Source organism: Phacochoerus africanus, chromosome 3, assembly GCF_016906955.1.
Source record: "Phacochoerus africanus isolate WHEZ1 chromosome 3, ROS_Pafr_v1, whole genome shotgun sequence".
Taxonomy (NCBI): Eukaryota; Metazoa; Chordata; class Mammalia; order Artiodactyla; family Suidae; genus Phacochoerus; species Phacochoerus africanus.
The window spans coordinates 139,729,873-139,874,051 of NC_062546.1; the positions used below are offsets into that span (position 1 = coordinate 139,729,873).

Sequence of the window (144,179 nt, forward strand, 5' to 3'; positions counted from 1 at the left end):
AAAATAGAAACTAGCATATTCATGTTTAAAAAAAAAAAGACATTTGACCACTGGATTCACCTCTCTCCCAGAAAGAAAAACACTAAATAGTTTTAAGAGGAACGAAGGAAAGCATGATCTGCAAGCACATCCTTGAAGACAAAGGAGCCTAGTCCTAATGAGTTTTCATATAAGACCAAAGGTTTGGGATAGAATGCAGCCAAGAGTCATTTACATGGTAGTAGAGGAGATGCTTTTGAAATGAAATCACTCTAGCTTTAAAGTTATGGAATATAAAAGACTTATTTTTTAAGTGTTGTGGGAAGAGATACCCTGCATTTATATATACAATTACTTCAATTTTCAACAGCAAGATTTGTTCCAAAGGAAAAGTTCCCTTTTTTAGGTGTAAGAACTCCAAATGGCACTGTAGTCTACATTAAATGTCACGTACTCTTTTCCTTTACAAAACTCCTCTGGTATATTCAACTCATTGAATTCCAAATAATCTTCACTGGGGTACCAGTGTTAGTCCTTGTCATCATATCCATAAATTAATTCTAAACAGATAACAGTATGTCAAAGTTATCATCTCATTTTTCCCTTTTAATTATATAGTTCATACTTTTCACTAGAATTATTAATAATATAAAAATGTTGAGTAGCAATTGCCTGCACAGGTGTCGGTATGCAGATGCGTACTGAAACACAAAGACTTGATTGGTTTGGCCTCAGAAATAATCCTACCTTATTATTGTTTTATAGAGGTCTAAATTAGGCTGGCATAAATACAAAAAAAGCATTAATTTCTGTTTATGCATCTTGAATATGCTCTTATAAATATGTAAAATGAACACATTTTGAGAGTTTAATGAGTTTTATAATTCTATTCCTAGATAAACATACTTTTTGAGAAAAAAAAAAGAAAAATAATTATTTCTTGATTCCTTCCAAATTAGCTAAAGGGCCCAAAACATAACAGAGTAAATAATGAATGCAAATAGGGAAAGACTCCACATATTGCTTTCCTTCAGCCTCAAATTTATTGGAACATGTGGTTATGAAAATAAGTAATGGCTTTCTACACTGGATCTTGATCCAGGCTGGTAAACTGACTGCTCAGGTGTTCCCCCAGGGAAGCCTGGGTAGTCTGAGCTTTACAAAAACCAGATAAAAGCAAGTAGAGACATAGTTATATGGGTTCTCTCTTTGGGTACTGCCGCACTCCCTGCCTTTGAGTGACCGATCACACAATAATGTGTAGGCAAGAACCTGGACCCACGTCAGAAAACACTTTCCACTGGCATTTTGAAAGGAATGGGGCTCCAGTTCTGAGGTCTCCTGATTTGGCTTAATATCTTTCTTGGATCATTATGACTGTGCAAAGTGACTTAACTAAAAATGCAGCCTGGAGACCCAGCTCAGTGTGAGGGTGATTGCCTCATGATTCATGATGGAATTACTATGTGGCTGAGTGTAATCACCGTTATTTGTATGGGTGTATGAAAAATTAACAGTGATACTGAAGGGAAACAGAGGCCCAAGTAGAAAGTGTAATGAGAACTGCTTCTCCTCTCATTCTACTTGAAACTTTGGCAAATTTGTGAGTCCAGAGGAAGTGGAGGGTCACTAGGTATAAGGTTTATTTAAGATGGTTTGAACAAATGACATGTTGCTAGTGGGAAAATAGAAGCTATCAGTAGGTCTCTTGTTCTTTAAGGTAATTCAGAATAGGTTTCATTTCAAAACAATTGGGATTATTACCAGAATTTACCTGTTAGCCAAATGAACATTATTTTTTTCTTATTTGGCTTGCATCTGTTGTGTCAAATATAACTTATCAAAGTTCCTACTGTGGCACAATGGGTTAAGGATCTGGTGTTGCTGCAGCAGCTGTGGTGCAGGTTGCAGCCGTGGCTTGGATTCAGTCCCCGGCTTGGGAACTTCCACATGCTGTAGGTATGGCCAAAGAAAAAAAAAAATCATATGTACGAGGAGCAAAAAATCATTTGCACATTTTCATAGCAATGTAATAGGATGCCAAATTTTACTAGATAATACATACACCTAAAAATTCTATAGACCCTAAGTTTAAAGTCAAGCAATGCTTGATCTGTACTGAATGAAAATAGAATTAACAAGCCATGGACATTGATTCTCTAGTCTAAAATGTGTTGTATACCTACAAGCCTTGTAGCAGCGTGATAAAGTTTACACCTCCTTGATGCCCTCCTCATAACCTCTCTAAGGATCTTTCAGAAACATTCAAGCATTGTGGCCATATGTACCCACATTTATTTGTGGATGACATCTTCATGATCAAGTGAAAGCCCACTTCCTTTACCAGTCTGCCAGCTGGTTTGTTTGCCCCTCTGCCCAATAATGGGCAGTGGTGTGAGAAGGGATTATTGAATAAGATCTTCCCAGACATTCCAAGGTATTTTAAATGACCCAACACACACACACACACACACACACACACACACACACACATGCTGGGTGCAAAGTGGTTTGACTCCCTTAGGTTACTGGTGCTCTAAAGATCTTTCTATTTACCTGGTTTTATATCCAAAGAAGGAAGGAAGGTGCATGTGTGACATACCTATTAATGGGACATCAAAATTGGAACCAGTGTCAAGGAAGAGATTTGTATTTGATGGGGGGGGTCATTTAAAATCCAGCAATATGAATACACTAATGGTACATGAGTCTCCTAGCATATATTCTATTTGTTACTCACAGGAAATGAGATAAAATTCATGGAAATAAACTTTCCTTCAAAAACCTTAGCCATGTAGTAAAATTCACATGTATTTGTTAATTTGTAAGGTTGAGAAGAAAAATGAATAATTCAGTTATACTTAGCCTTAGGTAAATTTCTTTTTTTAAGTTGTAGTTGATTTACAGTGTTTCTTCAATTTCTGTTGTACATCAAATTGATCCTATCACACACAGTTCCCCATGCTGTACAGTAGGACCCCCTTGCCCATCCATTCCAAATGTAACAGTTTGCATCCACCAACTCCTAACTCCCCATCCATTCTACTCTCCCGCCCCCAACCCCTGGCAACCATAAGTTTGCTCTCCATAGGTAAATTTCATTTATAGTATCTTTTCAAAAGGAGAATTGTATGAAAAAAGTTTATGAATCATTACAACTCTAACGAGGAAGACATTTGTTAAATATATGAAGAAACTTCTATACGCTATAGTAATATGCTCCATGTTTCCCAAAACCAAAATATTTCTCTATTCTGAAGAGTAGGATTGGGTTTCTTTGCATCTGGATGGAAGTGTTTTGTTTTGGTTTTTTTCCTTAAATGAAATAGTTATCATGGTCTGAAATTGGTGGGCAAAAAGACCTCCCCATCAATACTGATGACATTAACCTTCTGATGAAAGCCTACTAATGTGGGTGGTATAGCCACTCTAGGTTAGAAGGTATGGAATGATGATGCAGTTATATATACTGTTAATAGGAGAGGCAATTATTTTGATGACAGGAACATGTTTATTCTCAAATATATCAGAACATAAATTAAAATGTTAGATACTCAAGCTAACACCTGGAAGAATAAAGGTTATTCCCAGTGTGTAAAGTAGATATTTGCTTCTGACAAGTTCATAAAATTCATCTTTTTCTTGGTGTTGTCACCAGCAAATCTCCCAGATACCTAGAATTTCCCTAATTTTAAAATGCACTTAAGGTTTCCTGAGGTATATATGAGAGACACTTGGAAATTACAAGGTTTGGCCGTGCTTGATAGCAATTGTGGGAAGAATCTTACAGTCGCCAAGGTGCCTTTGGATCCGATTTGCTTTTACTAATGCCTTGATCGTAAATTAAAGTCTTGTTACATTTGCTATTCCATTTAGGAAATTATTGCTTTACAGGATCCTCGTCTTCTTAGAAGTGTAATATACTTCCAGAATTGCCTAATTTTCTCACCTTTTAGGATTAGCTAATGTAAGAACTTTTTCTATTGAATCTATCTTTAAGGAGCTAGGTGGCAGCAGAAAAAAAGATTGTATTTGGAATTCAGTGAATTAGTCGGATTCTCCTGAGGGCACCTGGTGCCCATGGCTGGCAATCCAGCAGCTCTGGGGACCCCACACCAGCTCCGGTAGTGCAAAAGGCCTCTGAGCTCTGAGACCCTGTAAACTGTCACTTTAGCCTGCACAAATCCTGGAGAGCTCAGGTGTGAGGTACTGCAAGAAATAAGCCTGAAGCCAAAGTGCAGCCCCTGCACCTGCTTTCCACTCTCCCCTGAGGCTAAGGAGGGAAGAATAATCTTGTGCTGAATTTGCTAAATCTCAATTGTCTTCTTTTTTCCCATTTTGAATTTTAATTTTCATCTTTTAAAAAGTTATGTACAGTAAGGTTCACTCTCTAGCATATATGAGTTTTGACAAATACAGACTCTTATAACCTCTACCGCGATTATATTATGATACAGAATAGTTCCATCATTCTACCCCACCAGAAAATCCATTATGCTACCCCTTTGTAGTTAAACTCTTTCTCCATCCTTAACAGAGAACAGAACTATTCTCTATTTCTATAGTTTTATCATTCCTAGAATATCATGAATGGATTCATATAATATATAGCCTTTTGAGTCTGTCTTCTTTTGCTTAGCATAATGCATTTTAGATTCATCCAAATGCACTGTATATGATAGATAGATGTTCTTGCATATATAAATAGTTTATTCCTTTTTATTGCCGAGTTATTATTCCATTACATGGATGTACCACAGTTCATCTATTCCTTAGCTGAGGAACATTGGGTAGTTGCCAGATTTGGGCAGATATGAGCAATACATTCAGGGTTTTGTGCAAACATGGACTTTTCTTTCACCTTAAATACCTAGGAGTAGAATTTTGGGGTCATATGGTAAGTATATGTTTATCTTTGTAGGCAACTGCCGAACTGTTTTGCAGGGTGGCTTGAACTATTTGGTGTTTCCACTGGCAATACATAAAACTTCTAGTTGGCCTGTGTCCTCCTTCACACTCAGTATTTTCAGGTAGTTTTTGTTTTTGCTCTTGTTTTTGGGGGGGTGTTTGTTGTTTGTTTTTGCTTGTTTTGTTTTTATTTTAGCTATTCTAATAGGGATAAAGTGATATCTCATTGTGGGTTTAATTTGCATTTCCTTTAAGACTAGTGAGATTGAATATTCTTTAATGTACTTATTTTCCATTTGTATATCCTCTTTGGCCAAATGTTCATTCAAATCTTTTTTTTATTTTTAATTATGTTATTTACTGTCAAGTTTTGAGAGTTCTTTATGTATTCTAGATATAAGCTATTTGTCAGATTTGTGGTTTGGAGACATTTTCTTCCAGTATATGGCTGGCCTTTTCATTTCCTTAGCAGTGTCTTTCTCAGAAACTTTTACCTTGATAAAGTCCGGTTTATCATCTTTCATCTTTCATGGATTGTGCTATTAGTACTAAATCTAAGAAAACTTTGCTTAACCCAAGGTCACAAAGATTTCTTCTTCTGTTTTACTCTAAAATATGTATACAGTATTTTTGTATCAGTGCCCCTTTTAATTAGGCCATTAAGTACCCTGTACATTCTGAGCACTGTAATCGGACATAGAAAATTTAAGATGCCAGAGAAATTTTTAAATTCCCAATTAGATTTTTAGCTCCTTGAGTCAGAGGCTACATCCCAATAACATCACTGTGCTCTGCCCCATCTTTGTTGGCAGGTGGGTTACAATAAACACTTATTAAGAACTGATAAACCCTCTTGGATAAGTGACCTTATTATTTCAGCTTTTAATACCAGAAGAATAGGCTTTGCAGTCAGTTCTGTATTCACCTTACGGCTCCATGCCTTGGTGGTTCTAGGACCATGGGAAGGCATGTTACTTCAGTTCTTCATGCAGGGTTTCCTGACTCAAAAATATGGACTAATAATTAACTTCCAAGATCTTTATAAGAATGAAGTGTGGTAACATGTGAAAGTGTCTTCATAGTGCCTGGCATATACTGGAAACTCTGTAGAGTTATTTTCTCCCCTTTTTTTTTCTTTTTTCTTCCAGTCCTAAATTCCTATGTTTTATGGTCAAGAGTTCTGGTTCTAAATAACTGAAATACCCAACATGCTATGAATCAACATACCTGCCATTTGGATATATTCTTTCCTGTAGGCATGAATTTTTAGCAAAGATGACTAAAATGGTTCCGTATAGCCAATTTTAACAGGTTTTCTTCTTAGAACAACTCTTATTATACACAATTAGAGGAAATGAAAAGGGGCAAGATTGCAAAGGGAAAACCCTGGAACCATTCATAGGGGAGTCCCCTCTCACTCATATTTGGAATTTGCCCAGGCTGTTTTAATCAGGACCTGGCCATCAATAAGTAGACCAATAATTAACAAACATGAAAAGTGGTTCTGCTTGTGATTTGCTTACCAGATCATTACTGACAACCTACCAAATATGTCACGCCATATTTTATTAATATCTCAACTTTTTCTTAAACCAAAGGTTTTTTCTATGTAAAATTGCTCATCAGTGTGTGACTGAGGGAAACAAAAATGCTGCTATAGTTTCCAGTCACAAAAATTGGGTTGGCAAGCTGGATAATCATAATCATGTTGCCTGATTGACAAGTTACATAGTAAGCCTCCATTGCAGTATCTTGCAGAGCAGTGCACCATCTTGAGGTGCTCTTAAAATTGGTTGTTTTGAGAAATGATCGGAAAAGAAAGTCATGATAAATTAATAAACACCAATTTATTAAGCATTTCTTAAGCATTCGCTCAATGCTAGGAAGTACCACTGAGGTTGTTTGTACATTATCTCATTCAATTAGCATAATAACCCTGTGAAGTGGGTGTTATATATTACAGGCCTAAGTTAAATATCTGCCCTAGGTCACACTATTAATAAATGACTAACTCAGAATTTGAATTCAAGTCTGTGTAACTGGAAAGCCCTGTTTTTAACTGCTATACGTTATCAACTACCCTGCATGGTTTACAACTTATTAAAGGAGAAATGGCTCTCTAAAACATACAGTCTTGATTTTGGAGACCCAGTGAATCAGTAAGGTACCTAACTTTTAGATATGCAGCACAAGGCTTTTTGATTAGGTGCACATGTATTTCCATTTGCAATTACAAGATTAAAGGTCACTCTAGTCTTCTGTTTCCTTATTAATCTTCTAAACATTTTCTCACTGAGAAATGCATAACATACCAACTCTGTTACTCTTCTCAAGCTCATCTAAACATATGCAGTGATACTGACTAAATTTTATTGATACCTGTCAAGAGATAATTATCATTTCATAGAGCTGTACAAATGTTTCCTAATTTCCTAAATGCAGAATTTCCCCAACCAAAAGAAAACATTCCTTTAACCCCTTAGGCAGAGAAAATCTGGAGCCTCTACTATCCCTTTTACCAAAAACGTCTATGAACTAATTAGGAAAAGGACAATATCCTACTCACATAGCATAGCGCATTGCTTTGAGAAGAAAATCAATTAATGTTAGTTGTATCGAATGAATGAATTAGTGAGTGAATGAATGGGTCTATTGGCAATTTTTAACTCAGTGTTTTTAGGATGGACAAATTAAATAATCTGTTTACAAATTTTAGCTTTTAGAGCAATAGCTTTAGAAGCAACTTTTGATACTGTATATATTATATTTGATGGTGTAAACACAAATATATAATATTTATATATATGTCTATAATGGTACATATCTACATATTTTTAAGGAAGACATTAGTATCAACTTCACTTTGCCCTAATTTATTATGGCATTTTCTGATATTAAGTTTATATAGCTCAGGAATATGTCTCCATGACTGACACTTTTCAAAGGTTTACTAAAAACTGGATCATCTCTACAAATACCTGCAAAGAAGATGCATGAAATGATAGAAGTTATAAACACCAGACATATGTTAGATTTGGGACTTTGAATAGGCCAAATGATAAGTAAAAAATAGGAGGTCCAAACCCATGCCTGGAAGTATGTTAATGAGCAAATTGAAAGGTTAAACTGATAGCTAGCTATTCTGAGTGCTCAATTTATTTATTTATTTATTTATTTTTTTATAAGGGGGCCCAGTTTCTAAGTTAGGGACCAACAGCCCTTCTGCCTACTTCCTAAGCCTGTGCTTTTTTAAAAAAATGTTGTATAAATGCATTATACCAGTTTTAAAGGCTGCAGTTCTTCAAAACTAGTTTTATTTTTTAAAATCTTTTTATTAAAGCAGAGTTTATTTATAATGTTGTGCCAATTTCTGCTGTACAGCAAAGTGACCCAGTTATACAAATATATATTCTTTTTCTCATATTATCTTCCATCATAATCTATTACAAGAGATAGGATATAGCTCCCTCCTGGGCTGTAGAGTTGGATCTCATTGCTTATCCATTCTAAATGTAATAGATTACATCTATTAAATCCAAACTCCCAGTTCATCCCATTCTCTCCCCCTTCCCCCTCAGCAACTACAAATCTGTTTTCTATGTATGTGAGTCTATCTCTGTTTTGTAGATAGATTCATTTGTGCCATCTCTTAGATTTCACATATAAGTGATATTATATGGTATTTGCCTTTTTCTTTCTGACTGACTTCACTTAGTATGATAATCTCTAGTTACATCCATGCTGCTGCAAATGGCATTATATTGTTATTTTTTATGGCTAAGTAGTATTCCATTGTGTATATGTACCACATCTTCTTAATCCATTTACCTGTTGATGGACATTTTTCCATGTCTTGGCTATTGTGAATAGTGCTGCAATGAACACAGGAGTGAATGTATTTTTGAATTGTAGTTTTGTCTGGATATGTGCCCAGGAGAGGAATTGCTGGATCATATGGTAGTTCTATATTTAGTTTTCTGAGGAACCTCCATGCTGTTTTCTACAGCAGTTGTACCAGAATACATTCCTACCAACAAGGTAGGAGGATTCCCTTTTCTCCACACTCTCTCCAGCATTTGTTATTTGTAGATTTATTAACAATAGCTATTCTGATCAGTGTGAGGTGGTACCCTCATTGTAGTTTTGATTTGCATTTCTCTAATAATTAGTTATGTGGAGCATTTTTTCATGTGCCTAGACTGTGCTTTTTTTTCATTTTTTAAAAAAATTTATTGAAGTATAGTTGATTTACAAGGTTGTGATAATTTCTGCTGTACAACAAAGAGATTCAGTTATACATGTACATATATCCATTCCCTTTCACATTCTTTTCCCACATAGACTATCACAGAATATTTTTTTACAGAATAAAATACATATATTTAAACACAATTACATTAATATTATTATTATATCATGGATCTTAAGAAACAGATTAAGTGTCTCCCTCTGGAGAAGTGGAATGGAAAATATGCTGAGACAAATAGGAAATTTATTCTATGCTTTATCCCATTTTGTATGGCTTTCATCTTTACTATTTAGTATTATCTATTACATTTCAATTTTTCTTTAAAAATTAGCATTATATTAAAATTCTGTATATTATGCAACTAAAATTTATAAAGAAGAAAGCCTTATATACCATTAAATATTTTATATAGCATAATAAAAAGAATAACTTAACTGGTAAGAATAACAAAAATGATATACCCTCTGAAAATAAGTAAAATATAAAATGCATAAATTGGTTAAAATACAGTGTAACTATATAAATACATCCTCACAATTTGTTACATCTTATTGATTCTTCAATAAAGGCATTACACCATTCTAGGTGATGTGATAAACAAGACATTATAGATCTTACATTGTACCATGGAGAGAAATGGTTATTAATAATATAATTGTAGAACTGTATTATTTAATTGTACAGTTACATTATTTAATTATAATTATCATAAATTCTTTGATGGAAAGGAAATCAGAATCAGATCTAAGAAGACTTCAGCATTCCAAGAATGATGTCAAATAACCCCCTTCATGGTGGACTATGCACTTATTTACTATGAGATATATTTCTTCTCCAGAGATTCCTTGTTTGTGTATCAACTGTAGATTTTGGGCTTGATATAAGAGTCTATATGTATATGAGATTGTTTTAAGTTGTTCTCTTAATTGCAAGTTCATCTCCAGTATCCTGCATTTGTACCCACCTCTTCTTCTGATTTCTGATTTTGGTGGTATAATTGTGCATGGATGATTTCATATCTTTACTGTATATATACCTCTGAGTGCTCAATTTAAAGATCGTGCTTCAGATTGAAATTGAAATGGTGTCCCATTTTTTAAATTATTGAAAGACTGTTGTTTACACCTAGACTCACGCAGGACCTTTTTTCATAACCTAATGTTCATTTGTTTATTTGTTTAACCATCATATGACCGTTAAGCAGGTAATAATACAACCACTGAAAAAGTAATTTCTAATTTGTTCAAGAATCCCATGTTACCATAAACCAACCACATGACCCAGTATGTTCAAACTTTTTAACAATCATCATTTGAATTTACTGTTAGCATTACAATAAATATGCATTAAAGAGCCAAAGTCCCATACCTTTCTTATAACTTATCCCAGCAAGCACTTTTAGCCCCTATCAAAATGAGAATATTACTGAAAAAATTGAATAACCATTTTCCTTGCCCTTGTTATTCACAGTTTTATTTTTCTAAGTGAACCTAGAAAAACCACTATCTTTTGGATGTTTTCTTCTGTAGCTTCCTTTTGTTTATTCTTAAAACTTGAACTTACAATCAAAAGAATGCAAATTAAAGTAGCAATAGGATATTATCATTTTCTCTTTAGAACAGAAGCACTAATTTTTCAATGATATTGTTTAATGTTGATGGCGTTACTTTAGATAATAATTCCCGTGTGCCACTTGGCAAGAGTAAATTTAAGCTTCCCTGGGAAGCCTAAAATATTTCTGCCTTTCACAAATAATTTGAGTTTTAGAACCCTTTAAGAAAGGAGATAGCTATACATGCAGATGAAGATTTAGGAATAAGGAAATTCTTTATATTGTCATTTGATACAAAAAATTTAAGCTAGTTAAATATTCACAATATGAAATTAGTTAAGTTATAGTATGTACACATGATGGCATATTTTCTATCCAATAAAAGGTATATTTAAAAAAAGTGATGAAATACTCGTTACATAAAAATATAAACTGTAAAGAATATAATTTCAATTTACTTTTTAAAGTATACAGAGAGAGTTAGAGACAGAGACCAACACACAGACACATACAAGGTAGTCAGGGAAGAGGGATGGTAGCTGTTGTACCTGCATGTGCAGATGGAAACCATACTCTCAGACAAACCACCCAAAACCAGGGATTTAGTGGTTATCCCTGAGCTACAGAAGATAATCTTTTCTTTCTTACACTTTTCTATATTTCTGGTTTTCCTACAATAACACGTGGTCATTGGGAACTAATTATCTTTAATTAGCTCATGAGACCCTAGCATTATGTAAATGAATGACATGGAGGATAAGATTATCAAAACAAAAAAGTAGGAAGATAATCAACTTCTGTGAGACGCACTATTAAGCAGAACTATTTTATAATTTTTAAGAGCATCTTCTCTCCTAGTGAATGATTTTTCACTCTGATTAAAGCACTGTTTAACAAAAGGAATTTTTAAACAGTATATTGCAAGCATTTTCTAAGTTTCCCACAGTTTATACTGCAAATGAGATAGGGCAACATTGGGTTTTTTAAATTCAAGGTGTCCGCAGACATCTTAGGAAACCTAAACAGCTGCCTCCATACCCAAATACATGAGGAAATAATATTGTGTGTATTATCAATCTTTACACGACTGATTGCTTTGAATGGCCACCAATGTCTTTATATAAATCAGATAATAATAGAAAATGTGCTTTTATTACATGCAGAGCTCTGCTCTAGGTACTGTCAATAGACCCAAGAGACGGAGTTCCCGTCGTTCCCGTCGTGGCTCAGTGGTTAACAAATCTGACAAAGAACCATGAGGTTGCGGGTCCAATCCCTGGCCTTTCTCAGTGGGTTAAGGATCCAGCATTGCCGTGAGCTGTCGTTTAGGTCGCAGATGTGACTCGGATCCCACATTGCTGTGGCTGTGGTGTAGGCCAGCAACTACAGCTCTGATTTGACCCCTAGCCTGGGAACCTCCATATGCCGTTGGAGCAGCCCTAGAAAAGGCAAAAAGACAAAAAAGACAAAAAAAAAAAAAGAAGACCCAAGAGAAACAATCTACAGTCTTTACCTTTCAAGGGTCTGTAATCAGATAAAAGAAACCCAGAATACAAAGAGAACATCAGAAAGCATGGTAGGTAAGTGTACAAAAAGCTGGCTATGTAACTGTGGACACACACACCTGTAATTACAGCTACCTGGGATGCTCTCCCACCTCCACAGAGACCTTTCTGATCCCTGGACTCAGCCCCAGCATGTGCAGATGTAACTGTTCTCTCTCGCTTCTATTTACATCACCTGCACGGCTAGAACAGAGATACGAAGGATGAGGGATTCCAGAGATGTCAACTCTGTGAGTGAATGTTTTGTGGGGAAAATTTCACACCATTTTCTCCCAACCATCCCTCTGTGGAAATTAACCTGATGTAGAGGAAAAGCCCTAATCTTAGAATGAGAAGACCCTGCCCTTATCCCCAGTGCTGATACTCACTGAGATTCTTGAACATGGAAGATGACTTCACCTTACTAAACCTTTCTCCTCTTCTCTCAAGTGTGGATGACAGAACTGATGACACAAGGTTTTCTGAGCCGTAAATTAGAGAACCCAGGTGAGTAAGCTGGTGCAGCACTCACCCCATCTTAGGCACTCAATAAGCTTAGCTGAAATTGGATTCAGAGCCTAGATGTGGATTAACCAGCCATGCTTCTCTGTATCTGACATACTCTTTGGCAAACATGTCACAAGAATTTATTTTCATCAGCTCCCTCCCTTGGTTTCCTAGTCTGTGAAATGGGACATTATATGACTTCGGTTTCTGCTTTCTACATATCTAAGGGACTATAGTGATACATATGATTTTAGATCGTAAGACAATTGGGAGTAACCTTTAGAAAAACTTTCTGAATTCCTCTTGTATTGTGCACCTTGAGTTTGGTATTATTTGGTTCATTTTGTCCTTGAAAACAAAAATCCCTTAAAACTCTGTCTTTTGGTTTTGGTCTCCACTTATATGTGTTTCTTCTCTTTGTATGCACTGACAAAGGTTTTTTGTTTTGTTTTGTTTTTTAAAGTCAAGTAGAGATCTACTTATATGGAGTGGAAGTGGATTATAGTAACTTCCCAGTGACTACTGGAGAGAAGAACAGTAAGAGACAATTAAAATCACATTGAATTTTTCTGAGTATCAGGCACATACCAGATTTAACTTGGAACTAAAAAATATACAATCCCATTGTTTAGTAGAATTGGGGGGAAATAGAGTTTAAAATAGTGTTTCTGTAATAACAGAAATGTAAAATGAACAAGTAAACAAGCTACATATATAATAAGGACATGACACTTGATGACAATTATCAGTAGACCAACTAATAATGATCATTACAAATCATCATATCTACTGATTAAACAATTTTCTTTAGGGAAAACTAAAACCTCCTATAACATTGTCAGAGTATTCCTCCAAAGGAGACATATGCAATCTCCTGAAAGCAATTACCTCTAGTAATTTCTCAACTGCAAGCAATATGACATATTTTTATCTTGATGTCTGCAGAGTGTATTGTCATTAATAACCAAGCACGTTTCAAGCACTGAGTAGGTATATTTTAATGTGTCCATATGCTAGAACGGTGGTGATTCACAACTAGGGGCGATTTTGCAATTGCATTTTGGCAATGACAGAAGATATTTTTGTTTGTTTGACTGGGAGCATGTAGCAGGTAGAGGCCAGAGATGCTGCTAAACATCTTACAAGTCATAAGTCAACCCCCACAACAAATAATTATCTGGCCCAAATTGTCAATAGTTCTGCAGTTGAAAAACATTGGCCTAGAATAAGCATGAATTTAGGGATGATCTGTAACAAATCCATTCATCGAATCCACATGGGTTTTTTTTTTGTTTGCTTGTTTTTGCTTTTTAGGGCGCACCTGCAGCATATGGAGGTTCCCAGGCTAGGGGTCCAGTCAGAGCTACAGCTGCTGGCCTACGCCACAGCCACAGCAACGTAGGATCCCAACCATGTCTGCAACCTACACCACAACTCACAGCAGCGCCGGATCGCAAACCCCCTGATCGAGGCCAGGGCCTCAGGGTTCCTAGCTGGATTTGTTTCCTCAGCACTACAAAGGGAACTCCCAATCCACATGTTTTGAATATCAATGCATATCACAAAGAGCATAGACACTTGGTGGATGAATATTTGTAGTTGGATAATAAACTGGGAAACAGATTTTCCTCCTTAACTTTTGCACAGTCTTCTCTATCTATGCATGAATTGTATGGATACACAGAACTAGTCTTTATTTATAGTGGGCACAAGAAGAGGCTGTATGCTTCTTCCATTAGCAGGTAAAATAAACCCAACAGCTATTTTAATATTTTGCCTTTTCTCTCATGTTAGGATTTAGAGAAAACTTTGAAATTAAAAGGAACTTAAGTCTTTATGTCCTTTCAATAAGCAGAATCTTATGTTTTCTTGTGGACCACATTTTCACAAGGAAAAAAGAGCTTGTGAAGCAGTATCAGCCTGCACAAATGGGTGGGGTGGCAAATCCTTTAGAGTGCAATTCCCTAGGGATTGATAAAAATGTCAACGAAACCATTTTTTCTAACTTCTCTCTGCTGGATCAAGGGGGTGAGCCAGTCACAGCCACTCTCTGGTACCTCCTTTGGAAGGTCAGGCTACCTGGGCTGATTCTTACACCCGTCTTCTGATTACCTCCTGAGGAGACACCTGTCAATGTACAATGACATCAAATGCAAAGATTTTGGCCACAGAATTGAAGGGGAGGCTAGATCTTGGCAGGTCTATTCTCACCTGAGAGTCCATAAGAGCATGAAGAAGGATTTACCCAGCAAAAATGTATCTTTTTTCATTCATTCACTTTTTTCATCCCTTCATTGAATGTTACTAGATGCCAGACGTAAGTATTGGACAGCATGTCCAGGTTGTTTTTTTTCCTCTTTCTCTCCACACATTTTTTCCAGGCTTTTTAAATAAGCCACATAGCAGAAGAGAGACATTTAGAGCCACTTGGAATTGCTCGCCATGTGTAGATAATCTGAATTTAATGATCTGCATGATGAGAAGGGAATGGCAGACTCAACAGGAAGATAGTAGATATGGTTCAGGTTGGTAAATATTTTAAAACTGACAGATTTCTTTAAGTTACATGCTACAATGGGTCCATTTTCTTTCTATTGTGGAAAGGCTCTGAGTTGCATAAAATATATCCACAGTGATTTCCTGTTTTTCTGATTCAGTTAGCCCTGATCAATGTGCATTTTTTTTTTCCATTGCTTGGTATTTATTGATCAGAGCTACTACACTGAGAATGACTGTTGAAATATAAGTCCCTTGGTTTGCACGCTTGGAGAGGCTATTAGTGCTTCTCACTAATTTGTAGGTACTGGTCATGTCATGTGTCCAACTGCTCTGTGGTCTGGTGCCTAGCAGGAAGGACCAAATATGAATGTCTCTTTATGAAAACAGCCATCAAAAAGAACAGTGAGAAACAGAGCATCACATATTGTATTGTTCTCACAGTGCCACTCAAACTCATAACTGTTATTAATTTCAGAGTAATCACTGGATGAGAGCATTTTATCCATCTGTTCAGAGAATTGTGGAAAACTATTAAAAGAATTTGCCACATATGTGGTCCCTTCCACTTAATATCACACATCCTAGAGACATTCAACTTTTTAGAATGTATATCAAAATGTCAATGTGAATGTTAGGAAAATTACTTGCTTGCTAACTGCCAAGGTAGATCTCACTACATGGATCACAGATCTCAGGCAAGTTTCAAAGAGACTCAAGAAAACATCACACAAGGGTTCATTTTTTTTGCTGTGTTAGGTCCACCATGTTCAAGACAGTGAATCAGGTTTTCAAAGCAGTTTTTGCAAACACAGGCTTTCTGTGACTAAAAGACTCTTGAATAACAAATGTTTATGGATAATATCACATTGCACACAATGGTTTAGATCAGAGCCTCCAAGCTGGTGTGCTGAAATACTGAACTCTGAGCCGTAAGGATGGCTCGTGGGGCCTGGAGTGGCCAGAACCCCGATCCAGTCACCTCTAGGCGTGATCAGCTTTGACCATTGACCCTCATGTGCTGCTCTAAAATCTTTTCTCATGTGTGTGTGTGTGTGTGTGTGTGTGTGCACGCGTGTGTGTGTGTTGGCATAGAAAAGGTTGAGAGCACTTCTTTCAACAGTCAGCTTTAGTAAGCATGCTTAAGGAAGGCATTCTGTACTCTGCCAGGCCCACTAAAATTGTAAAAACTTGCTAAAAGAGAAGGCACCCATTATGATGCCATCTCTACATAGCTGTCCATTGTCAAGCACTTTCAAATAAGCAGTCAATTCCAACAACAGACCTCTGCCTAGAAAGCTTCCAGGGACTCTTTCACATCTTTCTGTTAGTACATCTTGACACACTGTTACAGATGCACACTTAGTTGATAAAGACTGACTTATTGACTAAATGGCTTTACTTTAGAAGTGTGGCTGTGCCCCAGTGTGTGTGTTCCTGACACTACCAAATGCCACTTTTCTGAAACCAGAGAAGTGAGGCATGCCAAAGTTTCAATGATGGACTTCAACTCTATTTCAGCTCTGCAGGTGTTACTGTACCTGAAAGGCAGCCTGAGTTTGCATAGAGGTGTCAGTCTATGGTCATTGACAGAATGCACCAAAAGGGACAAGGGAAAGTCTTTTCAGAATTAACTACAAATGCTGCTATCAATCTCATGACTGAAGATTTAATTTGGAAAGTTCTTCCAAATTAAAAAAAAAAAGGCATTTCAAAGATGAAGATTTCCAATGGGCTATAGGCAATTCATCTCTTTCAGCAACACCAGGAATGGCCCAATAAATGGAGAATGTCACATGATAGACGGAGGCATCCCTCAGCTCTTACGTAAACCTGTGTGCTCTGATTTTCTAGAATTTGAATGTAAAACACAACCCCATGAATTTGTTATCTTTGCCCTTATTTTTCAAGCTGTGTCTAGAAAACATTATAGACACATGTTATTAAAAATACAAGTTCCCCTTGAGGCTCAGCAGTAATAAACCAAGACTGGCATCCATGAGGATGTGGGTTCAATCCCTGGCCTTGCTCAATGGGTTAAGGATCCAGCATTGCCATAAGCTGTGGTATAGATTACAGACTCAACTCAGATCCCGTGTGTCTGTGGCTGGGGCGTAGGGTGGTGGCTACAGCTCCAATTTGACCCCTGTATGACAAGGATGCGACCCTTAAAAAGAAAACACACACACACACGGTGGAGTTCCCATTGTGTCTCAGCAGGTTAGGAACCTGACTAGTATACAAGAGGATGTAGGTTTGATCCCTGGCCTTGCTCAGTGGGTTAAGGATCCAGTGTCGCCACAAGCTGCAGCATAGGTCACAGACACAGCTTGAATCTGGTATGGCTGTGGTTGTGGTGTTGGCTAGCAGCTGCAGCTCCAATTGGACCCTTAGCCTGGGAACTTCCACATGCCAGAAGTACTACCCTAAAAAGAAAAATTAAACAAACACACATGGGCATGAAGTGCTGACACATGCCTCAATGTGGACGAAGCTTGACATCATCATGCTAAGTGAAAGAAGCCAGGCATGGAGGGTCACATATTGTATGATGCCATTTATATGTAATTTTAGAATAGGTCAGTCCCTAGGAACAGAAAGCCAATTGGTGGTTCCAGAGGCTGGAGGGAGGCAAGGATGGAGAGTGACTGCTCATGGGTCCGGGGCTTCCTTCTGGGGTGATGTAAATAGTTTGGAAGTCAGTAGAGGTGGTGGTGCTAAACATGGTCAGTGTACTAAATGCCGCTTTGCTGTTCACTTTAAAATGCTTAATTTTATCTTATGTGAATTTCACCTCAATTAAGAAAATTAAAAATACACATACAATATGAGTATCTACACATAGTTCTCAATGCTACTCATGTATGCATGTAATGATAACTTGATCCCCTTGCTGTACAGTGGGGGAAAAAAAAGAATAAAAAAAAATACACATATACTTGGAATCAGAGAACTGTAATACTAGTTCCTATAACCACACAATGAAAGGGTCTGCTCATCTGAATGAATGTAGTGTGTCATCTCAGTTATTCCATAAATAAAATAAGTAATTATGCACCCTTCCAACTCCTGGAGAGACAGTTATTTACTAGAGCACGCATTTTAAGATTCTCAGTAGAAAAGCATGCAAGTATTTTTCTATACATAATTTTTTAAAACATGGAATTATTTGTGAAGCCTTCCTAAATATGTGAGTATAATTATATTATCCACCAAAGTCCCTTCAAAAGCTATACTTACAAGGTCATGAAATAATCTTAGTAAGAATAAACAGAGAACAATAAGAATACATTAAAGAAATAAACATTTTAGATGAAATAATAGACACAGCTTATGACTGTATGAGTCATGTGACTATTGGAGAATTCTCCCAAATGTATGGGCATAGAGTCTGCTGGGACAATTAAGTTATGGTGGTTTGGCAGAGAACATGAAACAAGCTGTGTGCTGCAGGTCAGTACTCATGGCAGAACAAGGTAGACTATTTAAAATATACAATTTCTGGGAGTTCCCATGGTGGCTCAGTGGAAATGAATCTGACTAGTTACCATGAGGATGCAGGTTTGATCCTTGGCTTCACTCAGTGGATTAAGGATCCATAGTTGCTGTGAGCTGTGGTGTAGGTCAAAGACGTGGCTCGGATCCCACATTTGCTGTGGCTGTGGTGTAGGCCAGCAGCTGCAGCTCCAATTCAGCCCCTAGCCCGGGAACTTCCATATGCTCCAGGTGCAGCCCTAAAAAGCAAAATAAAATAAATAAAATAAACCATTTCTGCCTTCTGTTATGCCCCCCTTCTCACACCGACCCAGTAAAGTTTGAGGGAAAAGGAAAAATGATTAGAAAGAATAAAGAGAGTACAAAAAGTGTAATACCTTTTTCAGTGAGGTTTAATCATTGAACTCAACAGGCGTACACAGGGGAAAAAATGCCAAATGTTAGTGGCCCACCAGGGGACATTTTTCTGTTTATCTTCGTGTCAACTACATTTGATGGTGGTGAGAGAGAAGAGGTAACGCTGAGAGTCCATGCAATTATTATTTCCTTGAGCCAAGTGAGGTGCGAGATCCATTATACTCCCTTCCCACTTCCCCCTAACGCCTGACTCTGAGTCACTATGTGATGCAGAGTGGGAGTTATTTTTCTGGAATCTGAAGGGGAAAAAAAGTTTAGTCATTTTCCACACATTTTCTTACTGTGAAGCTCACTGGGAATTTATTTTCTTATCCCCCACAGAGCTGATGCTTTTAAGAGCAAATACTAAGGGAGGGTGAGGTGACTACTTAGCATGGGGTGGAGAAGATGGGGAAGAAACTCTGTGATCCTGTCCAGATGGCTCCCCAGAGACGGGGGAGGGCAGGAATAGAGGTCAAAGAGACAATTGTGCCCCTCGAGCTAATCTTGGTTTCAAAGGCCAAGTCCTGCAGTCAGGTGAAATGAAATTCAGCAAAGTCTCTGTGGTCATTAACTTCCTGTCTTGAGGACAACACCCATCTCATTAGAATGAAAAGCAGTTTTTCCAGGCCAGTCACCTCTAGCAGAAGCCAGGGCTGATGGCTGCATAGAACAGAAATAAGCATGACCATTAGTAATAGCAACAGCGGGAGGGTAGATCTGGGGAAAAACCACCAGTGGTAGGTGGAAATGGGTGTGAGAGATGGCAAGCTGGTGGTCCTTGGAGAATTCCAAGCCACCTTATCTAGCCTGTTTCCTTCTCAAACTCCAAACCATTGCTTCCAGACTCTGTTCCCCAAGTTGTCCCAAAGGACTGAGTTCCAGCAGGCCAGCTCAAAGGCACTGAGGCCATGAGGCTAAGTGAGCAGCAGGCACTGTGGCCCCTGTCACTGGGCCCGCAGATGGGAGGCCAACCATAAGGAGATGTAGGCACCTTGCAGGAGTCCTGTGGGCACCCTTGGCTGTAGAAAATGTTGTTTACAGCCTATTGTTTTTGTAGAGATCTGAAGCCACACCATTTTTTTCATGACACTATAAACATTCCTGGAGGTAAGAAAAGATAGTCGCCTGGGTGCCTTCTTCCTTTGACAGTGGCACTGCTAATTAGCATGTTATTTGTAGAGAGCATCCAGACACTGTCCAGCTAAATGAAATGATCATGGACTTTGAGCTAGTATCCCCACCTTAGGGAAATATCTGAAGAAAGTAGCTTTTAAGCCTATGAATTCAACAGTGTTTATAACCATCTTGTGGTAATAACACATAACTAGAAACAATCTAAATGCTCAACAATTAGGAGTGATTAAACAAACTTTTGCACTTTAATGTGGTGATAAAAGTCTATGCCAAGGAAAATTATGACTATCTGGACTATGTAAATATTTAGAAAGCTCAGGTAAAACAATGTCATATTAAAAAGGAGAGTACACAAGATTCCGACAATGACAAAAGTTTAGCAATAACAATGTGAACAATGAAAACAGTAGAGGCCACCCTCTCATATCAAACTAGTGCTTAGAGTAACTGAGAATTTTGTGTTTTTATGGTAGTTTAGTGGTTTTTTTTTTAATATCAAACTGTAAAGCTTTTTAAAATACAATATTTAAAAGTAATATTTATAGAGTGGTAGGAAAAGCCTTGAAACCATCCACATATATTAGTCTGCCCATTCATTTGGTGTGCACTTCTGACTTACACCACTAGATCAGCATAAATTGGTGGCCCTGGGGAAAGTCAGTGCATTAAAACAATATATAATTGGCCTTACCTAAAACTAACCATTAATTTTGCTGTCAGTAATGGTCACCAGTTGGTATAAGTCAAGAATTCTGTAGCTAAATAATAAACCAAAGGGAGAATCCAAGCTAGAAGACCAGATCTAGGTTAGAAGCACAGGTGAGGGGTCTGTGAGAAGATGGTCAGGGTCTTAGGAGCATAAAACAGAGCAAGAGCCACTAGGTCAGAGTAGAAAGTCCACTGAGAAGCTCTATGTACCAGGTTATCATCCTAGGGCTGCTTTTATTCTCCTTAGTCCTTGTTTTCAGATTTCAGATGACAATGACACAGCCCCCCATGGACCTGCTCTTGGGTTTCTAGAAAGAGTTCGCATGCATTCCAATCAGGTTCTTAACTGTGTGGCAGTTAAGAAGCCATGTGAATGCTGACTTTCAAATAAACAGTACAATTTTCACGGATGGACATGACAAAGCAATGGTCTATGTCATATTATTAGAAATATTTTCTTTCCTATTGCTGGAATAAATCAACAAGCTAATTGGAACAAAATGCATAAAATTCTTGAATGTTCTGCTTCCCTGGACACTTAACAGGAGTGCTTGGATCTAGAATTATTCATGTAAAGATTTCCTTATGAATTCAGAGGCCAAACCTCAGATTCCCTCTTGCTGCTGAGTTCTCACTTAGGAAGTGGCTTCTCTTTTCATCCTGCTCACTGTTCATGCAGTCAAATGAGAAGATAAAAGCCCTCTCTGAAGGCTGACAAAGCTCTGCTCAGCCTCAGGGCTTTTCTACAACTGCTTTTCCGATTTCATATCAGTAAACTTCTTCCAACTGTTCAAATCAGCAAGAACCATTGATTCATGGGTGATACATTGAAAGCAATTTCCACTGCTCATTTCCAATCATTCCCACTAGTCAGCTTTTCTGAATCACTATAGCTATTAAATCAACTCAGATGCAAATGGCAGGTCTGCCTCTTACTCTGAATTTGGATGGGCTTTGACATCATGAAAGATCTGTTGAATCTAGATCATTCCTGTTAGTGCAAACTAGTGGAAAGAGGGCAGTTTTCAGCCAGGAAACCTAGCTGTCTGTCCACCTTGGGTTAGTTGTTCTCACACAGCATCTCAAGTTCCTCTCCTATTACACAGGAATTATGGCATCACAGGGGTGTTATAAGGATCAAATTAAATAAAAATGGGGAAGTGGTAATGAAGCACTACAGTGGTGATTCTCTTTAAAGGAATAGTGCTTTGGTGACTAATGTGTTGGCCACATTAGCCAATATTTTCTATGTTGGCTGCATTCTTACTACCCTTGTTAAGGTCTTATTTAATAATGTGACCTCAGGTATTACCAGAAAAATATTCCTTCTGTTTTTAATCTTCTATGTTATAATAAGCATTTTAGTAAGTTACATGGTAACTTGAAATTAAGTAGCAGGTGATAATAAACATAATAATTAAATGTGTATCTTCATTCCTTTATCACATATATGAGCACAGAGTGGCATTTAGGAATAGGGAATATTTATTACTGGAATATCAAGGATACGCTGTCTTTTAACTTCCCTTTTGTTTATGTAGAAGTATCTGCTGGTATTTCCTTATAAAAACTTCTTACCTACAAATATTTTCTTAGAGATGATAATTCTCACCTACAACCCAGGCAGCTACTTAAGGTAAGCATTATCTCTGTGTAAATGGGCAGTTCTTAGCCCTGGCTGCAATTAGAAACACCTGGAGAGCTTGGAAACAATGCAAATATAAGGCCATTCCCAGACAGAGATTCTGACTTCATTGGTTTGGGGTGGGTCTCGAGCACATCTTTTTATTAAGATCCCCACATGATTACACATACATGATTCAAGACTGAGAATCACTGCTTTATATTTCACTTATAAATAAGAAATCCTTGGCCTATGATTATGATCTAACCGGTCTATATTTTGGCCAGCTGCAAGACCAGATATGGTATCCAAATTCAGCCTTCAACATACAATGTGAAATATCAAGAAAAGCAACGACTTTGGAGCCAGCATGGGGCAAAATCTGGCTACGCCCCATTCTAATTATTACCATGGGTGAGTGGTCTGACCTCTATGTCCCCAACTATCACATCGAGATAAGAGCACCTATCTTATATGGCTATTGTGAGATTTGTAAGAAGTATGTATACAATCAGGTACTCAAAAATGATAGTGATGTTGATAATTAGTACAATGAATAAGCTCCCTATTTCCTCATCAGAAGTAAACTAACTAGTTAAGGAGGTCAGAAAAATTACCTTGATGCTAAAATGGAGAGTTGGGTCTACCAGCCCAATCAAATGAATACTTTCTGGTTCAATATATCTGATTGTATTTCTCTTTTTTATTTTTATTTTTTATTATAGTTGATTTACAATGTTCTGTCAATTTCTGCTATACAGCAAAGTGACCCAGTTAAACATATATTTTCTCATATTACCCTCTGCCATGTTCTGTCACTAGTGATTAGATATAGTTCCTTGTGCTATGCAACAGGATCTCATTGCTTATCCACTCCAAATGAAATAGTTTGCGTGTACTAACCCTAACCCCAAACTTCCAATCCATCCCACTCCCTCCCCTTCCCCTTTGGCAACTACAAGTCTGTTCTCTATGTCCATGAGTTTATTTCTTTTCTGTAGATAAGTTCATTTTTGCCATATAGTATATTCCAGATTTAAGTGATATCATATGGCATTTGTCTTTCTCTTTCTGACTTACTTTGCTTAGTATGAGAGTCTCTAGTTCCATCCATATTGTTGCAAATGGCATTATTTTGTTCTTTTTATGGCTGAGTGGTATTCCATTGTGTCTATGTACCACATCTTCTTAATCTGTTCATCAGTCGATGGACATTGAGGTTGTTTCCATGTCTTCACTATTGTGAATAGCGCTGCAATGAACATATGGGTGCATGCGTCTTTTTGAATGAAAGTTTTTTCCAGATATATGCCCAGGAGTGGGATTGCTGGATCATATAGTAGCTCTATATTTAGTTTTCTGTTGTACCTCCATACACTTTTCCATAGTGATTGTATCAATTTACGTTCCCACCAACAAAAAAGACAAACTAATGCCATTTGCAGCAACATGGATGGGGATGGATCTAGAGTCTTTCATACTAAGTAAAGTAAGCCATAAAGAAAAATACAAATAGCACATGATGTCACTTATTTGTGGAATCTAAAGTATGGAACAGATGATCCTATCTAAAAATAGCAAACAAAACAGAAACAGATCATGGGCAAGAAGAGCAGACTTGGGGTTCTAAGGATGAAAGGGAGGGGAATGGGATGGATGGGCATTTGGTGGAGGGGGTTGGATGCAAACTATTGTATTTGGAATGGATGGGCAATGGGATCCTTCTGTGTAGCACAAGGAAATGTGTGTGATTGGGTCACTTTGTCGTACAACAGAACTTGATGAAACTGGTTGTGTTTCTCTCAGGAGATTAAATTCTCTCACTGTCATAAGTATCTGCTGAAGTCTCAAACCTGACCTATTAGGAATCACATACCATCACATTTCAATGATAGCTGCTTTTCTACCCACGCAAGGCATGCCAAGGTGTAGTAAACTTGATTCTGTGACCCTTTATCCCATCACCTGTTCCAGAACAGGGCATGTTGCTAAATGCTGCTTGACTAGCATCATTTACAGCATCTTTCCCATGAGGTTCCTTTAAGCCCAAAGATCAGGAGCTAAGAGGTCAGTAGAGAGTATATCACCTATGTTAGTGAGGGCTTGTGCCAGGAGGTCCTGGGGGTAGTAGGCAGAGACCTGAAGAAATCGTGAACGTGCCCCCTGAGACACTTGGGCATCTGCCCTTACAAGGAATCTCGATGCCAGATTACAGTGATCCCATTCAAGTGAGAGCATACTGTCTTACTCTCATCCCTCACCTCCATAGTGAGTATGGTGCAGAGTAGAGGAGACAGTAGAAAATGAAAGTGAAGTAGTCATGCAGAAGCCTATGTCTCCAGTCCTGCCATGTGGCCTTCCAGGTCTAAGTGAGGAAGTAGTTTCTTTAAATTGAATAAGAGATTGGAGTTTTGATTTGGATGACAATTGACGTCTCAGTAACTTGAATATGAAACTCTTCTAACACCCCCCAAAGGGGCCCCAAAAATCTATGGAATGAAGCCAAGACTGTGATCAAGGGAGGAAAGGGGGAAACCAATGATACAGATATGGGGAAATTTTGTGAGAAAAATGAATGATATTTCATGACCTCCTCCTACCCAGCCCAGCCCATATCATATTCCTGTGTCCATTTCCCCCCTGCCTCAGGCTTGGTTCCATGCTCCTTTGCCAGTGCAGAGTCTAAGTGCACAGATGACTTGAAATGACATCAGAGCTCTTCTGATACAGATTGTTCTAGTCCTGTAACAGCTCTCCTGGTTTCTTTCAAGCTAAAGGGTTTCCTGACATTTTTTAAACTGGTGCCAGCCATTAGCTCACATGTCATGTAACTTATTCAATTCTTATTGATGCGTCAGGAGTCAGAGCACTGGATAACTTCTAGTTCTTCCTCAGCCTCAGGAAGATAGCACCATGTCTTTGTGGCTTTGTTGATTAATTCATTCCTCTCAGTGGGCCTGACACCCTAAGGTACATACATGAATGTAGAGAATGTTAGCAGCACAAGCTTGGGGGTCAGATTGATCTGAGTTTTAATCCTGGTTCTGTTACTAACTATGCAGCTCAAGTGTGTTTCTTAACCTTTCTGGCCTTGATTTTCTCACCAACAAAATGAGCATAATATTTTAAGGATTACAAAGCCTTTGGCACAGTGTCTGGCACATAAGTGCTCAATAATGGCAGATTCCAAATAATACTAATAATGGCGATGATTATAATAATAACCATCATTATTGAAAAGGTCTTATCAAAGAAAACTCTTCTGTATTTTTTATTGGATAATTATACATGTTATTACCCCAACATGAAAAAGACCCTCTCCTCTAAGATATATTGGGGAAGGTGAATGTTGCAGATCCCTCCTGAGTTTTCCATCCCTGCTTCTCTACATTCTCTATTCCTCTTGCAGCTCCCAGCTCCACAGTCTAACAAGAATCACTCCATGTGCAGTGGTTACAGTGAGGAAATTATAGACACGGTCCCCTTGGAACAAAGTTATCAAACCTGCACAAATGCAAACAGAAGGGCAAAGGTGGGACAGGCCTCTCCCCTTGCCTCATTCCTTTATCCTAGACAAGCACCACCACACAAAAGTGGACAAGTGGTTCAGACTTGTCTGGAGTTAGAGTTAAGTAAAGAGAACTCCAAAAGAGGCAGGAATTTCTTTCTAAGTGTACACTTCATGAGACTATCTCCTACTACAATAAAAGCACTAGAAGAAATTAGTCCCTTCACAGTTGTCCCCTTGGAGGCACACTCAGGTTCCCAGGCTTGCTCCCTTGCACTCAGGCTTGCCCCCACCCCACTCCTTTTGCACATCGACTAAGGCCATTTCACCCCACCAATTGGGGAATCTAATTCTACCCACTGAGTTGGTCTCAATGGAGATTTTAGCACCTAATTTTCTGAAGGAATAGTTCTCCAAGGCTGAGTTGTTCATTCTAGACTAACACTCCACTGGGGTTCAACTCAGGCAGCGGGAGTGACTTTGGAGGTCTTTGGCCCCTGGCACCATCAGGCCGGGATAAGCTCTGAGAGTCTGGTCTCATTTGTGATGTCTCCACCTGGATAAGCTGTGGCCAACTTCCCTGTTCCTCGGGGTCTCTAACACGCAACTGTTGGATCATCCATCCCTACCACCATCTCCACCCCCCACCCCCATACAACCACCTGCTTCTCAAGCACAAATTCAGAGGCAGGAATTGAAAACTGATGCCGAGGCAGAAAAGCATTTCTCTAGCAGAAAGACTCCCATCTCTGTTACCCCCTCCACAGAATGGGGTCAGTGTCCACATTCTCCTGCAAAACCTGCTGGGCTCCTTCCATTAACCCTCTGTCCCCCCTTTTCCTGTTTAACTGTGCAAATCCTTATTCTATCAGGATTTGTTTAAAATAGAAATATTTCTCCCTTTTAATGGTTGTTCCCTTAATTACAAAAATGCCTGCCCCAAGCTTTGAAATTACCATTTGTACTGACCCAAGTATGTTCTTAAGCAAGATACTTCCCTTTACTCCTAGTTACATTATTACATTATTTTCATCTAGTTGCCCTTTTGTGTAGATGCCAAGATCTCCACTTTAGATTTTTATTTGCTGGAACTGTGTCAGAAGATGAATACAAATGACTGTTTATCCACCAGACACTTGCATATCACTTCCCATGTGCCAGGCGGTGTTCTAAGTGTTTTACAAACAGTAACACATTTAAATCCTCATGACAACCCTATAGATAGGCATTATTATCGCCCCACATCCCCCATGTGGGGAAATGAAAGCTCAGAGAGGGTAAGGAACTCCAGCCAGGACACACAGCTAGTGAGTAGTAGAATTACTATCCTGGCCCCCTTGCTCTGGGGAACATGCTTTAATCAATAGGCCATCCTGCCTGGTTGTGTCATAGAAGCCGTTTTCTCATTCTTCATCTCAATAAAAAAAATGAAAATAAATATAAAATCCTGATATAGGTGATTTTTATCATCATTTTTAGATATGGAAGAAAACTGGGCTCTAAATGGCTGTGTGCCTTTTCCAAGTCAAAATTAGGCAGATCTCAAATTCAGAGACATCTTGTAATCCAAAATCCAGCTTCAGCATACTCCTTTCTGCCTGAACTGAGTCTACCTGGATAGACTCTGAAGGATGATCACTAGGAATTTTTGCTACAGAATGTTATTCCCTCACTTGACTCTGCTGTCAATATAATCATTTGATCGAGTCTTTAATAGAGAGCACATGTGCCCAGAGAGTCATATAATGAATCCATTTCGTTCATTTTGTGGAGAAAGCCATAAATTATCTCTACATAAAGTAAGCATGGACCAAGGCTGTCATATTCCTATAAACATTATGATACGCCCTTAACTAAAATTGTACTTTCTCCTTGTAAATAGGGATAAAAATTACATTGTTTTGACTTTTGGGTCATTGGATCTTGCACAGATAATTACTACTTCTTTATGGATTGATCTGTTGACAAATCACACTTTTGATCATTATTTAATGTAGTGTTTGACTTCTGAGAGGCCATTTATCAATAGGTCCTGAATGATTTTCCAAAAGAAATGCCAACCAAAAAAAAAAAAAAGCAAAAAAACAGCAGGTTACTCTTTGATGGGTTCCTGGTTCTTACACAGCACTGGTCTCCTTCATATCATGACATAGGCATTATTAGTTCAAGGTAAAGGTGTGGAAGTCAGAAAAGATGTGAGATAACTGAAAGTTAATCTCTCTTGAGTTAAAATGTCTCACTTTTGCACTGTAGACCTCCCTCTAGAAACCAGCACAATATACTCATTATGCACCTAGTGTGAGGAAATCACTGGATGGAGCATAAGAGATTCCAAAATAAATAAGGCATGACCCCTGACTTCAAGGGGTTTGTGGTTTATCAAAGAAGGCAGACTTACAATCAAACACAAAAAATATTGTAAGAAAAGTATTGATAAAATTACCTATGAGATACTGAGGTGACATGAAGAGGGAGTGATCCATTGACCAGAATGGGTCAGCAATACTGCAGGGTGGACTTGCTTGAAGAATGAATAGGAGCCAGTTCAACAAAGCCTAATAAAGAATATTTCATAATATAACACTTGGCAAGAACCAGATTATAGAACACCTTATAAACCTGAAAATAGTTTGGACTTCTATTCACCATTCCCAACAGAGAGACACATTAAAAAGTTTAAATGAAAGAATAATGTAATTTAGTTTCTCTTCTAAAAAGAGCAGGTTGGCCGCAGTCTGCCAGATGTATCCAGAGACCAGTGCTATAGAAAGAGAGATCAAAGAGAAATTATTGTAAGAGCCCCCAAGAAAGACTTTTAGGAACAAAACCAAGAGAGGAGGACAGGAGAGAGAGAGAGAGAGAGAGTTGGAGGATGATAACAAAGAAGTGGAAGCTGTGTACTCACTTATGTGGTTGAGGAGACTAGAAATTGATCAGTTAAGGTGCTTTCAGAGAATTTAATATTTCTTATAATCACAGGTGTGGAAGTCAGATAAGCCCGGGATTATTCAATTCAACCAGGTCCATTGGAACCCGGGTTCCTATTCCTTCCATCTTTCCACTCCCACCCCCCATCACAGGCACCATGGAGCACTCACTCAGGGTTCCAGGCAGGCATTGCTTGAGGACGCATCAGCATGTGGCAGCACAAAAGGGAGGATGGATCCTTTCCCAGAGTGAAGGAAGCCTTCTGCAGATCTCCTTTCTAGCCTCAGAGCCAGAATTGAGTCAAAGAAACCTGCATAATCCAATCACTGACAGAGGATGTGAAGCCACCATGGACCATCTTAGATCAATGACTCAGTTGGGACTGGGGTCTAGCTTTCCTGGAGTATGAGAAGGGTACTGATGGGAACAAAATCCTGTTACTCAGGAAGAGTGAGAAAAGAATAGGAACCAGGTAGGAACTAAGCTTGTCTGCTGCAGGGGAGGTGATTAGTTTGTCTTTTCTTCCTGTCTAGTTCCAATCTTGGAGGCAAGGCATGTAGAGGAGAGACAAACTATAAAAGTAAGGTGGTAAGTGAAATCTTCCCAGTATAAAAAACCCATTTGGTTGGTGTTTTGGAGATGCTGCAGATAAAGCAGACATCTTCCATCTTTTTTTTATTTTTAGAAATGAAAAATTCAACTCCCAACCTGATGTTTGACCTGCATGGCATCTAGTTAACAAACATATGAATGATGGATATTCATTTGCTTGTTTGTTTGTTTGTTTGTTTGTTTGTTTTTTCAAATGTTAGGATTTACAGGCTACAGACTGTCTCTCTCTCTCTAAAAACTCACTTCCTCTTTTAAGCACAATTCCTTCACTCCCATCCTACACGGCATAGTGAGGAAGTCAGCCTGAGACTTTACCTCTCAACTGATTCATGGTTTACTTCAAAATCAGTCCATTTTTCAAATGTGATTTTTCCCAAAAAGAGGAGTTTTGAAGATACTCCTACACCAGATATTTCAGTAGGAATATGGTGCCTCCATGGGTATATTCTGCAGTTTTTTCTACTGAAAGCGCCTGTCCTCTGAGTCCTTCTCATATTCTGGAAGCCTGTCTCTAACTGCCGAGAAATACTTCTAATGTTTCTTGAAATATAAATTTGTTCTCCTGTGTTTAACACTCCTCTGACTCAATTATTTTCAGCTCTGTTATCACTGAATACACTAAAACCTTACAGTGAGCCTAATGAATGTATGTCTTACTCAGATAAGTCTGGTTGAATTTGGTGTTTTTAATAAAGAAACACACACGTTGGAAAACATTGCCTTAGTCAATAAAGTAAAGGATAAAATTTTTTTCTGTTGCTGTCACCATTGCATTAAAAACCCTCGCTGGAGTGCCAGCTCCTTTGTTATAGTTTTTGTAACATTAACCAGAGCATTTGATAAAGAAACTAGATGTTGAAAATTCCCTCATTTAGCAGGCACCCAATTTAAATGATAGTTTAAGATTTTTGGGCCTTCTCTAAATAAGCTAACAGAAAAAAAAAAAAAAAGTTTTGCTGTGTAGCAGTTATTTCCCTCAACCTTGAAATTTATCCATAAGGCTCTTAATAAGCCTCCTTTGATGTAACAGAAAGGTCAACTTCATTGTCACTGTTTTTCTAACCTGCTGTTTGTTGAACACATCCTTTTTTATTTCCTGCTTTTTAAAAAGTTTACGAGGGAGCGCACTAATGTGATAAACTGTTGACTTTCATCCTAGCCACCCAGTTCGACAAAGTCAAAGTCTGTGCTGTTCCTCACCTTGCTTTAATCTCATGGCCTCCATGGAAGATGGAAGGTAAACAGCTATGTAGAGCTCCAGTTACCAACACCAAGAGAAAGAAAAAGCAGCTTTCCTTTTCCATCTTTGAAATTATATATGGATTGATGTAAAATAAACATCAGCGCCTCAAGAACTTGCTTTCTGATTGCAAACAATGGGTTTCCGAACAAGAACAAATAAATGGAGGAAGTGGGAGAGGTTACCTGGTAACCAAGCAGGCTCAGTCCACACTGTAACAGCACAGCTGGGTTTGCGCCATCAAACTCAGCTTTCCTTAGCTTTTCGAGTGTTTAGATTAAAATTCTACTGGAAAACTATAATTTGAATTTTCCCAAGAACCTCTGTAGCATATATAATGGTTAAGAGAATTAAAAGAGATGAAAAATGATAAAGAAATGAAGAAACAATTCGATATTATATGGTTGCAGAACAGAAGCCTAAGGGGAGGAATATTCTAGGACCATATGACACAAATGCTCCCTTTTGAAAATTTTAATTAAAAGGAAAAAGGCCTCTGAAGAGCCCTTTTTTTACAAGTGGGTTGCTTTCTTTTTGTCATGCTTACAGTCATCATTGCTTTTGTGGCTGAATTGCCCTGATATCTGCCTGAATTAATGAAAGTAATTTGTTATTTTATAATATGTGTCTCAAAAATAATTCTCCCCAAAACCATTTTGTCTCTGTTCTCTGTTAATATGTGGGATACTTATTCAAGTCTTAGACTCAGTCCAGTGCTGTATCTCTGGAGAATCCTGATTCTGTTAGCTCATTTCTATGTTAAGATGGAATGTCTTCCATATCCTGTTCAAGCAAAGATCCATGCTGGTTTGTTTTCTCATCTTTCATGGTAAACTTACAATTCTACCACTGGTTGATTTAAATTTCAAAGCTTTTAGGCCCATCTATCTACCATCAGGCAGCGTTATGGAACCAGCTCTCCAAGGTTTTTTCCTAAGAATTAACCTTGCATTGTCAACGATGCAGCTATTTCTGATGCCAGATGAAAGAGTGCTTTGAGGGAAAATGGAGGGCAATTGATCTATCCATATATTCATATCCTGAGCCATGTGTTTATATCATAATGATCTGCTTCCTTCTGGAACTGCCTTCACTAAATTTGCTTTAATATTTGTCCTTGGATTTTATTGGACTTGATTTAACAACTGGTTGTATGAAATATGCTTCATCATTTGGATAGTGGCCATTATGTAATCTAATCTTCTTTCTCTTGTGAAAAAGCTATTCTAGACTTAGTCAAAATAACTTGATCTTCCCTTAAAAACTCACATGATTATCCCTTCACTTTTTTTTTAATTATGTAACTAATTTGTCATATTCTCATCTTTGCACTGGCTGTCAGGAAGCTCAAGTGCAAACCCTCCAGCTATTAGTGACAATAACGCTTATGATTAATTTAACTGATTGCTTATAACTTGGGTATATTTCTATTTCTTTTTTATTTGCCTTATGATTATATTTTCTACCTTATGCTCCTAAAATCTTTGCTGGAAAGGGATGGTATTTAAGCAAATGTAACTTAAAATATTTTTATTTTGATCTAATAATTTTCTGACTTTAAAACACATGAAGGGTTTTAAAAAGAAATTGCAATCAGATATTTTAAATTTTTCCTCTGAGAACAGAGTAAAACAGAAATGAAACTGGTGGATCGTTTCAGATATATTAAGTGGAAATTAGTAAAAATAAACCTTTTTCTCTAGTGAGTAAGGTTGATGAGGGAGACTGCAGGAATATTTTTGAGAGGCCATGGATTACAGGAGAGGCCTTAGCATTTTTTTTTACATAACCTTAAATATGCCATCATTATAACACTGAGTTATATTTAGTTTGTATTTCTGACTCCCCTATTTGCTGTTGGCTTCTTGAGTATCACCTATGATTTAGTAATTCCCAGTATATATTATAATATCTGACCCATAGTAGGACTTCAGTAAATATTTTTGAATGTCAAATGAGTTTTTATCTGGTGTGAAGAAATATTTCAAGTGGGTTTCCAATCCTTTGATTTCAATGAATACATTCTCATTTATGTTGCCATAGCTATCATTTCCTTAATATGGCACTCGATGTAGGCTCTTGATTCTATAACAATTTCCTATGTGAATGGAACATCTAAGCATTTGTCTTGCTGTTGATGAAATATATCAAAATCACCTCTCCAAAACAGACCATCATTTTCAGAAACCAAGAAAAATAGCATAATATATTGAGAAGATTTGTTGTAACTTACTGTCCAGCAAACATAGAGAGTTTAAAAAATTATTTCCATCAAAATCATTAAACTTGATTTTAAGGTTTGAGAAGTCACGCTTTCTAGAACAGTCTAAATGGCTCTTCACGGTTTTATCCCTTGTGCCTGGTGCCTGCTTTTATCAAACTGTGAAGAGACTGTAATCTCATTAAGAATTGAGGGAGAAAGTTTAAAGCGAATGTTAAAGGGCAATTTAATTACTTTATGAAATCTGAAGTGTGTACAAGACCTGCAGACAAAGGTTCTTAGTTTTAATAAAATTTCTGTCTGACTTCAATGAAAGTGCTGTTAATGCAGTATGTATATACACAAGGTGTGTGTGCATATAGTTTCTTCCCCCAGAACGTAAGCTTCCCCAGAGCAGTGATTTTTCTGCTTCGTGCACTGATGTATTTCCAAGTGTCTAGAATAGTGCCCCATACAAATCTTTTCTCATTAGACATTTATTGAATGAATAGAAAAAGGTCATGTTGAGGGAATGATAGCATTTCATCATTAGCTCTCTTTCCACCCTGCTGAATTTTTTTTTCCCAGTATTTTATTTTATAGATGTCAAATCATTGAGACAGGAAGCCCAGAAAGAAATACATGGAGCATATAATCAGCTCCCAGGACAGTCCACACTGAGCATCCTGTGTGATGCCTTCTAAAATTTGGGACTCGAGATTATTTATTCCCATGATCAAACAACCTCTGGAGTCTTTTCTTACCATTAAATTAGATGTTTAGAAAGGAAAAACGGCCTCTTGCATCATCCCCCCATGACTCATTATCACCCACCCTATTCACCACCCTCCCCTAAGTCCTCCTCCTCCTCAACAGAGCAAAATCAAAACAAAACATAAAGACACATAAATACAAGTTCCAAACTAAAATGAAAGTAGCAAATACACTAAAAGCATTATCAGCAACTTGGCTTCCCTACCTAATCATAGGTCTTTAAGACTTTTGGGTAGTTGCCATCGTGGCGCAGTGGTTAACGAATCCTACTAGGAACCATGAGGTTGCGGGTTCGATCCCTGGCCTTGCTCAGTGGGTTAAGGATCCGGCATTGCTGTGAGCTGTGGTGTAGGTTGCAGATGCGGCTCGGATCCTGCGTTGCTGTGGCTCTGGCGTAGGCCGGTGGCTACAGCTCCGATTCGACCCCTACCCTGGGAACCTCCATATGCCGCAGGAGTGGCCCAAGAAATGACAAAAAAAAAAGACTTTGGAATTATTGCTTAGTATTGAAAAGCCCTCTGGAAACAACTTGGCCTTACATTCTATTGAAGCTTTATCTTTTTATCCTCACAAAAGAGAAGTTTCTGTTGGGGTACCAAAAGGAAAGAGTCTGTTGATCCTCATCTCACGCCTAGGAATGGGTGATTCTGTGAAGGAGACCTGACTTTGATGAGTTCCCCCAGACCATAAAGAGCTTAGATGCACAGCTTTTATGTCCTAACCTAGGAGTTCAGCTCACTTAGCTTTGAGAGGTGGCGTCTGGAGAAAGCATTTGCAGAAAGGAGGCATGCTCTGGACCTGAATTTAGAAACCATACATGAAAAACTATTTCAAAAGTGCCATTCACTAAATATGTTCATTGAGGGTTTTTTCCATGTGACAAAAATCTATCAGGGTGAAAGGTGAAAAAAGGTGAAGTAGCCAATCAAACATATGAGTAATGAGTTGACGCCCTGGCTACTTGACAGTGCATATGTCGTTTGAAAAAAAAAAATGCGCAACCTAAAACTTGAGAACTATGCTTTATTTGAGCACCTTACTGAAAACTATAGCCTGGGATACAGCCTCACAAGTTTCTGGAGGGCTGTTCTAAAGAGGTTAGGGAGAAGCTAAGCTATATAGGAATTTTTGCCAACAGCAACAACAACAAAAAAAAGGTAGTCGAACATCAAAAGAGTACTACTAATTAAAGAGAAATCAGACATTTCAAGTTAATGAATTTAGTGCTTTTCTATATGTGAGGAGATGCAAGAGTCTGAGCTTAATGAAGTTACTCCTTTGATATGCACCTTAATTACCCAGGGCCAATATCATTTTTATCTCCATTCTGAGTTCCCCTGGGGGTGTACCATCAGCAGTGGTTGAAGTGGCTGAAGGCTAGATGACCTCAATACCCTTTGTTCACTGAAATGGCAGGTGATATTCTTTGTCTATACATGCTGGGCTAGATTATATAGAAACATTCTGAATGTGTGTGTATGCATGTGTTTTGTGTGTGGAGAGAAGGAAGGAGAGAATTAGAAACAGTAAAGTAATAAAAAGTGTGTATATATATTAATACATATGTATTTGTCTTATTAGCATATAATGTGTGTATAACATATATACTATATGTAGTAGTTAAAACAGCCAGTTTTTTATATATGTGTGATATATAATGAAAAATTCCATCAACCAGGAAAATCAGCCCATCTTGTTTGTCTTCCTCTTGAATGAATAAGGAAAGTCTCTGTAGATATGACAGACAGAAGTGAAATGTAAACCTTAGATTTAAATAATTCACTTCCCCTGTATTATACTTAAAATTTATAGGTCTAGTTTATGTATAAAATAAAAGCCAAAATCTTTTATTTGTAATGTTTTATCCACTTCACATATGCATTACTAAAATTGTACTAAATTCCTTAGAAAAAAATACAGTGCATCTGCTTTCCATGACATGTCCCTAAAGGATATAAATATTTTTATTTGCTACAGTGAGCTACCTGAGTGTCATGCCATAATACAACATGACATTACTTAACTTGGGGAAATTTAGTATGGTGGTATTTTGGGGGGATTTAAAGTATTTTAGATTAACTTACCATATTAGCAAGTGTGCCTGGAATTTGTTACAGCTTTTGGAATCTAAAGTCATTAAACATCACATGATCCATGTGTATCCCTAACACCGACTATCAGCCCTCCTAGAGTTATTGTGGGAAGAAGTCACCATGAATAAGTCAGCTGTAATCTCTTGCTGGTGTCAGACAGAGTAGGATTTCATATATGCTCCCTGGGGTGTGCCAACACATGTCTGGTGGCAAGAGGCAAGAATCATTCTTTCTGTCTGCACCCATAGGCATCTACACAACAAAACACAGTTGGGTGGGAATATGCCACAGTCCTCTAGCCCCCAAACACGTGGACATGTTGATATGAAGCTTGCTCTGCAGTACTTGCTGGGAGCTCAGACTTCATGGGAAGTGAGCAGCCCAGGGTGCAGCATGTGGTGAAAATGACTATCAAGTTGGGAGCATCCTCCAAAGTTATAAGGAGTGAGAAGCAATTGTTCAGCTTCCCAGTGCAAGCAGTAAGAGGGAATGGGGGTGCAGGAAAGGAAGTCAGCACTTCACTGGGCCCCCAAGAGACTGTAAATTTCATTTTGTGTGGTTGCTTTCCTTTTAATTATTTTTAAAACTATAAAAGGAATGTTTGAATTCATGCTTGTGAACAATTCAGACAATATAGATGCATAGAGAATAGAAAGAAGGCCTTTGCACTGGCTGCTCACACAAGTCCACTCGCTGTCTGTTCATTGTTTTCTGTTTTATTTTGGGGCTAGTCCTAAACATTTAGACTTAATTTAACCACATGGCCTATGATTCTTATAATGTGACTCATTCATAATTGAAAATCCATTAGGTCTCTCATATCACCATTACATTATATATTTCTAGTAAGTTCCTATTACAACTATTTTATAGGTAGGTCTTGAGAAACATTATCACAGCACAGCTACTCCAAGAAGAAGAACTTCTTAACATTTAAAATAATTGTGGGTGCCCGTAGGTAATTGCTAGGTTTTTATAATCCATGTAATTGAAAAACAGTAATAACAAAAATCTACGATGAAATAGATTGTAGATAACACTTCAAAATGACTGAGCATTTTTCTTGGCACGAGAACATCTGTACACATTTGAAAAAATAATGGTACCTACATGTACAAGATATTATTTATTTAGGCTGCAAGTGACTGCAGATGGATTTTCAGATCAGATCACTTGAGGGAATTAATTCATCACTGCTGACCACATCCACCCACCCCCCAACACACACACACAGACACACACACACACACATCCCAGGTTGGGAAATGTCAATATTATACTATAGAAACTTTTCATCAAGCAGGGACATTCTCTTAAAATGTATCCTTAAAAAATTGCAGTGAGGCAATTCTGTTCTAAATGGGTCATTGTTTAATTTCTAGATATTTATATGTTCTGAAGAGCAAATAGACTTTCTATTCCAAAATAGCTCAATTATGTTTTGATTGCAACATCAGATTTTTCCAAGGATCTTGGATCTCAAATACTGTAATCATTTATGCATAAGTTGATAATTGCTTTACAAAAATAAAAACTGTTGCTGTGGTGGTGGTATAGTGCGGACATATGTGGTGTCGTCTCCCATTCTGGAGATTTCACAGAAGGCTTAGCTCTATCAGTTTTGAAAAATTGTTTAATTCTGCGTGATTCCAAATATCTGCCTCCTTCTAGGTCTTGAAGAGGAGTAAAGGGTTGGTGTCTATGGCTTTGGCAGGGCCTGGTCCAGGTGTTGGAGGTAGAGGCCAGGGGTGGGGTCTGGCAGCAGTTTGCCCATCTCTTTGACCTTGAAGAGATGGTTTTACTCTGCATATTTGGTTTCATTGCCTTCCTGAGCAAAGGCCTCAGGGATGAAATAACATTCAGTCATTTATCAAAAACTTCCCTCGAGGAATATATTTTTAAAAAATAAAATATACTCTGCATGACCCATTTACACTCTCACTCCATCATGTGTATCACAATTCCATGAGTAGTAAACAGTTCTAGATATGCATTTAGCCCCATGAAAGAGTTGTGTTTTACTTTAATGGAAGCATCTTTCACAGGTCCTTTTGTATTTATTACCATTTTTACCCAGGGGAAAATGTATTACAAGGAGTATATACAAAGTGTTCCTGATATGTAACTTTTCTCAATTTTTTTTTTAATTTTTCACTCAATGAGAAAAGTGAACTTATTGGTTTTTAGGAGCTGGACCAAGAAGGTTTTAGTAGTGGGAACAGATGGACTACATAAGGTACTGTATCTTTGGGGCTCCTGTTGCACCAAGGTTAATGAATATAGGCAGAACCAGGTAATTCTTAATGTAACTTTCAACTCTAAAATTGATCATTCCAGCCATCTGTGCATTACAGGGCACATCTTTGTTTATTGCCTGAAGTTTAAGTAATGTCCAGCTAAGCTTGCTAAGCCTAGTAGATCCCACTTCTTGCCCCCCACAAAGAAAACAACACAGTGAACCAAAGGCAGTTTATCAGATAATTTTTAATGGAATTCCAGAAAACTCTGCAAATATTGCCCAAGGTCGTTGATTGTTATCTTGGGAGAAAAAAATGTTTCTTTTCCTCATATCTCGGTTAAAATGTATAGCTTCCTCCTGGGAAGAAATCAGGCAAAAATAATAACACAAAAAGAAAACATGAGGATGTATCTCACTCACCCTATTCTCAATGTTAGGGTGGGCTGTCTAAACATCAGAGAAGTTCAAGGCCACAGAGAATGGCAAGCAGACCAAGTGATATTGTTGTCAAAGGAGTGTAAGTGGCTTCCAGGACCCTTAGTGAGCAGGAGAGTCTAGATTTTTAAAAACTTGAAAAATAATAGTGTTAAAGTACTAGAATAGCAGGTATAAAATTGTATGCATGCAGCATAATTGCAGTAAAAAACTATAAGCTGTTACCAAACCAAACTTGGGCTTGCTCACCAATGCACCGTAAAGCCAATCTACTGACACTGGGTTGTTAACAAAGGAAAGTTCAGCATTTATTGCAAGCACCCTACAAGGAGTCTGGGAGAGCTAGTGATCAAAATGCTTAAACTCCTCAATTAGTTTCAGCGAAGTTTGTTTTTGTTTTGTTTTGTTTGCTTTTTAGGGCCGCACATGCGGCATCAGGAAGTTCCCAGGCTAGGGTAGCTGCCAGCCTACACCACAGCACAGCAACATGGGATCTGAGCCCCATCTGGGGCCTACACCACAGTTCACAGCTGGACCCCTGACCCACTGAGTGAGGCCAGGGCTTGAACCCACATCCTCATGGATATTAGTCAGATTTGCTTCTAATGCGCCACAATGGGAGCTCCTCGTCAAAGTATTTTAAAGACAAGGTGAGGGAGGGGCATCGCCAGGGTTTGTGATCAGCTCATGCACAGTTCATATGGGTTGATGGTGACAGGGCAATGTCACCGGCGCTAACGTTATTAATCCTGAGACAGCAATGGATCTGGGGGCTATGCACTCATGGTCATCAAGTAGTTAATGGAGTTAACTACTCCATTTGGTGGGAGTTTTAGCATCTATAAAGCAACTCAGGAGATGTATATCAGATACTCTATCTAGGTACTTCAGAGAGAATATTGGAGAGAGGTCTGTCCCAGGAAGTCCTCATAGGGTCCTGCTCAGTTACAAAGCTGCTTCTTATGAACCTATTTCTTGTGTGTCTTATGTTCAGATTTAGACCTTCTATGAGATCATTAGTCTACAGGCTTCACCTATCTTTGTAAATGAAAGGACTTGTGATTTTTTTTTTTTAACATGAGTTCTGTTTCCCTATTTACTCAAGACATTTCTAAACCAATTTCTTTCTCAACTTAGCCAAGGCATGGAAAACACTTTCACAGGGTCAGGTTTAACTCCCCATTCCTTTGGAAGGTCTACAGAGGAAAAGGTTCCCAGTTTGGAAGTATCAGATGTGCATTTTCTTTTCACATCTAAGTATCTCTTAATAAAAACCTAGGGTGAAAACATAGGGTGAAGCTTTCTATTTCAGTGGAAAAGATGTACTTGTTCCCAAACTGGACCTATTGCTTACCGTGCCATAATTTCAACAAGTTGTACTGATTTTGGAATATAGAGCTCCCCATTCAGTATGATCCATAAGGGCAAAGTGGGCTTCTCTGCAAGTACTCACGTCCCAACCTCCCACCTTCTGCAGGAGCTGCTGCAGGCTCTCTGTCATGCCTCTCTCTGGTCAGTATGGCCAAGAGCATCTGTACCATATGTACCTGGTACGATGCAGAACCACTTAAGTAAGGAGGAGGATCATTCTACAGGTACATGTCAGATCAAGATGCTACTGTTTGAATTAAAGGGCTGCTGTTGCTCCTTCAACCATCTGTAGGGTGTGCACTTTAAGCTGTGGGGTTTGTTTTGCTCTTCTTTAATGGTGATGATATATTTGCACAGGTGCTGGCCTATTATCTCACTTATTATCTCTAGTGGCAGATGCCATGTCTATTTCTAAAAACACTGATCTAGAATAAAATGCCTATAGAGAAAAGAAAAAAAAAGTGATGCAGTTGCCTACAGATGGGTCACACTCAAGTCTCATCGTTGCTAACTAGCTATAGAGAGTCTGTGTCAAAATCAGAAGACATGTTCAAATTCCATGAGCTTATATGGAATGATTTACTATAACACTGTATGGTCTGCATGACCTGAAAAGTCCAGCTAAGGCAATAGTTGACACAACCAAAATGCAAGCTTTGCAAAATTCCTTTGCACATATGCCCTATAATGGTCTTAATTTTCAGAACCAGCTTCTGCCATCTATAAAGGCAGAGACCTAAATCTGTAGCTAAAAAAACAAACAAAAACAAAAATCTACCCCATTGTTCTGTTTTGATTTGTTGTAAAGGCAAATGTATGTTCTATGTGGAAATCATTTGTAAAGCAGCTCATTTATGCAAGCTAAAACTTCATAGATAGACATAAATTAGAACATTTGTATTCTTGATAAATATCATGAAATTATGTCAAACATTTAAAAGGGTCATAACATATCAGATATTTGCAAAGCCAACTGAATTTTCTATACTGTTCTTTAAATCCCTAGGGATTAGTATGTGAATTGCACTTAAGAGAAAAATAAAAATAGTTTTGAATGGTTGAAAGACTAGCTCAGATACACTCCAGCTTAAAATCAGGAAAAATAGGCCAGATTATTTGTAAGGCTCTAGCTCCACAGCACATTCCTTCCACCTCACAATATTCCCTGTTTGTTTAATAGAACATTAGTTGCATTCATATTTTTTAGTCAGAACAAGTGGAGTTATTACTCTTTTTTATTTTTTATTAAAGTATAGTTGACCTACAATGTTGTGCCAATTTCTGCTGAATAGCAAAATGACCCAGTCATACATATATATACATTCCTTTTTTATATTATCTTCCATCATGGCCTGTCCAAAGCAATCCAACATAGTCCCTGTGCTATGCAGTAGGACCTCATTGCTTATCCATTCTAAATGTAATAGTTTGCATCTACTAACCCCAGACTCCCAGTCCATCCCACTCCCTCCCACTCCCCCTTAGCAACCACAGTCTGTTCTGCATGTCAGTGAATTGAAGTTATTACTCTTAATTATATTTTGAACATCTCATTGAAGAGAAAAATTCATTTGGTCACACAAGATACACACGCACAGATCCAGTTTGGGGTTTCTCCTCTGTGGTTTAGAATCTCATTACTATATTTTATTGTCTGAATTTCATCTATCTCAAGAAAGATATGTGTTCCTCTATATTTTCAACTTCTTCTAGAATATCACAATATAGAAAATATTTAACATAGTTTTTCTGAATGAAACAATGGATATTATAGGGAAGGAATTAAGTAGCTGATTAGAGAATCCAAATGAGGCCCAAGATATCTTTGATCAATTCTCCTAAGAGCATGGTGTTGAGAGTCACTAAGCCCCTACCTTGTGCCAGGCCCTGTGCTAATTTGTGATGTATAAGACAGGGTATGTGCCCCATGATTTTAGGTCATGAAAAGACATTTGTTGGAAACCTCACTTCCTCTCTGCTTTGATGCCTGCTACAGAAATGTGAGCAGTGATAGAATAGATGCCATCAATACTGAGTCACCTTTCAATCACTGAATTTCAGAATCATCTGCACTTTTCTGAGTTTCCTAATTCTAGCCCCATGACTGAAATCATGACAAGTTCTTCTCCATGTGATGGCTACTGTTTTTCTCCCCCAAGCTTGGATGCCTAAGTGGTGTTTCTGCAAGTGCTGCATTTCCAGGATTTAGTGGGTGTGCAGGATATAAGGGGCAAAGCTAAGAAGAGTTTCTGTATCATCTGTCTCTGTCAAATATCAAGTCTCCCCTTATGGTCTTTCTCTATGAAATGAAGGACTCAAAAGAAGAAAGAACTGTATAGATGTGAAGCTTTGTTCAGAGTGGTCCCTCTAATTTTTTCTGCTACCCCAGATAATGGAGAACTCTCTCATACCAACTCTCTGAGTTTCAGGAGAGAAAAAAAATGGTGTTTCAGACAGAAATTGGATTGTTCATTTTTGGCATTAAGTTTTTAAAAAACTGGAATGTGATAAAAAAAAGAATGTATACTTATATGTGTGACTGGGTCATCTTGCTGTGTAGTAGAAAATTGACAGGACACTGTAAACCAGCTATAGCAATGAGGTCCTGCTGTGTAGCACTGGGAACTATGCCTAGTCACTTATGATGGAGCATAATAATGTTAGAAAAAGAATGTATACATGTATGTGTAACTGGGTCACCATGCTATACAGTGGACAAAAAAATAATAATGTATTGGGGAAATTTTTTTAAAAAAGTGAAAATAAAAATGGAAAAAAAAATCATTATAAATAAGAAAAAGCAAACTGGAATGATTTTAATCCAAAATCTTTGTGTGACTTGATTAATATATTTAAAATCTTCTCCCACCTTAGGGTATACATGCTAAACTAGCTCTAGAAATATTTTATGACTTCATTGAACAAAGACATGGGGCAGTAATTATCACTGTACTTTCCTGGTAGCAATAGCCATGTTTACAACTAAAGACATGGCAGTACTTAGAAATAAAATCATTTCAGCTGGCTTTTTTCTGAGTTTTATATCCAGGATGTTCTTTGACCATTGCCAGAACTTACTCCTTTAATAACTCTCGCTTGGGCCTTGGCAGTCATATCATACCACCTTGTAGCTCATAAGGATGTTTCTATTTCCACAGGAGCTGGTTGCCTCTTTCAAAAAGGCAGTAAGAAAGATCACTGACAACACAGCAGGGCAAGAAATCCTGGGACTGAATAATCCTCTGTGTAGAACAGAGAGCTAGCCTGGAGAAGTTTCTGCAATCCAAAACCTAGGAGTATAGTATATCAGTCCCTCGGTGTAGCACCATGTGGGATTAAGAATTTATCACATGCATTTGAGCAAAGAGATGTGCAAATCAGTCTTTCTTAACTGGTGGTTGGCTGGTAAACCAGTTGTCTGGAGGTTTAAGACTTGTGAGTAGGGAGTGATAGAAGTTTTGATTTCCAGTATTAGCCCATTACTGTATTGTAAATAGCTCACACACATGCCTCCCCAATTTCAACATGAAGTCATTGACCATGCAGTTAAGAAGAGAGGTGAAAAGCCATCCCCACCCAAGTCCATGTGAATGGGACCCAGTACCCAGTGGACCTGTGCAGCCAAGCTCGGCTTAAGCCTCTGCCGTGACTGCATCATGGTTCAATCTCTTCCTCCCCTTCCTCTGTCTCCTCTCATCCCTGAAGAGATGTTGCTCCTGAGAACATGTTCTGACCAGCTTCCAGCCCAGGGGTCTCAGAGTCTCAAAGTCTGTTTCCCAGGGACTCTATCTGTAAGAAGAGAAATGGTAAATTCAACTCATTATCATTGAAACTTAGAGAATGAAAACTGTTCTCTCTTCGAAGTTCATTAGCGAAGCAGATCAACTATTACCTCTAACTGGTTTCCTCAGGAATCACAGAATTTATCTTGATAAGCTAATAAATGGGCAACTTAGTGGTGCTTTCTGTTGTGTTCTGTCGGTCTTTATTCAAGTCCTTGATTGCAGACAGACCACACACAGACCAGAATCAAATGTGGCCCAATGTTGACATTAGAGATTCACATTGCAAATTCCTTTGTTGCCATAAAGGGGGCTATAGTAATACTGGGAAAACTAAATCTCATGTCCAGATATTTTACTCTTATTTGGCCTATTCTTTCACTAAAATGCTTCATAGGTAGCTAGTGTAGAGGCAAAACAAAATGAATGGACTACTTGGAATAAATGGCATTGGCACAATTCCTTTTTGCTACATGAATTTAAAAAGAAGAAAAGATATTAATGAGGTATAATAGAAAAAATGTACTAGAGTAGCTATAATTTTTCAACCTGGTAAAATTATAACTTAGATTAAAATGTGGGTGACAAATTTTTGAGTCGAGGCTATTTTCCCAGAAAAACAACAGCAATTTGTATAGTCAATTTTCAATTATCTGCCCAAGGAGAAATAGCAATAATGGCAATTATCCAAAAGAGTAGATAATGAACAAATTCATTTCTATTTGACTTTGAAATATTGTTTTGTATTCTAAAACCAATGTTTGAATGTGGATGCATTTTATATTCTGGAAAGTCATGCTCTAACTTAAAGCAATGAATTTGTGCTTTAGAAATCAGACTAAAGAAAGTGGCTTTTATTTTTAATCTTGCACAATACATTCCTGTTTTCTATATTATTACTGAGCATAGATATCATTAACTCTTAGGATAATGTTAAGTTCATCCAAAAGCAGACAAAATTTGCATCTATATGTTTCCCATAGTTTATATTTTCCCAGAACTGATTTTGATCGGGAAAAAAACCCTCCTTCCTTGCCCTTGTTTGGCTAAAACTAATTTTTAAAATTTTGGCCAAAAAAATTAAGCATTATGTATAGTCAGGGTAAGGAATTACTTCTCAGTAAGAGTTAAGGTTTAAACTGAAATATCTGCCCCTGAAAAATTGAGTTCGGCTGCACATATATTTTGCACATGTATTTTGTCCCTGGTTTGGTTGTTTTTCACTCAGTAAATGCTATAACAATACCTGGTATAGGATCTGGCTCATGTCAGCAGTCAGTAACTGCTCATTTCTTTTATTCCTTACTTCCTTCCTTTTCTTCACTCGATAATATTCTATGTAAGATGTTTCATATTAATGCTTCATACACTTTAATAAATAAACATTTATGTCTTATTCTATTCTGTAAAAGCAATGACTTTTAGAAAATATCTTCCGGGTCTTATTTTCCCGGTGTTGACCTTCCATACATGCTTCAATTTGTAAAAGCTACGTCCATAGAAATTGCTTTATCGATAGTAAGGAAATAATCTATTAAGAGCCATAGCATTTTACAGGGTAAGAATGAGGGTTGACACAGATGGAAAATGGAGCATGTGTTCTCATGCCTTATTCACAGTCGTGTGGCACCCCTCCCATTCTAGAACAACACATTTTTACATAAGGCAGAAAGTTACCAAAGCACTGCAGTGTTTTTGATTGTTTGCTTTGAGACTCCTTTGCTTTGGCTTTTGACTTATTAAGTATTTGCCGTTTGAACAGAGCTGATTATCTCTCTCTCTTTAAAGATCTGAGTAGTATGTGCAATGGAACACTGCAAAGGCATTAGAGAAGTAAGTTAAGAAAAGAGCTAGGCCAAGTAGACCTATGACCAAAACACTCCACTCATCCTAGGGTGACATGAGCCAAAAAACTGGCTCTCCCACTGTCATGGTTTTCTTATTATTAAAATGAAGATAATACTATAAAACAAGCTTACAGTTATGATTACAGATAATAAATGTAAGCAAATTAGCATATAGCAGGCATTCGGTAAAATGTTGGTACTTGTTACAAATCGTAGAAACCATTTACTGAGTTCCTACTTTGTCTAGGTACCATTCTAAACATTTTCTATTCACTGATTCATTTAAACCTCAGTGCCATTCTATGATCCAGGTACTGTCGTTATCACTATTTCACACATGGGACTTGGAGGGTTTAAATCACAGTAAGCAGTTGAGTCAATATTTAAACACATCCCATGCACTTAACCATCACACAATGCTACCTCTTATATAAACAGAGCAGGCTTTTAGCAGAAACTGGAACGAGCAGATGGATCCAGTGGGACCCAATCTCGCCTCTGCCCACACCCCTCCTTCCCAGTCTTCACATCTGGCCATGCCGTGGTACCATCGTATTTTAGGCACTTGGCTTTACCCTGAACTCCTTCCATAATATGAAGGAGAACAGAATGAAAAGAACAGAAAATCATACCTCTCGTTGTGAGGTTTTTTGTAAATACAGCTTGACATCCAAGGATCAGATCAACTGAAGGCAGCTTCTAAATGGCTTCCAACCTGTTGTTTAAACCAGTCTGATCAGATTCAGCCAGTCTCACAGAGATCACAAGTCGTAAGTGAAAGGGAGGATGCTCAGGCCTAGAAAGGCGCAGCTCTGCCGCTAATTAGCTGAGTGTCTTTGCTCAAGTGGCTTCAGCTCTCTGCATCCTCTGTCATCATTGGGAATTAAAGTTGTTGCCCTTGATCTTAGATCTCATGACCACTCAGGAATGTGGGCTTTGACTTTAGCTTTGTTTGACCTGCACAAACATTTGTTTTGTTTTATTGAATTCTAAAATACAATTCAGAAGGTTTCACATAAAAATCTGTGTTTCTCTTCTCCCTTGTGAAGCTGAAGGTGCAGCGTTATTGAGCCTGCTTCTCCTTATGACATCAGTGGGAGCCGTCAGGCATGCCAAGCTGAGCCATGGCTGCCTGCTCACCAGTTCAGTGAGCTCTCCCACTCCCTCTTGTCTCACACCCAGTCTGCTCCCTCATTTGCCCTACTTGCCCAGTCTTGTAATCATATGGATTTTCAGATCTAGGACCAGCTCTGTCATTATTCATTTATTCATTCTTTTCTTCATTTGATCAGTGTCTAGTCAGTGCTTACTTACTTGCCATTCTGTGTATTGTACTTAGAGCCTAAACAATGAAATTTTCTTTTAAAGTGACAGCATTCTGCCTTTGTTTCTCAGAGCCCAATTAATTTACATTGTTTTTAAAGAGTTCTTTCTTCTTATCCACTCAGGAGCCTGCAGTTTGCTAAACAGAAGCTTCTGCTGGCATGAGCCACTGCACATCTCATCAGACAGACTGAGACCATGCTCTGTGCCCTGCACCCAGAGTAAGGAGAAGGAGCCACAGCAAGGTTGGTGCAACAGGTAGGAGAAGGATGCACTGCTCAGCTAGGTAGCCCATCACTGTGGGAAGATAACAGCAGTTCTATAAAATCAGAAATCAGCATCTAAGAACTAATGAGTAGAAAGAAAAGTTTAGTTTTTTCCTTAATTAATGTTTACCTATTATGGCATATAAAATAACTTTGCTATTCTCTGTATCATTCCTTCCTGAATGGTGCGGAAGGAAAAAAAATTGATAGCTCAAAAAAGTGTCCTTTATGAAAAAATTCATGTTTACAAGGGTCTGTGAAACCTTGGACTAATTTCAAAGATGGCCTCTTTTAAGATGAAATATTAGAAAACTAAAGATATGTCTGGTGACCTGAGACAATGCCTATTTAAAAATCCATTTTCTCCAAGGCCATTGCTAATTGATTCTTGAAACTTCTTTGCTGAAATAACCTTGTCCCACAGGTGATTGTGCTTCAATCATTTCTTATTTCTCCTGAAAATAATAGTATTTCATATAGAAAATGAAGCTATTCTTATAAAAAAGTGTCTAAACTAACAAGCAGTCATTAAAATATTTTTATTTAAAGTGATAAAAGCAAAGACAAGCATTCAAACTATTCCTTTATGCACTAACTTTTTGCTCTAACATGCTTAGTTTATTTAAAAAATTACTGCAGCCTTCCCAGAGTATAATTCAGGAAAAGAAGCACCACACTGACAAGAGGAGACTTGAATCATACTTTTACCTTTCCCAACCTCACCTCTGTGACTTGCACCAATAACTTTATCTCTCTAAACTACAGTTTCCTGGCCCATGAAGTAGACAGAGTGCCTTCTAAACACACAGGTTCACATTGACAGTGAAGCACAACCGTGAGTGGAGGGCCAGGGCATAGCTCTGAGCTAATTCCCCGCAAGGTGATTTGCCAAAAATAAACTCAACCAAATCTCACCTCACCAAATTCCTTTCTTCTTTTCAACATGTGCAAAGCTTACAGCAAGGTGCATTCCATATGCTTGTTTTCACCACCTTTGGAGATTCCTGTGAGGCTTTAGTTCAGTTCCTCACAGCATTTGAAGGAGGGCCCCTTTTCTCTTTGCCTTGGCCTCAGCCATTGTGTAGAGAGAGGAACTTCTGACAAGCAGTGATAGAGAGGCGTTGGCACCCAGCCAGAAAGGGCATTGACAGAGTCAGGACGTTATTGCCATAAGGCTTCTCCAAGGTCAAGGCAAATATATTCAGTATTTAAATATATCAGGTTGATGAACCATTTTTAAGAATGGGTTTCCTGAACCTGGACAGCTGCATGCAAAGCAATGAAACTAGAACACACCCTCACACCATGCACAAAAATAAACTCCAAATGGCTGAAAGACTTAAATATACGACAGGACACCATCAAACTCCTAGAAGAAAACATAGGCAAAACACTCTCTGACATCAACCTCATGAATATTTTCTCAGGTCAGTCTCCCAAAGCAATAGAAACTAGAGCAAAAATAAACCCATGGGACCTCATCAAACTGAAAAGCTTTTGCACAGCAAAGGAAACCCAAAAGAAAACAAAAGGACAACTTACAGAATGGGAGAAAATAGTTTCAAATGATGCAACCGACAAGAGCTTAATCTCCAGAATATATAAACAACTTATACAACCCAACAGCAAAAAAGCCAATCAATCAATGGAAAAATGGGCAAAAGACCTGAATAGACATTTCTCCAAAGAAGATATACAGATGGCCAACAAACACATGAAAAAATGCTCAACATCGCTGATTATAAGAGAAATGCAAATCAAAACTGCCATGAGATATCACCTTACACCAGTCAGAATGGCCATCATTATTAAATCCACAAAGAACAAGTGCTGGAGGGGCTATGGAGAAAAGGGAACACTCCTGCACTGTTGGTGGGAATGTCAACTGGTACAGCCACTATGGAGAACAGTTTGGAGATACCTTAGAAATCTATCCATAGAACTTCCATATGACCCCGCAATCCCACTCTTGGGCATCTATCCGGACAAAACTCTCCTTAAAAGAGACACGTGCACCCGCATGTTCATTGCAGCACTATTCACAAGAGCCAGGAGATGGAAACAACCCAAATGTCCATCGACAGAGGATTGGATTCGGAAGAGGTGGTATATCTACACAATGGAATACTACTCAGCCATAAAAAAGAAAGACATAATGCCATTTGCAGCAACATGGATGGAACTAGAGAATCTCATACTGAGTGAAATGAGCCAGAAAGACACAGACAAATACCATATGATATCACTTATAACTGGAATCTAATATCCAGCACAAATGAACATCTCCTCAGAAAAGAAAATCATGGACTTGGAGAAGAGACTTGTGGCTGCCTGATGGGAGGGGGAGGGAGTGGGAGGGATCGGGAGTTTGGGCTTATCGGACACAACTTAGAGTAGATTTACAAGGAGATCCTGCTGAGTAGCATTGAGAACTTTGTCTAGATACTCATGTTGCAACAGAAGAAAGGGTGGGGGAAAAATGTAATTGTAATGTATACATGTAAGGATGACCTGACCCCCTTGCTATACAGTGGGAAAAAAAAAATTAAAGAAAAAAAAGAATGGGTTTCCTGGAATTAGCCTGCTAACAGGTCCTTCCTCTTAGGGATCTTATAGTTCAATATGGAGGAAAACAACTGATAAATACATAAATCATTAATACAATGACAAGTTGGGATAAGCACTATGAAAAGCAAAAGGGATGCCAAGGCAATGGAGAGGTAGAACCTGCTTCATAAAAGGTGGTTACAAGTGGTGTGAGAGTCAAGAGTTCCATTTCTGTCCCTTTCCAGGCATGTGATAGGACTCCATGGCCTTGGTCTCCCTGGGGTTCCATGGGCCATGGGATTTGGTCCACCATCATTTGTGCAGGGAAAAGATATGTGTCACTTCCACACTGAAGCATCTAATTGTTGCTGCTGTAGCTCCCTTTGCCTCTGGTAGTCTGGCAAGTGATATGGTCCAAGATGGGGCTGCGCCCTTAGCCTGGAACTCTTGTGACTTCAAAGAACAGAACCCCTTCAGCCGAACCACACTGTGTCACGTCATATAAAGAAAAAACAAACTTTTATTGTCTTAAGCCACTGCGATGTGGAAACTAGTTGTTAACGCAGCTTAACGGAGACAATTCTGACTATTACAACAGGCATCTCTGAAGAGGCAGCAGGGTGATTTACATAGCCTTTAAGACCAGAGAGCTGGTTCACAGAATTAAAAGAAGGCCAACATGCCTGATTTAGAGTAAATCAGGAAAAAGTAGCAAATAATCTTTAGAGTTCCTTCTACCCTCTCCACTCTTGCCTGATATGGCTCCAAGCCTGTTGTGGTATTTATATTTCTGGCAATACTTTAAGATAGATTAAGTAGCTTGATTCTAAATGCCTTTGATTTGTTTACACAAACCAAACTCTCATATTTTATCTCTCGCCTCTGGATTATGATCATTTTTATCAAGAACTTGACATGTGGGTTATTGATATGATAATGCAATCCTAATGGCATCTCTCAGAAGTGGAGGGCCTCCATCCTTTCAGTCGATACTGAGCGGCACTTGGGTATATAGGCCATTCATAGCTGAGCTGAGATGCGAGGTAGGCAGCCCACAGAATTTTGCATTTGAATAATACATAATACTGTGCAGTTTTTTAGCTCTTGGCTTTTCATATCGATTTCTAATATTCCAGCAGCAGAATCTAGAGAAAAGTCCCCATTTTCATGGGACTCAGCTTAACCCATTTAACGTATAGGTAGGAGAGATTGTCTTTAGCACTGAAGATCTTGTTTGGAAACAAAACAAGGACCCCCTCACAAAAATCAAATTGCAGGAGATACAGTTTATCTTCTTTGGAAGAAAAGAAGAGCTGAGTCAACCCTCTTGGGCTTTGACGACTAAGATAGTTCTTTATCCTTGACACTGCTCAGAGCCACTGATATAACTGCCTTTATTGAAGTTTGGGAGACTTAGAGGAAGTACATCCACCTGATATTACAGTCATTCTAGTACAGTTCTTAAAGTCTTAAGGACTTTTATTGAGTGAATGAAATCCTGCTTAAGAAAGAGTAGGATAAGCGAAGGGAAATAGAAGAAAAATGGGGTCCTTAATATAGTCCGGGCTCAGTGCTAAGTGCTTTTGTACATATGATTATCTCCATACAATGAGGAAGTGCCCAGAAAGGTTGGGATCACCCAGTCAGTGACTGGAAGACCAAGGAAGGAACAGAGGTCTTCTCCCTCTCAAGAACCTTCTCTTTCCTCTCTACCACTAGAGGTAAAAGTCTAGAGTATAAAATCTCCCTGTACCATCACCATTATTAAATGTAAAATGGCCATGTCCTGAAATTCTATAATCTCCAGACTTGTTTTCTAAAAGATATATACTAGATCACTGCTGATTTATTACATACCTGGGTTCAGAAGAGCCTGTAAACAGAGATGGTTGTAATAAGCTGTGCTCTGCTAACTGTACATCTTTCCTTTGTTCAGCCTTATCCTGTATAATTAGCACAGTCTTGAAAATAGAAGTTTTCCATGACATTAAAATTCTTACACAGCACACCCTCTAATTATTTCATATCTTCACATTAGGGACTAAGATACTCATGGTGGAGGTGGTAATTCTGTTTGTTATTTAATTAGTTAGAGAGGAATTCAGGAAAACCAGGAAAAGAGATTATTAAAATAATTTCTGCTTGATTCTGAGATATGAACACATATCCCAGGTATACATTTTTTTTTCTCACAGCCCTTACTTGCTTCTGCTTCTGACTTCACCATTTTTGGTACCAGTGTCAGTTATGCCTATTAGAATCTCTTTGTTTTAAAAACTTACCTATTCTTCAAGATCCATTCAAAATCTCCTCCTTCACAGGCCTTTCCAAATGTGCACTATTAAAATTAAGCTCCATCTTCCATACCTCAGGGCACTAATCTTATAGCAACTCTTGCTTTGTGTTATAGAGGTGGGAAGTAGGGCAGAGATGTTGACTTACTCATATATGTTTCTCTTTTCTTCCTGGCCATATAACTAGAGAGCATTTCCTTGACTGACTTAGAGTTGGGTGCTATCAGATGATGAATTTCTAGCAATGGAATGAATATGAGTGGAAGTGACATGCGTCCTTTTGGGGCATTTTTAGGAGGTAGGTTGCTTAACGCATGCTCTCCCCTATTGACATCTGTGTGAGAGAAGTCTAATGCCCTCACAGACAGAGGGAGGCAGGGCTCCTAGATCACCAGGAGGAAAGTTGTCTGGCCAAACAGGAACAGCCTCAGGAGGTTGAATAAGAAATAAGCATCTATTGTGTTCAGGTCAAAAATTTAGAGTTTATTCCTTACAGCAGCTGGTATGGATGTACCTAACATGGTAGGTGTGCGTCTATGTGTGTTTGTCTCCCTCTACTTCAGAAGACCAGGAAGGACTGGAACAAACAAACAAATAAGCAAATCATTCTTTACTGTGGGCAAACTGAAACCATGTATCTGCCTTATTTGGAAATGGAGCCGAAAGTCATCAAAATCAAGAGTGGAGGGGACTCTAAAACATCTCCAGTATTGATAATGCCATTTTCTCATTTGCAAGCAACTGCCTAGAATTTTATAATTAATCTCGTAGGTGACTAATTTAGGGTACAGAATGAAGATACCCAGTGAGTTTCCACATTAAAATGTGTCCTAGTTCATTACTCATGCAAATATTCATCATTATTTCAATCAACAATTAGGCATTGACCACATTCTACATGCCAGGCAGATTACAGTATTGATGAATCACTCCAAATGCACAATCCAAATATCCACCAAGTCATCACACTACTGATAATTGCACTCAGCTTCCCACTCAGGTTCTCAGGTTCCTCATCTATAAAAGAGAAGAATAATATTATCTACTTCTTAGATTTTGTTATATTTTTAATTAGATATTGATGTAAGTGTAACAGTTGTCAAGTTTTTAGCACTGTGCTTCACACTTGAACTTGATAAGCACTCAGTAAATCCTAGCTATTATTATTCCTATGAATTTAGATTAGCATTGAGATTATATAACAAAAAGAAAATCTAATTAGATTGAAGAACGGTGTGTGTAAAGACAACAATTTCCCCTTCAAAGTGACTCCCGTTATGAAAGTTGAGAGGTTAGGAATAATGTCCTGCATTAAAAAAATAGATGAAAAAACATATGTGCAAAGTCCAGGTGATAGAGCATTTTTGAGAAATTGAACAAAGTGAGAGTAACCAGAGTACAGAGAAGAAGGGGGAAAGTGCTTTAGGATGAGACCATGCAGAGCCTTGAAAACCACCATGTAGCCCTGCTAAGAACTTAGCCTTCTTCCTATGCACAAGAGAAAGTCATTGAATGGGTTTAAACAGGTAGAGGCAAAGGGTGATATCAGATCATTTTTACTTCTTGGAAAGATGACTGTGGTTGAAATGTGAAGAAAAAAGATTAGAGGGGAAACAGAAACTATATATTAGACCACTTGCAAAGTTACCATAGAAGTCAAGATAAGAAATACCCACAAGCTGGGTACAGCGATGGTAGTAGAGATGGAGAGAAGTCAGGAGGTGTGAGAAATTTCTCAAAAAAAAAAAAAAGGAGTTCCCATCATGGTGCAGCAGAAACGAATCTGACTAGGAACCATGAGGTTGCAGGTTTGATCCCTTGCCTCGCTCAGTGGGTTAAGGATCCGGCGTTGCCGTGAGCTGTAGTGTAGGTCACAGATGCGGCTTGGATCTGGCGTTGCTGTGGCTCTAGTGTGGGCTGGCTGCTGTAGCTCCGACTAGACCCCTAGCCTGGGAATCTCCATATGCCACAGGTGTGGCCCTAAAAAAACAAAAGACAAAAAAAAATTCTAAAGTGACATTGGCAGGACATGGTGATGGGTTAAGTGCAGAGATGAAGGGAAGAGAGCTACTAAGAATGGCTCCTGATCGCTCAGATACGGGTACATGTCACAAAGATAAGAGAACCCTGAAGGAGGATCAGAGTTGCAAGATCATGGGTTTACGTTTGTTCATCCTGACTTAAAGTGCTCCTCCGATCCAAGAACACACACCAAGTAACACAGCTGGATACATGGGTCAGGCGCTCCATAGATACATCTGATACTTAGAAAGTGACTTTAAGAATTACCAGCAAATAGATAACAACTGAGACCAAGGACAGTAGAAATTTGCTTAGAAAACAGACAAAACTGGAAGTTCCCATTGTGGCTCAGTGGGTTAAGAACCTGACATAGTGTCTGTGAGGATGTGGGTTCAATCCCGATCCTCTTCCAGTGGGTTAAGGATCCAGTGGCGCCACATGCTGCAGTGTAGTTTCCAGACACAGTTAGGATCTGGCGTTGCTGTGGCTGTGGTGTAGGCTAGTAGCTGCACCTCTGATTCAAGCCCTAGCCTGGGAACTTCCATATGTTTCAGGTATGGCCAGGAAGGAAGGAAAGAAGGAAGGGAGGAAGGAAGATAAGTAAAACTAGTGTTCCTGCTCTGGCACAATGGGTTGATGTTCCCGCTTGTCTCTGTGGCATTGCCTATTCCATCCCCAGCCCAGCACAGTGGGTTAAGGATCTGGCATTGCCACAGCTGTGGTATAGCTCGCCCTAGGGGAATAAAAAAAAAAAAAAAAAACAACAACAACAACAAAAAAAAACGAAGGAAGGGAGGGAGGGAGGGAATAGGCAACATAAACTGAGGAGGAAAGGGGGCCTAGGACCTAGCCTTGAGAAACTTGTTAGTAAAAGAGACTATTTTTTTGTTGTTGTTTTTTTGCCTTTTCTAGAGCTGCTTCCTGCGGCATATGGAGGTCCCCAGGCTAGGGTTCTAATCAAAGCTGTAGCCACGGGCCTATGCCAGAGCCACAGCAACGCAGGATCCGAGCCACGTCTGCGACCTACACCACAGCGCACGGCAACACCAGATCCTTAACCCACTGAGCCAGGCCAGGAATCAAACCTGCTACCTCATGGTTCCTAGTCGGACTCATTAAACACTGTGCCACGGTGGGAAGTCCAAAGGAGACTATTTTAGGTGTAGTTCTCAAGACAAACAGAACAACAGGATGTGCAAGAAGTGTTATAAGGGATTGGCTCACACAATTGTGTAAACTTTAAGATTCCAAAATCTGAAGCCAGCAGCATGGAGACTTAGGAAAGAGTTGTGTTTGGAGTCCAAAGTCAGTCTTCCAGAGAATTCCCTCTTGCTCGGGGTAAGTCAGCCTTCTATTCTATTCAGGACTTCATCTAATTGAATGAGCACTCCCCCCATGCATGGATAACAATTTGCTTTCCTCAAAGTCCAGTGATTTAGGAGTTCCTGTCATGGCACAGTGGAAACAAATCCAACTAAGAACCATGCATGAGATTGTGGGTTCAATCCCTGGCCTTGCTCAGTGGGTTAAGGATCCAGCGTTGCCATGAGCTATGGTGTAGGTTGCAGACGAGGCTCAGATCTGATGTTGCTGTGGTGTAGGCCAGCAGCTGTAACTCCGATTGGACCCCTATCCTGGGAACCTCCATATGCTAAGGTGCAGCCCCAAAAAAACAAAAACAACAACAACAACAACAAGCCCAGTGATTTAAATGTAAATCACATCCAAGACACCCTCACAGGAACATCCAGAATAATATTTCATGAACTATCTGGGCATCATGATCCAGCCAAGTTTGACACATAAAATTTAAACATCACAAGGAACAAAAGGAAAAGCAGAAATAATGATTGCTGCCCAGGCACTATACTAGGTGCTGAGAATACAGCCTACATGATGGTTTACAAAGTGAGTCAGGGGTCAGACAGCTGGGTTTGAATACTAACTTTGTCAGATACCTGCCCTGTGGCCTTAGGTAAATTGTTCAATGACCCCATGCCTCATTTTTAAAATCGTCACACCATTACCCACCTGTGAGGGTTGTGAAAACTAAATCAGTTAATAGGGCTTAGAATATTGACCAAACATAGTACGTGCTCAATAAACATATGCTCTTATTTTTAAAACAGACATGGTCTCTTACCCATGGAGTTACAGTCCAGCAGACAGCATCACAAGCAGATGACAATGTCCAGGAGGGCAAATGCAGCAGAAATACCCAAACTTATCTCAGGTGAGGGCTTGATCTATAGAGGGAGGAGGCAGCTGTCCCCCCTGCCGTGCTTTAGGGAGTTCTGGAACTTGCCCATCCTTTTTCTCCACGTGGAGACATGTGCCATGTGAGTGACATGTGAACTTGTGAAATAACCCCCTTCCTTCAGTCTTTTCTGATAAGGCCCTAAAGGACTGCCTGTTAAAATACAGATGTTACCTAAAGGACCATCAGTATCCACCTCGAATAGCTTTAAGTGAATTCCTTCTCAGATAAACTACTCAGGTTCTAAAGAGACATTGGCTTCATTCTGCTGAGGCAGGATGGAAGAGGCTCTTGGAATCTAGGAAGTCTTTGGGGAGGCAGAAGAAGGCAGAGAGGAAGGAACAAGGAGGGTGTTAAGAGAAAGTCAGAGGACAGCAGGGCCCTTCTTGTTATCCACCTGTGGGGTTTCCCCTGATGTTTACTCTCTTCCAGGCCTCGCAGCCACACGTGACTGGGGCCCTTGGGAATATTTTCCCAAATCCTTTATCTCCTTGCTTAAATACGTATTAATTTTAAGGTTTGTGTTTTGGATTTTCCCTCCCGTGGGCCAAAGTCATTTTCCAGAGATAGGCTGCCAGTACAAGACAAGTCTTTTGCTAATTCCACGTTAGCATATCCAGATGATACCATAGATAATTTTTCCCTTAGGACATCCTTTTCCTTTCTGCTTCTGAACTGCAATCCAGCCCCTCTCTCTGCCCTACCCAGGGTGGTTGTTTAGGAAGCACAGCGTCCTTGACCCCAGCCTCGGCAGCACCTGGAGAGGTGGCAATGGTGCACTTGCTCCTCTGACATTGTCCCGGGCTTGGGCAGAGGGTCTGGGCATAGAACTTGGACCCACTCTCTAATCTTTTTAGACATCGCTTAGGTCTTTGATGTATCATCCACCTTGTAATTTGGTATCCACTGTGAGATTGGCATGATGTTGATGTTTTATTCTTCTTCCTAAATAAAACATTAGGAAAGGAGTTTCTATTGTTGTACAGAGGAAATGAATCCGACTAGGAACCATGAGGTTGCAGGTTCAATCCCTGGCCCTGCTCAGTGGGTTAAGGATCCAGTATTGCCGTGACCTGTGGTGTAGGTCACAGACACAGCTCGGATCTGATGTTTCTGTGACTGTGGCATAGGCCGGCAGCTATAGCTCTGATTGGACCCCTAGCCTGGGAGCCTCCATATGCCATGGGTATGACCGTAAAAAGCAAAAAAAATAAATAAATAAATAAAAAATAAATAAATAAAGGAAATATTAGGAAAGATCTTGGACCATGACTAATTCAGAGCTAATTTCAAACATTTTCCCTCTGATTCCTTCTCTTTCAGTCCTGCAAGCTAAGACGTTAAATTAGGCACTTCTTTTTATTTAGACAGAGAACGAGGCCATGCAATTTCCCTCAAGATGGGCTTTTCTTGACATTCTTCAGCTGGGCAGAGCCGCAGGCCCATCTGCATTTGATGCCTGCGTTTCTCACTCACACTCCTCGGGTGCGCTGCGGGGGAGGCCTGGGTCACACAGCTGGGGATGGGTCATCCTTGACTCCCAGACTTGTGCTCTGCCTAGTCCACCACTCTGCCCTCCAGGGCTGGCAGCATGCTCTTCTCATGCCTAAAAACCAGTAAGATTTCCCCTCAGGCCTCCAGAGCCCCGAGAAGAGGAACTGACAGGAAGGGCAGAAGCCAGCATCCTCTGGTCTCTGATGGATATCTACCAGGACAGCTCCCCAGGCAGCTGAGCCAGAGCTGAGGAGGAGGAGACCCAGGGGATACTGTGGTACCCACACTAGCTCAGCAGCCTAGTGCCTCCCTCTGTCCCTGTGGAGGTGTCTGAGTCCCAAACCCTCAGAGAACCCCAAGGACACTGATTAGGAGCCACCCTATCAAGAATGAGGTAAGGATAAGAAATGAGGCAATGGTTTGGTATTACACGAGGCTCAGAGAATGGATGAAGGTCAGGGATGGTGTGAGAATCGGAGATGCCAGGTAGCTCACAGGAATACTGGTCAGTAAAACACATAGTTTTGGGAGTTCCCATTGTGGCTCATTGGGTTAAGGATCTGCCATTGTCTCTGTGAGGATGCAGGTTCCATCCCTGGCCTTGTTCGGTGGCTTAAGGATCTGGCACTGCTGTGGCATGGTGTAGGCTAGCAGCTGCAGCTACAATGCAACCCCTGGCCCAGGAACTTCCATATGCCATAAGTGCAGCTATTTAAAACAAAAAACAAAACAAAAAAAGCATAGTTTTACACTGGCCTACTAAGTGTCCTCCATACTAGAATAATGATGCTTAGTGTTCAGAGGCACAACTCCAGGCCCCAAGGTCACCGACGTGACAAAATGTAGAGATCTAGACACAGACACCAGCAAGTTCCCTGTTTCTAGGAAGCCTCACAGGTCATCTCATTCATTGCTCAAGATGGCCCTTCAAGTATGTGTTTACTCGTTCACCTGACAGTCGAGGACAGTCAAAAACGAAGCTCCAGAGAATGAGGTATGCAGAACCACACCAATGCCACTTTCAGGGAGCAGGATGCACAATGGCCCGTTTAATCACAAAGAACAAAACAGAATATGGTGCTTCCCTCCTAAAGGCTGAGCACTTGGTCAGTAGGGACTCTGCCAAGCTCCTCAGCCACTGTGTTCTTGGCCACATGTCGCCTCAGTTCCCTTAATTTGGGAGCTGGATTGGCCTGGACTGGTACCCGGAGAGACTGAAGGGCAAGAGGAGGCAGGCAGCATCCATCATGTGCAGTGCGGGGCTGAGGAGGAGGGAGCCAGGCCTGTGTCTGCAAAAACACTCACCCTACCCTAGCTGTGACCACAGACCTGGCACTTCCCCTCCACTGCATGGGTGCAGTCCAGGACTTGGCTTTTCTGATGCTGTGTTTGTTGTCATAGGCCTAAAGCTGCATCTCCAGTTTGACCCCTAGCCTGGGAACTTCCACATGCTATGGGTGTGGCCCTAAAAAGCAAAACAAAAAAAAAAGGAAAAATAAAAGAAAGGAAAGGAAAAAAAGAGAAGTACCCCAGGGTGGGAGTTGGGGTTAGGACTGGCCACATCATGGGGTTTCCCTGTCCTGGGACTTTGCAGCAGGTATTCTCGGTGGATGTCACTGAGCCCTGGAGAGACAGCACAGAGGAACCCTTGAGCACAGTAAAGGCTGCTCCAGACAGCGAGGGTATCACAGCCCAGAGCAGTAGTTCCTTGCTCCTAGCTTACTACTGCATTTGTACAAAGGACCTACTTCTGGATCACCTCAACAAACAGTTATTCAGCAGTGTCCACGCTTTCTCATGGGCTGGCTGTGACACGTCCAATGTATGACTCCCTGGCACCCAGCCTAGGGCCAGATAGTATTGGGTGCCCTATACATGTTAGTCAAATAAATTAGCATAAACAATACAGTTCCAGGATTGAGAAAATGTCCTATATGATGAAATGGTCAACAAATCCTCTGTTGCCAGTAAAATATACCTGGAAGCCCACAAATGGCTTTTCCTATCTTCCTAATGGCACAGAATATCCCTTGGACTCCAGTGAAAAAAGTCCTATATACAACAAACTGCCTTATAAGTTAATGTTGAAAAATGGTCTAGGGGCATTTGAAATGGCCAGAAATATGACAGGCAGTGGTCGTATAGTTGATGCGAAAGGAGCCATAGTGGTTCCTGATACTTTCCTATCACAGTCCACGTAGGAGATGAATTTCTCAGGGGTCACCCACTCCCAAGGGAATAGCCAAGCCACACTTTCTTTGTCTTACAGGGATGTAAATCAGAAGGCAAGTGAGTAAAATCAATGTCTTTACAAGAATAAACTTGGATCTGCTCTAATTTTTAAAATTGAAACTCAGCAATGGAAGTTCCTGTTGTAGCACAGAGGGTTAAGAACTCAACTAGTATCCATGAGGATGCAGTTTCCATCCCTGGCCTCACTCAGAGGGTTAAGGATCCAGCATTGCCGTGAGCTGTGGTGTAGATCGCAGATGCAGCTCAGATCCAGTGTTGCTGTGGCTGTGATGCAGGCCAGCAACTGCAGCTCCAATTCGACCCCTAGCCTGTGAACTTCCATATGCCGTGGGTGCGGCCATAAAAAAGAAAAAATAAAATTAAAAAATAAAAAAATAAATAAACTCAGTAATGTACAGCTTTTATTGAGTGCAACTACATTCTGAGCACTTTCCACAAGCTTTGCTTTTATGATCCTATTTGAGCAAGGAACAACCATGCCCAGTTGGTTCTATAGTATCTTCATCTTGTAGCTCAGAAAATAGGGCAGTGGAACTTACAGAATGTTTCCAGGACTAATCCATGGCTAGGACTAGAATCCAAGTCTTTACATTTACGCTTGCCGGTCTCCAGAACCATCAAACTCAAATTTCAGCACTTGGTGACTATTGCTATAAATTTCCTGTGACGTCCCTCACAAATAACTACCACAATCTGTATATTATAACATAGAGAACCTTTTACCAAGAATACTTGCTGCTTTTATAAAAACTGGATTTTGCTGCACGATTTGAACCCAATTCAATTATTGGAGTCGCTTTGAGTCTTAAAAAGCAGTAAGGTAATAACTGTCTTTTACTGAGTGCCTATTGTGTCTTACAAAGTCAGAGGTTTTGCAGAAATTGTTTCTAATAGTATAGCCACTATTTCTAATACATTAATTACTATATTTATAGTGCATTATATTAATTAATATTAGGTTTCTAATATAACAGATATAGAAAGTGTTGTGTGTAAAGTTAGAGCCAGACAGAAAAGTCAGGGTTTTTTTAAAAAATGCCAATGTATTCAAATTTAATTTTTAATTGATTTTTAATTTTATTTGAGTATAGTTGACTTACTTACAATGTTGTGTTAGTTTCAGGCATATAGCAAAGTGAATCAGTTATACATATACATATATCCATTCTTTTTCAGATTCTTTTCCATACAGGTTATTAGAGTATTGAGTAGATTTCCCTGTGCTGTACAGTAGGTCACTTATCCATTTTATACATCTACTGGGCATATGTTAATCCCAGCCTCCTAATTGATCTCTGCCCCCAACATTTCCTCTTTGGTAACTGTAAGTTTGATTTTGAAACTTTGGAGTCTATTTCTATTTTGTGAATAAGTTCTTTTGTAACTTTTTAAAGTAAATTCCACAGATTAGTGATCTCATATGATATTTGTCTTTCTCTTTCTTATTTTACTTAGTATAATTTCTGCATCCATCCATGCTGCTACAAATTGCATTATTTCATTCTTTTTTATGGCTGAGTAATTTTCCATTGCATATATGTACCACATCTTCTTTTTATCCATTCCTCTGTTGGTGGACATTTAGGTTGCTTTCACATCTAGGCTATTGTAAATAGTGCTTCAGTGAACATTGGGTTTTCTCTGCATATATGCCCAGGAGTGGGATTGCTAGATCATATGGTAGTTCTATATTTAGTTTTTTAAGGAACCTCCATACTGTTCTTCATAGTGGTTGCACCAATTTCCACCAGCAGTGTAGGAAGCTTCTCTTTTTTCCACACCCTCCCCAGCATTTATTGTTTGTAGATTCTCTGTTGAAATGCCATTCTGATTGGCATTTCTCTAATAATTAGTGATGTTGCATTTCTCTAATAATTAGTGATGTTGATCATCTTTTCATGTGCTTTTTGGTCCCACTTAGTTTCATTTTCAGGCTCCAGGGGCCTCTGATCTCCCCTTCTCCCACTCTCTACACATCTCATTTAATGCCTTTCTTCCCCCTTTATTTTCTCCACCAGCCTCCTCTCTACCTCTGCTCTCAGCTGAAACTCAAGCTTTGGCTTACTAATGGGCCATGATGAGAGTCTGGGAGAACCACCCTCAGACATGTAGGAGGAAAGGGAGATAATAGGACAGGAGATGTTAGAAAGAGAAGCCCTAGAAGGGGGAGTGTTCCAAAGAAGGGCACAAATCGCAAACAGGAGAGAGGAAAATGGAGTAAGAGGGGCAGAGAGAGAGCGTGGTGGGGGTGGGGCAGCCATCGTTCTTGTGAGAAAGTGGAGGAGATAGGGAGGGGATTGTGAACCACAACAGAGTCTTTGGAAAAAAGAGGAAAAGGAAGATAACTCTCTAGAGAGCACTGATGATTTTTTTAGGAAGAAGAACTGCACAGAAGGAGAAATAGCAGCTTTTCCCAGACCAGACTGACATTTGTGTGGGAGTCTTAGTGACAGACAATCCAATCATCCCCCTGTCATTCTCACCAGTCACCGCCTGTGTCTGGAAGTCATGCCCCAGGGTAATGTCTTCAAGGACTAAGCAAAAGTGAATTCTCTGGAGCCCTCCCCACTCAAGCAGCCTCCTGAATGAGGAGTCTCACTAAGGCCAGGCCAGTTTCACAGACCAGGGAGGGGGTGAGGTCAGCAGTGGGCAGGCTATTGGGCAGACATTACCTTGTCCAGATTTAGATGAGGAAAGACAATAAGTTGGAATGAGATGGAATATGGATCAATTCATGGTAAAAACATCAAAGTCTTGGTCAGAGAGGAAAATCAAGGACATAGGCAAGTTTTCGCCTGCCTTCAGTGAAATGTTACCAAGAGTTCAACTGAGTAGTTTGTACATTCTTTTATTTCAATCTTGTCCATAATTTCAAACTATCACTATCAATATAGCTATTGTTTTACATATGAGGAGATGATGCTACCAGTGGTGATACTCGAGCATGTGTATAGATTTAGCTGAAAAGAGTGGTTCGTGCCTAGATGTCTTCTATGCTGCACAAAACATGGTTTTCATACTGTAGCTGTTTGAAAATAGATACTGCCAAAACCAAGAGAGTGATGTAAAAATAAACAAAGACTTCTTAATCCTTATTTTCACAAACAACTGATTTAATCATGTTGCTTTTAAACTAACAAATTAAAGAGTCGGTCAGTTTGATTAAAAACACACACACAGTCTAACTCATCTATGGACTGAACTGACTATTTTCTTGAAGAAGCAGTGGTGTGATGGTAGGAGAGGTGGCTTGGGAGTCAGGCAGCCTAAGCTCTGGTTTGGGCTCTGCTTACATCCCTTGTAAGAAGCTGGGTGACCTCTAAGCCTCAGGACACTTGTACCTACATCCTGGATCAGGTGATAATCAAATGAGATAACATAGTTAGAAATAATTTCATACACTGGAAAATCCTCTCCAAAGTTTAGTCATTTCTATAGATAACTGCCACATAACCCCAAAGCCGAATATTCAACAATCCTTTGAAATGCTGATACTATATTGGATACACTTATTCATGGGAACTTTCCTATGTTTGACAACTTCTGTCCCTTTCATGAATGAATCATACTTCTTCCTAACAGTGCTCTCTATTAGCAATTTAATTCAGTACCACTGACGATAATAAGCCCAACTACTGTAGTTAATACAAATTTTCCTTTCAATGTGATACATCTGCTGTGACATCTGTTTAAAAGCATGGAGAGGATTCAATGTTTTCCAGCAAATTGAGTAATTACTATGTAATTACGCTATAAATTGTGCAGGCATTGATTTTCTCTCCAAATTCATCTTTTGGACATACTCAATATGAAAACCACCTGGGTTCTTCCATGATGTGCGGATCTGGTCTCAAAATGGTCAATACAAGGATTTGAGCTAAACACCTATGGCCAAAAAATTAGGGTATTATCTCTAGAAAAGAGAATGGGTTGGAGAGGGAAGAAATAAAAGTGTGGAAAGGAGATGTGAATCAAGTGAGAAAGAAAGGGGAAGGATATTTTGAAGGTGGATTATCTAAGTGCTTTCTCAGTCATTTCATAAAACCTGTAAAACTGCTAACCCTTGCCGGCAGGAGAATACACAAGAGAGAGAGAGAGAGATCAGAGATGCAGGATTTCACCTGCTCCATGAGGGGATCCTCACTAGTCATAGGTGTTTGAACTTTGGGAAACTTACATATGTATAGAGTAGAGGATTAATGACTTAAGAGATAGTATCTTATTAGATGCTATTAATGATCATTGTCCTTGATAACCACCCAGCTTTACAGTGGTTAAAAACTGAGACCTAACCCTTCGCTAAACGGTTATAAAGCATAGATCTGTGGTACTTCCTCTCTATCCATTTTTTCAAAGCCAATCAACAAGCATTTATTATCCACGTTGTATTGAGTATGTAATGCATACAAGGCTAGATTCTTGGAAAACTCAGAATATAAATAAATAAGGCAGCAGCATGGCACGGTAGAAGAAAGGCTAGCTTTCCATCCTTCCTGACTTGAGTTTGAATGCTGGCTCTCCTGAAAAGCTGTTGGGTTGAGCCATATAAAACTTCAGGTTGAACCATATTTAAGCACATACATGTCAGTTTTGTATGATTCCACCAGAAGGAATTGGAAATGTTTCTTCAATATTTGAGAATTAGAAAAAAAAAAGTTTATAAAATGTTCATCCAAAATGTATGTATAAATGTTTAGAAGATGTTTGTAGTGGAAGGTTAGAAACCTCCTACCCTTGGTCTCCAGAGAATATACTAAACAACACCATTACATACAGTGGAACTAGGACAAGTAAGACAGTGTCACAAAAGTCAAAGCCATGAAAGTCTCCCCTTTGACCAATGTATAATTAAAAATACAAGTTCCACTAAATATTTAAAGATAGGAATTTTATTAAAATGAGAGGACAAAGGCATTTGCTACTACATGAATATGCCAACATATATGTCCAGTTTTTAAAAGCAAAATTTTATGCCAAACACCCACCTTCAACAACTTATTAAAATCAGTTATTCTTCAGTTACATTAATATCAAGTGATGTGATTTTAAGAGCACAGCATTTTCTGAACATGTATGTCCCTCTCAGCCTTCAAAAGATAAGTCCCATTTAGGGGTGGGCTGGATTTTACAAAAATAAACCAAAAAAAGTACACACCAAATAACTTGTTACATTTATGTTGGTTCCTTTTCATTGCATGGGAGGAGTGGTGGCCTTCAGCAGTATCAGAGGCAACAGCATCAGAAGCAGCAGCAGAGGAAGAGCTAGCACCATTTGTCAGTTTGCTAAGTAGAGGCAAGAAACATGTTTAATGGCGCAGAACGGTCCCTGCCTCTGTGGAATTGATGGAGAGAAGGGAATGTGATTGTTTCTTAAGGGGCAGGCAGAAGGGTGATGGGTAATTTTGCCTCCCCTCACTAAACATGCCTGTCTATCAGAGATGAATCAACACCTTAGATTACACATTATGCAAATGACAGTGGCAGTTTGGCACCTAATGGTCTCCTACCAGAGTTTAGAGGCAGTCCCACTGTTGTCTGTGAAACGTGAAAACAAATATAGACCCCTTCCCCTACTTGCTTCTTTGTCCTTGAAATATAGCTTCCTCCATGACCAAAGCTCAGAGCTAAGCTATATGGCAATGGCGATGTCTCCTTGCAGAGGTTACAGGCGCCAAAACTCCCAGACTAGGAAATGCATTTATCAAAAACAAAAATAGAGGTACCAATGACTCTTATAGATCATACAGTGGCTCCCTCAAGGAAATTCAGTTCCTTAAACTAAATTCAGAAAGATTCTGAAGATGTTTCAGTGCCAGTGAGTCAGAAGAAAACCACTACCCAAAGGTAGCTATTTCCTGATTTGCTCACGGAAAAATGACTTCTGGCAACAACAGAACAACTATATGTAATGTTAACTCTTCTTCGCTCCCACCATTGAAAGGGGCATGTCTTAATCTGGACAGAGGAAAGCTGAAAATTACTAATCTATCCTGATATTAGTACTATAAAAGAGAATTGATTTGACTATCCCCCATGAAGTCCCAGGGTAAAACCGGAAGACAGGTGCTGAAATTATAGGAATAGCTAGTCTGTACGTGAAATATGACGTATTTAAGTAAGCATGATCAGATCCTAGTACAAATTCCCAAAGGAAGTTCTGGGAACTCTTCCATAGCTCCTAAGATACATTCATACCTAAGATGTGATTTATCCCTGGGGTAGATGTCTTAAATTATCTTTTAAGACTACTCCCAACATTGAAATTTAGACTCTAAGGATGAAAATAGGAATTGTTGACAAAATAAGCTCAATGTTATACTTCTGTATGAGTGGAGAGTTGAACTCTATTGTAGAGTGGATTATTAACTAAAAAGAGAACTCTTCTGGACAAAATAGAGAGTGTTGGTTGCCATTTCAAGAATACGCTCTGATACAGATCAGAATTCAAAAAAAAAAATGAGAGAGAGAGAGAATCAGTTCAAAGCAATGGTGTTCTCTTTGGTCATAGGATCATTATAACTACTCTAAAAAGAGCTGCCAGTTTGTATAATGACAGTGTGTGCAACTGTCTTCTGTATAAACACTTGTGCCCAGAGTGAAAAACTTAAGCTTGAAGTCAATAAATAGCACCCAATTGGAGTCTAAATTTTTCTTTATAGAAAGTCAGCCTGTCTGAATAATGGTCTTCTTAGTGTACATCCTTTGTAGTGGCATAAGGTGGCAGATGGAGAAAGACCAGCTTACCTTGGCTTCTCCAATCTTGAAAGGTACAGTGTGGTCTCTTCCAGAAGAAAACAAGATTCTTCATGGGCTCAGAGACCTGAGTTCTAGCTTTAGGTTGCACTGGTTCTTTTACTGGTATCACAAATGGTTAATGTCTCAACAGACTTTCTCTCCGTAAAATGTAGTAATGAAGTTACTAAACATTGAAATCCTTATTATGCAAGCTAAGAAACTCCACCACTGCCTTTCATGCTGTCATTCATTTCATCAAGAATGACAGGTTGATAAGTACAATTGACCCTTGAGCAACACAGGTTTGAACTGCATAGGTCCACTTACATGTGGATATTTTTCATTAAATATAGTACCTGTATTTTTATTTTACAGATCTTTCAGTATATGGGAAAGTTTGCATTCAATTATAGATGATGATATGTGGAATCACAAGAACTGTGGTTTGAGTCCTGATTCTATCCAAATTGTTTATCAGTTCCTTTGGTTTTGAGGCAGAGATAGCGGTGCATGAATTTTGGAGTGCTCTGGGGTTGGTGCCCTCACCTCCGAGTTGTTCGAGGGTCAACTATATAGCTATGTCATATTCGGAACCTCCTTGAACAACTTTTTTAAAAAGCTTTTCAAAAAAGCTACTCCAGAGCAATCTCCTCCATCTAGTGTTAGAACACAATATGGATCTTCACCCTTAAGACAAAGTCAGCTTCTCTGGTTGATTCACATCTGACCTGTGATTGTTGTCAGCCTCATTTGCGTCTGAATGGACACGAAAAATTTGAGACAGTGTCTTTCTATGCCTTTAGGGTAAGAAAGGCAATGGGATGAAACCTCCCATTTGGCAAATTCCCCAGAGACCCTGAGATTATGTGGGTAGTTTTTCACATTCTCCTGTTAGCACACCTGGCCTCCGTGGCAGTGCCCCACTTGCTGAGTAGCTTCTGCAAAATGTGCAAGTAGAACGTATACTCCATCTAATGAGGACTAGGGGCCCATTCCAGCCTCCCCCTCTTCCTAGCAGCAGGTGAGAACCCGTACCAGGCTGTTTTTGAGCCAGCAGCCACTGAAGCCCTGTTCCTAATTAGGAAAGTAAAATGCCCCTGACAAAGATACAAGAAATCCAAATGTCTACAGTGAATACCGATCTTGAGATTCTGTATTTGCTGCCAAGAGATATCTCAGTAGGAAAAATATGGGAAACCACAGGAAATAAGAATGGAAGGCTAATTTATTTAAGTAATTTTCCCTGCCCTAATGTGGTTCCTTTAAAATATAATTGTCTCCTTTTTTGGCTTGTTTTTGCTTAATTAAACACTAGAAACTATTAACTTGATTTGGTCCAGGTTTTTAAACACTTGAGTAGAATGTGGTTTGGCGTAAATGGTAAAGAAGCTGAAAAAAGCCCAAATGAATTAAAATGTATTCCCTGCACTGAGCTATATAAAGATACATAATATTGCAAAAGTCATTTTGTTCATAGAATAGCCAGGACTTGTTTCATCACATCTTCTATAAGACAATAAAAGCCGGTGGGTAAAACAAAACAAACATAAGAGAAACTCTTGCGGTCTCTCCAGTTCTTTTGATTTAAGCCTGAGTGGAAAGCTCCAGAGGAAAGCAGCAACCATGACATTTCAGTAACTCATGCTGATGCCTGGCAAATAACACTGCATTGCCCATGCCACGTGACTCCGCTGTCTCTCCTATATCCATCTGCACTGAGCAATGCACCTCCATATCTCATGCATACATTTATGCCACATGTATTTCATCACAACACTATATTGAAATAAATTGCAAGTAACTGCTCTCTAGACTCTAGCTCCTTCTACCCCCAGGAACCAGCAGAGCACCTGTGCACAGCAGTAACAATAATGGCATCCTTATTGAAAATAAATCATATTAAAATATTTAAAGAGATTTATAATTTTTTAAATATTAAAACTAGTAACACTGTCTATTAAATACATGTTTGCCAAGACTGATATTGAGAGCTTTCCTGATATTCATTTCATTTAATCTTCATGAATTTGAAATAGGCCACTTTTCCTGTATTCCAGCTGAGAAAATAATTGCAGAACAGTGATACAGGTGGTAAATGGCAGAATTTGAACTCAAGTTATCTGACTACACTATAGTTTTAACCCGTCACAGTACTATCTCATGGTACAAATCCCTTAACAACTGCTTTTCAAATTACCAACAAAATCCAAAATCCTGGGAATTAAAAACTAAAAGCTTATAGCTGCAAATTTTCATAAATATTTTACTGTAGAGATAGCCAAGATATTTATAGTCCAATATGACCTCCTTTGTATGAAAGATTTCTTCAAGGTGCTTCAGTGCAGTTCCCATTGTTGCTCAGTGGGTTAAGAACCCAACATATTGTCCCTGAGGATGTGGGTTTAATCCCTGGCCTCACTCAGTGGATTAAGGATCCGGCGTTGTCATGAGCTGTGGTGTAGGTCACAGACACGGCTCAGATCTGACATTGCTGTGGTTGTAGATTAAGCCAGCAGCTGCATTTCAGATTTGACCCCTAGCCTGGGAATTTCCACATGCTGCAGGTGCAGCCACAAAAAACAAACAAACAAAAAAAGGTGCTTCTCTTAAGGAAAGGAGGATGAAAGGCAATCAGAATGTGATGATTTCAGCCTTTTGATAACCATTTCTATTTTGGTGCAGAAGTTATTATCTATGTTGTAAGTGATATGGGCATTCATTTCAGAACAAGCTCTGAGACAAATAACCTGGGAGACTTCGCACAAAACAGGCAACCATCCTAAAGGCCCCTAGATCCCATACTGTTCTCATACCAAGAGCCAGAGGGTTGACTTAGTGCTATTCTGTGGAGTTGACCCATAAATTGCAGGTTTCAATGGCATGTATTGTTCCTCTGAGATATTAGCTGCTGGAGAGTAAGTTGTAGCTGCAGATTGATGAGTGAGCTTGGGGAGTTATGACCATGAGTATGACTTCAGGGACTCCAAGCAGCAGATCATTGTTGGTTCCTTTGTTCTCTGACAACAAAATTGAGACATGTGACATTTCTAGGACATGGCTTTATAGGACCAAGAACACTATCATCTGTTCTAATATTCACATCACTGAAATCTCTGAGAATGCTAACAGGAAACTTGAGGAGAGCAGGAAGCCTGTTAAGACTAAATATTCAACAGTGGAAGGATGATTACATAAATGAAATATGGCAGTCATTGAAAATGAAGTGGCATGAAACTAGGTAATAGCATGCAAAAGTGTCAATGCTGCTTGCTAAGTGGAAAAAAAGCCGATGAAAATGTCCACATAACATGATCCTATATTTATAAATGAAAATATATAAAATGCAAAGAAAAGATCTACATCTGCTTGTCAACAGTGCCTAGATCTGCTTGATGAGATTGTGGGTGATTTTTATTGTCTTTGTGTTTATTTTGATCCTCTAAATTTTCTGCCTTGAGTGTGCATCCTTTTTGTACTACTAAAACAAAAGCTTTCTCTAAAGCTTAAGCCTTAAAATACACTGTTGGAAAGAGAAAAGTTAAGAAAGTTAAGAGTAATAAGGTACTAGGCTAACAAGAATTTTTTAAATGGATACTCTAGTAGGATTATATTCACCTCACAAAGTAATCAAAAGACCGTGACCAGCTTGCCTTTTTTTTTAAGCTGTTTTTTAAGAAACAAGAAATACTATAACAAAAAAGTGATTATCATTTTACAATTCCAGAAGGGAAGTCATGGTGCATCTTAACTGTCCAGTAGACCACAACATCCCAAACTGTATTCTCAAGATGCTCCTAATAATAGCAGAATTCAGTGAGCCATGTTATAGCTCTGTATTGTGATTTCCAGAGGAATAGATCATATTAAAGGCCCTGAGCCATCCTGCAGTAAGTATGTCTGAAAAACATTCATTTAACCCAGTATTTCTACCCATTAGCATCTCGCAACCCAAAATAATAAGGATGTGGTATAACTCTAGCTAAATGCACTTTGGAAAAACCTCCTTCTTCAAATTAGAGGAATACATTATTTCTATTGGGAATTTACTTACTTGCTTAGTTGGCTCTCTGACACAAGTGGAAAATAAATAATAATCTTGATTTTTTTATAATTGTCCCAGAAACCATGCTCTAAGCTCCCTAGGGACCCAGAAGCATTGACACTTCTCTATTGGTCTGGAATTGACATAGGCCCAGGGAACCATGGAGCCCATTATTGCTGTTGTACTTTATGCCTTGAAAACCTTCCAGTTAGTAGAGGGTTTATTCTTCTTTCCTTTCCTATTACCCAAAATGTGAAGTATCCTCTTGAATCTGGAAACATATGGTCTCTATAAAGAATTTCCAAGCATACTAATATCAACCTAACAATGGCACTGAAGATAATTTTCTGAAAGGGCAAATTTGGCAGTGAAATTATGTCATCTCCAAGCTTTTCAATGTATATATTCTTAGCAGCAGCTCAGATATGACATGAGGTGAAGCATCTTGTTATGGGATTTCATAGAAGAACACAGCACAGTAGAGATTGCAAATAATGACTGTGGCTATGGTAACCCAAGGTGAAAAGCACAATTTGCATCACTTTATCACTCCTTAGAGATCCAATTTACACATGTTACTGCTGTAACTGGACAAGATGGATGTAATCACAAATGACCCACCACAACAGCAAGCCAGATAATTTATAAAAAATCAGTTCAGAAAGACATTCAGGAAAGAATAATTTAAGGATTTGACAGTTGACAACTTGTGAAAAACTCTGAAAAATATCCACCTCAGAAAATTTGCTAATTCTATATTATGTTTCCTGAATTTCTCTTATTAATGCTGTTACTGTGTGTATATGGGTGCATTTTATTGTCACCCATAGAAACTTTATTTCTTACTCAGAAAATGTATTTTTAATCTGGAATCATCATAACTAGGCCACGAGTTCAGGCATTAAAATAAGAGGCAAAATTTTGCCTGGAATGGTATAGTGAAAATGGCCAGGCATAAGAAAAGTTATCATACATTCAGACTACAAAGTACTTTTTGGTGTATCTTTCCAGCACATCACACAAATAGTTCATGTAGAATATCGTTTACTTATCTATGGTATCTCAGCAAAAGGCTCTTGTTGATGCTGCTCTTGGATGATGGATTACTGTTTATGGCTATCTAAAAGCCATTTACTCAGCAATTATTTATTCATCAACTACAGCATTTCTTGTACTATGCTATCATGCTTAGGCATAAGGATAAAGATAGCCATAATAATTAGAGTAATAAAAATAGTGATAAAGCCAGATAAAATCTTTGCCCTTATAGAAGTTACAATTTATCAAAGAGAAACAGTTAAAAGTGGTTAAGGAAACTAGCCTATTGATTGAGGCGTTTTTCCATATGACATACAATCAACCTAAAATGAAATCAGAGGTGAAGTTAGGAAAGTATCTTGAAGATGAAGAAACGATGAAAGGTATGATGAAGAAGATAAGCAATGACTCCCTTTGCATTCTCAATTATAATCACACTCTTACCAAGAATCCAAGAGTTTGCTGTACTGGACAGCTGCCTATTCTTGGGGGAAAAAAATCAAACAATTTAACAAGTTTGTTTCTTTGCAAGTGCTTTCATCTTATTGACTGTCTCTTCCCCACAACCAATTATTATCCTACTGAGATTTCATTTTTAAAATTTGGAAATCTAAGTCAAATTTTCTCTCTTCCATGAATTTAACCCAGTCATACCCATCAACAATTAACTATTTCAGTTATAGTAGCATAACTAAGTCTTCCTTATTTCTTCTCAAATAAATTATGATTAATATAACTATAAGCTCCTTAAAGGCAGGGAATTTTCATTTCAATTTGTATATTTAGTGTAGTATTTATAAATTTTAATCATGAGGTTGTCAAATAGAATGAGTGAATAAGTACAAACAAAAATGTAGTGGTCCATTTCAGTATCAAAAAAAGGACAGAGAGTAAGTTGTCAGCCTGTCTCCAGAATTGAGAGAGGCACATGTATGATGCCATGTATAATTGTATAAGTAAATTGACACATCATCGCAAAAAAGAACCAAATGAATTCTCAGCAACTTTTTGAGAGTGTATTTTTGGAGTCCTATCCCTAAAGGAAAGCTGTGTGGTTTTTAGTGAATTCATCTTGGAGAATGGGGCACAAGAGTTACCTGAAAGAAATAATCAGTTGTCATTCAGGGCATCTTGCCCCAAGCAAGATCACAGTAAGAGAGCCAGATGACATGCAGTCCAAAGACACATGCTATACCTTCTCACATTCCATGGAGAGAGAAAACAGAGTTTCAAACATAATCCTTATTTCAAAAGGCTGCACCTCACATGGGCAGTACTATGTAGCATTTTACAAAATGAGTACAGCAGGGACTTATTTATTTTATGGTGCTTGGTAGTTCTCTCAAGTAATGTTTAAGTGGCCAGCAATTAATAATGATAGAAATTAAATTTTATATTCCATTTTAAGTCTTACCACGTACCCCCCACACACCTGCCAACCAGCCTAAAAATTAGATCGTCATCTCATTTTATACTTCAAGGAAGTAGAGCGAATGGTGTATGCCCTGGGGTTCTCAGCTACAAACAACAGAATCCACTCTCTCAGGTTAAGGAGAAAGGCCCTTATCCAAAGGTGTTAGTTAGTTTATGGACTCTCTGAGAGGACAAGACCCAGGTTTGGTTACTAACCTGTTAGAGCAGCATGGCTATGAACAACATAGCCCACACAGTGCCTGACAATTATTTGGAGCTGTTTTGGAGGACACATCATTGCTTCTACTGCCTCTGTTCACCCCTACAGTGTTCGCATTTGGAGGCTGGAAATTCCATCACAGCAGTTCTGGAAGAGCCAGGTACCTCTGTCAGTCCATGGGCTTTCCAGTTAATCCAAATGACCAGAAAGCACCTGCCATCTTATGTTGCTTACTCCTGCATCTTTGTCTTGCCCAGAGGCTTCTGATTGGTGGAAACCAGGTCATATGACTTTATCCTAGTTGTAAAGGGACCTGGGAAATTAGTGTGGACTTTAGCTTCTTTTACAGCTGGCCCATTTCCTGGAAGAAAAGCTGTAGCTTTGGAATAGGAAATCAGTTAGCTTATCTACCAAATCTGCCATAACTAGAGATTTACTTGATTACAGGCACATAGCTAGTAAGTGGCAGAGCCTCAGATGCCAAGTCTTACACTCTTCCCAAAATAAAAATGACTGCTTCATTATGGTAGAGATGAGTAGCTCATCTGGCCTTCAGAACTTAATTAAAATATCCCTTAAGAGCCACTGTTTCCTTTTGACATAGAATTGCATGAGCTCTCAGCATCATTATTGGTTTGGTTTTCTGGATATCTTAATATTGTGAAGGAGTAGCCTTGCAAACAAAGATGAGCCCTTCATCCTTTCTTCAGTTCTCATTAAAAAATAATAACTGCACATTATGAAATTATAGATCTCAGGGCCAGAAAGATTCTCAAAGCCATGATAAGAGTCACAGAAGCTATAAGTCAATTTTCTCTGTTTCTCAGATTACTCTATGGGTAATTTTTTATTAGAGGAAATAAAAAAATAAACATGTAGATTTGTGTTTCAATCCAGGTTTAATCACTCACTAGCTATAAAATATTGGGGCAAATTGCTTAATCTCTTTGGGTCTATTTCCTCTTCTATAAAATGGGAACAAGGAGGCCTGTTTATTAATATTGTTAGCAAGATCTTAAGTAAATTCTAGAGAACAGTATAGATCTGAGTAGAGGCGGGGGAAGCAATGGTGTGTCTTTTAAATATGTAAAATGTATGAATAAATAGTTATTTGTAAAGTGCTTTATATAGTCCTAACAAATAGTAAGTAATTGTTAAATAGAAACTATTATTTAAAATATTATTTCAATACTTAAGGTGATAATCTTGATTTCATAACTGTTAATAACCATGTGCCAGGATAATCTATCCAGTCATAAAAATGGTTACAGTATTTACCGAAGAAACATAATGTAGGACAGCAAGTGAGATTTTTCTCCTCTGGTTTCTGATGGTTTTACATTTGTATGGTTCCATGTGTTTTTTTTTAAAAAAAAAAGACTCCTTTTACAACTGACCTGTTTCCAATTATACTTAAAGATCTTTCCCAAATTCTTCTTTTACAAAACTTCCAAACTGTCTGATGGGTTTTCAAATTATATAATAAGGGGAAAGGAAAGCAAATAGCTTGAAATCTCTTAGAAAAGTCACCTGTACCATCTGTCTATGACTTACTGAAAAATATAACTATAAAATGCAGTCTTTAAACAAAAAATAGCCTCAGAATTTCATGGAAAGTCATCTCTAATGGGCCAAGTAAAAATATGCTTTGAATAGGACTTTACAACATTTTAACAGTTGCAGAAACAGCCTGACATTGCAAATATAATGAAAAGTAAAACCTCTCATATGCATTGGTGAACAAAAAGCACAGAATCATTTTTTAATTTTTTGTGTTATTAGCAAAACCTGTCCTATACGCCTTTTGAGTTTGTCTATTATGCAAACATCCCTGTTTAAGAAACTGGACTTAAATGCTTGTGTTCTGAAATACATTATCTACAACGGGGATAAAAAGCAAAAAGCAGCAGGAAGGCAAATGTGTCCCTGCTTTAGTACAGATTTACATGTTTATCCTGCCTGAGAGAGAGAGAATAGTGCTGAAAATGGGAAGAGATGTCAAGGTTGTAGGTCTCTGTGCCACCTTTCTGGTGAATACTGTTGGAAAGTTAACAGCAGAAGCCTTTTCTCAAAAGAATGGCTCCTCACATGATGAGACTTACAGAGGGCACTGAGTCCTGGTTTAAAGTATGTACAGAGCAGGCAGAAGAGGGATGGAGAGAAGAACAGACAAAGGACCACCAGAAAGGTGAGCAGAGAAACAGGAGAATGCAGGAGGAAGAAATCCTAGGCTAGAGCTGAAAGAGGAGAGGGACCAAGTGTATGAAAAGCAGCCAAGAACAGAGAGATACATCACATGGCATCTTGAGAACCTACAAGAGTTAAATGGATGAGGAAATGGAGAAAAGCAGGAGGAAGCAGTCAGTTAGGGGCTCTGGATATGAAACAAAGGAGAAAAACATGACTCTAATTGAATGTGCTGCCAGGATCAAGAAGAGATTTTCTTGTTACTCTTGTCATTTCTCTAAGCAAAGACAGATAAGCACTTGTGAAGACAGAAGAGGAGCTAGTGGAAATGGAAAGGCTGCAAACACCAAACCTAGAGGAGGTCATACTCAAGGGTGTTGAGAAGATATGGACCAGTGGCAACATTTCTGATTAGTGAGGATTAATGCAGTTTTGTTTGTTTGTTTTCTTTTTTGGCCACACCCACTGCTTGTAGAAGTTCCCAGGCCAGAGATCAAATCAGAGCCACAGCTGTGGCAATACCAGGTCCTTAACCCACTGTGCCACAGCAAGAACTCCTAATGGAATTTTTAAACTAAGATTTTTCGGGGGCATGAGGGAATGTTTCCAAAGAGATTTCATGGCAGAGCTACAACTTCTCTTGTCCCGGAGACAAATTGTCTTAGTCCCTCTGAAAAGGAGACCTTACCCCAGAACATTTAAAGGCACAGGGGTAAAGAAGAAAGATGACAGGCAACAGTGGGGGGTTTAGGCAGTGGGGAGAGAGAATGGAGAAATGACACACAAATGAGAATTGAACCCAAAGCCCATGGAAGAGATTAATATTGTAATCCCTGCCCGTGGAATCCAAGCTAGAGGTGTCCAGGGCAGGCTCATACAGATTCAAGAGCTATGTGAGGTTGATTGAAGTGCTTCAAGGCACCAGTAGGGTGAAAATTGGCAGGCTGGGTCTAACCACTGGGGAAGTAAGAATATTTAGCAAAAAAAAAAAAAAAGGAAGTTGTAAACAGTAGTCAGTTTACCAATTATTTTCAAATTTTTGAGATTTGACCCTTGCACTGACCCTGCAAAGTATGTCTAGATGTTCTCATTCTCATTTTATAAATAAGGAAACAAGGCAGAGAGATGTACTGAGTTCAGAACCCATGACTAAAAACTGGAAGTTGAATCCAGTTCTTCCAGTGCCATAAGATTGACTGCCTATGGAATAATTTCCACCGAGCATCCACATGAAATTATTTGGGGCTCTTATGTATTCCAACAAAGTGATATTGTATAAAAGGGCATTCGAGTTAGAAAGGGAAAATAAAAATTGCAAGTTCTCATCCATATATTTTCAGTCACTGCATGGTACTTACATCATTCTTTGAAATAGGACCTAAAATAATATAACCTCTCCCTGATGAGCCATCAAAGAACTATTTCTCGTTAGTCTTTCTATATTTTAGATAGTATATAAACTAACATCTTTCTGGTTTCTATAAGCAGCTATCTATATCAGCCGCCATCCCCCAAAAAATAGTGGGCCAAGTGAAAACTCTTTTTGGTATCATATAGCTCATCATTTTTAAATTCTCCCAGCTGCTGTTTGTATTAGTAGGATGTCTTTCCTCGCATGCTCTTCCACAATTGTAATAAAACATCCTGGCATTTCCTTTCCCAGTGGAGAAGCCCTAACAGAGACCCGACCACATTACCAGACTCCCAAGCTCCTGTGATTAAATAAGTGATTGCTCTGCCCATCTTTAAAAATGTGTCTCATATAAGGCCACCAAGACACAGTATCCATCATTGCAAAGGGAGCCAAGCATTTATTTTAAATAATGAGATATCCTCGTTTTCATTTTTCCCTGAGAGGATTGTAGCCATGTTTAAAAATTCCCTGAATTCTAGAACTAGGGCAACACATTGATTTGAAGAAAGCTATAATCTTTCCTTCTAATTTGAAGTGCACGTTTTCTGCAATGAAAGAGAGTGTAGCTTGCAGAATAGCAAGAGCCCTAAACCCACACAAAGGCATCCTCATCCCAACCACTCCTCTCTCGAGTTGGCCCCATTCTTCTGGATGCAGGGATTTACAAAGACCTTTTCAATAAATTTCAAGGTATATTGAACTGAAAGGAGAAAGGTTCAAATAATTTCTTCCAGATGGGGGAGGGAAGTGATTTCAACTGCCAAGTCAATTTCAACGCATATTACTTTTTGCTTTTTGCCACTTCCTTGTTGCAAGTGATCCGTGGGGTAAGTTCAATTATGGGATCTCTTTGAAAGGATTCACAATTAAATTTTTTAAAAGGAACATATTAGCTCTTTGTCTTTCTGAGCCAGAGGAGTCAGAACGCCTACTTCTACAAGCATTCAGGGATTTCAGCATCTGTGGGTACGGTGCCTTCTATGGCCAACGAGGCTTACTTCAAAGAAAGGCTGGGAGAGAAAGCCAGCCCTCTGTGATTTGGAGAGATAATAAGTTAGCAAGCTGTATCACATAATGGTTTATGAAATTCTTCCTTCAAGGACCATTATCTAGTGTTAATAGCGCTTTATTTCTTCCTCTCCCGTGCTTATTTAGAGCATAATTACAAGAGAGCAAGAGGAAAGGAGGGAGTTAGCCGTCAAAATAACTGTTCACCAAATTAATGCAGCTGAGTAGACTCTCTGGCCTGTGGGGCTCCTTTATCAATTAGTTCTGTTGCGGACTGCGTTCCCATATTTCCCCACAGAATGAAGGTTCTTTGATTTCACTGATTCACCAGCTCTGAGGAAATCATTTGAGAAAAAAAACATTTTTCAGAACGAATCTCTTTGACCGTTCTCACTCTCGTGATGTGCTGTACAGCCAGCTTCTCATTCATTTCAAGAGCATTTCACAAGGACTAGTATTAAGCCCTTTCTCTCTCTCTCCCTTTCTAAATTTTGGTCTTCTTTTCATCCCTCTCTTTTAACTGGTTAAGAATGGGCTTATTTATTTCAACCGGTTTATCTTTCTACACCATGGTTTTAAAATTAACTATGTGGGAGTTCCCATTGTGACTCAGTGGGTTAAGAACCCAATATAGTGTCCATGAAGATGAAGGTTCAATCCCTGGCCTCGTTCAGTGAGTTAAGGATCTGGCATTGCCGTGGCTGTGGTGTAGGCCTCAGCTGGAGCTTCAATTCGACCCCTAGCCTAGAAACTTCCATACGCCATAGATACAGCTGTTTAAAAAAAAATTAAACTAAAATAAATAAAAATAAATTAACTCTGTGGCTTTTAATGTTAAAACCATTTTTGTAGTGCCCTTTGGAATCCTAATATTCAAATTGACTCTTAATAATAGAAATTCTGGTAATTTGAGGTGACCCAGGAGAACTGTCCTTATTCTCTAAAAACCAAGTCAGTAGTTCAAGAAAACTTGCCACAGCCCTGACATAGCTTTCTCAACTAACTAGCATTTTTAAGAGGTAGGGCATACTCAAAGGAAGTAGAAATGGCCAGGGCAAAGGGCTGCTTGAATAAAATAACTAAGCTGTGCCATATTTTTCACATGGTCTTAAAAAATAATCTGAACTAGGCTTTTTAAAAAAAAAATGTAAAACCAAACCAAACTTTGTGTCCCATTTCACATGCTTGTGTCATCCTCCTTTGCGTTGCTAATTACAAATTGTTCTTCCTTTAAAAGCTAGTTTACCAAAACCAAAGAATTTACCTGCTTAAGTTAAGGAAATGTGTGGAGGAGTGAAGTCTTCTAGGGCCAAGTAGTTCCTTTTGTTTCTAACCAGGGAAGTAGTTGTTATGGATGGGATGATGTCTCTCCAAAAAGACACGCTGAGGTCCTAGCCCTTGAACCTCAGAATGTGACTTTATTCAGAAAGACGGTTTTTAAATGAGGTCATTGGGAGGGCCCTAATCTAATATGACTGGTGTCCATATAAAAAGGGGGACATATGGACATGGAGACACATACAGGGAGAACGCCAAGTAAAGATGAAGGCAGAGATCAGGGTGAGGCAGCTACAACCCAGAAGCAGCAAAGACGGCCAGCAAACCCCCAGAAGCTCAGATTGAGTCATGGTACAGAGTCCTCCTGCAGAGTCCCCAAAGGAAGCCAATCCTGCCAACATCTGCTCAGACTTCGAGCTTTTAGGACCGAGAAATAATACATTTACATCATGTAAGCTCCCCACTTTGTGTTACTTTGTCACAGGAGCCCTAGCCAACTAGTGCAGTGGATAACTGACATCTCTAGAAGCTGAGGGCATTTGCAGGAGTGGATGGAATGGCCATAGCTGAGAAACATGAAGCTCAGAAAATCAAAAAAATAAGAGAGGGTCAGAGGTCAAAAACCAAAGGAATGCTTCTAAGGAAGCATTAATCCCAAAGAGCCAAAGAAACAAAAACTTAGTAAAAGACTCAAGGCTAAACCAGAAAGAGCAAGACATCCTATTCTCAGCTCAAATGTCACCCTCTCAGAGAGTGACCACTTTATCTAAAGTAGACCCTCCCCCTTCCACCTCTCTTCAGTCTCCCCTTTGCGTGACTTTATTTACATCAAACAGCACTTACCTCTACCTGAAAGCATTCTCTTGGATTCATTTATCATGTGTTTAATTTCTCCTGAAAAATAAGCCCCCCATCTGTCTTACCAGCTTGTAGACCAGTGTCTAGCATCAGCAGGTGTTCAGTGCATCTCTGACGAGCAAATGAAGGAGGTGTTGTGTTCCTTGAGACACCGGAGTGTGGAAGCTGGCCATTTGCCCTGGCCATTTGCCTGCAGCCTTGCCCGGGGGTGTAGGGCAGCTGGAATAATTGTCAAGCCAACTCAGTGGTAACCCACTAAAGCCTAGGAAATCAGGGTCGACTCATGTCTGCCTGAACCCTGATGGAGAAGGACAGGAACTTGACACCCAAACTATGCACAGGTCACCCAAGGGACACTACGTACTTGCTTCTAAGACTGACCTCTGGCCATACAATGGAACTTTTAGCAAATTTAGGGGCTTTTAAAAAGAATTAGAGGAGAGAGGACAAGATGGCAGAGGAGTAGGGGGACACGCTTGCCCTCTCCCACAAACACAACAAAAAAAGCACATCTACAGAATAAATGACTTGCACAGAACAGCAACCAATCGCTGGCAGAGGAACCTAAACTCCAATAACAGCAAGAAGTTCGTGACATTACTGGGCAGAACGGGAGAAAAGAGGAGAGTGAGAGAAGGTGAATCCGAGCGGGACGGGCGCTCCTGAAAGGGAACTGTGGAGGAGAAAGGGATCCCGCACCCTGGAAAGTCACCTACATGGGGGAAAGATCAAACGAACCGGAGGAATCTCCAGATGCAGAGAAGAGTGTAGCAGTAAGTTGGAGTACGGAAAAGCTGATCAAGAACCGAACGGACCATCTGAACTACGGGCACAGTCACCAAAAATTGAGATGCCTGGGTGGGGACTGGGCACCGAGACCTCGCCTCTGAAGGTTAGTCCTCGAGAAAGGGCTGGGGGATGCCTGGGTGGGGGCTGGGCACCGAGACCTCGCCTCCGAAGGTTAGTCCCCGGACTGGGAGGGTGGGGCGGAGCGGAAACTGCTTGGGAGGTCTAGAAACCATTTGACGGGGCAGAGACTGCCTGGGAGACTAGAAAACAAAGCTGTCGCAGAGGAAGGGAGCATTACTCTAGGGGTGGGAAAGTGGAAAGCCGCATCAGAGGGAACCTGGGAGAAGAGCCTGGTCTGTGCCCATGCTGGGGAGGGGAGAGAAGAAGGGGTGGGTCCCCATAGAATACCCCTCACGCCACAGCAAGCTTACAGGCCCGCTAGCTAGCTGAAAGCTGTGCTTCCCAGTGCATCCCCTCCCCCCACCCCCACCACCCCCTACGCTCTCGCTGAACCTGGGGCTGCCTGCCATCCAGGAGGGGTGGCCTCAACAATTGCCTGAAGCTTACCACCACAGGGGCTGTCCCTGAACAGGCCTGCTTGCCCTTTGGAGGGGCTACACTTCTGCAGAGTAGCACCAAACACCACCAGCCCCCGAGTAAAGGCCTGCAGCCCAGAAAAGCTAGAACAAGCCTAGCCAGGCCGTGAAGAGATCTGCCTAATTCTCGGACGGTTTTTCTGAGTCAGGCTGCCCCAGGGAGGAGCCTCTTGTGTTTCCAGCGGCCCTGCTACCCACCCAAGCCCCCAGGGGGTGCCCCACTCCCTCGGAATAGCTGCTCAGCACCACCAGCCCCCTGGAAGAGCCCCTGCAGCCCAGAAAAGCTGCAACAAGCTTGGCCAGACTGTGAAAAGATCCGCCTACATTCTCAGGCCATCCTTCTGAGTTGGGCTGCCCTAGGGAAGAGCCTCTTAGGTTCTCAGTGACCCAGATAGCTGCTCCAGCCCCCAGGGGGTGCTGCACTCCTGAGGAACAGCTGCCCAACACCACCAACCCCCTGCAAGAACCCCACAGCCTAAAAACACCAGAGCAAGCTCTGCATGACCAAGTGAAATCTGCTACCATCGTGGTGTGGACCTCCCAGTCCTGTCTGCCCTCAGGAAGTCCTCCTTTGCTTCAAAGAAACACTGTTAGCCCCATCAACACTCCAGAAAAGCCACACTGCCTCAAAAAAGATTGACCAACAACACCAGCCCTCAGGAAATATTCTACGGCAGTGACAAGGCAAACACTGCCCGATAACGGAGAGTACAACTCCCTCAGGAGAAAGAAAACAACAAGCAAGATGAAGAAGCTGAGAAACCACCCCCAGTCAAACCAACAGGAGAACTCACCTAAAGCAGTCAACAATGAAACAGATCTCTGCAGTCTGACAGACCTGGAGTTCAAAAGAGAAATAGTGAAAATACTGAAGGAATTAAGAGAAGATATGAACAGTAATGCAGATACCCTCAGAAAGGAACTAGAAAATATAAGGAGGAGCCAAGAAAAACTAGAACATTCATTTGCAGAGATGCAAACTGAACTAAGGGCAGTAAAAACCAGAATGAATAATGCAGAAGAACAAATCAGTGATATGGAAGATAGAATAATGGAAATCACTCAATCCGGTCAACAGACAGAAAACCAAATCAAAAAACTGGAAAGCAATATAAGAGACCTATGGGATAATGTAAAGTGGGCCAATCTACGCATAATAGGAATTCCAGAAGGAGTAGAAAAAGATAAGGGGATGGAAAATATATTTGAAGAAATTATCGATGGAAACTTCCCAAATCTAAAGGATGCTGGGTTCAAGATACAAGAAGCACAGAGGGCCCCAAACAAACTGAACCCAAACAGACCCACACCAAGACACATCATAATAAAAATGGCAAAGTTAGTGATAAAGAGAGGATCCTAAAGGCAGCAAGAGAAAAACAGAATGTTACCTACAAGGGAACCCCCATAAGAATATCAGCTGATTTCTCTATAGAAACACTACAGGCCAGGAGGGAATGGCAAGAGATATTTAAAGTGCTAAAAGGAAAAAATATGCAACCTAGAATACTCTATCCAGCAAGAATATCATTCAAAATAGAAGGGGAAATAAAATTTTTTTCCAACAAACAAAAACTTAACGAATACAGCAACACAAAACCCAGGTTAAAGGAAATATTGAAAGGGCTTCTCTAAACCAAAAAGAAAGGAAGGAAAGTGAAGAAAAAAGAAAAGAAAAAAAGAAGAAGAGGAAGAACTAGGACTGAGGAAACCGCAATCAGAGAGCAGTCACTCAAATAAGCCAGCATACAGATTTAATCATGAACATGCTTCAAACAAAATAAAATTAAAAAGAAAAAAATAAAAAGAGTCATCAAAACCATAAAATGTGGGCAAGGGATGTTAGGAAGTAAATAACCCTTTTTGTTTGTTTGTATGTTTCTCTTCTTAATTTTAATATAGTAATGAAGTGTTTGAACTTACAGGACCATCAGGCTAAAACACACAATTATGGGAAGGGGTTAGCATACTTAAAAAACAGGGCAACCACAAGCCAAAACCAAATATTGCATTTGCAAAAAATGAAAAAAAAAATACACTCAAGCAGATAATAACAGGAGACCATCCAACCAAAAAAAAAAAAAAAAGGAAAGGAAGAATGGAGAACCATAGAATCAGCTGGAACACGAGGTTCAAATGGCAATAAATAATCATCTATCAATTATCACCTTAAATGTCAGTGGACTGAATGCCCCAATCAAAAGACACAGAGTGGCTGAGTGGATAAAAAGGCAAAAACCTTCAATATCCTGCCTACAAGAAACTCACCTTAGGACAAAAGATACATATAGATTGAAAGTGAAAGGGTGGGGAAAAATATTTCACGCCAATAGACAAGACAGAAAAGCAGGAGTCGCAACACTCATATCAGACAAAATAGACTTTAAAACAAAAGACATAAAGAAAGACAAAGAAGGACACTACTTAATGATTAAGGGATCCATCCAAGGAGAGGATGTTACTATCGTCAACATATATGCCCCAAATACAGGAGCACCCAGATACATACAACAAATACTAACAGACATAAAGGGAGATATTGATGAGAATACAATCATAGTAGGAGATCTTAATACCCCCCTCACATCAATGGACAGATCCTCTAGACAGAAAACCAATAAAGCAACAGAGATCCTAAAGGAAACAATAGAAAAGTTAGACTTCATTGATATCTTCAGGATACTACATCCAAAAAAAATCAGAATACACATTCTTCTCAAAAGCTCATGGAACATTCTCAAGAATCGACCACATATTGGGACACAAAGCTAAATCTCAATAAATTTAGGAGCATAGAAATTATCTCAAGTATCTTCTCTGACCACAATGCCATGAAATTAGAAATCAACCATGGGAAAAGGAAAGAGAAAAACCTACTACATGGAGACTAAACAACATGCTACTAAAAAACCAATGGGTCAATGAGGAAATCAAGAAGGAAATTAAAAACTACCTTGAAACAAATGATAATGAAGACACAACCGCTCAAAACCTATGGGATGCTGTGAAAGCAGTGCTCAGAGGGAAATTTATAGCAATACAGGCCTTTCTCAAAAAAGAAGAAAGATCCCAAATTGACAACTTAACCCTCCACCTAAATGAATTAGAAAAAGAAGAACAAAAAAGTCTTAAAGTCAGCAGAAGGAAGGAAATTATAAAGATCAAAGAAGAAATCAATAAAATAGAGACTCAAAAAACAATAGAGAAAATTAATAAAAAAACCAAGAGCTGGTTCTTTGCAAAGGTGAACAAAATTGACAAACCCCTGGCCAGACTCGCTAAAAAGAGGAGAGAAAGAACCCAAATAACCAAAATTATAAATGAAAAAGGAGAAATCACAACGGATACAGCAGAAATACAAAAAACCATAAGAGAATACGATGAACAACTATACAGCAACAAGTTTGACAATCTGGAAGAAATGGACAATTTTCTAGAATCTTACAGCCTGCCAAAACTGAGTCAAGTAGAAACAGACCAACTGAACAGACCGATCACTAGAAATGAAATTGAAGAGGTCATAAAATCACTCCCTCCAAATAAAAGTCCAGGACCAGATGGCTTCACAGGCGAATTTTATCAAACATATAAAGAGGAATTGGTACCCATCCTCCTTAAATGCTTCCAAAAGGTTGAAGAAGAAGGAATACTCCCAAAGACATTCTATGATGCCACCATCACCCTCATTCCAAAACCAGACAGAGATACCACCAAAAAAGAAAACTATCGCCCAATATCATTGATGAATATAGATGCAAAAATTCTCAACAAAATCTTAGCCAACCGAATCCAACAACATACCAAAAAAATTATACACCATGACCAGGTTGGGTTCATCCCAGGTTCACAAGGATGGTTCAACATACGCAAATCAATCAGCATCATACACCACATTAACAAAAAAAAAGTCAAAAATCATATGATCATCTCAATAGACGCAGAAAAAGCATTTGACAAAGTCCAACATTCATTCATGATCAAGACCCTCGCCAAAGTGGGTATAGACGGAACATTCCTGAATATAATCAAAGCCATTTATGATAAACCCACAGCAAATATAATCCTCAATGGGGAAAAACTGAAAGCCTTCTCACTCAAATCTGGAACAAGACAGGGATGCCCACTCTCACCACTGCTCTTCAACATAGTTTTGGAAGTCCTGGCCACAGCAATTAGACAAACCAAAGAAATAAAAGGCATCCGTATAGGAAGAGAAGAGATCAAACTGTCATGTATGCAGATGACATGATACTATACATAGAAAACCCTAAGGACTCAACCCCAAAACTACTTGAACTGATTAATAAATTCAGCAAAGTAGCAGGATATAAGATTAACATTCAGAAGTCAGTTGCATTTCTGTATACCAGCAATGAAATATTAGAAAAGGAATACAAAAACACAATACCTTTTAAAATTGCACCTCACAAAATCAAATACCTCGGAATACACCTGACCAAGGAGGTAAAGGACCTATATGCCAAGAACTATAAAACTTTAATCAAAAAAATCAAAGAAGATGTAAAGAAATGGAAAGATATTCCATGTTCCTGGATTGGGAAAATCAATATTGTAAAAATGGCAATACTACCCAAAGCAATCTACAGATTCAATGCAATCCCTATCAAATTACCTACCCCTGACATTTTTCACAGAACCAGAACAAACAATCCAAACATTTACATGGAACAACAAAAGACCCAGAATCGCCAAAGCAATCCTGAGAAACAAAAACCAAGCAGGAGGCATAACTCTCCCAGACTTCAAGAAATACTACAAAGCCACAGTCATCAAAACAGTGTGGTACTGGTATCAAAAGAGACAGACAGACCAATGGAACAGAAGAGAAAACCCGGACATAAACCCTGACACCTATGGTCAATTAATCTTTGACAAGGGAGGCAAGAACATAAAATGGGAAAAAGAAAGTCTTTTCAGCAAGCATTGCTGGGAAACCTGGACAGCTGCATGCAAAGCAATGAAACTAGAACACACCCTCACACCATGCACAAAAATAAACTCCAAATGGCTGAAAGACTTAAATATATGACAGGACACCATCAAACTCCTAGAAGAAAACATAGGCAAAACACTCTCTGACATCAACATCATGAATATTTTCTCAGGTCAGTCTCCCAAAGCAATAGAAATTAGAGCAAAAATAAACCCATGCGACCTCATCAAACTGAAAAGCTTTTGCACAGCAAAGGAAACCAAAAAGAAAACAAAAGGACAACTTACAGAATGGGAGAAAATAGTTTCAAATGATGCAACCGACAAGAGCTTAATCTCCAGAATATATAAACAACTTATACAACCCAGCAGCAAAAAAGCCAATCAATCAATGGAAAAATGGGCAAAAGACCTGGATAGACATTTCTCCAAAGAAGATATACAGATGGCCAACAAACACATGAAAAAATGCTCAACATCGCTGATTATAAGAGAAATGCAAATCAAAACTACCATGAGATATCACCTCACACCAGTCAGAATGGCCATCATTATTAAATCCACAAATAACAAGTGCTGGAGGCAATGTGGAGAAAAGGGAACCCTCCTGTACTGTTGGTGGGAATGTATACTGGAACAGCCACTATGGAGAACAGTTTGGATATACCTTAGAAATCTATCCATAGAACTTCCATATGACCCCGCAATCCCACTCTTGGGCATCTATCCGGACAAAACTCTACTTAAAAGAGACACGTGCACCTGCATGTTCACTGCAGCACTATTCACAATAGCCAAGACATGGAAACAACCCAAATGTCCATCGACAGAGGATTGGATTCGGGAGAGGTGGTATATATACACAATGGAATACTACTCAGCCATAAAAAAGAAAGACATAATGCCATTTGCAGCAACATGGATGGAGCTAGAGAACCTCCTACTGAGTGAAATGAGCCAGAAAGACAAAGACAAATACCATATGATATCACTTATAACTGGAACCTAATATTCAGCACAAATGAACATCTTCTCAGAAAAGAAAATCATGGACTTGGAGAAGAGACTTGTGGCTGCCTGATGGGAGGGGGAGGGAGTGGGAGGGACCGGGAGCTTGGGCTTATCAGACACAACTTAGAATAGATTTACAAGGAGATCCTGCTGAATAGCATTGAGAACTTTGTCTAGATACTCATGTTGCAACAGAAGAAAGGGTGGGGGAAAAATGTAATTGTAATGTATACATGTAAGGATAACCTGACCCCCTTGCTGTACAGTGGGAAAATAAAAAATATATATATAATAAAAAAATAAATAAATAAATAAATAAAAAGTGGACTTAAAAAATAAATAAATAAAATAAAAAGAATTAATTACTCAAAATAACAGACTATCCATCATGTGATTTCTAGGAGAAACATGTGCTTCTTAAATTGAAAATTCTGCTCCATTAACTTCCTGAAAGGTGAAGGTGGGTGGTTACTGAAGGGTTCTGTAATGAGGAAATCTGTGACACAGCAATGCCCCTTGGTGGAGGGGAGGGAGGAATATTTCAGATGTTCTAGTTGAATGTTTCTATGTGAAGTGATGTCATGGATGACATGTTAATGTGTCATCATTGTCTGTGGCCGTGGTAGGGCAGCTAAAAGGAATAACAAATGCTATATGTGCAACTTTCTCTTTTACTGGTACATTAATATGTCTGTTAAATAGTTTTTTTTCCCCAGTCTTGTAAAACTGGAAGAACCCTCTGGAGGATTCTGTTTTGTGACACTCCGCTTCTTCTCCAGAACTTCTCAGCTGACCGATTTTCTTAACTTTTTCAGTGGACCTTTGGTTCTAAGTTTTCCAGGAAGAAAATAGAATTCTCTAACAGGAAAATCTGAACAGTGTAGTCACTAAACCAAAAACCTGTAGTCACTAAAGCAATCCTATGTATTTAGAAGAATCGATGGCATATGTGCCTGGATCTCAAATCATGAACTGATAAACTGACAGTCTCCTCACTAATCACCATCAGAATCTGTTCTTTGTATCCTAATACCATCTGCCCATGTAATGCTCCTTCCCTGGAAATTCAAACAATTAAAACCTATAATGTATTGGAAGTAAAGCAGATGTAAATTTTTCCCTTATTTTATACTAAGGCTACTGAGGCACAGAAACCACAGTGCAAGTTAAAAGCACTCAAGGCATTGAAACATGGACATCTGGCCCATTAGCAACTACTTCATGCAACAGGTAGGAGATTGCTCTTTTGAGTTAAATGCACCAGTCTACCCTCTCCTGTCTTTCCCTATGTTACTGGTCCACAGGCATAATTTTGTGCTCATTTGGCCACCTGAGAAATCTGCTTGGTTGTGGGCATAAAGGACATTTGTTTGAGCACCCCTTGCTGTAGACCCACATTATCCTTGGCTGCTCTTTAGATTCAGGCTGGTTTCTCTTCCTATTTCAAATCCTCTCTCTTTATTGGTGATAACTTGTATTTATTAGTGACTGAGATGTAGCACTGTGTCTACATTTTGTTCTTGTCTGAAAAAAAAAGTCAATAGAAAGTGTGATTCTTTCAGTGTGTGTGTGTGTGTGTGTGTGTGTGTAAGTGTATGTGTGAGAAAGAGATTTGCAGGACTTCAGAGAAAACAGACTATAAAATATTTCTGTATCTCTTCAGCAGTTGCAGCTCCCCTCTTGCCCTCAGCACCTTCAAGCATTAATGTGCTCTTTGCAAATCATCATTTTTTGATGATCAGGGATCCCCACAGAATTGGTATAACATGGTGTCTAGCAAACCAAAATGAATTTGAAAAAAAATTCAAGCAATGGACATGTATCTAAGAAAATAAACCTGTGGATGACTGGGAAAATAGCAGCCTGAAATGCCCCTTCCACCCTGGATTTTCCCATGCACAATTTTGCCTGTCATCCTGACAGGCCTTAGGATACTTGGGTTGACTGCTTACCTAGTCACTTACCTGGTGTGCAATCTTGAACAAGCTACTTAGTAGCTCTGAGCTTCATTCTCTTATCTGTAAACTGGAGAAAGTACCTCTCTTATAACACTATGAAGAACACAGCTGTATAAAAATCCATGGCATAGGAGTTCCCACTGTGGCTTTGTAGGTTAAGAACAAAACCTGAAGTGGCTCAAGTCGCTGCAGAGTTTTAGGTTTGTTCCCCAGTGGGTTAAGGATCCGGTATTGCCACAGCTTAGATCCCTGGCCCAGGAACTTCCAAATGCCGCCAGTGTGGCCATTAAAAATGTATATATACATTTGTTAATCTCTAGTGATAGAACATGATGGAGATAATGTGAGAAAAAGAATGTGTATGTGTATGACTGGGTCACTATGTTGTACAGCAGAAATTGATGCAACATGGCAAATCAACTATAATTTAAAGATTTTTTTTTAAATCCATGATGTAGAATATAGCACATAGTACAGTACCTGGTTCACTAGATATGTTTTTATTTATTTATTGCTTTTTAGGGCCACACCTGCAGCATATGGAAGTTCCCATCCTAGGGGTTGAATCGGAGCTACAGCTGCTGGCCTATACCACAGCCACAGCAACTCGGGAGGGGGTGGAGGCGTGGAGAAGAAGGCAGTCTATCAGAATGGGGCTCTTTGGAGCAGTGCTGTGCAGTCGGCAGAGCTGTACCTAGCTCTCCCAACCCTCTCCGCCAGCCCACGTCTCCTATGTGCTCCATTAGCCTCATGACGAAAATGTCTATTCCCCTGTTTAAATCATTTACTAGAAGTCTTTCCTCAACTGTGAGTTCCTGAGGTGGCCTGTGGGTTCCATTTCTATTGTTCCAATACTTTGCACATACCATTAACCCCCCATCAATAGTGTGACCAGTGGCTCCAGAAGAGAACTTGACATGAGCCCGTTCCAGGTGATGTTTTGAAGGAATCCCTTAACAGCTCAGTAATAGGTGACTCACAGTTTAGTAGGGAAGCATGAAAGGTGACAAGGGCTATACGATGATAAAGGTGGGCTTATAAGGCTCAAATACTTGGCTGGGACAATGGTGGAGAAAGTTTGGATTCTAGTACCATCTTAAGACCCACTCACATCCCTTTGGAATTCAAATGGACTCCATGTCTGTGTATCCCAAGGTAAGAAACCCTTTTCTAAACTCTCCACTGCTGATTTCTCTCACTCCCTTTGGCTTATTGTGTAAAGTTTCAAAGCTTGCTACACGTCACATCCTTTTTATCAGCTTCAGTGCACATTAGAGTAGAAATCCCCTCCAGAAGACCAAAGATACTGGAGCCTGTATTTAGAGAGTCCTGGCTATGCCTAGAGTCATGCTGCTTGAAGCCATTCTAATATTCATTTAGTTAGAACCATAACTATGCTGAGTTATCGCTAGTCTCATATGGATCATATATTCACAGTCAGCTCTTGGCTCGGACAAGAAGATGTGAATTATCTCTGCTGTTGGCCATCATGTTTCTTCATTTCATTATGACAGTTGTGCTTTTCAATCTATAATCCAGCTAAATTCTTTCAGCACAGTCTATACACGTAAGTGCATAGGTTTCTTTGAAGAAACTAATACCAATTATCTCTATCTTTCAAGATACGTTTTGCACATTTTGATCTAAGAAGGAAAAGACCATTTTTTACATGAATGGATATTGTAACCAGGCATATTTATTTTAACTGACATGATAGCAGCTGAAGTTCTAGAAAGGATTAGGGTTCTGAAGAACAACTTTTTAATTTGAACACCAAGTAAAGCACTCCGTCACATCTCCATTGAATCTGTGCCCCCCCAGCTCAATGATCTCTTTTATTATACTCCTGTCATGTTTATAGGCAAGTGTAACAAAGTAAAAAGATTTAAAAGGGGACAGTATAATTTCACCAAGGGAACATTGTTCAATTGTTGAAAACCTTTTAGGTCAGCTCCAGAATGAATGCTGCCCCTGTCTGGAGGGCTCTGGTCTCCATGCACCAGGAATAAGGTTATTCTCCAATACAAAGCATCACAGAAAACTGAAAAGTGAACTAACACTTGTGAAAACTCAAGTAAGGGAAAGTGAGGAAAAGCTGGGAACTACTTCTAAGTCAGAGCCAAGGGAGACAATTTCAGCCAAGATTTTTCAGTGGTGATCAGCACATTTTCAAGTATAAGGCTAGGAAAGCAAGGAGATATTGAGAACTGATTACTTCAACAGAGTGAAACACAAAAGCTTAGACCTGGGAAAAATGGAAGATATGAGGCCATGTGTCAGACTTTCCTGGTTGAAAGAAGACTTTAGGGTCAGAAAGTATTGAACTACAAAGGAGGCCTCTTGTGAAGAGGAGGAAACTTTTTTAAAATCACGAATATTCAATTTCCCTTATATTCATCTAGAGTTTATCCTCTGTAGGATATTTGCTAATTGGGTATGAATATCCATAAACAACTTCCATCAAAGGGAGAAAAAGTAGGAAGCATGTGTCAGGGAGCTTTCAGTCCTGATGGAAGTGAATGCCTATGTTTATTTTAATCATCATGAGTAATTCTTATACCCTTATTATGTTTAATTTGAGGATGTGACATGACTGGATAAATCTGAACAACTGTACTTTGTTGATTTTTGCAGAGTTAAGAGGAAGATCTAAGAGGCATGGACCCTTGCTTCAGGTTTGGAGGAAAGTAGAGTGAACACAGAGAGGCCAGACGACCACTGAGACCCATGGACAGTCCCACACTCACACTTCCCTATCGAACTTTAAGATTTCCCAGTAATATGCTGCCTTTGCCAAATGAAAAGAAACTAATGCCAAGAAGGCACACTCTTCAGTATTGGGAATAGAAGTGCTCTCAGGACAATGGCTTCAAAGGTGTCCTGCTTATATGTTTTGACAGTTGTGTGCTGGGCCAGCGCTCTCTGGTACTTGAGTGTAACTCGCCCTACTTCTTCCTACACTGGCTCCAAGCCATTCAGCCATCTAACGGTTGCTAGGAAAAATTTCACCTTTGGCAACATAAGAACTCGACCCATAAACCCCCATTCTTTTGAGTTTCTTATCAATGAGCCCAACAAATGTGAGAAAAACATTCCTTTCCTCGTCATCCTCATCAGCACCACCCATAAAGAATTTGATGCCCGCCAGGCAATCCGGGAGACCTGGGGGGATGAGAACAACTTTAAGGGGATCAAGATCGCCACCCTCTTCCTCCTGGGCAAGAACGCGGATCCTGTGCTCAACCAGATGGTGGAGCAAGAGAGCCAAATCTTTCACGACATTATTGTGGAGGACTTCATTGATTCCTACCATAACCTGACCCTCAAAACATTAATGGGCATGAGATGGGTGGCCACTTTCTGTTCGAAAGCCAAGTACGTCATGAAGACTGATAGTGACATTTTTGTCAACATGGACAACCTTATTTATAAGCTGCTAAAGCCCTCCACCAAGCCAAGAAGAAGGTATTTCACCGGCTACGTCATCAACGGAGGGCCCATCCGGGACGTCCGCAGTAAGTGGTATATGCCCAGGGATTTGTACCCCGACAGTAACTACCCACCCTTCTGTTCGGGGACCGGCTATATCTTTTCAGCCGATGTGGCTGAACTCATTTACAAGACCTCCCTCCACACAAGGCTGCTTCACCTTGAAGACGTCTATGTGGGACTGTGTCTTCGAAAGCTGGGCATACATCCTTTCCAGAACAGTGGCTTCAATCACTGGAAAATGGCCTACAGTTTGTGTAGGTATCGCCGAGTTATCACCGTGCATCAGATCTCTCCAGAAGAAATGCACAGAATCTGGAATGACATGTCAAGCAAGAAACATCTCCGATGTTAGGATTTTTACCAATGTAAATACATTTTCTTTTCTTTTTTAAGAAATGAGGCCTAGAGTATAGGTGTTTTACAGGTGTCACTGGGGAAATGAACTGGTGAAGGGGTTTTGTAAAAAGAGTTTTTCTTCCCACTCCGAGTTCCTTTCTTAGAATCCCAATTTACACATGTTAAGCTCTGGTCATAGAAATAATACATGAGTTTAAAGGGCCAGATTTCACTCTCAGGTCCTAAGGTAAATTGCATTTATCTCGAAAAGCAACTTCCTAACAACTGCTAGGATTTACATACTTTGCATCTGAGATAAAAATCTGGTTCTGGGAAACCAGAACTCATGGTAGTGTCTTCATATTCTCTCTGCAAAAGTAAATACATAAGTAAATAACACTATATCAAAAAACAATTCAGAAATAATGCACAGTCAGGGAGACACACTGGATGTGATCACTAATATTGTACCTGCTGTTCCATTGATTTTCTATGTATGTTGCCATGTAATGTGTACAGTATTTGCAGTTCCACCAAGAAATGAACTTAGTACTGGCAGGGAGGCTGCAGTTAAATGGGAATATAAACTTGAGAATCAAACATTCTCTATGTTTGGAAGACAGTTTTGCTTACTCATCCAAGAATTAAACCTGGTCAGTGGGTGGAATATATATAAAATGCCACTTAACAAAATAAACAGGGGAATTTTTTTTTTCACTCTTTCAGAACAAACATGACCTGGTGCCTCCAAGGAGACTTTGCCAAATGTAATCTCATCTGCTTCCCTCCATATAGCGTCGCTAAGTATATTTTACAGTTTCTGGCTCAGGCAGGCCCGTGTATAGAAATAAGTTGGTAGGGGGCCAGAAGGACAATAAATAACAAAGAGAAAATACAAATTTATGTATGCATTATAATTAACATAACCTTAGCATTAGTGTCACATGCCCCTTCCGCATAGTTGCAAAGCATGTGAGAAAACCATTTGAACAGGTAGCAATGTTATTGAAGGTTTTATCCCAACTGTTGATAGATGTCACTCCCCAACATCCAAAATATCCAAGTACCTCTAGCAGCAGTGCTGTTTGAGGGGGTATTCTAGAAGCTTTGTGCTTGAGGTTTATAGGAAGGAAGGGCAGGGAAGCTTGGGTTCAGCTTCTGTTGCTGCCATCATGTGGGTCATGTAAGCAGGCATCATCACCTTACTGTGCTTCAACATTCTCATTGATAAAATAGCTGGAAAAACACCTACCTCACAGGTACTGTGAGAGCAAATCACATTTGCTAAGTATTTTGAGATCTTTAGTTTCAAAGGTGCTACATAATGCAGTGTGCCATGCATTATGCTAAATGCTAAAATAATTAAATAATTACAGTGATGGTCCCCAGTAGTAATAACATCATCTTAGCATAAGATCTGCCAAAATCAAGATCAAATATAAACTATGAGTGTACCTGATTCTTCTAAGACTTTGAGTCTTCCTTGAATATGTTAGGTGTTTTGGGAAGCTTCAATTGCTCTGTCATTTCTTCTGGTTTCCATGAAGAAGTTGTTACTTCAGTGCATTGCCTTGATAGCCCTGGTGCCAAAACGGAAGGCAGCTGCCTTTCTCTGGGGAAAAGCCTCTGGCAGGGGTGTATTACAGTCATTGAAGCACATGCTTTGTAAAATGTTTCACATCAGCTTAGATCTCAGGAAACATTTGATCTGAATTCTCACTAAGAACTTTGAGGACTGGTAGAGCTCATCTACCTCTGGCAGAAGAATAGACACTCAGCAAATCCACACACTGCACATTTCTATCATTCATTAGAAAGCTTCTGTTTGTTTTCGTTCAAAGAAAGCTCCACACCTGAAAGAGTATACCTTTTTTTCTTTCTTTAACCCTGACCTTTGCAAGCCCCCCTAGGTGTTGATAGCAAACAGGTAGACAAAAGTGTACAAACGGAACTCATGGCTTATTTCTGAAAACACTGCAACTCTGATCTCCAGCCCAAGAGAACCCAATAGGAGACAGGCCTTCCTATTCCTTAATACATCTTCATCTTAAGTCAGCAGGACTGCTGAGTTTTACTAGAAAATAGCACTAGGTAGCCCAGGGAGAGATGGAGCAGGCCAAATCGAGCCACCATCCAACCCCCAACGCTCAACTGCTGTGAATTCCAGTCACTGGAAAGGTCTTACGACTTTGAACTTGGTTCACCTGTCAATCACATAGTCGAATCAAGGATCAGTCTCCTACTGACATCTTGCATTTCCCTCACGATCAGTCGAGCCACCTTTGGTGTCAAGGACTTGCACATTAAAAACATAATATGTGTACATCTGTGAATTGTTTTATATATGTGTGTGCGTGTGTACATAATGAATAGAGCCCTAATCTTTAAGAGGAGCAAAAATCAGAGAATCACATCTTAAAGAACTATTTCCTAACTTTTTTATGCTAGGTAGTACCCATGTGACAAACATGTAAATATTCATCAAAGACCACATGTATATATTTTAAAGGCATTTTTTCTTCTCCCCAGCTGTACGTATAACTAGAATCTGCTTGCTGTGTACATTTTCTTCTGCATGAAGTTTGGTGAGGCGAGGCCATTTGTCCAGTATTTCAATATCCTAAAGCATGTTTACCCTTTGTTTTTTGAATGTTCCAAAATGTTTAATTTATCAGGAAAAAGCCCTAATTTTCTGCTTTTCTTAACTTCATGACACTGACCAAATTATGATTTCAGTGATTTGTTAAGCCATTTTTAAATTTATCATCTCTTTGACATAAAATAGTTTCAGACAACATTGTACTGAGAGTCATTCAGACAATTTTTACAAAAACTTTTTGACTGTCCCCTCACCTGTTTTGTTCATTATGCATTGGATAACAAAAGGTATTCAACACTTTGTGTCTACACTCTTTAATTTTCATTTAAAATTTTATTTTTCAAAAAAAAACTTTTAATTTTTGGTGGCTAGTTTGTGTGGCTTTGTGTCTTCTTATATTGGAACAAATGCTCTTTTCAGTATACATTATTGTATTTTAAATAATCAGAATCAAACAATGAAGATCATTTTTGATTTGGAATAAATTCAGAAGAACAAAACCCCTTTGCGTGATGTGATATGGGGGAAAGAAACTCTTTACAGAGAAGCTAAGGAAGGAGTTTTTTCAATCAAATCTCTTCTATCAAAAGACAATGGAATATTTACATAATGCATCTGGGATTCATTTTCTACCTTTCCTAATACGTGGGTTTAGTGGGGGAATTGATTACATCATTTCTTCTGTAAAGGTGAAGATAGTTTTTATAAGCAACAAAGTAACTTGTGAATGAGAGAAGTAATTTACTAGAAACGCTTGTTGATAATAATTGACATTTAGGTATATCATTATATATGAGTGATTGTATTTATGTATTTATTTGTCAAAATTGTACATACTATTTCACCAAACGTAATTGTCTGTAAAAGTGCACTCTCCAGGTTTGTAGTACTACTTAGGGTTCCATGGGTTGCCAATCAAGCTGCTAATCAGAATATTATTTTTTGTATCAATGTTATAAAACTGAAAAATGACAAATAGATGCTGAAAAACGCCTTTACATTCAGTTTCTTCACTTTCCTCATGAAATGTAAACTGTTGATTGAAAGCACGATGCTAATGTATAAGCCCATCTGTCATGAGGAAGATTATGGTTCCATAAAGCTGGTTTTTTTTAAGCCACTGGGACAAATAAACAGAAGGAGAACATATTTTCCACTTTGCTTCTTTTCTGAAAGAATCTCTTTGGTGAGCTGTGATTACTGTAATTAATCAATGCCCTGTCATATCATTAACCTTCCCAGAAACCTCAGGATTGGTGAGAGTTCAAACCATTTGAATCTCATCTCCCAGAGCCTAGAACAAATTAACAGTCAACTCAGAGATGACTTTGTTTAGTAGATTATGTGCTACTCAAGGATTTAGGAAACTATTATTTCCCTTTCCCCTTGGCAGCCTCACAAACTTCTCCATGTTAAATTCTATGGGTTGAACACGCCAACAAACTCCAGTCCAGAGGGTATTATATTGATAATGTGCTTGGCGAATTAGGACATGGCAAATCTAAGACAAAATTCCCATTCTCATGTTTCATCCACATGTATCCTTTGGAATATTACATACTCTTTAAAAGTTTGATGGGACTAGAAAAGTGCTGGCCAGGCATTCTTTATGGCTGACAGGTAGATGCTGATTGCTAATGGCTGCCTTTGCAAGTATGAGACTAATAGGTATTTTAGAGACAAAAGTTTAGAAGCTGCTTTTATTATCAATCCTGATCTAAATAGGTTTTCACTTTTTAATGGAAATTTTACTTTGGATGGGCTACCCCTGTACCTTGGAATTCAAAAAGGTGAAGCCTATCAGGTGAGTTGAAATGTGAGTAAAATGATGGAAACATGAAATGATAGATTTATTCAGTGTGACTTTTTAAAAGAACCAGCATCAAGAGCACTGTTCTAAAAGTATGGTCTCCAGAGTTCCCTCTGTGGCTCAGCAGATTAAGAACCCTACATAGTCTCCGTGAGGATTCAGGTTTGATCCCTGGCCTCACTCAGTGGATTAAGGAACCAGCATTGCCACAAGCTACAGCATAGGTCTCAGGTGTGGCTCAGATCTGGTGTTGCTGTGGCTTGTGGTGTAGGTCTCAGGTACTGCTCTGATTCAGCTCCTAGCCTGGGACCTTCCAAATGCCACAGGTGCAGTCTTAGAGAAAAAAATTTTATTAATTAAAAAAAATAATAAAAGTATGGTCTCAAACAATGAGCAACTGTGTCAAGTGGGAATTTGTTAGCAATGCAAATTCTTGGGCTACTTCAGAAACTTAGAGGTGTGGTTCAGTATTTTAACAAGCCTTTTAGGTGATTCTGATGTGCCCTAAATGTGAGAACATTGATCAAGAGCAGGGATTGGCATCCGTGCCCACTGCAAACCACATCTAGTTAAGGATGGATTCCCGATGAACATATGCAATAACTCGATGATAGCAGACACTAACATTGAACCCCAACTAAGCAAAATATTTCCAAATAGGAGGAATTCTGATTTTCTCATTGGTAGATGCGTACTGCCAAAAAAAAAAAAATTCTGCTCAATTACTATTTTATTATATTTTTAATCTCATCAATGAGAAACTGCCAAAATGTGTTGCTTGTTGTATATGTACTTATGTACTTTTCTCTATCTTCAGCTTCGCCTCTTGACCTGCAAAACTTAAAAGATTTATTATCCGGTCCTTTACAGGAAAAGTTTCCCAACCTCGACTTAGAGAAACAGGAAAACATCTGAAAAAGGTGCTACAGACAAAATTCCCCCAGTTGGAAATAAGTCACATGGATAAAGCATACTGGAATTGTCTCCATGCAGCCAGGGACATGACAATAGAGTCAGGATAATGAATTGCATTAAAAACCGACAGCTGCATGTATTTTTAAAATATTTCCTCTTTCTCTCTCAAAGTGATTCTTTAAAATTATAAAACTTGATTCTAATTGTAACAATTACCCAAAGCTTAATTAATATATTGCTTAAAGATGTGTGGGTATTAGACCTAAGAGGGTGGGTTTCATATAGCTTGATTATCATAATTATAAGCATTCTATTTTCTCATTTACTTAATTGATTGTCATAGCTTTCCAGATGAATTCATGCTGCTGGAAGAGAATTGAATACATTTCTAAGAGGAAAAAAAAAAGTGGGCTATTTAGAAAAGCGAGATGTCCCCGAATGTAATCCATGTGAGCATGAAAAATTGTCCTCGATAATATCTCCTTAGCTCTTTGCTGGTTAAAATAGGCATTTTTGTGAAATGAAAACGAAATGAATGAAAAAGCGTTATTGATTCAACTACATCTATAATAACACTGGTGCCACTGTCTCTTCAGCCAGAGGTGCTCAGCGCTCAAGAAAAATTTTCCATTTAGTTTTCCTTATAGAATCTATTAGTTTGGTACATTATGTCGACTATTTGTTATGCCTCTTGCCATGACCTCAGTCCTTACCTGGAGGGAGCGTGGCATGAGAGGTGATTTATTCTCTCTCCGAAGTTTATTCCAGAGCATTTACTCAGCTGGGGCTGCCTGATGTGGCAGGCTGGGCAGACTTACGTGTGGGGGGTTTGTGATGAAGACTATTTTTCAGCAGAGACAAGGATGACCTCACCAAGCATGAGGTGAGGAAAGAGAAACAGCGGAGGCTTCCTCCCACTGTAAAGCCTTCAATTTTCAGAGCCCATTCTTCTGTTTTGTCTTTCTTTGTTGTTTAATCCTAACAATAGCCCCCATGAGGTAGATGCCGCTATTACCTCAACTGATATATTAAGGAACTAAGGATACAGAATTTTGTAACTTCAAGGGTGAACTCAGACCCTCTGGTATTCAAGACCATGTCCTTAACCAAGGCAGCTGCCTCTAAAAGGTAAGACATCTACACCCACACCTAACCACATCCTATGCAACTTGGTGCAATTATTTTAATTTTTAAATTTTTTCTATTAAAAGATAGTTAATTTACAATGTGTCAATTTCTGCTGCATATATGGAATCTAAAATATGGCACAAATGAACCTGTCTACAGAACAGAAACAGACTCAGAAACATGGAATACAGACTTGTGGTTGCCAAGTGTGGGGAGGGGGGGGAGTGGGATTTGGGGTTAGTAAATGAAAACTATTACATTCAGAATGAATATTTTAATTTTTAATTTGTTTTTAGATTAGATCTTCCCCCCTTTCTTTTTGTGTTATGACTCTTATACTTTAAAATTTTCTGTTTTAAAGTATACTATTCTATGGGTTTTAATAAATGTGTCCGTTCCAGTAACCACTACTATAGTCAAATATAAAACGGTTCTATCACCCTCCCAAATTCTCTCATGCCCCTTTATAATCAGTCCCCTTCTCCTTCTCCACCCTCTAACTATAACTTATCTGTTTTCAGCCTTCTATTTTACATGAGATTTGCATTTCATTGAGTAGCCATCATATATAATATTTAATGTTGTCAATCCTACTTTTCTCTAAGGTAATGTGTCTATCAATTCACATTCTCTTGTGGATCAGCTTGATTTTTTGCTTGTATATTTGTTTTGCTTTGCTTAATTTTGCTTTAGAAAAAGTTTTGTTTAGAAAAAGTTTCCTTCCATAAGCCATTATGACATCTTCGTACAAAGAAAAGGAAAAATCTAAAAAGAGAATAGAAAGAGACCAAAAAAATCTTAACATAATAGTTAAACAACATGAAAGTACAGGTAAAATATTCAGGAATCTTAAAATACGTCACCATTGATCCAATAATATCCAAATCTAATGAATATGAATAAGAAGATAACAAGTCAAAAAAATCCATAACTCCACTCTTTCTGATCTAGTCCAACTGATGGGGAACTTTAATAGAGCTTCTACCCTTCAGAGCTCACACACACATTTCTGTGGAATAGAAAGAGTGATCTATAAGTTCAATTATACTTTTTTCCCTCTTGGAAGCAAAGGATCCTCTGGAGAGGCATCCATCACTCGCGAGCTCATTAAAAAGGCAAGCCCTCTCTGCACTTGGGTGTCTCAAACCACACGCAGAGGAGCTCTACTTCTGTACCTGCCTGTGCTTCCTTTCTATGAGTTTCTTCAACACATGCTAGTTCTAATTTCCTTTAGGAAAAGATAACTTCACAACTACAAGCATCTCTTCAAACTGTATCGACAGAAGTATCTGCATTAACTTGGAGAGTCCACCATTTGTAACTATAAGCTCCTCAGTCTTGGGAGGCCATCCAAGCTACAGGCAGCAGGGCCGTGGGAGCAAAAAGGACATGTATAAGCTATAGCAATCATTCTCAGACTGTAATGTGCCTGGTCATTATCTCAGACTCCAGCGTGGCTGTAACACTTGTTTAACATGCGGATGAATGGAATGGATATAACCCAAGTTTCTGATTTTCCTATAAGCTCTCAGACAACACTGATGCTGTTGTACACAGATTGCCCTTAGAAGTAAGACTCTTGTCTTTTGGGTTTTGGTTTTTTGGTTTTTGGTTTTATTATTTTGTTTTGGGGGGTTTTTTGGTCTTTTTAGGGCCGCATGTACGGCATACAGAAGTTCCCAGGCTAGGGTTCGAATCAGAGCTGCAGCTGCTGGCTTACATTACACCACAGCCACCGAAATGCAGGATCCAAGCCACATCTGCAACCTACACCACAGCTTATGGCAATGCCAGATCCTTAACCCACTGAGCGGGACCAGGGATCGAACCCACGTTCTCATGGATACTAGTTGGGTTCATTACCATTGAGCCACAGTGGGAACTCTAAGACTCTAGTATTCAAAACTAGATACTAGACAGAGATAGTAGCACTCAGGAAGCATCTATTATGGACCATACCAGGGGCTTTTGGATGTATATTGCCTTCTTAAATCTCCACAAAACTTGACGGAAGGTATGAAGGATTAAGAACAGGTTTGAGTTTCTGGCATAGTCTTAGGTTAGAAATTTGTTCTTTGTATATGGCTTTCTCAAGTCCTTATGGGAGAAGATTGAGGTACTAGAGGAAACAACATACCCAAGAATTAAAAAAAAAGGGAAGCAAAATACCACAACCTATTATTTTGCTGGCTTGGTGCCCTGTGGCCCAATACAGAATTCTATGGTAAAACCAAGCTGAAACTCACAAGGTAGGTCCAGGTCAAAGATGACTTCATCTTCCCACCAACCATCGAAAGTTTACTAAGACTAAAAGTAGGAATACTACATAGTAAGTACAGGAGAAAGGGAGGAGAGGCACTCATGGCCAGGCTACAGGCCTCCTGGAACTAGTGCCTGCAGACAATTGGAGCTGAAGGAAAGCAGAAGAAAGAGAAAAATGCACAGATGTCATCTGTCAACAAACAGTGATCCCTAATAAGCATAAATGTGGCCTAATCATCATTTTAGAATATGAATGTTAGGATTAGTAATGTGACCTCTTGGGGAGGAAAAATGATGGGGAGCATCGAAAGGAAGATTTGGGGCATGAAATCAAAAATTAGGTGGTCCCTCCTAAATAAGGAATCCAACATTTATTATTGGTACCACTTTGGAGTTGAGGAATCCAGGAGTCCGACAAAGTAAGTGTCTTTTCCAGTGTCGAAAGAGGATAACCAGGATGATAATATTGAAACACTAGGTCTTTTGGCTGGAGCCCTCATGTGTTTTCTATTATATCATACTTGTCAATTCCATTTGCATTTTGAAACAACAGAGAGGGAAACTCTGGTTTTAAAGGTTAGAAGTAGCCTTATATCCAAGACAAAATGGGCAGTCAGTGCTCGAAGTCACAAGTTTGGAAAGTGATCATAAAAAAAGATTCAGAGTCCAGGTATGCAGCCCAAAGAGAATATAGCCTCAGAATCTAGGCAAGAGTCAGAGAAATAGGTTCAGAACATCCATCAGAATTACTTAATATTAGGAGTTCCCACCATGGTGCAATGGGTTAAGAATCCAAGTGCAGCGGCTTGGGTCCCTGCAGAAGTTCAGGTTCAATCCCCAGTGCAGTGGGTTAAAGGATCCAGTGTTGCTGCAGATGGGGTTCGGATTTAGTCCCTGGCCCAGGAACTTCCACATGCTGCAGGTTCAACCATTAAAAAAAAAAGAATCACTTAATGCTAAATGGCAAAACACAAGAGAACCACTGGATCTTTCAGGTGAAAACCCTCATCCAGGAATACCTGTAATTGCCATGCGCTATTGGCATCAGGCACCTCAGAGGAGCCTTTCAGATTCCTTTGAATCTTGAAATAACCTTGAGCACATGGAGCCACAAATAAATGTTTTTCAACACAAAGCCATTTTGCAAAGTCTTCGCACACACTTTTTTGTATTTCCAAGACAAATGAAGGGAGGAGCAAAAGACAGACCAGGAAGAGTCAGCGACATGAGAAGGTTAAAGGAGACCATCTGGGAGCAAACAGTGGGAGGCAAGGGGACTGAGAGAACAGAGAGCAGTAACTCAGGTGAGGTGGAAGGTGAGGGAAGAGTCACGCCTGTTTTCCTTTTATGTGGCCTAATGCTGCCTTGCTTTTGGTAGTGTGAAAAATATCTGTCATAGGTTTTAATCCATTTGCCAGCAAATTCTCTTCCAGCTAGAGAAGTAGAGAAAAAGCAGGGGAGCGTGAAGGTTCCCCAGAGGCAGTTGTCAATCCTGCTTTTCTCTAAGGTAATATGTTTGTCAATTCACATTCTCTTGTGTATCAGTTTGATTTTTTGCTTGTGTGGTTTTTTTTTGTTTAGCTTACTTTTGCCTCATAGTTATTCTCGGTTGGTTCTGATGCCTGTACCAGAAATGCTGCATTCTTCTGCATTAAATTTTGTAGGAGGGCTGTGGGCTGGAACCCAGAGATTAGGCCTGCTTGGATTTCCATGGGCCTCAATTAAGCAATAAGTGAAATTGCTAACATTTTAAGTGGAGAAAGAGATAGTTGGATACTTTTCTCTCCACGTTAGAAGGCATGTCATAACCTAGAGCAACCTAGATTTAAAGTCAAAGAAAAGGGATTCATGTTGTATCTGATAAACTGTAAAACCAGTGCCAGTTGAGAAAGCTGTCATTTTGCTCTGTTCCTCTTGGGGAGATGGCAGAATGTTGATGGAAGTCCCTGGAGGTATATTCATTGATGAAATCATTCAGTCAATGTGTGTTTCTTGAAGATTAACTAAAGACCAGATGCAATGTTAGCACCAGATGCAGTGTTACATTTGAGGAGTGGATTTCCAATGTTCTTTACAGTTCAAGCTTCTTTGTTATTCAGAATTAGAATATTCTTCTTAGAATTCCTTATCCTTTAGGGCTTAGTAGGAGGTCCTTCCCTTTAAAAGAACTTGTGATCCCATGATCACCAAGGCAGAATTTTTTATAGCTTGGTTTATGGAATTTTACTCTTTCATGAATAAACCCTAATGGATTAGAATAAAGCTTAGATTAGTGCCTGTCAACCAGAAAAGAAACATAGTAATGCATTTGTAGTCCTCTATGTTTGCTTCCCAAATACTCATTCTCATTGCAACCTAAATTGCCTTTGAGCCCCAGTCCCAAATAAGAACCAGTAGGTTTAATTTACACTATATGCTGATACGTTGTTTCTTCAAACCAATGGAAGATTATCAGAACTCTAAAACAGGTTTCATCTGTACCTCTGTGAAATCAGAAGAAGCAGATTGCACCACAGGCAATAGAATCTGCTGAAAAGCTTTGGAGAAGCAGACCCTGTGTCCTGAGTCAGCAACCATGCCCAGTCTGTATTCATAGCTACGTATGTGCAACTGGACATGGTTTGAAATCTCCAGACCATTCAGCAGTTGCCCCACTGTGATGGAGGCACCTCTCACCTAATTTACTGAACTCCACATAAATACTAATCAAGTCCTTGTTTTCAGTCTTCTCTCTTGCAGCAAGCTAGCTACTCCCTGCTCTGGGCTGATCTCCCCACCCCAAACCTCTATTTTACCCAAACTTCAAGACTCGGGTCAAATGTTACACATTGATATTCTTGATTGCCCTTCCAAAAGTCAAAGAAAGCATGCAGGTGGGGGTGATCATATGAGAGTCGTGGGCTTTCTCAAAATATGAATCCTTCAGAAGTGCATTTGATGACACCATGTAATCTCCATAATATGAGGTTCCACCTGATACAATGCTGAAGTTACAAATTGCCACTACTATCAATCCAATAAGTAACAGGGAGATTTCCTGTTTCATTGCCCTTCATGTTTAAAGAGCTGATGAGAATGGATTTAGAATGGATCAAAGCAAAGATTACCAACTTTATTTTCGGACATTATTTATCTTCTCCCCAAATCTGCTCTTTTTTTCCCCCAATGTTCCCATCTCAGTAATTGGGCCCTCTAGCCCCAGTTGCTCTGGTTAGAAATCTGGAACCAGCCTCAACCATCTGCTTCTCTCTGGGCCATAGCTTGAATCCATCACCAGGTCTCTAATTCTATCACTACAGTATGTGTTGACTACGCTAGTAGCTTGCTTGCTTATCTCTCTCATCCAGAGAGGCTTTTTAAAAAAACAAAAATTGGACCATGTTGTTTCTCTACTTAAAACACTTCATTGGTTTTCCAATGTAATTTGAATAAAATATAAAATCCTTATTATGGTCTGCCAGGTCTTGCAGGATAAGATTTCTGCCTACATCAGGGATCCCATCCCATACCATCACAGCTACATCCTCCTCCTGTTTCAGCCACACTGACCTTCTTTAATTTCTGTGAACCTTCCCAGTCCTCTCCTTCCTCAGGACCTACTCTCGGTTCTGCCCCTAGTCTTGGCTCTAACTGTTCTTTCATCCAGCCCTCTCCCCCTGCCCCAACTTCAAAAACTCTGCTCCTCCATCACTTGGTGTGGGTATCATTCCTCAGAATGACATCCCTGACTCCTTCGTCTGATATTAGTTCCTCTGTCACTCACTTGCTTAACAACTTATTCTGTTCCTTCATCAACTGTATCAACATTTATAGCTGTTCATTTATTCAAGAATCTATGTACTTCCACTTTAGCCACTCCACCTTCCACCTCCCTGGACCACAATCTCCATGAAGGCAGAGACTGTGTTTGCTTTGTCCACACTGTATGTCCAGCCCCAGACACAGAGTCAAAGAAAGTGCTCCATGAACAACTGTTGAATAAACTTCCTGCTTTCTTGATAGAAATTCCAAACTTGCAAACAGCTCTTAAAACAAAGTGAATTTTCCCTTATTCTGATTTTCCTTTTAACTTTTTCTATCCATGAGTCGTAAAATCTAAAGTTGTTAGAAGAGCCTTTTATGCCCTCATCCAAGAATTTTCAATATCAATATGAATGCTCATGCACTTTTGATTTACTTAACTCCAGATGCAGGAGCTCACTTGTTCCTAAAGTCACTCATTCCCTTTCCAGGCAGATCACTGGACATCCTCTAGCTATTAGGAAATAATTATCTTTTTTTTTTCCTTAGCCTTCTCTTTTTCCCATTAACTTCCTCCTGTGACCTGTAATCCTTGTAACACTCAGAGGTCTGATCATGTTATTTCCTCCCAGTTTAAGGTTTTCTATGGCTGCAGAATGGTAGCCAAATGCTGTAACAGGTTTTAACATGTTTTAACCTGGACTTTTGGGAGCAAGATTCTGTTTTCCTCTCTCACTTCTTCATCGTCTCTCACCCCTCCGTACTCTGTAACTACAGCAAAAGTGGTCATGAGCTATATGGCCTTTGGTGTCTGGCTTCTTTCATTCCACATAAAGTTTACAAAGTTCATCCTTGTTATAGCACAAGGATGCTTTTCACTGCATGTAGCACTTCATTCTTCTGTGGTTGAATAAATATCCCATTGTGTTGATATGCCATTTGGGCACAAAATTTTCATATTCTTACCTATAATCCTTTCTAATTTTTGTAGTTTTGGTAGTGATGTTCCTTCTTTTATTCTCGACTTTGGTCATTTGTGTCTGCTCCCTTTTTTCTTAGTCAATCTAGGTTGTTGATTTTGTTGCTCTTTGCAAAGAACTAAATCAGGGTTTATTTACTTTTCTCTATGGTTTTTATTTTCCTGTTTTATTGATTTCCACCCCAGTCTAAATTATTTCCATCCTTATGCTTACTTTTGGTTTAATTTTTTGTTTTTTCTTCATTTTGTCTTTTTTTAAGTTTATTTTGATGAAGCTTAAATGATTTATGCTATACCTTCCTTCTTTTTTAATTTTTTAATTTAAATTTATTGAAGTATAATTTATTTTCTTTTTTCTTAATTTTATTGCATTTATAGGTGTACGACAATATTACACTGTTGGTAGGAATGTAAATTGGTACAGCCACTGTGGAAAACAGTGTGGAGATTCCTCAGAAAACTAATTTTTTTTTAATTTTTTTATTTTTTTGCTTTTTAGGGCCACACCCATGGCATATGGAGGTTCCCAGGCTAGGGGTCCAATCAGAGCTACAGCTGCTGGCCTACACCACAGTCACAGCAATGTCACATCCAAGCCATGTTTGCAACCTATACCTCAGCTCACAGCAATGCCAGATCCTAACCCACTGAGTGAGGCCAGGGATCAAACCCGAAACTTTATGGTTCCTAGTTGGATTCACTTCTGCTGTGCCATGATGGGAACTCCCCTTCTTTTCTGGTAAAGGCTTCTTTGGATTATTAATTTCCCCTAAATCATTGTGTTAGCTGTATCCCATAAATTTTGACATGTTTTGGTTTTGTTTTCACTGAGTTCAAAATATTTTCTAATATCCCTTTTGATTTTTTTGGACTTTATTATTTAGAGGTATATTTAATTTTCAATGTCTTTCTATTTTTGATTTCCAATTAAGTTTCATCATGGTTGACAAACATACTTTGAATGATTTCATTTATTTACAATCTATTGTGATTTGTTTTATATTTAAGTACATAGTCTATCCTGGAAAATGTTTCATGTACATTACATTTCATGTAGTATTCCTTTGTGTATATATACCACATCTTCTTAATCCGTTTATCTGTCAATGTACATTTAGGTTGTTTCCATGTCTTAGCTATTGTGAATAGTGCTTCAATGAACATAGGGGTGAATGTATATTTTTCGATGAAAGTTTTGTACGGATATATGCTCAAGAGTGGGATTGCTGGGTCATATGGTAGTTCTATATTTAGTTTTCTGATGTATAATAGCAGATTTAAAGTCTTTGTCTAGTCTTCACCTGGGCTTCCTTGGGGACAGTTTCCGTTGACTTTTTTGGTCCTCTAAATAGGTGATACTTCCCTGTTTATTGGTATGTCTCATAATTTTCTGTTGCAAATTGGAAATTTTAAATAATACAGTGTGCTAATTCTGGAAATTAGATCTCTCCCCCCTCCTCAGGATTCGTTGTCATTGCTTTTCGTTGTGGTTATTAACTATTTCTTTAGTGATTTTCCTGAACGAACTTTGTAAGTTTATATTCTTTATTATAGTGGCCATTGAAGTCTCTAATTAGTAAGGTTGGTGGCTAGTTAGTTATTGGATAGAGATTTCTTAAATGCCTTGAACCGATATGTCTTCCAGCCTTTGAAAAGGGGCTATGTGTCTGCATGCTTGGCCATGCTTTCAATGCTCTGGCAAGCTCTTTACAACTCCACCTTTGCATTTATTCTCTATCCTGCACAGAGCTTCCAGAGTTATGAACATCAGGACTTCTCATGTCTTTCCTGGGCATTTGCATAGCGTGGTACATATGTGTGGCTTTTGACTCCCAGGAATATGCTAGAACTATTTTGCAAAAGTCCCCTATGGACATCTCATTCTCCAGGTTTTCTCTGAGAGTTTAATCAGCCTCTTGTTAATCCTACTGGTAACATTGCCTCAGGCAGCTGTGATGTTAAACAATTGCAACTGACTCTATTTGACAAATGCTCTGTTGGTGGGACTGTTTGCACAGAGTTAAGATCTGTGTCAGTAGCAATAAAGGCAAGCCCTGAGAATGGAGCCCATCAGCAAGTTGCCAGGAAGGTCAAATATGACAGTTCTCTGATTATGGGGTATTTGGGGAGTTCCAAACCCTTCATGCCTCCTGCAGTGGGTTCTGGGCTGCTGGTTCCCACAACTACCTTAGTTGTTTTCAAAACTACTGCTGAACTAGGGAGAGGTGGATAAGATTGGCAAATTAAAACCCCACAAAGCTTGCTGTGCTTATAAAGATCCAGCCATATTTCTTAAATAAACATGCCTTAGATGGTTGCAAGGCATTATTTAATTTACAGAGCTCTGATAAACTTTATTTTGAAAATTGACAATTGACAATTTTTTCCACTATTCTCATTGCTTTTTTGGAAGAACAGATTTTCAGAGATCCTTATTCTAGTGTTCTGGAAAATGATTGTTGACTGTTCATTGATTCATTCACTCATTCATATAGTAACTGATAAAGGAAAGCTTTTTCATTCAATGAATATTTATTGTTATTTAATGTATATCAAAAATTATGCTAGGAATATCTGAAACATAGTGTTAGAAGGTGGCTGCTGTAGAATCATGGAGTAACTGAAAGATTTTAAAACACTTAGAGTTCCCATCATGGTTCAGCAGTTAGCAAACCCCACTACCATCCATGAGGACATGGGTTTGATCCCAGGCCTCATTCAGTGGGTTAAGGATCTGGTGTTGCTGGGAGCTGTGGTGTAGGCTGCAGATGCAGCTCAGATCCTGCATGGCTGTCGCGTGGGCTGGCAGCTGCAGCTCTGATTCGACCCCTAGCCTGGGAACCTCCATATGCCCCAGGTGCAGCCCTAAAAAAGCAAAAAAGGCCAAAAAACAAACAAAAACACACAATGGAGTATTCAAGGGAGTAGCCTTGGAGATTGGATTAGACTGAAAAGCCATGTTTGGACTCAAATAGAAGAGGTATAAATGACCACTTAAGTGCAAGATGGACAAAGCATGTACAACAACATTTTCGGCCTTCATTTGTCAGAGTTCTTCCTTTTTAGTATCCTTTGCAACACAGATGCTCTCATATTCAGTACAATAGTCCAGCTGTGCTCAGTGGTACATCCTCCCCAATCACCTAAACTTGGGACAGCTAGTCTCATATTAAGCCGGCAATCAACTCAAACCCCTACCTCTTTTTCCCATATATGAATCCTTGCCCTTTCCCTTGTTACTCTGCCTGAAGGAATGTGTGGGGAAGGGAAGACAAGGAGGTTGAAATAGCAGTTCAGATGATTTTCATTCAATAGCATTTATTCTTAATCACAGTGATAATTTTTAAAAATCAACTTATGGACAGTATGAAAAAGAAAAAAATCAGCTATTAATCACTCTGTTCTAATACAGTCATTATTATTCTATACATTCCCTTTAGATAATTTTTCCTGTGCCTCTTTTTACATATGAATAATATTTTCCACGCTATCTTGAATCTTATCTTGTTACTAAAAGTTATAAACATTTTCTGTTTGTGGTCCTGCTCTTTTTATATATTATTCTTAGAGAACACATGATGTTTCTGCTGGGGAACATATTATACTTTAATTAAAATGTCTGTTACTCTCAGACAAAGTGGCTCATCATTCCAAGAAGATTGTGAATCACTGGGTTAGTCAATTTTATATTAAAATTTCTTATTGCTTTCAACTTTCTAAATAGAATTGCTCCAAGTGCACTAAGATCCATGAAGAGGGAACAGAGCCTGTGGTTCTCTTGTAGATCAGCACACTTCTCTGGTACTTTGGGAGCAGCTATTCTACCACACACTCAGGCTTCCCCAGTGAGAGCCTAACTCAGTAAATACTGGGTTTTAGCATCTAGGAGAAGCACTCTCTTTTAGCAACAGAGACAAGGCCATCACTTTCAGATCATCACATTGAGCTCAGCTTTCCTCTCAGGGACCTAGGTGGGTCTATTCTTCTCACAGAGAAAAAGGAAGCAAACGCCTGTGTTGGAGCAGGAAGGTCTACATGGTCTAGGCAGCTATCTGCCACACTTTCCTCTAAGTTTATTTCCTTCTATTCCCAGGAAAACAAACTGTTGAATTTGTTAAGTGCAGTCCCGTTCACAGTACCCAGGACACCCTTTTTGCGTGCAAAGTCTTATTTGATTTATTTTGAAATAAGCTCATGCTGGGAAAGTCTGCTTTTCTAAAAGTTGGGAAGTGAAAGAGATAATAGCAGATGCTCACTTTCAGGATCAGAATCAAGTGATCAAAATACCCTGCCAGGCTCACTTATTAGATAATTAGCTGTTCTCTTCCTATGTCCATTGTCAATCAGCCAAAAGAGGTTTGAGTTTCCTTTCTCCAATTCCCGTTTCACACACACCTGTTTTGTATGACTACACAAAAACAAGCCAGGAGCTTCCTTTTGCCTGAATAAACCACATCTTCAAAGACTTCACCCTCCCGCAGAGAGGTTTGGGGGTGATCCTGGGTGCATAACCCGAAGAGAGTTTCACTTTTATGGAGAGGAATGGAAGAGAGTCAGTTCAGGACTGCAAGGGGCCTTTGAGATCATCTAGTCCAGTGATTCTCAAATGCCATCCATTTACCAGTCAAGCTGACTACAAAAAACTTACCACTGGAGCTTTTAATAATATAGGTCGTCATACCTCAACCCTGGGGATTCCAACAATGAGATTATTCTTCTGCTCAGCCATGTTTGCAAACCAATGAAATGCAGTCCAAGTTCTCACTTTAAATGAGATAATGGAAGCCCAAGGAGAATGACGTTCAATCAGTTATCTGTCAACCAGTCACTGAGAGAGAAGAATCTAAATTCCCAGTCCTAGTTTTTCCATTCTATTACACTGTCTTCCTAAAATTATAACTACAGGCTAAGTGCCTTCAAAAACAAGTTGAGGTTTCATGGAATAAAATTCTAATGAGCTAAACAATCCCTCGTTTTGAAAGCAAAGCAGCGCTTTCCTAAAATGACCCCCCAGTGACTAATTATTTAGCCATAGAGTTCTAGTTAAAATGCCTTCTATATTTTCTAAACTCCTTCCTATTACCTCAGCACAGCCTCACTTACTCGTGATGAGCAACAGGGTAGGGGAAATTTACTCATTTACCTTGAAAATATTTTAAAGTATGTCTAAGCACTTCTTAATATTTCAGATTGTGCTGGACACATTCATCAGATTGTGGTGAACAAAACTACCATACTGGAGTTTACAGGTTAGTGAGGGTTAAGGATAATTATACAGAAAATTTGGAATTTGCTTATATGGTGAGTGTTATGGTGAGCAGATTACAGGGAGTTACCAAAATTTGAAAGTTATCCAAAACTTATTGGATAAATAGCATTCCTTTGCTATTTATCTAATAGCAAAGGAAGGATTTTGACCAACAGGCATTTATCTATTCAAAGTAGTCAAAGAAAATGAAGGATATAAATATATTCATAAGTGGATAATTATAGCAGTTCACATCACCCAACCAGTGCCTACAGAAGAGTGAAGAGGTTGGCAAATCCTTTTCTCAAAAAATAACTACAAAACTCAATCAAATTCTCATAAGCATCCATTTCAGGGCTCTTGAAATTGACTAAAATTAAAGGGAAACAACCAGTTGAGGAAAGCTAATTCACAAAAAGCTGCTAGAGCTCTGCATTAAGAACAAGGGATCTAAAGTTTTCTTTCCTGGACAGTTTGCATTCTCCCCTCCCTTTCCTGTTTGGTCAAGCAATAGGACTTGAGGACAAATGTCCACAGCCACAGTTCAGCTGCCACGTGGCAGAAAGAGGAAAAGCAGAGGGAGAGAGAAGCTGAGAGAGAGAGGAGTGAGGGCAAAGTGGGCCTGGGCCCCAACCATGGTGAAGAAAAAGGCAAAGTCCAGGGAAATTTAGCCACAACAGCAGAGGGTGGCCAGACCCCCCACCCCTCAAAGCAGACAACTGGGGCAGCTGCAGGGAGAGGAGAGACAGCAAGGTGCCAGAGCCTCCTCATGATGGAGAATTGGTCTTGAAAAGACAAACCAGGAAAGAGGCAGCCCGTGAACTGGTCTTTCAACATGCTGTGATTCTATCTCTTTAAAGGGGTCAGCATTCCTCTGCCTTACAGAGAGTGGGAGCAACTCTTTTCCCAGATGTATACAACTTTAGAGATGATTATTAAGCCATGTATGTGTGTCAAGTGAGGGAAGTGGAGAAGAGAAATGGAGGAAGATAGAGACGGGCCCAGGATTGATCCTGGAGGAACCCCAACCTCTAAGGGAAAGGTAGGCTTTCTTTTTCTTTGAAGGTTTTGGCTTTCAGAGTCCTTGAAGGTTAACAGCAGGCTGGACACAGGCTTGTCCCTTAGTTCCTGATTAGCAAACCAGGGAGGACTCGGGCTTGCCCTTGACATGTATGGAGGTTTGGTAAGTGAGGTGAATTGTCTTACGTGTTCAGCAGCTGAATCTTACATGTTCAGCAACCAAAGTTATCTCAGACAGCAAAAATAGAGCACCATTTGCATTTTCTGGGTTTGAGGGGAAGTATTTTCTTTTTTGAAGTCTGGTTTGGCCATTGCAAAGCTCTTAATAATGGAAAACTTTGAGAAAGTTACCAATTAAATTCTTGCCAGAATCCTTGACACAGATTTCCAAGTTAGCAGGCATCGTGAAGGGCTAGGGGAGCAGCTATAAAAAGAGAAAGGCAGGAAAGAAGCATCTGGAGTCTAAGGATTTAGTGCCAGCAGGGCCAGGGAACCTCCAGAAGTGAGGTGTCAGAGCTGAATGAATTTCCAAAGGGGACATGGTGTCTGATCAGAAATAAGACATTGAGGATGAAAACCGATTGCTTCTCAAATCCAGAGTCAATGACATGGAGACAGATCATACTGTGGGAATCTTCTGTTTGAAATCCCGGGGCAAATTATTTTGAGGCTAGAAAGCCAGGTGAAAAGGAATTTGGTAAAAAACCCCACAAGTCTTGCTAATAGCACTTTGCATTTATTACCTCACTGAGTTCCCGTTAAAATCCTACAAAGAAAGGGCTATTGTCATTCCTGCTTTACAGAAAGCACAGGGAAATTACATTGCCTGGTAGAGATTAGAACCCAGGCAGTTCTGGTTTGCAGAATTGAAACCTGAAACCACTGTGCTAAGCAAACCTGAGGTTTGTTAAGGGCTTATATCAAACCTAATATCAGAGAGGCTGCCCACCTGCCCACACCCAGCAAATTTCTTCCAGTTGGATGCAGAGTTCAGGTAACCTGGAGCAGCTTGCCAGAGAGTGACAGATTGTTGGAGAAGTTTTGTGGAGTGAGGTGAGGTCATATAGGGTAAGGAGAGGAAGGAAGAGAATGATCCCAGCTTTGAAGAAGAGGATGCATTTCACAGAGGGCATAAGGAAATCAGACCTCGGTCTTGTTTTCAAGATCCGTTTTCCCCTCACTGAGCACGCTTAAAGAGGAGAAAATGAATTCTGCCCATTGAAAAAGGGCAGACTATAATGAAAAACAACTTTAAAGACACTTCAGCCCATAAAGTCTTTGAGCTACATCACTGACAATGGTTTACAAGTTTATTTTCCATTTGTGGTTATGCTGAGCAAACATTTTGGGAAGTGCAGCAGTAACTCAGCCTGCAGCATCGTCTGCTGGGCGTCCATCTGTACAGGAGCAGCTTGTCACAGACGATCAGGTGCAGATTTATCCAGACACATCATCCGCAAAATGGTCAGCCAGGAGAGATTTCAAAATTCCTTTCCTCACCGTTTTTGTTAAATATACAGTTCTAATAAAGCAGATTTCTTAGCAAGGACTTTTTTCCCCTGGAGAGGAAAAAAAAAAAACAAAAAACTAAAGACTCTACTTTGAACAGCACAAAGACAGCACAGGCTTTAGGTCCATTTTTGAATTCCAGCTCTGGCACTTGTTGATTGGCAACCTTGAGCAAGTAATGCAAATCCTCTGATTTGACATCCTTATGTATTACTTGGAGAGAAGACTTCATTTATTAAAAAGGGGCTCTGGAGGAAATTAGAAATGATGCCATTATCTTTTTAGGCTGCATAAAAACAGATAATATTTTTGGTTCACTCTTCTGAGCAGCACTTAACATAGCAGTGGCACATAATAGGTGCTTAGCAAATGTGTTACATGAATAAATGTGTAAATAACACTATCCATTAAAAATGACATCTAGGGACATATCAGAGTAATTTCTTCTTAATTATTTCTCCCAAAGGGAAAAAAAGAATAAAAACAAGCTTTCCCTTTCAGCCTCTTCTCCATTCTAAGGTAATATCTTTACATAACTGTTTCCATGTCTACTTTCCTAAGAATTTCCTCAAAGATTTTTGGTTTGGGTTTTGGTTTCCTACATCTTGTGTCTTCTGCTTCATTATCTTATTCCCTTGTTTTGCGATAAATCAGTCTCACTGAGCTTTCTAAAAGGACAAATTCAAGATAAATTTTGTAGTAGTTTCATGTCTAATATATCTGCTATTGATCATTAATTGGATTGGTAGAGAATTTGAGGCTGAAAATTTTTCCCATTGGAATTTTACAAGTGATTCTCCAGTGTTTCCTATAATCTGGTATTGCTTATTAAAGAAAATTTAAGGGTAAGAAAGAAGATTAAAAGCAACAATAACCCTACCACCCAGAGACAACCCCATTAACTTTGTGATGTCTCCCTTTTCCAAGGTACACATACACCCCACACACACACACAAGGCCAAACTGTATACATAATTTCACATGATGACTATTAAATGTTAATGTCATGTTATCCTCATGTTACTGTATATACCCAAATTACTTTTCAGATCCTTTTCAACCCTAAGGATCAATGATTCAATGACTTGTTAAGAAGAGATTGTGACATATAGATGGTTTCAGTAAAAGGAACAGACAATTTAGAAGTTGGTTTCATTGACCCAGGCATGTAATAGAACTGTGGCAAAGGAAGATAAGGTTAACTACCTGCCAAGCGCTTTTCAGTTAGGGACACATAGGTTTCCCCGTGAGTATAGGGGACTTAAAGACACATTAGAGATGAGGTTCAATAAATCATCTGAGTATTACTACAGTCAGGAAAAGCATGTTATGATGGAGAAAAGGGCACAGCAGAACCTCCTGGAAACAACATTGTGTGCAGCCTTTAGGATGAAAGGAGGCTACCCATAAGCCATATGCTCAAGATCCTGAATGGGAGACAGAGAACTGGTGCCAGTTTCAAAGGCCTGCAATTAAAGATGACAAGCAATAGCTTATAAAATAGGGTTACCACTTGAACACAGAAAGGCTTTGGTGCTATAAGAGGACATAGCCTAGGTGGGCTTCAAGAAGAAGTGGAAGAGAGGGAAAGAAGAGGAAGACAGGAGTTCCTGTTGTGGTGCAGCAGAAACGAATCCAACTAGTATCTATGATTACCCAGGTTTGATCCCTGGCTCAGTGGGTTAAGGATCCAGTGTTGCTGTGGGCTGTAGGGTAGGTCACAGATGTGGCTCAGATCCTGCATTGCTGTGGCTATGGTGTAGGCCGTCAGCTGTAGCTCTGATTCGACTCCTAGCCTGGGAACTTCCCAGGTGCAGCCCTAAAAAAGCAAAAACAAACAAACAAAAAAGCAGGGGGAATACAAGAAAATAGAGCAAGTAGCTAGGGATGGAAAAGTGGTATGCAGATTATAGCTTCCACTGAGGATGACAATAAGAAGCACTTACACAGCAAAGGTATCTTTGCAGAGATGATTTCTGGGTTATGGGAATGGTACCAATTCACCCTTCTTGCCTTTCTCGTTGCAGTAGCAATGAAAGGATACAGGGAGTTACAAAGTTGTGACAACACTGAGAAGCAGAAGTGAATATCAACAATTTGATACCCTGAAAGGAATTTCTACTAGAGCAAGCCAAGATGAGGTCAGGTAGTAAAAGTAACAGTGGAAAGAAAATGCTGCATCCTGTGAGACAGGATAGCAGGTCCTTGCAGAAGAGAAGGTGGAAGGGAGGAGAGGGAGTGAAAGAGTCTCCCCCCTCCATGCCCTTGTTCTACATGGATCCTTACTTCAAAGATGTACGTCCTAAGACAAACAGTAAAGCATGCACACAAGTGTGTCCATTTATAGAAACTTCATTGCTCCCTCTTTCCCCACATCCTGAAAGATATCCTACTGGGCAATTAGGCAATAGTACAAGCAGACAGGTAGTCAATGACATTGTAGTATGTGAAGTAGGCTTCACTAAGGAATGTAAACAGGAAGCTTTGGGGATTAATGCACCCTGGGGATTGTATTTTTCAGGCTTCTGCTTAAAGTTTTGAGAAAATTCCAGAGAGAAATGTCAAACAGCTTCTAATATGAAAAGATGAAATTTCTTTGCACTGAATCAGAAGAATAGGAAACAGTAAACAATCTTTGCTCAGAAAAGCTGCATTTGATCGTGTGGTTCAGAATCAGCACTGAATAATCCCAAGTCAAGATCCACCAGGGAGATGCAATTAGGCACCATGTGGAAGGTGAGGGAACTCTTAGTTCCTAATATTTTATACTGACAGAGCTGTTAGTCACTAACATTTTGGCATGTAGAACCCAAGAAGAGTGAAACGATGACATGGATTTGAAGGGGCAGGATAGGGTGGAATCTGTCATAGAAAATAGAAGAAAAAATTAGAAAACATTTACTTCATGTTTTTACTTTGTGTTTTTCTATGTGTTTCTATGAATCGAGATGAAAGACATTAAGTACAAACATAGAATTATTTTAAATGGTTAGCCTTAAAAAAAAAGCCAAACTCACACACACACACACACACACACACACACACACAAGAACACTAAAAAGTATAATGACCTATTAAAATCTACGTTGAAAGTAGTAAAGAGTAGAGGTGATATTAGAAAAATAGGGATCAGTGATTTGAAAGAGAGAGTGTGAAGGCAGAAGATAACATGATGAACTCAATGGATGAGAAAAAGTTCTTAGGGAGAGGCCAGGGTTTACTGAAGCAAGATATGAAGGGTGATGACTCTGAAGAAGAGTCAAGAGGAAAGGAAGTTGAGCAGCAGAGTAGGGAACCTTGGTGCTTGAGAATGTGAGCCCTTGAAAAACTCTTACAACTTAACAACAAAAAAACAATCCAATTGAAAAATGGGCAGAAGACCTAAATAGACACATCTCCAAAAAATGACATAAGGGTGGCCAGTAGGCACATGAAAAATATTCAACATCACTAATTATTAGAGAAATGCAAATCAAAATTATGATGAGGTACCACCTCAAACAAGTCAAAATGCCATCATTAATAAGTCTATCAATAACAAATGCTGTAGAGGGTGTGGAGAAAAGGGAACACTCTTACACTGCTGGTGGGAATGTAAATTGGTACAACCACAATGGAAAACAGTATGGAATTTCCTCAGGAAACTAAATAAAGAACTACCATATGACCCAGCAACTCCAATCCTGGACATATATCCTGACAAAATTGTAATGCAAATAGATACATGTACCCCTATGTTCATTACAGTACTATTCACAATCGCCAAGACATGAAAATCTCCCATGTGTCCACTGACAGATGAATGGATGAAGCAGATGTGGTGCATATATACTACTCAGCCATAAAAAAGAATGAAATAATGCCATTTGCAGCAACATGGATGGAACTAGAGATTCTCATACTAAGTGATGTAAGTCAGAAAGAGAAAAACAAATACCATAAAATATCACTTATATGTGGAGTCTAAAATATGTCACAAATAAACCTATCAACAAAACAAACTCACAGACATGGAGAAGATACTTGTAATTGCCAAGGGGAAAGGAAGAGGGAATGGGAGGGACTGGGAGTTTGGGATTACTAAATGTAAAATATTATATTTAGAATGGATAGTCAATCAGGGACTACTGTATAGCACACGGAACTATATTTAATCTCCTGGGATAGACCGTGATGGAAAATAATTTTTTTAATGCAAAAAACAACCAAAAAATGTGGGTCCTTGAGTCAACAGACATGGATTCAAAACTGATTAGCTCAGAAAAATTACTCAACTGTTTTAAACTTTGGGTTTACCATCAATAAAAGGATATTAATCATATTAATCATACCTACTTGACATGGTTTTCAGAATTAAAGCATTGTGCCTGATACCAAGGAAGAACTGCAAAATAGTTAAATCTGTGAAGAAAGATCCCACCTAAATGTGTCATGATTTGTGTTTAATTTCAAGAGTAATTCTAGTTCCTTTGTAATTACACATTTTTTTCTTCAAGGATGAAAGGAGAGGGAAGGATTCCCAATGAGGAAAATAAGAAAATATATTACTTTCAAAGGAAGAGAATCACTCAACAAAGACTTCTTTCCTACATTAAAGAATAAATGTTGATATGCCAGTATCCATGGTTTTTTTTTTCTTATTCATCTTTAGCTAAATGTAATTCATAAAATGAATAAACACTTAGGGTTTTGGAGAGACTCTTTGGAGCTGGATTATTTTGTTCCCTAAGCCCACTCCACAGTCTCTGCCTCCTCTGACTGCTGTCACAGAATACCACAGTCTCAGCAGCTTAAAACAATACGAATTTATTATCTTATGCCCCCCTAGGACAAAACTCCTACACAGATCTCATTGGGCTAAAATCTACATTGGTAGGTGTGTGTTCCTCCTGGAAACTCTAGAGAAAAATCCACTTCCTCACCTTTTTCTGGTTTCTAAAGTCTTCCCACATTCCTTGGATTGTGGCCTTCTTCCTCCATCTTCAAAGTCAGCAACAGCAGGTAGAGTCTTATATCCTATCTCCCCGACTTCCTCTCCTGCCTCTTTTCCCCTTTTTAAGGGTCTCTATGATGGTATCAAGACTGAATAAACTCTGTATTTTAAAGTCAGCTGATGAAGGCCTTAGTGCCATCTACAACTTTAATTCCCCCTTGCCATGGAAAGGTTCCAGAGAGTAGGATGAGGACATCATTGTTGGGGAGTGGGCATTATTCTGCACACTGTTCATAAGAAGGTTCTATCAGTAAAAAGAAACACTTTCCATTGTGAGAATGGAGGCTTCAGAAAGCATTACCTTCTATCAGATACATAGCCTCTTTTACTGAGTAGGGGGTAATTGAGAATAAACACTAACACCATCTACTTACTGTTTGGATTTGTTCACTTTATTTTTAATGAATTACTAATATATTCTTATGGTTTAAAAAATAGAATATAAATGCAACCACCAGTGGAAATGCTGAATGATGATTTGCGTATCTACATGTTCCAAATCTCTGCACTTATAAATACAATTGATGTATTCCTGTGTATACTATACTATACTGATTGTGCATACTTAATTACAAATACATCAATATTGTTAAATTTCTTGTTAAAATGTAGTTGATTTACAATGTGCCAATTTCTGCTGTAAAGTGACTCAATTATAATCAATTATTTCTGCTGTACAGTAAAGTGACTCAATTATACACACACACATTTTTTTTTTCCATCATGGTCTATTCTAGGAGACTGGACTTAGTTCCCTGTGCTCTGCAGTAGAACCCTGTTGTTTATTCTTTCTTAATGTAACAGTTTGCATTTATTAACCCCAAACTCCAAGTCCATCCCTCTCCCTCCCTTCTCACCCTTGGCAACCACAAGGCTATTCTCTATGTCCTTGAATCTGTTTCTGCTTTATAGATAGGTTCATTTGTGCAATACTTATATAAGTGATATCATATGGTGTTTGTCCTCTTAATGACTGACTTCACTTAGTGTGATAACCTCTAGTTGCATCCATGTTGCTGCAAATGGCATTAATTCATTCTTTATAGGATTGAATAATACTCTGTTGTATATCTGTACCACATCTTCTTTATCAATTCATCTGTTAATGGACATTTATGTGGTCTCCATGTCTTGGCTATTGGGAATACTGCTGTAATGAACATTAGGGGTGCGTCTATCTTTTTGCATTACAGTTTTGGCAGAGTGTGGGCCCAGGAGTGGGATTGCTGGGTCATATGGTAATTCTACATTTAGTTTCTTGAGGAACCGCCATATTATTTCCCATAGTGGTTGTACCAATTTACATTCCCACCAACAGTGTAAGAGTGTTCCCTTTTCTCCACACCTTCTCCAGCATTGTTATTGGTAGACTTATTAATGATGGCATTTTGACCTGTTTGAGGTTGTACCCCATCATAATTTTGATTTGCATTTCTCTAATAATTAGTGATGTTGAGCATTTTTCATGTGCCTACTGGGCCATTCATATATCATTTTTGGGGAAATGTCTATTTAGGTCTCCTGCCCAATTTTTGATTGGGTTGTTTGATTTTTTGTTGTTGAGTTGTTTTTCTGTTTTGGAGATTAAGCCTTTATCAGTTGCATTGGTTGAAACAATTTTCTCCCACTCTGTTTCTTTTAGTTTTATGGTTTCTTTGCTGTGCAAAAGCTTGCACGTTTGATTAAAACCCATTGGTTTATTTTAGTTTTTAATCTCTATTGCCCTGGAAGATTGAACTAATAAAACACTTGTATAGTTTATGTCAGAGAATACTTTACCTGCGCTCTATTCTAGCAGTTTTATGCTATCATGCATTATGTTTAAGGTTTTTTTTTGTTTTTTTTTGTCTGTTTGCCATTTCTTGGGCTGCTCTGGCAGCATATGGAGGTTCCCAGGCTAGGAGTCTAATTGGAGCTGTAGCACCGGCCTATGTCAGAGCCACAGCAACACCACATCCGAGCCACATCTGCAACCTACACCACAGCTCACTGCAATGCTGGATCCTTAACCCACTGAGCAAGGCCAGGGGTCAAACCCACAACCCCTTGGTTCCTAGTCAGAGTTGTTAACCACTGAGTTATGACAGAAACTCCTATGTTTAAGTCTTTAAGCCATGCTGAGTTTATTTTTGTGCATGATGTGCATGTATGTTATAATTTCATTGATTTATAAGCAGCTGTCCAACTTTCCCAGCAATTGCTTAAGAGACTCTCTTTTTTCTTATTGTATATTCTTGCCTCTTTTGTTGAAGATTAATTGACTGCAGGTGTGTAGGTTTATTCCTGGGCTTTCTATTCTGTTCCATTGATCTGTGTGTCTGTTTTTGTACTGACACCACACTGTTTTGCTTACTATAGCTTTGTAATATTGTCATAAGCCTGGGGAAATTATGCCTCCTGCTTTATTTTTTTTTTCCTCTCAGGGTTGCCTTGGCAATCTGGGTCTCTTATGGTTCCATATAAATTTCAGGACTGTTTGCTCTAGTTCTGTGAAAAGTATGGGTAATTTGATAGGGATCACATAAATTTATAATTGTTTTGAGTAATATTGCCATTTTAAAATTATCAATTCTTCCAATCCTGAGCTTGTGATATCTTTACATTTCTTTGAATTCTCTTTAATTTCTTTTATTAATGTTTTATACTTCTTAGTCCATAAGTCTTTCATCGCCTTGGTCCTGGTTATCCCAAGGTATTTTTTTGGGGGGGTGCTATTTTATTTTATTTTATTATAACTCAATGAATTTTATTACATTTATACTTGTACAATGATCACAACAACCAAAATTTATAGCATTCCCATCCCAAACCCTCAGTTCATTCCCCCCAACCCGCAACCTGTCTCATTTGGAAACCACGTTTTTGAATTCTGTAAGTCAATATTCTACAAAGAAGTTCATTGTGTCCCTTTTTTAGATTCCACATGTAAGTGATAGCATTTGATGTTGGTGTCTTACTGTCTGACTGACTTCACTTAGCATGATAATTTATAGGTCCATTCATGTTGCTGCAAATAACATTATTTCTTTCCTTTTAATGGCTGAGTAATATTCCATTATGTATATGTACCACGTCTTCTTGATCCACTCCTCTGTTGATGGACATTTAGGTTGTTTCCAAGTCTTGAATATTGTATATAGTTCTGCAATGAACATTGGAGTATATGTATTTTTTCAAGTCATGGTTTTCTCTGGATAGATGCCCAGGAGTGGGGTTGCTGGATCAAATGGTAATTCTATTTTTAGTGTTCTGATGGATCTCCATACTATTTTCCACAGTGGTTGCACCAATGTACATACCCACCAACAGTGTAAGAGGGTTCTCTTGTCTCCACACCCTCTCCAGCATTTATTGTTTGTAGACAAGTTGATGATGGTCATTCTGGCCAGTGTAAAGTGGTACCTCATAGTGGTTTTGATTTGTGTTTCTCTAATAACGAGTGATATTGAACATCTTTTCATATGTTTTTTGGCCGTCTGTATGTCCTCGTTGGAGAATTATCTGTTTAGATCTTCTGCCCATTTTTTGATGGGGTTGGTTTTTTTTTACTATTGAGTGGTAGGAGTTATGTATAAATTTTGGAAATTAATCCCTTGTCAGTCACTTCATTTGCAAATAATTTCTCCCATTCTGTGGGTTGACTTTTTGTTTCCTTTAGGGTTTCATCTGCTGTGCAGAAACTTTTTTTTTTTTTGCCATTTCTTGGGCCACTCCCATGGCATATGGAGGTTCCCAGGCTAGGGATCTAATCAGAGCTGTAGCCGCCAGTCTACAGCAGAGCCACAGCAATGCGGGTTCCGAGCCACATCTGCAACCTATACCACAGCTCACAGCAACACCAGATCCTTAACCCACTGAGCAAGGACAGGGATCAACCCCACAACCTCATGGTTCCGAGTTGGATTCATTAACCACTGAGCCATGATGAGAACTCCAAAACTTTTAAGTCCCATTTGTTTGTTTTTGTTTTTATTGTCAATACTCTAAGAGGTGGATCTCAGAAGATGTTGCTGTCATTTACGTCAGAGAGTGTTTGGCCTATGTTTTCCTCTAAGAGTTTTATAGTGTCTGGTCTTATATCTAGGTCTTTAATCCATTTGGAGTTTATTTTTGTGGATGGTGTTAAGAAGTGATCTAATTTCATTCTTTTCTATGTGGCTGTCCAGTTTTCCCAGCACCACTTATTGAGCAGGCTCTCTTTTCTCCATTGTATATTCTTGCCTCCCTTCTCAGAGATTAGCTGGCTGTAGGTGGGTGGGTTTAATGCTGGGCTTTCTATCCTGTTCCACTGATCTATGCTTCTGTCTTTGTGCCAGTACCATACGGTTTTGATGACTGTTGCTTTGTAGTATAGTCGGAAGCCAGGGAGCCTGATTCCTCCAGCTCCATTTTCCTTTCTCAGGATGGCTTTGGCTATTCTGGGTCTTTTGTGCTTCCAAACAAACTCTAAAATATTTTGCTCGAGTTCTGTGAAAAACGTCCTTGGTAATTTGAGAGGAATTGCATTGAATCTGTAGACTGCCTTGGGTATTGTAGTCATTTTGATAATATTGACTCTTCCAATCCAAGAGCATGGTATGTCTTTCCATCAGTTTGTGTCATCTTGGATTTCTTTCATCAGTGTCTTACAGTTTTCAGAGTACAGGTCTTTTGTCTCTTTAGGTAGGTTTCCTCCTACGTATTTTATTCTTTTGGATGTGATGGTAAACAGGATTGCTTTCCTAATGTCTCTTTCTGATCTTTCATTGTTAGTATATAGAAATGCAGTCAATTTCTGTGTATTAATTTTGTATCCTGCGACTTTGCCAAATTCATGGATGAGCTCTAATTGTTTTCGGGTAGAGTCTTTAGGATTCTCTAGGTATAGTATCATGTCATCTGCAAATAGTGATAGTGTTACTTCTTCCTTTCCAATCTGGATTCCTCTTATTTCTTTTACTTCTCTGATTGCCATGGCCTAGGACAACCAAAACTATGTTGAAGAGTAGTGGGAAGGGCAAACATCCTTGTCCTGTTCCTGATCTCAGCAGGAATTCTTTCAGCTTTTCACCATTGAGAATGACATTGGCTCTCGGTTCGTCATATATGGCTTCTAATATCTTGAGGTAGGTTCCCTCCATGCCCATTTTCTGAAGGGTTTTTATCAGAAATGAGTGGTGGATTTTTGTAAAAGGATTTTTCTGTGTCTATTGAAAGGATCATATGGTTTTTATTCTTCAGTTTGTTAATGTGGTGTATCACACTGATTGATTTGTGGATATTGAAGAATCCTTGCATCGCTGGGATAAATCCCACTTGATCATGATGTACAATCCTTTTAATGTATTGTTGGATTCAGTTTGCTTGTTGAGGATTTTTGCATCGATGTTCATCGGTGAAATTGGCCTGTAGTTTTCTTTTTCTGTGGTATCTTTGTCTGGTTTTGGTATCAGGGTGATGGTGGCCTCATAAAATGAGTTTGGGAGTATTCATTCTTCTGCAATTTTTTGGAATAGTTTCAGAAGGAGAGGTGTTAGCTCTTCTCTAAATGTTTGATAGAGTTTGCCTGTGAAGCTGTCTGGTCCTGGACTTTGGTTTGTTGGAAGATTTTAATCACAGTTTCTATTTCAGTACTTGTGATTGGTCCATTCATCTTTTCTATTTCATCTTGGTTTAGTCTTGGAAGATTGTGCTTTCCTAAGAATTTTTCCATGTCTTCTAGGTTTTCCATTTTATTGGCATATATTTGCATGTAGTAGTCCCTTACAATCCTTTGTATTTCTGTGATGTCCATCGTAACTTCTCCTTTTTCATTTCTAATTTTATTCATTTGAGTCCTCTCTCTTTTTTTCTTGATGAGTCTGGTTAAGGGTTTATCAATTTTGTTGATCTTATCAAAGAACCAGTTTTCAACTTCATTGATCTTTTCTATGGTTTTGTTTGTTTCTATTTCATTGATTTCTGCCCTGATCTTTATGATTTCTTTCCTTCTGCTAACTTTAGGCCTTGTCTGTTCTTCTCTCTCGAGCTGCTTTAGATGTAAAGTTAGCTTGTTTATTTGAGCTTTTTCTTGTTTCCTGAGGTGGGCTTGTATTGCTATAAACTTTCCTCTTAGAACAGCTTTTGCTGCATCTCATAGGTTTTGGAGTGTCGTATTTTTGTTGTCATTTGCTTCTATGTATTTTTTAATTTCCTCTTTGATTTCTTCAGTGATCCATTGGTTATTTTGTAGCACGATGTTGTTTAGTCTCCACGGATTTGTGGGTTTTGCAGTTCTTTTCTTGTTGTTGATTTCCAGTTGTATAGTGCTGTGGTCAGAAAAGATGCTTGATATGATTTCTATTTTCTTAAAGTTACCAAGGCTTGATTTGTAGCCCAGGATGTGATCAATCTTAGAGAATGTTCCATGTGTACTTGAGAAGAATGTGTATTCTGTTGCTTTTGGATGGAATGTCCTATAAATATCTATTAAGTCCATCTGGTCTAATGCTTCATTCGGGACCTGTGTTTCCTTATTGATTATCTGTCTGGATGATCTGTCCATTGCTGTAAGTGGGGTATTAAAATCCCTCACTATTATTGTGTTATTGTCAATTTCTCCTTTTAAGGTTGCTAGAAGTTGCCTTGTATTTTGTGGTATCCAATGTTGGGTGCATATATATTTAAAATTGTTATATCTTCTTCTTGGATTGATCCTTTGATCATTAGGTAGTGTCCTTCCTTGTCTCTTAAAATATTTTTCATTTTAAGGTCTGTTTTATCTGATATGACTATTGCTACTCCAGCTTTCTTTTCATTCCCCTTTACATGGAATATTTTCTTCCATCCTTTCACTTTCAATTTATGTGTGTCCCTAGAAGTGAAGTGGGTCTCTTGAAGACAGCATATGTATATATGGGTCTTGTTTTTGTCTCCATTCTGCCAGTCTATATCTTTTGGTTGGGGCATTTAGTCCATTAACATTTAAGGTAGTTATTGATATGTGTGTTCTTATTACCATTTTATTAAGTGTTTTGGATTTGTTTTTGTTGCTCTTTTTTCTTCTCTTCTTCTCTTGTTGTCTCCTCTTGTGGTTTGATGACGACCTTTAGTGTTGTATTTGAGTTGATTTTTCTTATTTGTGTATCAATTTTAGATTTTTTGGTTTGCAGTTGCCCTAAAGTTTTGATATAGGAATATATATATATGAGATTGTTTTAAGTTGTTGCTCTCTTAATTGCAAGTACATCTCCAGTGTTCTGCATTTCTATCCTCCTCTTTTCATGATTTCTGATTTTGGTAGCATAATTGTGTATGGATGATTTTGTGTCTTTATATATGCTTTTACTGGTGAGCCTTGTCATTTGTGGTATTTTTGTTTCTGGTTGCAGCCTTTTCTTTTCTGCCTAGAGAAGCTCCTTTAGTATTTGTTGTAAAGCTGGTTTAGTGTTGCTGAATTCTCTTAGCTTTTGCATATCTGTAAAGCTTTTGATTTCTCCTTCAAGTCTGAATGAGAGCCTTGCTGGGTAAAGTAATTTTGGTTGGAGGTTTTTTCCTTTCTTCACTTTAAGTATATCATGCCACTCCCCTCTGCTGAAAAATCTGCTGATAACCTTATCTGGGTTCCCTTGTTTGTCATTTGTTTCTTTTGCCTAGCTGCTTTCAATACTTTCTCTTTGTCTTTAATTTTGGTCAGTTTGATGAATATGTTTCTCAGGGAGTTCCTCATAGGGTTTATTTTATATGGTACTCATTGTGCTTTCTGGATTTGAGTGAGTGGTTCCTTTCCCATGTTAGGGAAATTTTCAGCTATTATCTCTTCAAATATTTCTTCTGTCCCTTTCTCTCTCTCCTCTTCTGACACCTGTATAATATGGATGTTGGTGCATTTAATGTCCCAGAGTTGTCTGAAACTCTCTTCATTTCTTTTCCATCTTTTTTCTATTTTCTGTTTCACATCAGTGATTTCCACTAGTCTGTCCTCCACCTCAATTATTCATTCTGCCTGCTGTATTCTGCTGTTGGCTCTTCTAATGAATTTATTCCAGTTATTGTATTTTGCATCTCTGTTTATTTAAGTTTTAAATCTTGTATTTCTTTGCTCACTGTTTCCTGTAAATTATCAGTCTTTGCCTCCAATTTATTTCCAGTGTTTTGTATCATCTTCAGCATCATCAATCTAAAGTCTTTTCTCTGGAGGCTGAGAATCTCCTGATCACTTAGCTGTTTTTCTGGGGTTTTTTCTTTCTCCCTTATCTGAGTTATAGTTCTCTGTCTTTTCATTTTTGAAGGGTATCGATGTGGTCTCCTTTTTGCAGACATTACTTCTGGTATCTGTCCCCCTTGTGGCTGACGTTGGTAAGGGGGATTGCTGCTGGCTTCCAGATGGGAGGGACTGGTACCTTCCCACTGGGAGGTGGGGCTGATTCTTATCCCTCTGGTGGGTGGGGCTTTGTATCTCGGTGAGATTAGAGACTGCTGTGTGCCTGCACGCCTTTAGGAAGCCTGTTTACTGATGGGTAGGGCTGTGATCCCACCTAGATTATTGTATAGTCTGGGCCTTCTCAGCCCTGATGGGTGGGGCCAGATTTTCCCAAAATGCCCACCTCCAGAGACACACATGCTGATGAATATTTCAGAGAGAACTTTGTCTTCAATGTCCCTTCCCCACAATGATCCATAGTCACCTCCTGTTTTCCCAGGAGATCCTCCAAGAACTGCAGTCAGGCCTGACTCAGAGTCCTATGAAGGCTCTGTTTTGCCCTGGGACCCAGTGCACATGGAACTCCATGTGGGCCTTTTAAGAATAGGATCTCCATTTCCCCCAGTTCTGTGGAGCTCCTGAGCACAAGTCCACCTGGCCTTCAATGCCAGATGCTTCAGGGACCTCTTTCTCCCAGTTCCAGATTCCCAGGCATGGGGACTTGATGTGGGGCTCAGAACTCTCACTCCTGTAGGTGAGTCTTTGTGATACAGTAACTTTACAGTCTGTGGGCTTCCCACATGGCAGGTAGGGGGTTGCTTATATCACATAATCCCCCCTCCTACCTCTTGATGTGGCCTCTTTTTTGTATTCTGGTGTGGATATCTTTTTAAGTTTCCAGTCCATTTGGTTGAAGGTTTTTCACCATTTGGTTATAATTTTGTTGTTTTTATGAGAGAAGGTGAACTCCAGCCCTTCTATTCTGCCATCTTAATCCCATCTAATATGCCAAAGTAGCACACTTTTGGGGCCTTTGGTGTGAGGCTTGTTTTAAACACTTTGATTCCTCAATAAGGATTTAAAAATGAAACTGGCCAGAGGTCTCTGATGAGATGGCAGCAATCAAAAGTGGTGGTTCTGGTGTCTGGACTTACCGAGGTTCAGGTTCTTTTTCTTTGGTGCTATTTTAAAAGGATTTGTTTGTTTGTTTTTTACATCCCTTTCTAACCTTTAATTGTTGGTATACAATTAAATGCAGCTGATTTCTGAATGTTAATCTTGTATCCTGCTCCTTTGCTGAATTTACTTATCAGATCAAATAGTCTTTGTGTGGAGTCCTTAAGGTTTCCATATATATTATCATGCCAGCTGCATACAGTTCTAATTTTAATTCTTCCCTAACTATTTGGATATCTTTTGTTTCCTTTTCATGTTTGATTGCTGTGGCTAGGACTTCCAATACTCTGTTGAACAGAAATGGTAAGGATGGGCATCTTTGTCTCATTCCAGACTTTAGTGGGAAACCTTTCAGATTTTCTCTGTTGAGTATTATATTGGCTCTGGGTCTGTCATAAATGGTTTCTATTATGTTGAGATATGTCCCCTCTATATCCACTTTAGTAAGAGTTTTTAATTATAAATGGATATTACATTTTGTCTAATACATATACTGCATCTACTGAGACGACAAGCTGGTTTTGAGTTTTCTTTTATTAATGTGGTCTCTGACATTGATTGATTTGCCTATGTTGAACCATCCTTGTGAACTTGGAATGAATCCCACTAGGTCTTGGTATATGGTCTTTTTTGTGTGTTGTTGGATTTGGTTTGCTAGAATTTTGTTGAGAATTTTTGCAATTGTATTCACCAAAGATATTGACCTATAATTTCCTTTCTGGGGGTATTTTCGTCTAGTTTTTATATTAGGGTGACTTTATGGAATGTCTTTGTGACATTCTTCAATCTTTTAGAAGAGCTTGAGAAAGATCAGCATACATTCTTCTTTGTATATTTGGTAGAATTGACCTGTGATGTCACTGGTCTTGTAGGGAGTTGTTTTTTTATTTGTCTGTTTGTTTGTTTGTTGTTTTTCTTTTTGTTTTTGTCATTACAGATTCTATTTCACTTTTAGTGATTTGTCTGTATAAATTATCTGTTTCTTCTTGATTCAGTTTTGGTGGGCTGTATGTTTCTAGAAAATTGTCCAATCTTCTAGGTTGATAAATATGTTGCCATATAATTGTTCATAGTGTTCCTTATTTTTTTCTTCATCTGCAATATAATTTGAGATTTCTCCTTTTTCATTTCTTATTTTGTTTATTTGAGTTCTCTCTTTTCTCCTTGGTGAAACTGGTCAGAGGTTTGTCACTTTTGTTCCTGCTTTCAACCAACAAGCTCTTGGTTTTATTGATTATTTTTCTTTTTCCTCTCTCTCTCTCTTTTTTTTTTTTTTTTAATGGCCGCACTTGCGGAATATGGAAGTTCTGGGGCTAGGGGGTCAAAGCAGACCTCCAACTGCAAGCCTATACCACAGCCACAGCAACGCAGATCTGAGCCATATCTGAGACCACCACAACTTGCAGCAATGCTGGATCCTTAATCCACTGAGTGAGGCCAGTGATCGAACCTGCATCCTCATGAATTCTATTTGGGTTCTTAACCTGCTGAGCCACAATGGGGACTCTGTCTATTATTTTTTGAATCTCTATTTTGTATATTTCCTCTCTGATCTTTATTATTTCCTTCCTTCTGCTAACTTTAGGTTTTGTTTGTTATACTCTTTCTAGTTCTTTTTGGTGGTAGGCCGCATTGTTGATTTGTGATTTTTGTTGTTTTTTGAGGAAGGCCTCTATCGCTCTGAACTTCCTTCTAAGGATTCCTTTTGAAGTATCCCGTAGATTTTGCATGGTTGTGTTTTCATTGTCATTTGTCTAAAGGTATTTTCGGTTTCTTTTTTGATTTCCTCATTGACCCATATGTTTTTTTAGTAGTGTGTTGTTTTTTTCTCCATACAGTCAGTTTTTTCTCATTTCTTTTCCTGTGGTTGATTTCTAATTGCATGCCACTGTGGTCAAAGATACTTGAAATAATTCCTATCCTCTTAAATTTGTTGAGGTTAGTTTTGCGCCCCAGTTTGTGGTCAGCCCTAGAGAATGTTCCATGTACACTTGAAAAGAATGTATATTCTGTTTTTTTTGGATGCAATATTCTGAAAATATCAATTAAGTCTAACTGTTCTATTGCGTTATTTAGGATTTCTGTTGCCTTATTGATTTTATGTCTAGAAGATTTAACCATTGATGTGATTGGGATATTATTCTATTTCCACCACTTTCTCCCTTTATGCCTGTTAGTATTTATTTTACATATTTGGATACTTCTATATTATATGCATATATGTTGACAAGTGTAAAATCCTTCCTTCTACTGATCCATTTAGCACTATATTATGTCTTTCTTTTATTTCTTTATGGACTTTTTTTTAAAGTCTATTTTGTCTGATAATTGCACTTTCTGTTTTCTTATCATTTCCATTTGCATGGAATATCTTTTCCCATCCCCTCACTTTCAATCTGTGTGTGTCTTTTGCCCTAAGGTGGGTCTCTTGTATGCAGTGTATTGTAGGTTCTTGTTTTTCAATTCAATCTGCCTATCTTTTGATTGGAACATTCAGTCCATTGACATTTAAATAAATTATTGATACATATATATTTGTTGTCATTTAATACCTTGTATTCTAGTTGATGCTATGTTTCTTATTTGTTCCATTCTTTTTCTTTTTGTGTTTTAATGATTTCCTTTTATCTTATGCTTATGTTCTCTTCCTTTTGTTTTTTGATTTGTGGTTGCCCTCTTTTTCAAGTATGTTACTTCCTATTTCTGCTTGCTTTTGACTAATAGGCACATAGGCTCAAACACATTCTTTTAAAAAAGTCTACATTTTCTTAACACTCCGTCCCCACATTTTATGATTCTGATGACCATTTTTACATCTTTGTCTTTATCCTTCTGCTTTTCCTTGTGTTTTTCATTGCTTTCACAAATAGTTGTTTGGGTTTTTTTTTTTCTTTTTGATTTGTATACTGGCTTATTTTAGTGATTACTTTCCAGTTGTGATTTCCTCTTCCTATGTCCTCTTGTTTCTTTCCTCTTTAGAGGAGTCCTTTCAATATTTCATTTATGATAGGTTTATAAATATAAATCAAAACATATCAATATAAAGATTACTTGTAATAGAATTTAAGATTATATGGATGTATTATAAATTAGCAGAGAATAATGAACTATTTCCACTCAAAATTCATATGGGAGAAAGAAAAGGCACGACCACTGAAAAAAAAATCAAAGAAAATGGAAATAGGGTAGACCATAAAGGAAATTCAAACACAAGAGAAGGGAATAACACAGTACCAACAATAAGGCAAAGAGTTAGAACTCAAGGAGTCAAGATAAAGAGTGAATTGGAGCTCCTGCTGTGGCACAACAGGATTGACAATGTCTTCAGAGTGCTGGGATTCAGGTTCGATCCCTGGCCTGGGAGCTCCATATGCTGTGGGGCAGCCAAAAATAAATAAATAAACAAACAAACAAATAAACAGTGAAGTTAAAAGGAACCATAGCCAACTAAATAAAAATTACCTAAATTGTAAAAATAATACAAACAGTGTAACAAAACTCACAATGTTTATCAGACCATGAGAAAAGAAAATAGCAAGTGTCATATATGTGAAAAGAGACAGAAAATTTTACTGAATACAAGAGGACCAGGATTTGTACCTCTCCAGAACAAAGAAAGATTATTTCTGGGTGAAGTTTTGGATTATCAGTCAAATATTGGAATATCCATGAGATCTATATTGGAAAGAGAATGTGTTGATATGAATTGGGAGGGGCACAAGATCATATTTGTAAAATGTGTGTGCTTCCAAAAGAAATGTGAAAAGGAAGTTTTTAAAGGCTCTTCTATACTTTCCTCATACAAGAAAAATGGCATGAGGATTCTACCACCTTGGGAAAAGCTGGATGGGAATAAAAGTAACCCCCAACATTAAATATTTAAAATCAGTGTGTAAGATACATTTTCAAGAAGGGATACATTTTTAGGTATTCACTTTAAAAGTCTAGAATAAAATCACATAAAAAGAAATTGGCTAGTAACTTTGATACAATTAATTTGCAAGGTAGAAGAGATTATAAAATATAAAGTGAAAGTCAGGTCTCTTTTTTTTCTTGATGATGCTATGAAACAATCAATATTAATTTCTTAAAAAGTGAGGATTCACTCAAAATTAATGAAGAAGAGCAAGTTCCCTATAATCATATTTCAGAACTAATGGCAACCTTAAAAAACATTCCACACAACTTCTATATTAGAAAATGCAAATAAGACGATCTCTGAGAAATAATGAAGAAGGCAAAAACAAACCAAAGGAGCCCATGGTGGTTGACCATTCCATTTTCTTGAAGACTGAAAACGAAGACTTGAAGATCTTGGAGTTCCTGTCATGGCTCAGCAGAAACAAATCTGACTGGTATCCCTGAGGACACACATTCAATCCCTGACCCCACCCAGTGGGTTAAGGATCTGGCATTGCTGTGAGTGCTTGTTGTAGGTTACAAACACAGCTTAGATCTGGTATTGGTGTGGCTGTGGTGTAGGCCAGCAGTTACAGCTCTGATCTGACCTCTAGCCTGGGAACCTCTGTATGCCATGGGTGCAGCCCTAAAAAGACACACACACACACACACATACACACAAAGACTTGGAGATCTGAATTATATATTCTTTTTTTTGTCTTTTGTCTTTTTTGTTGTTGTTGTTGTTGTTGTTGCTATTTCTTGGGCCGCTCCCATGGCATATGGAGGTTCCCAGGCTAGGGGTTGAATCGGAGCTGTAGCCACCGGCCTACGCCAGAGCCACAGCAACGTGGGATCCGAGCCACGTCTGCAACCTACACCAGAGCTCACGGCAACGCCGGATCATTAACCCACTGGGCAAGGGCAGGGACTGAACCCGCAACCTCATGGTTCCTAGTCGGATTCGTTAACCACTGCGCCACGACAGGAACTCCCTGAATTATATATTCTTATTTGCAAATGAATTTTATATGTATAAGTAGAAACAATAGATGAAAAAATTTGAGGAGAAATATAGAAAAATATGTTTACAATAGGAAGTATTCTTGTTTATAGATGGTGGCAAAAGAGAAAAGGAAAGAAAGCAAACAAAAAACTTTAACATTTAGACATTTGAGAATAAGAATAAAAAGCTATGAGCCAAAAAAGAAATAAAAACAAATGCTTTTGCATGGAACAGAAGGAGAATCCACAGATGACATGGGAAGTTACCATCAGCAGGTAAGAGGAAAGAGGTGAGACTGGAGCTCTTAAGAGGAACATTGTGGCTTATATGATGAGCCAGGGCAGAGGCACAGGTGAGTTGAGCCTGAAATTTTAATGATCTGATCTTGCAATTCATTATCTTTTATTCCTGGTAATGCTCTGAGGCCCAGAATCTGGAGTTGAGAGAAATCAGGATGAGTTGCCAACATGCCACTGGGATTTCCCCCAGAATAGGAGGATCTCAAAATAATTTTTGCCACTCCTCCCTTGTGCAGCTCACTTCATTAGGACTGATGGATCAGGTTGCCATGACTGAAGTCTCCTTTCCTGGCTCTGTTCCCTGCAATATTAGAAGCAATCAGCCTCAGAAGTCATCAGAATAGACACCTGGCTCCTTGGAATGATGACTGGGCTGTATCCCAATCTGAAATATTTCCCACAGTCTCTCAAATCCCCATCAGAGATTAATTATTTAGATCCAGAAAGCTGCTTTGCCTAACTTCATGTACCTTCTTCTTATGACCTAAGAAGTTTCCTTTCCTCCCTAATCTGACCAAGGACTAGTTCCATAGATTAGCTTGATATCATTCTTCAAGGAAACCATAGGGAATACTCTTCATAGCACCATCACAGCTGTGATTATATATAGAGAGGACACAGACTCAAATGCCTACAGGAGTAATGAAAGTGGCATAAATGGGTGACATATAAAGAACAGATATAAAACAACAGGTGGTGGGAACTGTATCAAAATAGAGAACAAGAACACATGTCAGCCTAAGAAGTGACCTACAAATCACATCAGCTAGATGGCAGAATAGGAGACCCCACCCCAGTCCCCCCACAAAGAACAGCAATCAGCTATCCATGAATGCAAATAGTTCTGGGAGAGCCCAGGTTCCACAGTGGAGCAAAAACGTGAATAACTGCACAAAATAAATGGGAAGAACAGTTTCATTTTGCCTATGTCATCCTATCCCCAAGGCTGGCACAGTTTAGCACCAAAAGGGAATTCCTTTCCCTGGGAAAAGAAAAACAGGGGGTTTGGGGTGTACTTTACTAAGGACCCACTTCAGTTTCACCCCACCCAGAGACTAGAATAGCTGAGGCATCTAGGGATGGCTAGGAACAAAAGAAGGGCAGGGCTATCAGAATCAGCCATTTAGTGGAAATGACCAGTGGCCTGCTCTGCAGGGCGCCTGATCAGCCTTCACTGCTGAGAAGCTCAACAGCCTTTGTGGATGCTGTGACCCCCACAGCTTTCATCACTTAGAATCTTGACAAAAGACCCCAGGAGACTTCTCTGCAGAGGATCCCAACAGCTTTTGCCACTGAAGAAACTGGCAAGCCAGTATGGCTGATGCAAACACCATAAAGTTTTCACTGCTAAAGGCCCCATAGGTTTTGGCATTCACAGACTTCACCTGCTAGAATTCCTCCTACCCTTCACCAGGGCCTAAGCCTGGGATCCAGCATAATCACCCCACCTGCAGCTAGCCTCAGCTGTGTGTGTGCACAATGCCAGCCCAGGAGCATACATGTGCTTCAGTGCTCAGAGTCAGTCAGTCTTGTCACTGGCCTGCACTTCCACATGTGCCCATGTCTAACTCCTGAAGCCATGCACCTGCATGCCACCAGCCCCAAGCCCTGTCATTTCCCTCCACTGCCATGTATGCACCTGGGGCCAGCCATTGTAGCCCTCCAAGTGCACATAGACAGCCCAGGCCCCCCTTGAGTCTGTAGTTGGCCTCTGTCCCTGCTGCTGGCCAAGCCCTTGCCACTGTGTGTGTGCCTGCTGCCAATCCTGCCACCACAGTGGCACCTACATCCAGTGTCTGAAGCTGAATGTATGCATACCACCAGCTCCAGCCATCACTACGGCCTGCCCAATCCTGCAGTACAGAACCTGGAGGTGCTGCTTAGGACCCCAGCAAACCTTGCAGCCATGGTGCACACCCTGCAACTCTCACTGACAATGATCAAGCAGTTATTGATATTGTGGACCTCAGCTGTCCATTCCAAGACACTACACCTTCCTGGACCCAGAGCTACCACTCACCCCCACATTCAGCACCCTTCACAACCAGACCTGGGGCCACAACACATTCTGGCATGGCCCCACCCACCAAGGAAGGTTTTTCCTTACCAAAGTAAGTTTGTAATGTTTAGAAGAGATGACTCTTCTTCAAATGAGCAAACACCTATACAAGGCTACAGAGATCACGAAGAATTGGGAAAATGACACCACCATAGGAAAACAATAAATTTTCAGCAACTGACCACAAAAAAATGGAGCTCCACAAATTGCCTAACAAATATTTCAAAATAATTGTCCCAAAAGAGCTCAGAGAGCTACAAAAGAACAGGTAAAAATTTAACAAAATTAAGAAAACAATATAGAACAAATTAGAAGTTCAACAAAGATAAAACATAAAAAAATAACAAAACAAATTTTGGACCTGAAGAATACAATGACTGAACTAAAAAATACAATAATGAGCTTCAATAGGAGACTCATTCAAGGAGAAGAAAGAATAGTGAGCTTGAAAACAGGTATTTTGAGATTATTCAGTCACAGGAGTAAAAAGAAAAAAAGAATGAAAAGGAATGAAGCAGGCCCATAGGACTTATGGGACATAATCAAGCAAAGCAATATTCACATTATGAAAGTCCAGAATGATGTAGAGAGAGAAAGGGCTGAAAAGCTTATTTAAAGAAATAATGTCTGAAAACTCCCCAAATCTGGGGAATGATATCCGCATATGGTTATATGAAGTTTAAATATCTCTAATCAGGTTTAACTAAAGAAGACTTCACTGAGGCACATTATTATAAAACTGTCAAAAATCAAAGACAGAATCTTGAAAGCAGAAAGAGAAAAGAAGCTCATCAAGAAGTTCCCATTGTGGCTCAGTGGAAACAAATCTGACTAGAATCCATGAGGATGCAGGTGTGATCCTGGCCTTGCTCAGTGGGTTAAGGATCCGGCATTGCCATCAGCTGTGGCGTAGATCACAGACGTGGCTCAGATTTGGCATTGCTGCGGCTGTGGCACAGCCCAGCAGCTAAAACTCCGATTCAACCACTAGCCTGGGAACCTCCATATGCCACAGGTGTGGTCCTAAAAAGACAGAAAAAAAAGAAAGAAAAAGAGAAAAGAAGCTCATAACATATAAGAGAACCCTCCATGAGTCTCCCAGAGGATTTCTCACACTCAACTTGCAGGCCAGCAATAGAATATGCATTCTTCTCAAGTGCACACGAAACATTCCCCAGGGCAGATAATACGTTAGACCACAAAACAAATCAATAAATTTAAGAAAATTGATTCAAATCATATTATGTATCTTTCCCCAATACAATTGTATGAAGCTAGAAATCAATAATAGGAGAAAATATGGAAAATTCACAAACGTGTGAAAATTCACAACGTGCTTCTAAACAAGCTATGAGTCAAGATGTCAAAAGGGAAATTTTTATGATTGTTGCTTTGTAGTATAGTCTGAAGTCCAGGAGCCTGATTCCTCCAGCTCCATTTTTCTTTTTCAGTATGTCATTGGCTATTCTGGGTCTTTTGTGCTTCCAAACAAACTTTAAAATATTTTGTTTGAGTTCTGTGAAAAATGTCCTTGGTAATTTGATAGGGACTGCACTGAATCTGTATATTGCCTTAGGTAGTAGACACGTGTACTCCGATGTTCATTGCAGCACTATTTACAATAGCCAAGACATGGAAACAACCTAAATCCCCATCAACAGAGGAGTGGATCAAGAAGATGTTGTACATATACACAATGGAATACTACTTAGCCATTAAAATGAATGAAATATCAGCATTTTTAGCAACATGGATGAACCTAGAAATTATCATGCTTCGTGAAGTCAGCCATACAATGAGACACCAACATCAAATGCTTTCACTGACATGTGGAATCTGAAAAAAGGACAGACTGAACTTCTTTGCAGAACAGATGCTGACTCACAGACATTGAAAAACTTATGGTTTCTGGAGGAGACAGTTTGGGGGGTGAGGGGATGTGCTTGGGTTATGGGATGGAAATCCTGTGAAATTGGATTGTTATGATCATTATACAACTACAGATGTGATAAATTCATTTGAGTAATAAAAAAAGGAAATTTTTAAACATTAAGACAAAAATGGAAACACAATATATCAAAACTTATAAGATGCAACAAAAGCAGCTCCAAGAGGAAAGTTTAAAATGATAAATGCTTACATTAAGAAAAAGAAAGATCTCAAATAAACAAGCTAGCTTTACACCTGAGGAACTAGAAAAAGAATAGTCTAAACCCAAAGTTAGTAGAAGGAAGGAAGTATCAAAATCAGAGCAGAAATAAATGAAATGGAGGCTAGCAAGACAATAGAAAAAAATTAATAAAATGAAGAGCTGATTTTTTGAAGAGATAAACAAAATTGACAAACTTCTTGTATCATTTTTATTAGAGTCCACATATTAGTGATCTCATATGGTATTTACCTTTGACTTCCTTCACTTAGCGTGATAATCTCTAGGTCCACCTGTGTTGCTGCAATTATTTTATTCTTTTTTATGGCTGAGTATTCAATTACATATTCACAAAACAGAAATAGACTCAAATATTTTGAAACAAAACTTATGGTTACCAGTGGGTAAACACTGGGGGGAGGGATAGATAGGGTAATTGGGATTGGCATATATAACACTACTATATACAAAATTGATCAGTAACAAGGGCCTACTGTATAGCATGGAGAAATCTATTCAATACTCTGTGATGGCCTATGCAGAGAAAGGATCCAAAAAAAAATTGGATATATATGTATATATATGGCTGATTTGCTTTGCTGTATACCTGAAACTAACACAACATTGTAAGTCACTTATACTCAAATAAAATTCATTTTAAAAGAGAGAGGGACATTTACACATTAAAAAATGGATAAGCCTTTAGGTAAACTATTAAGTAAGATAGAAGAAAAGAATCAAACCAAATAAAAAATAAAACAGGAGACATAACTGATACCACAGAAATACTAAGGATCATAAGGCATTACTATGAACAATTACATACCAACATATTGGATAACCTAGAAGAAATAGATTCCTAGAAACACACAACATATCAGGACTGAAACATGAAGAAATATAAAATTTGAAGAGTAAAACCAATGACAAGATTAAATCAGTAATCAGAAATCTCTCAACAAAGAAAAGTCCAGGTCTAGGGGGCTTCACATGGTGGATTCTACCAAAAATTAAAAAAAAAATTAATCCCAATCTTTCTCAAATTCTTCAAAAATTACTGAAGAGGAGGCAACACTTACACCCTCATTTTACAAATCCAGTATTACCCTCATACCAGAGCCAGGCAAGGACTACAAGGAAAAAAATTACAAGCCAATATGCTTGATGAACATAGATGGAAAAATCCCCACCAGATTACTAGCAAACAAAATTTAACATCACATTAAAAGGATAATATGCCATGATCAAGTGGAATTTATTCTTGTGATGCAAGGATAGTACAAAATATACAAACTAGTAAATATGCACATCATATTAATAGAATAAAAGGTAAAAATCATATGATCATCTCAATATATACAGAAAAAGCATTTGACAAAATAAAACATCCTTTCATGATAAAACCTCTCAAAAAGTGGGTAAAAATGAATATGATTCCACATAAATAAAGGCCATATATGACAAGCCGACAACCAACATCACACTAAATGGTAAAATGCTGAAAGCTTTTCCTCAGGAACAAGACGAGGGTGCCAACCCACATCACTCCTATCAACATAGTACTGGAAGTCCTAGCCAGAGCAATTAGGAAAGATAAAGAAATAAAAGGCATCCTAATTAGAAAAGAAGTAAAATTGTCTCATTTTGCAGAGGACATGATCTTGTATATAGAATAAATACTCCAGCAAAAAAACTATTAAAACTGATAAATGAATTCAGTAAAGTTGCAGGATACAAGAGCAACATACAAAAAGTTTGCTTTATTTCTATACCCTAACAATGAACTATACAAAAATACATAAGAAGAACCTCATTGGATTTCCCACTGTGGCACGGGGGGTTAAGAATCTGACTACAGATCCCGTCCTGGCTCAGTGGTTAACATGAATCCAACTAGGAACCATGAGGTTGTGAGTTCAATCCCTGGCCTTGCTCAGTGGATTAAGGATCCAGCATGGCCATGAGCTGTGGTGTAGGTCACAGACACAGCTCGGATATGGCATTGCTGTTACTCTAGTGTAGGCCAGCAGCTACAGCTCAAATTGGACCCCTAGCCTGGGAACCTCCATATGCCACAGGTGTGGCCCTATAAAAGACGAAATAAATAAATAAATAAAATTAAAAAAAAAAAAAGAATCTGACTACGTAGCTCAGGTCACTGTGGAGGTACTAGTTTGATCCCTGGCCCAGTACAGTAGGTTAAAGATCTGGCATTGCCACAGCGGCAGCGTAGGTCACAGCTGTGGCTCAGATTCAATCACTGGTCCAGGAACTTCAATATGCTATGGGTGCAGCCATAAAAATAGAAAAAAGAAAAACAATCCCATTCACAGGAGCATAAAAAGAATAAGATACTTAGAAAAATTAAATTAAGGAGGTGAAAGATCTGGACATTGAAAACTTTATAAAACACTGATGAAGGAAATCAAAGAAGACACAAATAAATGGAAATAGTCAGTGTTCAGAATTGCAAGAAATAATATTGTTAATTGTACCCAAAGTGATCTGTATATACATTGCAATCCCCATCAAAATTCCAATGACCTTTTTCACAGAAACAGAACAAGCCATCTTAAATTTTGTATAGAACCACAAAATACTCCAAATAGCTAAAGCAATCTTGAGAAAGAAGAACAAAGCTGGAAGCATTATGCTTCCTGATTTTAATCTATATTACAAAGCTGTAGTAATCAAAACAGTATAGTACTGGCATAAAAACAGATGCAAAGATCAAAGGAACAGAAGAGAGAGCCTAGAAATAAGCCTAAATATTTATTGTCAACTAATTTTCAACAAAAGTGCTGAGAATATACAATGGAGAAATTTTAGTGCTTTCAATGAATATTTGGAAAATTGGATGGCCACATGCAAAAGAATGAAATTGGACCCCACTTTTACACCAAAATACGTAAAAATTAACTCAAAATGGATTAAAGGCTTAAAATAATACCCAAAACAACACACCCAGAGGAGAACATAGGGAAAAACTCCTACACATTGGTCTTGGTAATGATTTTTTTTATAATTGACATCAAAAGCACAAGCCATGAAAGCAAAAATAAACAAGGGGACTACATCAAAGTGAAAAGTTTCTACACAGCAAAGGAAACAATTAACTAAAGGAAAAGAAAACCTACAGAATGGGAAAAAATAATTCCAAATTACATATTTGTAGGTTAATATCCAAAATATAAAAGTAACTTATATGGCTCAACAGCACAAAAACAAATAATCAGATTTTTTAAAAATAGGCAATAAACTTGAAAAGACATCTTCCCAAAGAAGACTTACAAATGGTCAATATCAGTAACTGTCAGCGAAATGCAAATCACAACTACAATGAGGTATCACCTCACACTTGTTAGGATGGTTATTATCAAAAAGTCAAAAGATAACACGTGTTGGTTAGAATATGGAGAAAGGGGAAGGTTTGTGCACTATTGGTGGGAACATAAATTGGTACAGCCATTATAGATAATATTGTCAAGCTTCCACAAAAAATTAAAAACTGAACTACCATATGATCCAGCAATCCCACTTCTGGGTATAGCTCTGAAAGAAAAGAAATTACTATCTTGAAGAGATAGCGGGACACTGCAGGTACACTGCAGCATTATTCTCTGTAACCAAGATGTAGAAACAACCTATATGTCCCTCAACAGATGAATAGATACAGAAAATACACAATGGAACATTATTCAACCTTAAAAAGGAAGGAAATTTTGCCATTTGCAACAACATGGATGAACCTGGGGGACAAGTTCTAAATGAAATAAACCAGACGCAGAAGACAAATATTGCATGATCTCAAAGGGTTCAAACTTTCTGTAATAAGATGAATAAATTCTGGAGACCTAATGTACAATAATTCGGCGTCTATAATTAATAGTACTTGAATACTTGCAATTTGCTAAGAGAGTAGATCGCAAGTGCTCCCATCACACACATATAGAAGAGGTAACTATGGGAGATGATGGATATGTTAATTAGTTTCATTGTGGCAATAACTTTACAGTGTATTCATGTACAAGAGCATCACATTATATATTAAATATATAAATTTTTATTTGCCCAAAATAAATATATAAAAATTTTTAAAAAATCAAAAAGTGAGCCATTATCCTGCAAGATACTAAGTTCTGTAGGCCATTTTTTTTTAGTTTTCTAAGAGATTCTGATAGTTGAATTTTGATGTGACATTTACCAACTGGTAGCTGTATATAGGCCTCACAATGTCTATCTGCCAGGCAAATGCAACCTGCGGGCAGTGTTTGCTTTAGGGGGTCCTCCAGGGCAAAACAGACATTTGGAATTTATCGCTGGAGACCCCAAGGAAGGACCAAAACAGGAGGAGAGATGGTAATCCTCTGTGCCTACTTGACATTTTTTTTTTTTCCTAGGGTTGACCAAATACAAAGAAGTATTTGGTTTTGACAGCTTGGTCAGTTTTATCTCAGTTTAGTGGTAGATTTGATATGAAAACCTAATCAATAAGTACTTACTTGAAGAACTGGATACAGAAATTTAACAAGAGGAAGATATATAATACACTTACAACAAAATTACAGGGTTTTACTCTGAATATCACCTTGGTCCCAGATTATACTGTGAGAAGTTGAAATTAATGGTTTGAGAGATTGCATTTTGTTTTGTCTAGTTTTGTTTTTAGACAATTCTTTAGTGGTTATGTAATTGCTCAAACCTTTGTGGAAATAGCCGCATCTTTAAAAAGAACAACAACAACAACAACAAAAGAAGCAAAAATCAACCAAAGAACAAAACCCGCACATTTTAAGTGCTTTCCTGACATCACTCCCAAACCGAAGATATCACCAAAGCTCTAAGAAATTTCATTTCAGCCTCGGAAGCTGACAAATGAAGGATTTAATCAGAATCCTGCCTAAGATGTAAAACACAAACCCTGGGAGTTTGTTATGGAGACTGTTTCAGAGAAATGGTTTTAATTTCTTAAGAGGCTCTATAATGACAGCTTGTGTCTCCACATCAACTGGTAAAAGGGCAACAAAAACTCAAAGGGATTCTAGTAAAATCCACACTTTAAAAACACTAATGAGACAGTTAAATTACCCATTGAAGGAGCTGAAAAGCAAAATTGACAGGTTTTTATCAAAGGAATGTTCTTTTCTCTGAAGCAAACAAAGAGCAGTGAGTGAATAATAGGAAAAGAACATCCTGTCCCTCTGGGAGCTTTTCTGTGAGGAATTCTAAGCAGCTACAGAACCCTGGAGGTAGAATAAAGCTACATGCACTGGACCTGAAGGCCAACAGGGACCCTAGGAGAGAAGTAAGCCGCCCTCCCCATTTCACTCCATCAGCCTGAAGAGAGGGAGCGAGAGAGGGAGAGAACCACATAATTTCAATGACTCCTCTCAGAATGCTGGGGGAGTAAGGCAGGTAATAAGGAGACCTATCATTAATTGATGCCAGGATTTTCATGTCAAATTATTAGTGACATTTTTTGTCATATTTCATTTTTAGAAAAAAATCACAGATTTAGATACTATAAAAATAAAAATATTAAAACTTCAGGAAATATAGAAAAGTACAAAGAAGAAATTATAGATACTATAAAATACTATAATACTACTATTTAGTTACAACAGCTTAACATTTTATATACATTGTCCAGTTTCTGCATAGCCATCTTATGTAAATATATAGGTTTGATTAACGATATCAGAATGGATATTTATGTTGGGATCAAACTACGCAATCTATTTGGTAACTGATTTATCAGAAAATATTTTATAAAGCATATGAAATGTCTATATATTAAGTCATCAAGTATTTTTATTC

General features: G+C 38.9%; 1 protein-coding gene and 1 long non-coding RNA gene across 3 annotated transcripts; both read left to right on the top strand.

Annotated features, from left to right (window-relative positions):
* Positions 1 to 47,077: 47,077 nt before the first annotated feature.
* On the top strand, positions 47,078 to 97,156 carry B3GALT1 (beta-1,3-galactosyltransferase 1). 2 transcript variants are annotated; one of them, XM_047772804.1, is made up of 3 exons: positions 47,078 to 47,205; positions 88,759 to 88,852; positions 92,215 to 97,156. In XM_047772804.1, the coding sequence occupies exon 3, from the start codon at positions 92,444 to 92,446 to the stop codon at positions 93,422 to 93,424; it is 981 nt and encodes a 326-aa protein (XP_047628760.1). In that variant the 5' UTR covers positions 47,078 to 47,205; positions 88,759 to 88,852; positions 92,215 to 92,443; the 3' UTR covers positions 93,425 to 97,156. The 2 variants fall into 2 exon arrangements, with proteins under 2 accessions (XP_047628760.1, XP_047628761.1); XM_047772805.1 differs by lacking the exon at positions 88,759 to 88,852.
* On the top strand, positions 77,183 to 109,750 carry LOC125123258 (uncharacterized). Its single transcript, XR_007134016.1, has 2 exons — positions 77,183 to 78,732; positions 109,486 to 109,750. It is a non-coding gene; the product is annotated as an uncharacterized LOC125123258 (long non-coding RNA).
* The last annotated feature ends 34,429 nt before the right edge of the window (positions 109,751 to 144,179 follow it).

Bases quoted from the DNA above. Each gene is read 5' to 3' on its own strand.
- B3GALT1 (XM_047772804.1), top strand. From the start codon at position 92,444: ATGGCTTCAAAGGTGTCCTGCTTATATGTTTTGACAGTTGTGTGCTGG.